Genomic DNA, 122,443 nt, shown 5'->3' on the forward strand with positions numbered 1-122,443 from the left:
AGTTTGCTAGACAAAAGATAATGTTACATTATCTCATAGTTTCTGCAAGTCAGAGTCCAGGGGGTGGCTTCTCCAAGTGCTCCCCCCAGGCCCTCAAAAGGCTGCAATCAAGATGTTAGCTTGGACTCAGTTTAATCCTAGGCTCAGGATCCTCTTCCAATCTCACATGCCTGTATTCAGAATACATTTGCTTGTAGCTATAAAACATATGGTGGCTTGCCTCTTCAACACCAGTAGAGGAATCTCTCTGAACTCAGGGAAGACTTAAACCCTCTTTAGTTCAGCTAGACTGCATGGAATTTTCTTCTCTTTTTATGCCTCAGAACCTTGTCATATCCTTTTCTCTTTGCCTGTAATAATCTCCATATAGGTAATATCCATTCTTCCATCAGGTAAGTTTAAATTGCTTCTAATTTTATTTAGAAAAATTTAGAACAACAGAAAATTTGTAAGAATAGTACAATGAACACATATTCACTTCCACCTACATTCACCGTTTGTAAATATTTTCATCATTTATGTATATTTTATCATTCTCTGTCTCTCTTTCTGTCTCTGTTTCTCTGTATCTCTCTCTCTCTCTCACTCTACCTTTCTCTATGTTAAACCATTTCAGGGTAAGCTACAGACACCATGATCCTTCACCACTAAATAATTTAGCATCTATCTCTTAAGAATAAGGTCATTCTTTTGTATAACCATAGTACTTTATCAAATTAAGGAAAATTAATATCAATAAAATACATTCATTTAATATGTACTCCACAGTCAAAATTTGCCAGTTGGCTCCATGTTCTTTATAACAACTCTACCTTTTCATCTAGGATCCAATCCAGACTCTTACATCACATTTAGTTGTATTTCTCTAGTTTCCTTTCATCTGAAACAGTTCTTCAATGTTTTATTCTCATTAATGACTTGGGCATTTTTGAAATGTCCAAGCCAATTCTTTTTTTTTTTTCCTTCAATAATTGGCTGATGGTTGGTGTTAGGTTATTTTTTTTATAGGAATACTACAGAAATAATTGTGTATTCTCAGTGTACCACATCCATTGTTCCATATTGAGTGGTGATAACTTTGTTCATTCTTAGTATCTGCCAGATTTCTCCACTGGAAAGGCACATTTTTTCCCATTTGTAAGTAACAAGTAAATTGTGGGGAGATAAGCTTAAATTTCACTTTCTTGACTTTACAATCTAAACTATATTTCCATAATATTGTAGTCTCTGTGAGGACCTGGCATTTGTCTATATATTAATTAGATTTTCCAATTATTTATTTACTCATTGTGTCTGTTTGTTGTAGCTCTCTCTCTGAATGAATTCTATCCATTTTATTCATGTTATATTTGCAGTGCCTAGCACAGTGTATTGTACAGAGTGGACACTAATAAAATAATTATAAATGAGTGAATACATGAATACATAATTACACTTAGAAAAATTATTTAATAAAGAAATTATAGGATTTCTTTATATGAATGATAGAAATAAAGCTTGTAAGACTTCATTTTAAACCCTGTCTATGTTTTGCTGATAACTTTGTCATCCTATTCCTAGAGAGTTAAAGAGAAGATGATGCTATTTCTCTATACTGGGCATTTTTCTGTAATGCACATCTCGTATTCTGAGCAACACAGACCTCTAGGCAGAAAGACAGTAATGGAAATAGAAATCCCAGCTCTTGAATAATAGGCTTAGGTGTTTTTTAAGAATAAATCCAGTTGACTGATAGTCGTACCTCATCTGTAATGATCTATCCAATATTAGACAGTCTTTCTGCAGATTGGTACAGAGTATTGGACATGTTTTTAAACTTATAGTTTGTCATTCAGTTCAAAGCGAGGTAGACTGTGTAGGTTGCTGTCAGAGATTATTCTTGGTAACATTTTCTTAAGTCAAATATTAATATGTTTTGAAATAAATTACTTTTATTTTAGTCTTGCATTTTTTTTGCAGAAACTGGTTTCTTTTTTTTTTTAATAATTTTTATTTTGTTACGTTAGTCACCATACAGTACATCCCCAGTTTTTGATGCAGTGTTCCATGATTTATTATTTGTGTATAACACCCAGTGTACCATGCAATATCTGCCCTCCTTAATACCCATCACCGGCCTATCCCAATCCCCCACCCCCCTCCCCTCTGAAGCCCTCAGTTTGTTTCCCAGAGTCCATAGTCTCTCATGGTTCATTCCCCCTTCTGTTTACCCCTCCTCCTTCTTCTCTTTCTTCTCCTACCGATCTTCCTACTTCTTATGTTCCATAAATGAGTGAAATCATATGATAATTGTCTTTCTCTGCTTGACTTATTTCACTTAGCATAATCTCCCCAAGTCCTGTCCATGTTGCTGCAAATGTGTGTAATCGTTATTTCTGATGGCTGAGTAATATTCCATTGTATATGTGGACCACATCTTCTTAATCCATTCGTCTGTTGAAGGGCATCTCGGCTCCTTACACAATTTAGCTATTGTGGGTAATGCTGCTATGAATATTGGGGTGTATGTGGCCCTTCTCTTCACTATGTCTGTATCTTTGGGGTAAACCCCAAAGAAACTGATTTCTATGCATAAAAATCATTTTTTCCCCAGAACAGTGAGTTTTTCATTGCCTTTTCACTCCCCTCTAGGGTCACCTATTTCCTTCTTACCATTCCACTATCCACTAAATATTTAGTTATACTTCAGAGTCAGTAATTAAAAAGTATGAATTTTACTAACAGAAGATTTTTTTTAACCGCCTTTCTACAGAAGTTCGCTATTTTCCATAGAAGAGCAACCTTTGATTTAACAGTGCAAAATCCTCTTGGAAAATTAATTAACAGATCTTCAACATATTCTGCTGTTTCACTTCAATGTCACTGCAAAACTCTAAGGGATCTGATGAGTTTTGAGTCATAATTGCTATATTTTATAACCTTTGAACTTTTATGCTCTTAGTAAGTATGTCCCCCTCTTCTTAACAGCCCGTTTACAGAGTGCAAGAGGTGCTTAGACTACTCCATGTTCCTGGTAAGATCAATATTTATCAATACCATCTACTCTTTGACTACCACTACAAATTACCTGAGAACTCTCCCAAGGTGAAAAACTAATATAGAACGTCTCCTTAAGGGGTGCCTGGGTGGCTCAGTGGTTAAGCGCCTGCCTTTGGCTCAGGGCGTGATCCCGGCGTTCTGGGATCGAGCCCCACATCAGGCTCCTCTGCTGGGAGCCTGCTTCTTCCTCTCCCACTACCCCTACTTGTGTTCCCTCTCTGGCTGGCTGTCTCTCTCTTTGTCATATAAATAAATAAAATCTTAAAAAAAAAAAGAATTTCTCCTTAAGAGAATAATTCTATGATGTTTCCCATTTCTGTTTACTTCAGTCAACAGACTTAAGAAGTCCAAGGCTTATAGGCATCTCTCATTACCCAGAAACTCTTTTCCACATGGCTCTGCATGTTCTATAAATGGGCCCTCATTTTTACTTGTAATTGGAAGCTAGCTTTTTTACAGCCTTCTTAGGTGGTGGCATTCCACATATTACTAGAGGTGGGGTAAGTTCAACTTTCCTCATTGCTCCTTCCAGATATTGTTTCTTCAGCTGCTATAAAAAGTCCAGTTTTGATTCTCATATTGTCACCTTCTGTTAAGGTCATCTTCATCTGTAATGGTCACTTTCTTTCATTTATTGGTGATAATAGCAACTGGTTCAAGATCTTTTTCTTCACCATTATTCCCATTCTTCTCAGAGTAATTTCAATTCCATCTATGTCATCTATATAATACATTCAGTACCCTGACTTATTAATTTCTTGATCTGCTCACTTCTAGTGATTTTTTTCTTCACTTATGTCAGCCATATATTCTAATGTATTCCAGGTCTTGTTGTGTACAATAACTACAACTCATCTAAATTCTTTATTACAAATATCCCTGTCTTTGACAACCAACTCCATCTTTCCATCTTATTTTTCTAGGACCCTAATTCCAAGTACTCTTTCACCTGACTCAGAACTCCAATATATTCATTCTATTAGCTTTTCACTGTCATTCATGTTATGTCCTCATTTCTTTTCTTACACAGAATTAGATGCCACGATTCACTATTATAATCACTCTTTTGCATATACCCATAATCCTTTCTTTTTCTTTCTCCCTTCCTCTTGGCAAAACTCCAAAGCTTGTTAAATCAAACTCTCTGCCTACTCCAGATGTACATCACAGCAAAATTGCTGAAGAAAATACAGCCAAGCTGACTGTTCTCATTTCAGATTCTAAATCACAGAATTCAAATGAAACCCCAAATGCCACACAATGCTTTGTGACATTTTCATAATCAGTTTGTATCCCTATTCTTTAAGAATACTATTTTATATCTTATCCACTCTGTTTTAATCTTTTATCCCTCCTTTGTTTTCACTCTCAGATGATGAGCTATCTTATTAATTCAACAAAATAGTTGAAGTAATTTTAAAAGAACCTCTACATCTTCCTGCGAGTGACCTATATGTAGACCTCCACAACTTGCCTTTTCTTATAAGGAATGTAAGAATGTCATCTTATTTTTGCCCTAAATTCTACTCCTCATCACCTAGTTAAGGTCTTTATCCTTTAATTATCCTCCCACTCATTAAATCACCATTTTTTTCACTGTACTGGATCATTTCTATCACAATGCAAACATTATATATATCCCATTTTAAAACAGCCATAACCAGTGCAAACCCTAAACTTTCATCTTCCCATAAGCTTCTCCTTTCTCTGTTCTTTGTGAATAGCACTCCTAGACAGGGTTGTGTATATTCCCCCTCTCCAACTCCCTACTATCTAATATCAGTTGAACCATTCCTATCAGACTTTATTTTCCATTACTCCGCAGAAACCATTCTTATCATGGCCACCAGTGATCTCCTTGTTGTAAAATTTATTGGGCAAATTTTAGCTTGTATTACTTGATCTATCTATAGCATTCGAAACTCTTGATTTTGTCTTTCTTCTTTAAACATTTCTTCACATCACATTCCCCGGATCTTTTCTTAGCACAATTGCCACTCCTTCCAGTATCTTTTGCTGGAAATTCCTCACATTTTCAGTTCTTAAGTTTCACAGGGGTCTCTGTCTTAGGCCTGAAATCTGTTCTCTTCTGTCTAAAGCATTGATATGCTTTAAATTATATCTACGTGTTGTAGGGTTCCAACATGTATCTCCAGGCTCAACCCCTCTCTTGACTATTATAACTGAATTCCTTCTTACTATCTCTACTTGGATATCTAATAGGCATCTAAATATGAGATACTAAAACTGGCTTATTAATTCTGCCTTTAAATCTCCTCATTCCTTCATCTTCCTTATTGGGAATCTGGTTTTCTTACACTCAAAATGTGTAGTCTTTTGGATTCCACACTTTCTCTTATATCCCACATACACCCTATTAAGCACCTCTGTAAGCTCTGTCTTTAAACTATATACTTTGTTCATGGCAAAGCCAGGGACTTTGAAAAGAAAGCAAAAAAAAAAAAAACAAAAAAAAAACCACCAAAAAACAAAAACAAAAACCAAAACCAAAAAACAGAAGCATGAAATTTAAAGTCTAGACCTATGCCACATTCAAGTGTGATTTCCAAATTTGCATTGTCTTTTAAGTGTGAAATTAAGTGAAATGAGCCCAATTGATGTAATTTTAAACTACAGTGTTATGAAAAATGAAACTAAATACCAGAAATAGTAAGATAAAATTTGTTCTCATTGTGAATATTTTTTTAAAATCTATCAACCTACAGTCTGGTTGTTATTTCTAGTCAGTTAGTAAAATAGAAACAAAGTCCAAAACTAAAAATATTGTTATAAGCTCTATTTACTTTGTATAATCTTCAAAGACTTATTGGAACTTCTTAGTAACCTAGATGCTGTTATCACAATTTATATTAAGTGCATAGCTGAGATCTTACCTGCTAAGGAAAATTATGGGAAAGTAATAGGAAATGGTGCATAATAGATTTTGGAGTTCATGAAAGCAATTCTGTCACAGAAAAACTGCATAATTCCAGTGTTCTACTGGGGTGAAGCTTAATGCCTCACATAAGTTGTCTTTCTGTTTATTTATGGCAAAGTCTGTTGTCAAGGTAACAACTATACAGAACCATCATGTCCATATGGTGTGACCAAATCTTCCACTTATAGTAGTGTCTTTTCTATCCAGCCCAATAGCAAATAATCAATGGTCTCATACACGAAGTTTCTATTTCCATTGATTGCTCAGCAACTGATTTTTACTGAGTGTGACTTTGTTTCCTAGAGCATTGGATTCAGTTAAATTCAAAGACTCAGCTTGAATAAATGATAAATCTTACTAGGAAAATTCTAAATATTATTGTGGTACAGAGGCCTTGGAGATGAATCCCTGAATAATGAACTCTTAAATGTGTATTCAATAAAAATGATCCTAAAAACTCTATCTATATCCCCAAATTGCTTTCACTGGGTCTAGTTCTTTCAGGAAATGTTTCTTTTGTCTACAACTCAAATACTTGGTTTAATTACACTTTATTTTCACCATTTACTACTCTACTTATTTTTGAAAGGTTAATAGGTGACAATGGCAATTCTCCCTTCCCAAAGTTGAAAATCTTTACAGTAGCCATACAAAAGAGTCTTCATGGAATTCTTTTGCACTATACTGACACATGAATACAAGGTTTTACTCCATTGTGGATGAACCAATCAATTAGAAGATAGAAAGAAGAATAAAAAGGTTTACTAATCAGTGATCACTAACATGAGATACCTGGACTTGCTTTTATTTCCATTATTTTCTGTTCTTTGAGACATATGTTATTTGAAAGCTTTGTGCCATACCAAAAGAGTTAAGAAAATGTTTTAAAATTTTTATGATATACTCAAAGATATGCTTCTTTATAGTGTGTTAACAAACAAGACACCTTTAAAGTTTAATTTTTTAAATCATTGTGTAGACTGTTGTTGCCTAGTGTAGCAAGCAACATTAAGCTCTAAGGTGGTCTTTGCTAGCCTTATTGCACGTATTAATCAATAACTATGGATATGGAGTATTGCAAAGTAATGTAAATGTCCAAAGCACTGATGTTTACACATGCAGCTTTATTGTTAGGTGCCTGATTGATCACCAGGCACAGAGTTGCCCATGAGTTGAAAGGTTGCACTAACATCTGTAAATAGACAGCTCTAATCATGTTGTGGTTTAGTGGCTTGTCCAATCACTTGTGTTATTTCAGATAGTTATGAATATAAAATAAATTTAAAGATAAAAAATTACTGTAATACGATATAAAATCACTATAATACAGTGTAAAAATCACATCTGACTTCTATTGGTTACAAAATCTTAGACACCATTAATACATTCTGTGCTGTTACTACCTATCTTCATAATTGAAGGAAATGCTAAATTTCGGTAGAGGGTTATGAAAATAAAAATTTCAGCCTTTTCCCATACTAGAACACATACCTTCCTCAATTCCCAGTTTAAGACCCCCTGATATATGGTGTTTGACAAATAAACTGAAAGATATGTATGTTTCAGAAAGAGTACAATCACCAGTGTTTGTTAGGAGACTGCTGAATGAATAATCTTATTATGGGTGTTACAGTGAACAAAACACTGGCATAGGAAACAATGCCTTTGCCCTTGAGGAGTTTATAATTAAATAGAGATGTAGCATATGCTGACATTGCTTAACATTCTTAAATGGTTTAAGTCCATTTTAGATTCAGGTGGGGAATATTTCCAAGGGGTGCGCAATGTCTAAGACTACATAGGGAAAATGGTCAGTTGCCACTGCCCTTTAAGTAGTAGAATCTGTTAATACAATGACATGAATGTAGATATTTTTCATGTCTGCAAATGATACAGATACCCCCAGAGAACCATACCAATACTTACTTAGGTCTACAACTGGGATCAAAAATACAAAGAATATTCTTTGAAAAGTAAATTTTGATAACTCTGGGATATTTGACGTTATTTCTAAGAAATGATATATAGAAATGTCATTCATATTTGAAGACTTAAACAGGTTTACTTCCTATGTGTTTGATTGTAGCTAGAATAGATTTAATTCACAGTTTTACATTTCTTCTGAATAGGCTGCTTGTTGGTTAATGCACCTAGCTAGATCCAGAAAAGCCCTTGGCTGTGTGCAGTGCTGGCTCAGCCTTTACTACCCACTGAGTTTGGCATTTTGAGTTATCTAGCTTGGATTTATATTAGCAAAGCTGTATTCATTTTCACACAATGCCAGAGACATAATAACAACAGTCCCCACTACCCACCCCCACAGATAAACTATTATCATGAAAAAGTTTAACACATTTTCCAGAGATGTCTAATTTACAATCAGGTTGTAGCTCAGTCAAAGCCTTGGGGAATGTGGCTCAATGATATAGTGTGACAAAAATGAATGAGAAACAGCTGCAGAACAGTGCAATCCTGTAATAAAGTAAAGTAATTTATTATTGGTTCTGAATTCAGAATCATCAGCAAACATTCATCCAGCATCTACCATGTGCCCGCCGTTAAAGGTTTGATCACCAAATTTCCAAGGCCAGACTGGCACAGCGATGCCAGCCCTTGGCCTCTAGGGGGCAGTTCAGGAAAAAAGGCCTGTAAGACCATTCAAAGGCAGAGCATTGCCTGAGAAATGTTAAACCAGAAAGAAGAAATTAAAGCAGTCAGTACCAGAAATAAGCAAGGGACTATAACAAATGCAAGTTAGAGGTGCAAACCCAGTTGACAGAGAGAGAAGCTGAGAAGACAGAGTTGCAGACACTGGATTGCGGTTTCTTTATTCTTGAGTTGGTTTTGAGGGCACGGTATGGAGATGAGTTAGCAGCATAAACATGAGCTGCATTCATAAATGACTTAATTTGACTTTGGGAACAAGTGTTAGTAATTCTAGGTTTCATTACAAGTACTTGAGGAGAGAACCATCTGCTCCTCCCTGTCCCTGCATTACACATTGTGCTGCTGTAGGGAAGCTTTGTCACAATGAGTATAGTGCCCAGAGAAGAAGCAAGAATAGTGCTTCCATTGGGTGTATGGGAAACTACTACAGAAGTAAGACATGACTCTGAAAGTGGTTAGCCAACACTATTGTCAAGGTGACTGAAGCAGAAAAACACTAAAAATAATGTTCCTGTTCATATCATCATGTGTTTAGGTCTTAAAAATATAGGGGCTTGTAAATAAAACAAATAGCTATTTATATATATGTGTGGTTCACACAATACTGGTTTGATATTCCTCTAACATGATGTAAGATGTAAAAAGGAGGCTCATTTTCTGTTGTACTGTACTATAGACTACCCATCAGCCTTGGCATCCTAATGTGGAACAGAAGGGGTAAGACAGAGGACTTGATGGCCTGGGCCACAAACAGAGAAATACCATGTTTGCTGGCATAAACCGAGAGGCTGGCATTCTGAAGGCCAGGGTTGGTAAGTGAGAGCTCCTGGCAGCAGCAGAGCTACTACAACATAAGTAGCACACCTTTTCTAGACTCTGACTTATATGGTGGTAAAGGGTAGAGTGGGGAAATGATACTTTCAGGGAGCTAGAGAGCCTGCTGCTGTGCCGGTCAAACCTACCAAGCTAGACAGCAAAATTTGAGATTTATGGCAATGTATGATATCCTTTGTAGGAACTGGTGACATTGGGTCACACATATGATATATCTTAATGGAAATTAATATATCATCAAAATTGAACAGTTCAGGATTGTACCTTGTTAATGGCACAATTTGATTCAAGGATAAAAGTTAAAATGCCTAAATGGACTGCTTTTCCTTTAGACAATTTTCCATGAAACTTAATTGCAGACCATCTAAACTGACAATTCAGGTCACATGCATTTGCTTTGGCAAGCTGATTTATTGAAGTTTGGATAAAATCTTATGAAAATAAGATATGCCCTAAGTCAAGATACGTGTCTGAGTAGAGGGCCATCTCACATATAGTATAAGATAAGACAAGGCTGTGCCTATGAGAAGGGCCAGTGTTTCCTCAAAACATAATTCTACAGTTGCCCAAATACTGAATTATGTAGCAATCAAAACCTCAAAGTTTGGGGCTGTAAAGTATTACATGAACATTTGAGCCTTGAAATGTCAGAAGCATTTCAAATACCCAATGCAGTCATTCAAATTGTTAATATGGTACCCATGGGTTGCCAAATTTCAAGTAATGATAAGTCTGAGAAAAACAGGTTTCAAAATATATCTCCAGGTATTTATATGAGTTCACTTACTACTCTGGGATTTATAAATACATACTAATTAAATGTTAGACTATAGCTGCCAAAAATGGTCATTTGAATTTAAAAATTGTTCTTTCTTTTTTTTTTTAAGATTTTACTTATTTATTTGACAGAGGGAGACAGCCAGCGAGAGAGGGAACACAAGCAGGGGGAGTGGGAGAGGAAGAAGCAGGCTCATAGCGGAGGAGCCTGATGTGGGGCTCGATCCCATAACGCCGGGATCACGCCCTGAGCCGAAGGCAGATCTTAACCACTGCGCTACCCAGGTGCCCCTAAAAATTATTCTTTCTGACAATAATTAGTTAGAAGAATAGTTTTTATTGAAACCACTTGTACATTTGACAATAAAACCTTGCCATCAGCATGCTTTTTTTTTGTTGTTGTGTTTTAGGAAGAGAGGACAGAAAATCACAATTTTCTACCCAGTGAAGAATATCTAACCCAAGCATGATAGGGCTAAGCATGTCATGATACAATAATAAAATCCTATTTCAAGATTTCCCATGAACGTCCATTGAAATAAATTTAATCAAAGCTTTCCAGTAAAATTTATACATATGTTGGGTGATAAATGGTTCAAAAGACATAATTCTAGTTTTTCATTCACTTTCAATAGGTCTTCAGCCAACTCACCAAAAGATTCCACATGATCGAGAAATGTAGAATAAGTACAAACTTTAAAAAAAACCAAAACATGTAAATACATATAAACACAGATCTCAAGCACTTCTGGAATAGTGATCAAAATATAGAGGCAGATTTTATACAGTTTATCAGGGACAAAAACAGGATTTTTAGGGACATGATACTTTCATAGGTGATAAGTGGCTATTTGGGTTAGCTTGATAGACATCAGTGTGGCCATTCTTTTATGTCAAGACTTATTTTTTTTAAATTTTTAACTGGAGAAATAAATATATTTAAAACTCAAACATGATTTAAAAATGAAGACTAAGTGGTCATTAATATTAAAACATTAGAAAAGCTAATTTTTCAGAACCTATTCTCTTATGGACACTATCCAGATATGTTCCAGATGAAGAATCTTAGTAATTGGAGGGACAGTCTGGTGCATTTCATAGATCTGAAAGAATCCAAACAGTGGCATTTCATGTGGCTTGGTATAAGCTAAAATGGAGTAGCTGTTTGAGAAGTTTGAACTGAAGCTAGCAGGCTAGCATCATCTCATCTATACAGTGACATTTTCAAGCCAGTTCTTGAAATTCAGTAGCCTGAACAATTTCTAGACCAAGTCACTTTATTTGCACCAAGAATGGTGACTGTCTACCCCCATTTTCCCTCTCATTTGAAAGTGTATTAAGAAACTTAATAATACCATTTGGTTTTTTAGAGAAGTTATGTAAGGGTGCTAGGTGTAGGGTCTCTCTCAAGGCAGACATTTCTATTCATATTCACTTCTTAAGTTATGGCATAATATAAGTTGGTCCAATATCCCACTACTATATTTGCTATAACTTACAGGCTTTAGAACATATGAAGCTGGTCATGTGAGCATTAAATGTTGAGAAATAATAAGATTTAATATTATTTCAAGGGAGTAAGCATACCACATTCCAGGAGAGAAAAAAAAATTGCTCTGATAAAGATTAACCACTAGGTTTCCTGACTGGTATGTTGTTGAAAAAAATTAACTAACTTTGGGAACTAAATACATGAAATTGAAGTTTTTATAGGTCGGTATAGTAAAATATTGAATATTATATATATATATATACATATATATATAATCTATATTTTTTCTTAGAGAAATTAAGCATTTTCAAGAAGGTATTTTTTTCAAAATAATACAAAATTTAATGTTTTTTGACCAAACAAGGTTTTTGATTAATATGATAGTGAGTCCCTTGGTTGTTCTTTCTTCTTTTTTTTTAGGTTTGTTTGTTTGTTTGTTTTAGTTTTTATTTAAATTCCAGTTAGTTAACATACAGTATAATATTAGTTTCAGGTGTGCAACATAGTCATTCAACACTTCATACTTCTCTCATACCAATGAGGACACCCTTCACCCCTGTGGTTTCAGGAGAGGCCACGTGTTCTATTTATCACCAAGTGAGTAATTAGAAAGACAGAATGAATGACTATATGGCTAAAAGACTAGACTATTGCGTGTATTGGCCAGATATATTCACATTATGACAAGTCTATGTTATTTTTTTTTAAAAAAAACTCAAACTTAATTTTTAGGAATGCGAGAGATGTCGGAATGGAATATCAGAATTAAGTCAATTTATTCTTTTACAAAAAGAAGAGTCACAGAATTTTTATTGGTTATCTAATGCAGTTTCTTTCAATCCATCAAAAAATATGTGACTGTATTATAACTTCCCTTTAGTGAGTATAATAATCTCAGCATTGCCATAAAATATGTCATTACATCTTACAAAACATTGAAACTTGTGGTAATTTTCCCTTATGTCATACTCATTTTTCTTAATGTGCTGTGAAGTCCAGGAAAGCTTTCCAAAGTTAAAAAGCAATGGAGAATATCATATGTATATAAGTACTTCTAATATTGCTAGTATGCTTCATGGAGGATCTCTTTTCAAAAATTAAATATTCCCTTAGCAGCTTCAATTGAATCATTGGCTGAGTTAACCACTATGATCAGTGAAATATGTTGCTTCTATGAGTAATGTTGAGATTGAATAGAATTAATTAGTTGGATGGCTGTGAATAGGGACAGTACAAGTTTTACAAAGCTTGAATATATGTTATAGTCTACGCAGTGGTGGTGAGAATAATGAGCAGCACAGGAGAAAGAGAGCTGTAACCAATAATGCCATTAGTTATCAGCTATTTAAAATAAGAACTTAATAACTGGAGACAGTGATTACAAACCACGGAGGCTATTTCCATTAAGTCATTCAAATTGGTTATCAGTTTTCTCTATGCACAGGGGAGTAAAATTGTTAAGTCATATAAACATGTTTGTGGCTTTTGCTTTTCCAAAGATAAGAAAAGGAATTATACAGCATAATTCAATAATGAGTAATCTCAGTTTGGATGTTCTTTGTGAAATTTCCGATTTACATGTTATGAGGAAATTATATTTTATGGTAAAAAAAATAACCCTGCTTATAGTAAGGGCAAATAAAATAAAAAATATGAAGCCTAATTCTCCCTGTTGAAAATAAGGGAAGAGACTCTTCCTCATTCTTTTTCTTAGAGCATTTACTGTAGAAACTTTTTTTTATCCTTTGATAGAGCAAATGTGGGGGTCCACACAATCACCACATCAAGGGGTATGGTGGCCAAGGGAAATCAATGATCTGCCACTCCCCTCCCCCCAAAATATGGATGAGCTAAGAGCAATAGCGATCCATTGAGAGGGGTTGCTAATAGCCATATACTTGATATTTTTCCAGTAAAGATGAGCTGGGAGAAGTTGCAGTAGTATACTCAAAAGATGCGTGAGGTCCCACTGATTTCTGTCATTGGTTTGTTGAAATTTTCTCAAAATCAATTCTCATAGATCCAAGGGAGGATCTCTGGCCTAACTCCCTTTGTCTTGGCTCTCATGCCTATTACCCAAACCCAATTTAATGAAACGGTGGTGATGCAGCAAGGACAGACTATTACTCAATTGTTAGCGGTAGCTACTGTTTGAGAATAATCTAAAGAAAGCCAAAGAAGAGATTAGATTGCCGTATTGGCTGCTCAGTTAGACTCTACAAAAGGGAATAATCCCTACTCTGGCCAACCTATGAAAGGGAGAAAACTAGAAAAGAGATAGCAAATCAATGTCCTTATTGCAAAAAGCCAGGGCATTAGAAGAGGGATTGCAGAAAGAGACTCTGAAGGATGTGGGATTTATAAGGATTAGAGAATCAAAAGAGCCTAAAGGACATCCCTCAGCTAGGAAATACTTATCAAGTGACTTAAAGTGGGTAGACACATTGAGGGAATCTTGGTGGTGGGAACTGAGGAGCCATAGGTATCAATAACTTTTTCTTAGGCTAATCTGTCCTTGCCTTTCTGATAGCTACTGGTGTTACTTATTCTGCAGTTTCCTTGGAAATTTCTCACTTTCCATTTGGTGACAGAGCAGGTTGTTGCTATTTTGTTTGTTAAAGATTTTATTTATTTATTTATTTGAGAGGGAAAGAGAATGAGTGAGCACAAGCGGGAGGAGGGGCAGAGGGAGAGGGGCAAGGAGACTCCCTGCTGAGCGGGGACGCTGAGGTAGGCTTGATACCAGAACCTGAGACCATGACCTGAGCTGAAATCAGATGCTTAACTGACTGAGCCATGCAGGCACCCCAGGTTGTTGCTGTTTTGATCATCCTTTACTTGTTTCTTGCCTTCCACAATTCCCTTATAGATTGGTGCTCTGATTAAGGAATAGGCATCCTTTCTGCTTAATCTCCTATAAACCCACTAGAGACAGCGTTGCTGTGCAATTAAAGACTATCATATTCTGTAATCCAATTGGGATATTTGTGGAACTCCCTTAGGAAAAAGGCACCTGGATTGGTTATTCTATGCCTTCTGGAAGAAAAGGGATATGTTAGAGAGTGGCAGTCTTACACTGTTCTTAAAAAGCACCCCAAGCTGAAACAAAGGTATGCATAGCTTTGAGCCCTAGGGAATTATGATTCTGATTTAATTCAAAATATAAAACTAATACCAATAGTTTTCCAAAAAGATAAGGTATGGCTGTGAGGTAAATCAACATCCATTGTCAAATGTTCAATTAGAAAGAGTAAAATCAGATAAAAAAGAACTAGGTAAAGAACAGGTCATTTGAAAGGGGGCAGTCACTCTGTAATATTCCCACGTTTCTGTAAAAAAGGAAAGTTGACAGAGATTGATTGACCACTACAGAGATTTGTACAAGATCTTAGAAAAATAATTTTTTGTCTCATTAACCCCTGTAGTTCCAAACCCTGCAACTATTCTTACTTCAGTACTGTTGTCTACAAAGGCTTTCCCTGTGATTGATCTGTTCTGCCTTTTCTCTCCCTCTAGTGGGCCAATCTAGATTTTTGTTTGATTTTACATGTAAAAGACCCAAATATTTACAATAAAGAATTACTTGAGTGTTTCAAGACCGCCATACTATTGTCTCTAGTCATTTATAGGAAAACTTTATAGCAGAAATTTGTTCTTCTAGAACAATTTATAATTGTTCAAAATATAGATGCTTTCTAGTAGCCTCCAAAACTAAAAAACAGCACAAAAACTCATACTTTGGCTTTGTTAAAATGATTTGCTTCACAAATACATAAGGCCTCAATAAACAAATCACAATATTGCTTATCTGAGATAAAATATTTAGGGCACCTGTTGTCAGCTATGGGCCACAGCGTGTTACAATATGGGGATAAGCCCATTTTGTAGATAAAATGGCCTACAACTACTACTACTACTGCACACACACACACACAAAAACTTGGATAATTTGGGGGACTAGTATAAAATTATAGATGAGATTCCAGCTTTTGCAAAGTGGACCAAATCTCTGATGGAGCAATTACATGACAGTTCTTCTTAGCATCTGATTCTGTCCCTAGGATCTAAAGAGGCTTTCAAACAACTGAAAATGGCTATAGTTTCTCCTCCAGCTCTGAAAATTTCAAAATTTGAAAAACCCAACCTGAATTACTTGATATTCCTGTTCATATTGCATATTTGATAGTGTTTACTGATGTACTTAGGATAAAATGCCAACTTAATACCTCCTGTGCTGAAATGATTTATTAAAAACACCAGAACCTTATGTTTTGTCAGGAATTGAGTCTGCACAAGCAAATGAGTTAACAGCAATTACTAGATGGGAGATTCTTGACTAGAATTTGGGTCTGAGAGCATGTCTTGTGCCCAATTTAACAGACTCTTCCTATAATCATGTTCAATACAAAGAAGGGCTTTTCATTTCCTAGAAACCCTGAGACTTAAAGTTGAAAGGAACTGGGAGTACCTGCCAAAGGAAGTCAGCTACTTTGATCAATTAAGATAAAGGTGTTCATTATGAACATGTTCCAGAAGAAAGGACATTGGAAGGGACCCTTCCAAATGTGTATATCTCATTATGACTTCCTATCAGATATTACAGTTAATTTATTCTTCATGTTTAGATGTAATTAAAAAAAACACATGTATAACACATTATAACCAATATTGCCGAGGAACACAGTTGTCAAAGATACTGCTTTTTTGGTTACTAGAGGTGACAAAGCTAGAGAGTTAACCAAAGGTCATTTTTTCACATACCAGACAGAAAGATTTTAGTTCTTTTCCACTCTATGGCAACTTAGATTTGAAATCATCTTGTTTGTCTTCATTTCCTCAAACTGAAGATTTGGGAATAAAAGAAGATAGTTATTTAATACCACCACAATCTGAACTACCTAAAATAGAACTTGTTTTTGAAAATTGTTTGGCCATAATGGCTGTCATATAATTTGGGGGGGCTATCTGTATGCCATCATGTTGCTCAAATCCTCACTTCTTCGTACCTCCATACCTTCTCCATGTCTCATGCCATTCCCCATCCTCTCTTCTCTCAAGTTTTCTTTATTTTCTTAAACAGAGATGTATGGACATCTCATTATTTTGACATCCCTTTCCAAACTGAACCATGTTGTGAATAGAGTGGGGAATCATCTTTCATAAATTTAAAATGCTTTACTAAGTAAAAGAATTTTCTGTTAAGAAGAATGCTGCTACTTAGAAGACAGGAAGAAGTTTAATTTCTAAGCCCACCCTTTTCCTCCCCCTTCCATTTCTAAATTTTTGGCCTTACTTTATCACTACCCAGGTTCCAATTTTCTAGTTTCTCTTTCCATTTTTAAAATCACTTTTTCTTAGAACTCTGCCCTTGGGCTGAGTTGTTTATTAGAGTGATTGGAGTTGACTTCTTACTGTTTTGGTAAGGCTTTGGTATATCAGGTTAATTCCTTAAAAAGCTGTACTCCCTGTTTCAATAACCGTAGCTTATGACATACCCATGGCAGTATCTTTTCTAGAACCTATCTAGCTCATGAAACACATGATGAGATGGACTCTGGGCAATCAAGTGAACTCTAGTAGAGTTGTCCCAATAGTTATATAAGCTTACCTCAAAGCATAAGAATATCTAAGATAGGGGCGCCTGGGTGGCACAGTGATTAAGCGTCTGCCTTCGGCTCAGGGCGTGATCCTGGCGTTATGGGATCGAGCCCCACATCAGGCTCTTCAGCTATGAGCCTGCTTCTTCCTCTCCCACTCCCCCTGCTTGTGTTCCCTCTCTCGCTGGCTGTCTCTATCTCTGTCGAATAAATAAATAAATAAAATCTTTAAAAAAAAAAAAGAATATCTAAGATAAACTCTAAATTTTTCAGATTGTAATAACCTAATACAATCATGATTGTCATGGATATTATAAGGGACATTCTAGCATTCATTGAAGAAAGGGAAAGAGTGTGTTAAAATCAGAAGTCCTATAGCTTTCCTCTCCTAAATTTAGTGACCTACAGCCATTTTTTCATTTTACCAAATAAGTGCATATGTAAATTTTCATTATAATTTCATAAAATGGGAGATGTTTTAATATAAAAGCAAGAGGGGCATAGAATAAAAAGATGAATAAATTTAATTTTATGAAACATTTATCACCTTGTTCTAATTGTTCTCATTTCCCACATGGCTCCAACAAAGTTTATTGTTTTTGATGACAGCATTGGAATTATAAGCCATATGACTTTTAAGTCCTCATGTCCTATCCTTGTGATATTATGACCCAGAACTATCAGTACAGCAACAAGATTGAAGAGAAGGCAAGATCTGGTTGGGATGATTAGGACATAAAGTTGCCATGAATGGTTGTTCTGATAGCATCTTTTTGAAGTATTGATCTAAGTTTTCAGGCCCTCATTTAAAAGACATTTTTCTAAGCAGTATTGGGAACAGAGAAAGTTTTGACTAAAGGTCATGTGAAGTGAAACACATCATACGTTTTTTTAAATAAATTTTTGATAATTAACAATAAGCAACTGGTGTTTTGTTTGTTTTGCTTTTTATATGGTTTGAGAATTAGATATTAACCAAGAGGAACACTGAGATTCCATGGTTATTTATTTGAGAAAGCTATCTTTCTTCGTTACTTTTCTGTTTTATTTATTGATTAGCTTCTTAAGAATTCAAAAAAATGAATTCTTAATATTACCTCAATGTTAATTTTATTGGAAAACTGTTTCATAAAAACAATTTTGTAAAAATTTTTCAAAAAAATTTTCTCTAAACTTGCAATATAATTTTGAAGTAATGTGGCAGAAAGTATTCTACCTCTGAAATTATATTAAGGAACCATAAGTTACAGATTGCTGTTAATGGAATTTAGAAAATTTATGGTACCTTCAAATTTTCCAGCCAACATGTATCTGTAGCAGTGTATAAATTTGAAAAGCATAAAGAAGACTTCATTGAAAAGTCTCAGGACTCATTGAAAAAATTTTTTCCTAAATTTAGATTCAAATAAAATGTGTTGTTATTTTGCTTTTTGTTGTTGCTCTCATTAGAAAATGAAAGATAATAGGTAATCCAGCAAGATCTCTTTTTTTCAAATAGAAATTAACAAGATGATTCTAAAATTTCTATAGAAATATGATGGACATGGGAAGCCAAACAATCTTGAAAAAGAAGAACAAATTGAAGGGACTAGCTAACCTGACTTAAATAATGAAAATAAAGTGTAGTGTTCACAAAAGAATACAGTACAGAAATGGACTCATACGTAGTCAATTGATTTTAGACAAAGATCTATAACAATTCAGTGGAGAAAAAGAAAGTCTTTTCAATAAATGATGCTGGAATGACTGAACATCCATATGGAAAAAAAAGAAACTGACTCCTATGTTATATCTTATACAAAAGAATAATTTGATGTGGATCATGATTGAAACATAAAAACTGAAGAAAAAAAGAAAATATCTGTTTAAACAAGGTGGTGGCAGATGGAGGCAAAAATTTCTTGAATACGACACAAATAAAAATAACCTTCAAGGTTAAGACAAAAGATGATAAATTAGACTTTATCAAAATCTAAAAAATTTTTTAAAATGCTTCATTCATCAAAAAATACTACTAAGAAATTGGAAGAATCAGGCAAAAGTTGCAAGAAAATATTCATGACACATTTGACAAAGAACATTATACAGAATATAGAATGTATAATGGATTTGTACAACACAGTAATAAAGAAGAAATAACTGAATAAAAATGGGGAAAACATGCATAGACATTTCATAAAGGAAGATGTATAAGTAGCCAACAAGGATATAAAAAGGTCTCAACATTTTCAATCAAAGCAACCAATCAACATGCTACCCCGTTAATAAAGGAATGGATAAAAACAGTAGATGCCAATAGATGCAGAAAAAGCATTTGACAAAATACAGCATCCTTTCTGATAAAAGCCCTCAACAAAGTAGGGATAGATGGAACATACCTCAACAACATAAAGGCCATATATGAAGGACCCACAGCTAATATCATCCTCAGTGGGGAAAAACTAAAGTCTTTCTGCTACAATCAGGAACATTTCTATTTAACATAGTACTGGAAGTCTTAGCCTTAGCAACCAAACAACAAAAAGAAATAAAAGTCGTTCAAATTGGCAGGAAGAAGTCAAACTTTTACTATGTGCAGATGACATGATACTCTATGTAGAAAACCCAAAAGAGGGGCGCCTGGGTGGCACAGCGGTTAAGCGTCTGCCTTCGGCTCAGGGCGTGGTCCCGGCGTTGTGGGATCGAGCCCCACATCAGGCTCCTCCACTATGAGCCTGCTTCTTCCTCTCCCACTCCCCCTGCTTGTGTTCCCTCTCTCGCTGGCTGTCTCTATCTCTGTCGAATAAATAATAAAATCTTTAAAAAAAAAAAAAAAAAAAAAAAAAAAAAAAAAAAAAGAAAACCCAAAAGACTCCACCAAAAAATTGCTAGAATACATGAATTCAGCAAAGTTGAAAGTATATAAAAATCAATATGCAGAAATCTGTTGCATTTCTATACATCAATAACAAAGCAGCAGAAAAAAGAAATCAAGGAATTGGTTCCATTTGCAATTGCAACAAAAACAATAAGATACCTGGGAATAAATCTAACTAAAGAAGTAAAAGATCTATAGTCTGCAAACTATAGGACACTTATGAAAGAAATTGAAAAGACACAAAGAAATGGAAAAGTATTCCATGCTCATGGATTGGAAGAACAAACATCATCAAAATGTTTATTCTACCCAAAGCAATCTACACATTTAATGCAATCCCCATCAAAATACCACCAGCATTTTTCATAGAAGTAGAGCAAACAATCCTAAAATTTGTATGGAACCACAAAAGACCCTGAATAGCCAAAGCAATTCTGAAAAAGCAAAACAAAACTGGAGGCATCATGATTCAGATTTCAAGCTATATTACAAAGCTGTAGTCATTAAGATAGTATGTTACTGGAACAAGAACAGACTCATAGGTCAATGGAACAAAATAGAGAACCCAGAAATGGACCCACAGCTATCTGGCCAACTAATCTTTGACAAAGCAGGAAAGAATATCCAAGGAAAAAGTTTCTTCAACAAATGGTGTTGGGAAAACTGGACAGCAACATGCAAAATAATGAAACTGGACCACTTTCTTACACCATACACAAAAATAAATTCAAAATGGCTGAAACTCCTAAATATAAGACAGGGAACCATCAAAATACTGGAGAAGAACACAGGCAGCAGCCTCTTTGACCTCAGCTATAGCAGCTTCTTACTAGACATGTCACCATAGGCAAGGGGAAAAAAAAAGCAAAACTGAAGTATTGAGACTTCATCAAGATAGAAATCTTCTACACAGCAAAAGAAACAATCAACAAAACTAAACAGCACCCTGCAGAATGGGAGAAGAGATTTGCAAATGACATTGATGAAGTGTTAATATTCAGAATCTATTAAAGAACTTCTCAAACTCAACACCCAAAAAACAAATAACCCAGTTAAGAAATGGGCAGAAGACATGAGTAGACACTTTTCTGAAGAAGACATCCAGATAGCTAATAGACACATGAAAAGAGGCTCAACATCACTCATATCAAGGAAATATAAATCAAAACCACAATGAGATACCATCTCACACCTGTGAGGATGGCTAAAATTAATAACACAAGAAATAAGAAACAACAGATGTTGGTGAAGATGTGGAGAAAGGGGAACCCTCTTACAATGTTGGTGGGATGCAAACTGGTGTAGCCACTCTGGAGAACAGTTCAGAGGTTCCTCAAATGTTAACAACAGAACTATCCTACAGCCCAACAATTGCAGTACTAGGTATTTTCCCAAAAGATACAAAAATACAGATTTGAAGGGATACATGCACCCTGATGTTTATACTGGCATTATCAACAATAGCCAAACCATGAAGAGAGCCCAAATGTTCATCGACTGATGAATGGATAAAGAAGATGTGGTATATCTGTATCTATCTATCTATCTATCTATATATATTTTATGTATATATATCTATAGATAGATAGATTAGATAGATGATGATAGATATAGATAGATAGATAGATAGATAGATAGATAGATAGATGATAGATAGATGATAGATAGATAGGAATACTGCTCAGTCATCAAAAAGAATGAAATCTTGCCATTTGCATTGTCATGCATGGAGCTAGTGTATTATGCTAAGTGAAATAAATCAGTCAGAGAAAGACAAATACCATATGATCTCCCTCATATGTGAAATTTAAGAAAGGAAATAGATCAACATATGGGAAGGGGGAAGAGAAAAAAAGAGAGGGAAACAAGCCACATTAGACTCTTAATGATAGAGAAAAAACTGAGGTTGATGAAGGGATGTGGGTGGGGATGCGCTAGAAGGGTATTAAGTGGGGCACTTATCATGATGAGCCCTGGGTGTTGTATGTAAATGATGAATCACTGAGTTCTATTCCAGAAACTGTACCTAAAATTAAAAAAACAAAAAACAAAAAACTTAGGGTATCTGGGTGGCTCAGTTGGTTAAGTGTCTGACTTTGGTTCAGGCCATGATGTCAGGGTGCTGGGATTGAGCCCCATGTTGGGCTTCCCGCTCAGTGGGGAGCCCGCTTGTCCTTCTCCCTCTCCTTCATCCCCTGCCCCTCGCTCATGATCTCTCTTTCTCTCTCTCTCAAATAAATAAATACAATCTTTTTAAAAAAACCCATAAGATACCACTATTTAATCACTGGAATGGCTAAAATTTAAAAAGAATGAAAACATCAGTTATTGGCAAGGATGTAGAGCGATTGGAACTCTGAAATATTCTGGTGGAAGTATAAAATGTAAAACCACTAAATTACCAATAAGAAAATTTGGAGGAATAGATCATATGCTATGGTGTTGGATTGGAAATGGAGATATCAGTTGAAACACATACCTAGAGAGAGAAAGATAAAAAATAGATATAGATATTATATATGTGTGAATGAATGTTCGAGTATGTATGTTTGTGTGTGTATTTTCTAACTGAGAGGATCTAGAGGCATGTGCACACTTAAAGAACCAATCAAAAGGACCACAGTAAATGCCCAGACCTTGGTTTCAAAGTATTATTCTTCACTGAAAGGAATCAGGACCCCCTGGCAGAAATAACTGATTGCAGGGTTAGGAATAAGGAAATTTCAGAATGAACCTAGAAACTCTCATTGTGCTAGGAAATCATTTGAAGAATGATAGGGATATGTCAAAAGAACACAGGACACAGTTTGAAGGGGCTTTGGCTTCCCAAGTTTGGGACATCTGTACATTAAAATAAATAATGAGACTAATGGACTATAATTTAATTAATGAAGTAGAAATCCATAAATATATATGGATTCAAATAAACAAGAAATAAAAGGTCCTACGTATATGTTCTACATAGTATACTGTGGAACAACAAAGGAATGATGGAGCTAGAAAATCAGAGATATTAACAGTAGAGGAAACTTTGATGAAGTACCTTATATCATGTCAAAATATCTTCCATTAATAAATGATTAATTACAAAACAGAAAAATAATAACTTTACAATATGTACACCTAATAGACACTATCTGGTTAAAGTTCAACAATATTGTGGCAAATCAACATCATGTACCTCCTGATAAATTGCACTGGGAAGAACACAAAACCACATATGTGATATTCCTGCCAAAAATTTGCAGCCTACATCTAATTATGAGGAAATCCTCTTGATTTTGTTGTCAACTTAAAGCTGCTCTAAAAAATAAAGTCTTTATTAGAAATAAATGTTTTAAAAGCTAAAAATATATATATAAGGCAATGGTGAATGTTCATTAGTGGCAAGGAAAGTTTTTGTTTTCCAGCTTTCCAGTGCTGTTCTGTGGTAAAAAAGTACTAATTTACTCCTAAATCGGATTAGCAGCCACATTGTGTATGCATCAGGCCACATACTTCTAAAAAGCTATTTCTGAGATATTTCCAGCAGTTGCCTGGGAGCCCATTATGCTGCCTCAGATCTGAAGTGACAGCTGATGGGTACATGATTTCTATTCCTCTAATACGTGAGGAAGTGTATTTCCTCCAGTATAAAAAACAACATGTTATTCTCTGGTATAAAACGCCTTGCTTTCAAAAATAACAAAACAGCATCTCTACTAGTATTTGGTTGGCAATTTTTAAGATTTCATTAAAAGATACTGCTTTCTGTATTTTTACTTTTAGGTTTTCATGAAGTACATTTTTTTTTAAAGATTTTATTTATTTATTTGACAGAGATAGAGACAGCCAGTGAGAGAGGGAACACAAGCAGGGGGAGTGGGAGAGGAATGAGCAGGCTCATAGCAGAGGAGCCTGATGTGGGGCTCGATCCCACAACGCCGGGATCACGCCCTGAGCCGAAGGCAGACGCTTAACAGCTGTGCCACCCAGGCGCCCCATGAAGTACATTTTTATACTGACATTTAATATCCTTGACCTCAGCTCAAAAAGTCTAGAGAATATATGTTCCCACATTAATTTAATTTTCACGTTTGGGAAAAATTAGCATAATCTTCAGTTTATTAAAGCATATTTATGAGTAGTTCTGTTTCTAGTAACTAGTCCCACTCGAAAATACAATACATAGAATTAATCAAATATAATCACCATCCATTAGCGTGTTATTGAGTATTTTAAATTTTAAGTATTTAAATTTCAGTTAATTTTAGAGTTTTGAAGTTATACCATAGCAGCAATAAAAAAAATTTCTTTAATAAAGTTTGGGTTAAGACAAAAAAATTTTTACACTAATTACATCCCTATGATATAGCAGTTTCTTCTTGGTTTAATTCAAAATCAACATATGTGTGTTTTGTGTACACATACCTATACATACATACATACACAAAAACATATATATTTCTCATATATGTAATTCTGGGAAGTCTATTATATTACTTCTTTTTCTGCTTTTAAAAGCAATAGATGCTTACTGAGAGCCAAGTGCTGAGGGTACAATTGCAAAAAAGACTCAACTCTGCCATTCAAATGGATTACAATTTAATAAGAAGAGACTGCCAATGGCAAAAGAGTGTAATATGTGCTACAGTAAGAGTTAATACTGTGTGAATTTATGTAAGAAACCTTTAATACAGTCTTGAAGATGAAGGTGGAGTGTCAGAGAAATCTTTGCAGAAGGGATATCTAATCTTACCAGTTGGCCTTAGTGGATAGTGTTTCAAGTAATGTCTTTCCCTCTTCACAAAATGTTTCAAAGAATTGCCTATATATTTTGCCTGTAATATTTTCAGTTTCCTACTTTTGATCTTAAGTCTGGCTTCAGCCTCCATCACTGCATTTAGCAGGTGCCTCTTTCTATTGTCATACATCCAAGACACTGTTTGGTCAGTTCTCATCTGCAAGTTGACCACTCTGCCCTTCTTAAAACTTTCTTTTCCCAAGACTTTTCTGAAAACAACCATTTTCTTTGTATCTTTCAGACATTTTCCCTTCCTGTTTCCCTTTGCAGGGCATGTCACTCTACCTGGCTTTGAAATACTGGAGCTCCTCAAGGCTTATACTATATTTCTCTACCTAAGTAATGATATTTTTCTAGGTAATCTCATCTATGCCAATGGATTCTAATCACATATGATTATAGATTTCTATCTCTACCTCAGATTTCTTATCTAAGGTCCAACCACAACTGAGAACTTTCTACCTTTTCTTGGATGTTTCAAAGACAGCTCAAACCAGACATGTCCAAAAATAGACTTATAATGTTGCTCATAAATCTGGCAAACTTCCAGTAAATGACACTACCATTTATCTAGCAGTACAAGACATAAACATAAAATTTATCCTTAAAACTTTTCTCTGCTTCATGCACCATATCCAATAAATCATTAATTCCTGCCTTGTTTCTTAAATCTTTCAAATTCATCAGTATATCTGTATCTCCAACATAAGTACCACTTGATTCATGCCACCATTTCGGCCTGTACCACTAAAACCAAAATTCTTTAAGCTGATCCTTCTATATCTACTCTTGCCTCCTTGAGTTTTTTCTCTACACAGATGCCATAGTGGTATTTTAAAACAAAGGTTAGCAAAGTTTTTCTGTAAATGAGCAGTTGGTAAATATTTTTAGCTTCGTAGGACATGTAGTTTCTGTTGCAACTAGTCAACTCTGTAAGTGTAGCTTAGACACAGCCATTGAGAATGTATAAAAATTGGATATGGCTGTGTCCAATAAAACTTTGTTTACAGGACAGGCAGTAGGTCAGATTGGATCAGAGGGACATATTTGCCAACTCTTGTTTTAAGATATCAAACTGCTCAAAAGAACCTTGCTTAAAACACATTAATGATTTCCCAGTACTATTAGGGTAAATACCAAAACATAATCCATAGGTTTTTCAAGATCTGGCCCCTTTCTACCTCTGTTATCTCCTACCATCATCCCTTCTATACTTTTCTCCTCTCTTTATTCTAGTATCCATTTTGCAATTCTTCAAATGTATTGTGTTCCATCCTGCTATAGGGCTTCTGTTTTTGTTTTTTTCTTCTGCCTGAAAACTCCAGACTCTGTTAAATTCCTCATGTTAAACGCACCATGTATCTCTCTTTCAAAGAAATGACTACGTACATACTTTCACATTTTTGTGTCACTATTTGATTAATGTCTATTACTCCCAGTAGATTAAAATCTAAGAAAACAGATTGTGTGTCTGTTTACTATTGCAGTACTAATTCTTAGCACATTACTCAGTATATTGTAAATGTCCTATACACTTACACTCATACAAGATAGGAAATCATGGCTTGTTAAAGAAACTAAACATTCTGGTGGTGCTTGAGAACCACTGAAGTGTTTTAAGCAGAGGATTTTCAAGATGACACTGGCTTCAAAGTGTACCATGCAGGTGATTTCAAAATGCTATTTATTCATGTATTGCTTCTTTTCTCCTTTATATCAAAACCCTGTGTACAAGCTCTCCTTGTCTACATTTCTGTTAATTATTTTATATAGTTAGGCTTGCTCATGTTTTCTTAATAAAATCGTGTCATTCTGTTATTCTTTTTTAAGTGTGTGTGTGTGCGTGTGTGTGTGTATGTGTTTGGGGAAGAAGTCTGCTGAGACTTTAGTATTCAGGTTTTGGTGCCTAATGCCTTTCATCTTTCACAGCCACATAGGAACCAAGTGTGCTGGAAGAATCCAATATAAAATTTTAGTTGATACATTACACGTTATAGATTGGGTCACTCATTACTACTCTATCAAGTTTTCCAGCACAGCCGTAATTATTCAGCATGGGACATAGGTATTAAATTTAAACCTGGCAATTTATTTCACCTTTTATTCTGCTGGAGAGGTTTGGGAATCTAACATTAAAACAGCAAAAGAAGGATTGATGACTACCCTGTGTATGGTCCATGGCTTGTTAGAGTCTCTCCTGGCTGAATGCCATAAAAACACTTTTAGGTCATAGAACTAAACAGGAAAATATATGCAGGTCGTTTTAAAGAAAGATAACACCACTGACTCACTATTGTCTTTTTTTTTTAATATCCTCTAAAGCAGAGGGATCAGTCCCCTTTCTGGCAGGGCTAACATTAGTCAACTGAGTTATTTATCACAGTCTTTAGGACTAGATGAGTTTGACCTAGCAACTACTAACCTTTGTTTGACAACTCTTGTATCCAAGGTTTCAAAGTTCCAATTTTTTTAAAAAAGTACACCTTTATATACTTATATACCCAAATATGTAGCTGCTTTGGATGGACAGTGAGAGGGGAAGATTGACATTTTGAAATTGGAAAAATGATATAAATGACTCACCTATTAAAATCTCGGTAATCATGGAATTCAAAGCACAAAACACAACACTGGTGAAGAGAGAAGTAAATCTGAGGGCCCTTAGATATGAAAGTTCTTAGTCTTGTAAACTCAGTCCATGTTGGACTTAAATTTTAGTATGTTCTCCTTTATTATGTATTTTTAAACCATGAACACTCCAAAAATATTGCAGTAATTGTAATTATGTCTCAGGAGTTACAGATAGATTATCTTGACAAAGCCCCTGGTTTTACATTTAGAAAATGAGGAACATTAAGTGACTTGCCCAAGGTCATCCAGCAAATAATAATAACTTTTCTTGAAGTAGTTAACATATGCAAGCAGGAATTCAGCAGAACACTGTGAATTCAGCAAAGCACTCTGAATTAGATATTAAAATGTACATTTTATAATTTAGAACAAAATGCTTCAGTAAATTTCTCCAAACCATATTACTGGTAAGCAATGGATCTGGAATTAAAATTCCAGTTACCTTAACTTCAGAGCCTAGAATATAACCCAACCAAATGCTCTTTCCACAATAGCATTTACACTTTATCATTTTTATTTTGTTGATTACTTCTCGTTCAAGGGTATAACATTCTCTGCCCTGAAACCATTTGAATTTCAATCACAATATGAACATGTCCACCAGGACTTGACTAATATTTTGTTTTTATTCCAAGCTAACTTTTTGTGCTTTTATTTTCCACATCCATTTTCTTGAGTACCATTCTTATGGTATCTCTCCTGTACCAGGTGGCTACATGCATTTTCATTTTTGCAGCAAGAGGCCCAGGAGAATGTCTAAACTAGGTTTTCACAAAGGAACATATTTAAAGGCTGAGTATTTGTTTTAGAAATCTTCCTAAATTAATAACTTCTAATCGTTTATTTTCATTATCAAGAAACTTTTTGCTACTTTATCAGGGTGGAATTTATGATACTTGAAAGATTTTTGTCTACCTCAAACTAATTAAGCAATTCTTGTAAAAAAATATTTTATTACTCATATAAAAATGCCAATAAGAAATTCTAAACAGCATGAGTTAAGTAGCATTAGCAAAGCCAAAAAATTAATACTTTCCTTAGCTCAAATTGCGTTTATGTAGGCAAATGTATATCTGCTTAAACTTTTGGAAGTATTAAGGATATTTTTCAGCCATCCTACATGCTATGTTCTGATAACACTTGGGGAGACTTGGAGAGCCATTTCAAAATTTCTGGCTTAAAGACCCTATTGGTGCACCTCATGATCTTACCCTGACCCCCCAAAATGCCTTCTAATATTGTGCAAGCCCCAGTAATATTATGGCTATCCCTGGATGAGAAAGCTCCTTTTTTTCTGGGAAAAAATAGGCAAATAATTTGTGATTACTTCTAGTGTGAGAGATATAAATCAATAAGTATGACACACCAAACTTGGAGATGTTTTTATAATATTACAACTGTAAAATTTTAAATCATCGTGATCTGAATTATAACACATGAATATAATGGTAAACAGCCATTAAAAATTATTGAAAAAGATTTCAGTATATAAAACATTATGTTTATGCATAGTATTTTTTAATCCATAAACATGTTACTTTTACACTAAGGGGAACAATTTGGGAAGAAAATGAAGACACCGTTAATATTGGTGAAGAATAGAATGAATTAATGAACTTGCTGACTCCTATATTAATTCAAATTCAGTGTCATCAAGTTGGAGATGGTTAAATACATGGAGTGATGCAAAGGAAATGGAAAGACATTTCCACATTAGAAGAAAGTAAATAGGAGGATGAGGAAGGATAGGTAGGAAGAGAAGGGGATCCCAGATGGAAGGTTCTGAGGAGTGAAGGTATCCCAGGACCTCAGTAGTTTTCAGATGAGGCAAAGGTAGGGCAATAACTCCTGAAGGTAACATTCATGGGTATAGTGTTTTACTCTATCAAAACTGTTTCTGCACCATACCAAATTTCACATCCAGCTCAATTACTGTAAAATACTTTTCAAAACTCACATTTCTTTTCCATACCCGCTCTGAATGAACCATTCTACCTGAACTTAGTTTTAGTGTTACACAATCCCTCATTTGTTTTGCCTCCTCTGTCTTCAATTCCTTGTGTAAAAGGGAAGATATATTGTATGTGGGAGTGAGAAAGGATAAGAGTCATAAAGGTAGCATATGTGTGTGTGTATCTGTGTGTGTATTTGAAAACACTCGTTAACATACCTGAGTTATAGAAATTGCAGCAAGCCAGATGCTTCTGGGTGATGTTTGTCTGTCTCACCAATCAGACATGTTCTTTAAGATCTTTGTAAGATAATGGAGATGAGTATTAAGAAGGAGGCATTCCCTCAGGCTGTCCCCCAAGAATCTTTACTTGGTACTGATTTTTTCCTGACTTCATGCACTGGGCACCCACCCTCTCTCTGTATGTCTTCTGTACCATTCTTCCATTCCATACACTCTGGCTCCAAAGGACGTGTGGGGCTAGCCAGACTACTTGACCAAAGAACTGTAGTTTTACAGGATTTAGTTAATGGGGCTTCAGATCACTATAGCTGCATTATGTTTTGGTAAATACTTGAATTAGTGCCAGCTTGTTAGATCTGTATGTGCTTGTAAATTTTTAAACAGTCTTTTGCTCTAGTATTTTACATGATAAATTGTTCGTCTGTATGTATTAAAAATGGTTATCATTTTTAAAATGAACACATTCCCCGGCTTAACAATTGAATTTATCTGGTTAGAATATTCATAATGTCTGTAGAGAAAAATGAAGGATGATTATCCTAATTTTTTGCAGGCTGCTTAGGAGCCTGGGTACTTGATTGGGCAAATTTGGGGGAATAGGGCAAAGGAGCTTTGGGTATGATGAAATTTACATCCTAATTTTTGGCTCACAAATCCATATAGTAAAACAAATTCTCAATGGCATTTTTATTAGTGTGCATGTAGGTGATAACTTACTAAAATAGTTCTTGAATGTTCTCAGTTACTCAGATCTATTCAGCTCTTTCAAAGCAAGGCAATAACATTTCTTCCACATTAAAACCTCATTTCAAAACTGTCATTGTCCTAATTCAATTCTGTCTTCTTACAGACTTTTTCTTTGAAACAAAAACTATGCTAGTCTCTGTTTCTCTGTCCCAACTGGTTTCTTTTCAATGCCATAACTTTCACCCTTATAATTATTTTCATTTCACTCAATCCCTGAAAAAAAGTATCTTTATCAAGGTGCATTATTTCTTGTAAGATTCTTTTATGTCTTAAATCTAGAATAAGCAGATTAAAAAAAGCAGTCATTTTTTTTTGCTATTTATCTTTTTTTTTTTTTTTAGAGAGAGGAAGAGAGAGCTCACAGTGAGGAAGGGCACAGGGAGAGGGAGAGGGAGAATCTATTTTTTTTTTCAAAATTTATTCATTTATTTAAGTAATCTCTATAGCTACTGTGTGGCTCAAACTCACAACCCTGAGGTCAAGAGTCCCACGCTCCTCCCACTGAGCCAGCCCGGTGCCCCTGGAGGAATTCTTTTTTTTTTTAATGTTTTTTTTATTATATTATGTTAGTCACCATACAGTACATCCATGGTTTCTGATGTAAAGTTCGATGATTCATTAGTTGCGTATAACACCCAGTGCACCATGCTATACGTGCCCTCCTTACTACCCATCACCAGTCTATCCCATTCCCCCACCCTCCTCCCCTCTGAAGCCCTCAGTTTGTTTCTCATAGTCCATAGACTCTCATGCTTCATTCCCCCTTCTGATTACCCCCCTTTCTTTATCCCTTTCTTCCCCTACCGATCTTCCTAGTTCTTATGTTCCATAGATGAGAGAAATCATATGATAATTGTCTTTCTCTGCTTGACTTATTTCACTTAGCATTATCTCCTCCAGTGCCGTCCATGTTGCAGCAAATGTTGAGAATTCGTTCTTTCTGATAGCTGAGTAATATTCCATTGTATATATGGACCACAGCTTCTTAATCCAGTCATCTGTTGAAGGGCATCTCGGCTCCTTCCATGATTTAGCTATTGTGGACAATGCTGCTATGAACATTGGGGTGCATATGGCCCTTCTCTTCACTACGTCTGTATCTTTGGGGTAAATACCCAGTAGTGCAATGGCTGGGTCAATAGGGTAGCTCAATTTTTAACTTTTTAAGGGACCTCCACACTGTTTTCCAGAGTGGCTGTACCAACTTGCATTCCCACGGAGCGGGAGAATCTTAAGCAGGCTCCAGGTCCAACATGGGGCCAGCGCAAGGCGTGATCTCACGTCCCTGAGATCAAGACCTGAGCCAAAATCCAGAGTCAGATTCTTAACTGAGCCATCCAGGCACTCCTTTGTTTTGCCATCTTAAGAAAGATTGTAATTCAGTTACTGCAGTGATTATAAAATAAAAGGATAAATTGGATGTTTACTTTAGTTTATAAATGGAAATTTCTATTTAGATGAAGTCTAAAATGAACATAAGTCAGTTTAGGCAAGCATGTATCAATATTGGAAATAGATTAGTAAGTACTAAAAGTAAATTATTACTTTTTTCTGCAAGATTACCATCAAATCAAATATTGAATTATTGGAGGTGGGGTGGAAGGAAATATGATCTGTGTAAGATCTAGTCTTCATTTGACTTCATGCTTCTGCCTGAATCCATCGGGAGAGCAGAGGTTCAATGTAAGTCCCTTCCATCACCTGACATGTTGAGGATACAATGAAGAGTCTAGCACTCTGGATTACCTGCCACTGACGGGCAGGGTCACCTAATTGAAAAACAGTTATTTGCACTAGCCCTTTGTTTCATATTTTCTACTCTAAAAAGGTTAATAATTCACCTGGGGGCAGAAGGGGGGAATAACAAGACCCACTCATTTTTTCCAATACAATTTACCGGAGGCCTGCATTTTCTGGGTTGTTAGGATGAGTGCTTAGATTAATAAAGTGTGCTTTATTTCTCATTTGGCTATAAATCCTTGTCTGTATATTCCACAGACCATTAACATAAAAAGAGTGAGGATAAGAGGCATCAAGAACCCTTGTTCCTACCTAAATGTCCTTTAAATTTCTCTCTGCCAAGATTTTGCTCATCCTCTTTCCTCTAACTGGAATACCTGTGAGTCCTATCCATCCATCATAAACTGTTCTCAACTCCTCCTCCCATAAAGTCAATAAACCCTCACAGAATTTTGCTGGTGGCATTTATGTAACATTTTATTGCATGTATTTTTTAATAGACTTTTTCAGAGCAGTTTTAGGTTCACAGAAAAAAAATGAGCAGAATGTACAGAGAGTTCTCATATAACCCTGGCCCTTATACATGCATAACCTCTTCTATCAACATCCAACACCAGAATTGTACATTTGTTACAATTGATAACCTTCATTGACACCTTATCATCCAAAGTCCATAGTTTACATTAGGGTTTACTCTTGGTGTGGCATGTTCTAATGGTTTTGACAAATATGTAATGACATGTATCCACCATTATAGTATCATACAGCATAGTTTCACTGCCCTAAAATATTTATTTATTAATTGTCTTACTCCCTTTATTAGAATATAAGATTCTTAAGGAGAGGGACTGAATTTTATCGATCATAATCTTCCCAGTTTTAGAATGAACAGGGTTCTGTGTGAAGTTAAGGATAAAAAGTGTTAATTGAATTGGTAATTTTCAGTGACTATAATATAGAAAGAAAAGTATGCATCTTGTGTGCTGCTTAGTTTTATTGAAATATAATCTTAGTCTTTATAAGAACTGTCCAGTGAGTGATCTCTTATCAACCAGGGAGTAAAATGCTCCCACACTCAATTAAAACAGGGATGGCACTCTTGTAGCTTGAGATGACTCAAAACCACTATTACCAGTTTAAAATTAAACATCGTATGTAACTTTATCCACATTTTAAGATGGTTGAGGCTGGCCTTTAGAAAGGGATAAAATCCTTGAAAAATTGTATTATCTATTACATTTTACTTTTCCCTCCCTCACATCACCCACCAACCTTGCTCTGAAACATTTTATATTCCTTAAAATAGGACATACTACATGTTATACATTTTACACAGTGGCTTAAGTACCTAAAGATCATACTCAAAAGATGATATCCTTATGAAGTTTACCTGGGTTGTAGCACAAGAATCTGTCCTTGTTTCATGCAGTTTAATGTTTTTACCAATTATTTGCATAAAGATCTGGGTGTTCTGTGCCTTTATAAGAAATTACAGACTGCTTTCTCAAAGCTGTGAGGGATTTAAAGTGAATATATGTAATCAGTTATCTATTCTCAAGGCAATGAAAATGCCTTTCATTTTTGGGTATTATAAATGACAACTTAGTAAACAAAATGGCCACATTAAACAAACTAAGCTAAAATGGATATGTAAGTTCCTGAATAGAGGGCTAAAATTTAATGCAGGAAATATTACTCAAAGTTTAAAGTACCACCTAACTTTTTAAAGCCTAGATATTATAGTTAATATTATACCCAAATTAGGTGAACATTATAAAGAATCTTAAAAAACACTAATATTTTTAAGGACTACATTCGTAGAAATGTAACTGTGATGAGAGAGGAGATAATTCTACTCACTGAATTCATGTCACTACATATGCCTGGAAGAGTGTGTTCCATTTAGGGAGCTCTTAATAAGACAGTTAGTAGAATGAACCCAGAAGAAATCATCTGTAATTTTTTGCTTACTCAAAAGAAAGTATATTTCTTTTTTTAAATGATTTTTTATTATATTATGTTACTCACCATACAGTACATCCCCGGATTCCGATGTAAAGTTCGATGCTCCATTAGTTGCATATAACACCCAGTGTACCATGCAATACGTGCCCTCCTTACCACCCATCACCAGTCTATCCCATTCCCCCACCCCTCCCCTCTGAAGTCCTCAGTTTGTTTCTCATAGTCCATAGTCTCTCATGTTTCATTCCCCCTTCTGATTACCCCCCCTTTCTTTATCCCTTTCTTCCCCTACCGATCATCCTAGTTCTTATGTTCCATAGATGAGAGAAATCATATGATAATTGTCTTTCTCTGCTTGACTTATTTCACTTAGCATTATCTCCTCCAGTGCCGTCCATGTTGCAGCAAATGTTGAGAATTCGTTCTTTCTGATAGCTGAGTAATATTCCATTGTATATATGGACCACAGCTTCTTAATCCAGTCATCTGTTGAAGGGCATCTCGGCTCCTTCCATGATTTGGCTATTGTGGACAATGCAGCTATGAACATTGGGGTGCATATGGCCCTTCTCTTTACTACGTCTGTATCTTTGGGGTAAACACCCAGTAGTGCAATGGCTGGGTCATAGGGTAGTTCAATTTTTAACTTTTTAAGGGACCTCCACACTGTTTTCCAGAGTGGCTGTACCAACTTGCATTCCCACCAACAATGTAGGAGGGATCCCCTTTCTCCACATCCTCTCCAACAATTGTTGTTTCTTGCCTTGTCTATCTTTGCCATTCTAACTGGCGTAAGGTGGTATCTCAGTGTGGTTTTGATTTGAATTTCCCTGATGGCTAATGATTTTGAACATTTTTTCATGTGTCTGTTAGCCATTTGTATGTCTTCATTGGAAAAGTGTCTGTTCATATCTTCTGCCCATTTTATGATTTGTTTATTTGTTTCTCGTGTATTGAGTTTGAGAAGTTCTTTGTAGATCTTGGATACCAGTCCTTTATCTGTGGTGTCCTTTGCAAATATATTCTCCCATTCCGTGGGCTGTCTCTTAGTTTTTTTGACTGTTTCCTTGGCTGTGCAGAAGCTCTTTATCCTGATAAAGTCCCATAAGTTCATTTTATCTTTTATTTCTCTTGCCTTTGGAGATGTGTCGTGAAAAAGGTTGCTCTGGCCGATGTCATAGAAGTTGTTGCCTATGTTCTCCTCTAGAATTTTGATGGATTCCTGTCTCACATTGAGGTCTTTCATCCATTTGGAGTTTATTTTTGTGTATGGTGTGAGAGAGTGGTCAAGTTTCATTCTTTTGCATGTAGCTGTCCAATTTTCCCAGCACCATTTATTGAAGAGACTGTCTTTTTTCCACCGGATGTTTTTTCCTGCTTTATCAAAGATTAGTTGCCCAAAGAGCCGAGGGTCCATTTCTGGGTTCTCTATTCTGTTCCATTGGTCGATGTGTCTGTTTTTGTGCCAGTACCATGCTGTCTTTGTGATCACAGCTTTGTAGTACAGCTCGAAATCCGGCATTGTGATGCCCCCAGCTTTGTTTTTCCTTTTCAACAGTTCCTTGGAGATTCGGGGCCTTTTCTGGTTCCATACAAATTTAAGGACTATTTGTTCCAGTTCTTTGAAAAATGTCCTCGGTATTTTGATCGGGATAGCATTGAAAGTGTAGATTGCTCTGGGTAGTATGGACATTTTAACTATGTTAATTCTTCCAATCCATGAGCATGGAATATTTTTCCATCTTTTTATGTCTTCCTCAATATCTTTCAAAAGTGATCTATAGTTTCTAGCATATAGGTCCTTTACGTCTCTGGTTAAGTTAATTCCAAGGTAACGCATGGTTTTTGGTGTTATTGTAAATGGGATGGATTCCCTAATTTCTCTTTCTTCAGTCTCGTTATTCGTGTATAGAAATGCAACTGATTTCTGGGCATTGATTTTGTATCCTGCCACCTTACTGAATTGTTCTATAACTTCTAATAGTTTGGGAGTGGATTCCTTTGGGTTTTCCATATAGAGTATCATGTCATCTGCAAAGAGAGACAGTTTGACTTCTTCTTTGCCGATTTGGATACCTTTGATCCCTTTTTGTCTTCTGATTGCTGTTGCAAGGACTTCTAGTACTATGTTGAATAATAGTGGCGAGAGTGGGCATCCTTGTCGTGTTCCTGATCTTAAGGGAAAGGCTTCCAGCTTTTCCCCATTGAGAATAATGCTTGCAGTAGGCTTTTCATAGATGGCTTTTATGAGATTGAGAAATGTACCCTCTATTCCTACACTCTGAAGGGTTTTAATCAGGAAAGGATGCTGTATTTTGTCAAATGCTTTTTCTGCATCAATTGAGAGGATCATATGGTTCTTGAGTCTTTTCTTGTTGATATGATGTATCACATTGATTGATTTGCGAGTGTTGAACCATGCTTGCATCCCAGGTATGAATCCCACTTGGTCATGATGGATAATCCTTTTAATGTACTGTTGGATTCTATTAGCAAGGATCTTGTTGAGGATTTTGGCATCCATATTCATTAGAGAAATCGGTCTGTAATTCTCCTTTTTGAGGGGGTCTTTGCCTGGTTTGGGGATCAAGGTAATATTAGCCTCATAGAATGAGTTTGGTAGCTTTCCTTCTGTTTCTATTTTTTGAAATAGCTTTAGGAGAATAGGTATTATTTCTTCTTTGAATGTTTGGTAGAATTCCCCAGGAAAACCGTCTGGGCCTGGAGTTTTATTATTTGGAAGGTTGTTTATCACTGACTCAATTTCTTCATAGTTAATTGGCCTATTTAAGAAATCTATTTCTTCCTGTTTCAGTCTTGGTAGTTTATAGGTTTCCAGGAAGGCCTCCATCTCTTCCAGATTGTTTAGTTTTTTGGCATATAGCTGTTGATAAAAGTTTCTAATAATCCTTGCAATTTCAATGGTGCTGGTCGTGACCTCTCCCTTTTCAGTCATAATTTTAATAATCTCAGTCCTTTCTCTTTGTTTTTGGACAAGTTTTGCCAGTGGTCTATCAATTTTATGGATTCTCTCAAAGAACCAGCTTCTAGTCCTGTTGATCTGCTCTACTGTGGTTCTGGTCTCTAATTCATTGATTTCTGCTCTAATCTTGGTCAACTCCTTCCTTGTCAGTGGGTTAGGCCTGTCCCTCTGTTGCTGTTCCAGTTTCTTGAGGTGAGAATATAGAAACTGCATTTTAGATTTTTCTATTCTTTTGAGTGAGGCTTGGATGGCTATGTATTTCCCCCTTAGGACTGCCTTTGCAGTATCCCATAGGTTTTGGACCGTTGTGTATTCATTCTCGTTGGTCTCCATAAATTGTTTAATTTGTTTTTTGATTTCCTGGTTTATCGAGTCATTCTTGAGCAGGATGGTTCTTAGCCTCCAAGTGTTTGAGTTTCTTCCAGGTTTTTCCTTGTGGTTGAGTTCCAATTTCAGAGCGTTGTGGTCTGAGAATATGCAGGGGATAATTTCAATCTTTTGGTATTGGCTGAGACCTGTTTTGTGTCCCAGAGCATGATCTATTCTTGAGAATGTTCCATGGGCATTTGAATAGAATGAGTATTCTTTGGTTCTGGGGTGTAGTGTTCTATATATATCTATGAGGTCCAACTCGTCGAGTATGGCATTCAAAGCCTTTGATTCTTTGCTTAGTTTTTGCCAGGGTGTTCTGTCTATTTCTGATAGTGGGGTGTTGAGGTCCCCTACTATTACTGTGTTCTTATCTATATGTCTCTTTATTTTGGTTAAGAGTTGGCTTGTGTATCTTGCTGCTCCCCTGTTGGGGGCATATATATTAATAATTGTCATATCCACTTGTTGAATACTTCCTTTAAGAATAATATAGTGCCCTTCTGTATCTCTCTCTATGGCCTCTAGTTTAAAATCCAGTCTATCTGATATGAGAATTGCTACTCCAGCTTTCTTTTGAGGTCCATTTGCGTGGAAGATGGTACTCCATCCCCTTACTCTAAGTCTGAATGCATCTTTGGGTTCAAAATGAGTCTCTTGTAGACAGCAAATGGATGGGTCATGTCTTTTTATCCAATCTGCAACCCTGTGGCGTTTTATGGGAGAGTTTAAGCCATTTAGATTGATAGAGATTATTGACAGATATGATTTTAATGATGCCATTTCTCTTTAAAGTCTTTGTATCGGTTGTGACTTGCTGCTCTGTATCACTCTTGGGGCCTTTTTACCTTTATAGAGCCCCCCTTAATATCTCCTGTAGGGCTGGTTTCGTGGTTACGAAATTGGTTAATGATTGGCGATTTTGGAACGTCTTTATTTCTCCATCAATTCTGAATGACAGCTTTGCTGGATAAAGGATCCTTGGCTGCATGTTTTTCTCTGAAAGAGCTTTAAAAATGCCCCCCCAAGCCTTTCTCTCATTCCAGGTCTCTGTAGACAGGTCTGACGTAATCCTGATACCTTTGCCTTGGTACGTGAGAAATTTCTTTGCCCTGGCCGCTTTCAATACTGTATCCTTGGATCTAATATTTGCGAATTGCACTATGACATGCCGTGGCGTAGGTTTGTCCTGGTTGAGCTTGGATGGGGTCCTCTCTGCCTCTTGGACACGAATGCTTGTTTCCCTTGCTAGATTAGGGAAGTTTTCAGCTACAATTTGTTCAAATATCTCTTCTAGACCTCTGTTTTTCTCCACCCCTTCAGGGATGCCGATGATTCTGACATTGGATCGTTTCATAGAGTCAGTAATCTCCCGTAATCTACATTCGTGGGCGTGGATTTTTTTAAGACCAGCTTCTATTTTCGTTTTTTCTTCTACTAACCCATCCTCCAATTCGCTAACGCGTTCCTCTGCCTCGGTGACCCTGGCCGTCAGAGCCTCTAGTTTTGACTGCATTTGGCTCATAGAATTTTTAATTTCTGTCAGATTCGCTCTCATTTCTGCCCTTAGGGATTCTATATTCTCAGCAACGCTTTCTCTGATGCTTTTTTCAAGTTTACTCATCATCTTGACCATTGTTGCTCTGAATTCCATTTCTGATAATTGGGATACATCCATATGTATTAATTCTGTGGCCGAGGCCAATTCTGTGGCAGAGGCCACAGACTCATTATCTTTTCTTTGCTGGGGGGGACTTCTCCTTCTCGTCATTCTGATGAAGAGAGATTGCAGGGTTGTCCAGAGCCCAAGTGTTGACTGGGACCCAGGCCGTGCGCCCTTGTTTTATAGAGATCTTAGGGATGTGGGCTTCTTCCTTAAAGAGTTTATTTATTTATTTGAGAGAGAGAGAGACAGTCAGCAAGAAAGGGAACCCAAGCAGAGGAGTGGGAGAGGAAGAAGCAGGTTCCCGGTGGAGAAGCCCGATGAAGGACTCCTTACGGGATGCTGTGATCACGACCTAATCCGAAGACAGGCACTTAATGACTGCACCACTCAGGCACCCTGGGTTGTGGGCTTCTTGATTTTTCAGCCTGCCTTCTGGGGGAGGGGCCTGCCTGCAGGTACTCAGAAAACCCTGTTTGGGTAGAGTCTCTGTGTCCCTTGCGAGGGGGGATGGGGATGGGCACCCTGTGAGCCGGTATTTCCGGGCTTTTGTTCTCTGGCGGCTTTCCCTGGCGGTTTGCTATGCCTCTTCTGAGAGAGCAGCAGCGGCTGAAATTCAGCCTCTGTCTCAGAACAGAGGGATCGCGGATCGTTCTCCACTGATGTTCTGGCCACTTTAACTCTGTTTCTGTTGGTGCTGCTCAACCCTGCNTCAGTATTTCTGGGCTTTTGTTCTCTGGCAGTTTTCCCTGGTGGTCTGCTGTGCCTCTTCTGAGAGCCAGAGCAGTAGTGGCCGAAATTCAGCCTCTGTCACAGAACAGAGGGATTGCGGCCCATTCTCCACTGATGTTCTGGCCACTTTAACTCTGTTTCTGTTGGTGCTGCTCAACCCTGCAGCATCCCGGGCTGTGCGCCCCACACCTGGCATCCCAGCTCTCACTTCCAGGGCCTGCACGTCTCTGTCCTTTGTGTTTCTAACCCCGCCAGCCGCCAGCCGCCCCGCGTGTGCTCCCAAGCTCCCGAGCTCCCTGTCTCAGTCTGGTTCGCCTGTGCTCTGGAGCGCCAGTTTTGAGTCTGGTCGCGCTTGCACTCCTGAGTTCTCGGTTTCACTCTAGTTTGAGTGTGCGGTCGGGAGCTCCTGTTTTCAGTTTGGACACGGGAGTTCCCACGCTCACTGTCTCAGTCCGCTCTCTTGCGGGTCCTGGTCTGAGAGTCCAGCCCACTCCCCAGCACAGGGGGCTATTGCTTCCCAGCACCTGAGCACAGAGGCTCCCTCCCCCTTCCCTTTATTTTCCTATATCTGTGCTCGGATTCACAGCTCCCCTCTTCATACCTCAATACTCAGCACTGGAGATGTTCATTTGTAGAGATCCAGATGTATCTTCCTGTGTCTCAGGCTGATTCTGTGGGTGTTCAGAATGGTCTGGTAGATATCCAGCTCGACTGGGACCAGCTGAGAAAGGGTCGCCTACTCCTCCTCCATCTTTTCTCCTCCTTGCAGAAAGTGGTTGCCTTTCTGTTCATAGAGTTTCTGGTACTCTTTTCTTCATTCTCCAGTTGCATTCATAGGTATTTGGAATGGTTTGGTAGCTCTCTCACTGAATTCCTGGGACCAGACGAACTTCAGGTCTCCTGCTTCTCCGCCATCTTGGAATGCCGAGGTGGAGCTCAACTACTGTTTTAAACTGGGTTCCTTGCAGAAAGTGGTGGCTATTCTCTTCTTAGAGTTGCTGCTATTCTTTTCTTCATTCTCCAGTTGAGTTTGTAGGTGTTCAGAATGGTCTGATAGCTATCTAGCTGCATTCCTGGGACCAGACAAAATTTAAGCCTCCTGCTCCTCCGCTATCTTGGACTCCTCCAGAAAGTATATTTCTTAACTTGTCCCTAGCAACATATTGATTATATCAAAATATACTTCTTTAGCAAATATTATTGTACACTTGGTAAATGCAAGTCAGTGTATTTGGCAATGCAGTTGTGGTAGGCAAAATAAAGTCTCCCCAAATATGTCTGCATCATAATCACAAGAATGGATGAATATGTTATTTTACATGGCTAAAGTGACTTTCCAGATGTGATTAAATTAAGGACCTTCAGATGGAAAGAACTGGATTATCTGGGTATGTTCAGTCTAATCACATGAGTCCTTAAAACTGGAGAACTAGTTTGGCTGTGGTGAAAGAAAGGTTAGAGAGATGCTATGTTGCTGGCTTTGAAGATGAAGAAAAGTGTCCATGAGCCAAGGAATGCAGGCAGCCTCTAGAAGCTGGAAAAGTCAAGGAAACAAATAGATTCTCCTCTAGAGCTTCCAGAAAGGAATGCAGCCCTGCCAACATCTTGATCTTACCCAGTGAAATTCCTCTTGAACTTCTGAGCTATTGAACTATATGGTAATATATTTACATAACTTTAAGCCACTATATCTGTGATAATTTGTTATAGCAACAATAAAAACACTAACACAACAGTCTATTCTTCAGTGGGGGAGGTCTACATAAAAGAAATACCCAGTCACAGAAGAGAGTCCAAGATGGTGGTGGAGTAGGAGACCTTAGTTTCATCTGGTCCCAGGAATTCAGCTAGATAGCTATCAAATCACTCTGAACACTTGAGAACTCTATCAGAGATCTAGGAAGAGAATAGCTGCAACTCTTCAAATAGAAAAGTGACCACTTTCTGCGAGGTAGGAGGTGTGGAGAAGTGAATTCAATGAAATATGTGGGAAGATAGACCTCGGGGGGAGGGAGCCTCCATCAGCCAGCACTGGAAAGTGATATAGCAGTGGAGCACAAAATCAAAACTTAAAAAGTCTGCTACAGTGAAGGAAGTCCCTGCCTGAAAGATGCTCAGGTGGTGAAGTGGAGCAGATCCTATGTGGTACAATGTGGTTTCGGGATCCCCAAAGTCACAGGAAGACCAGGGGTGCCTGAGGGCAGGAGAGTTCCCAGGCATCAGAGCAGGGAATCCAGCTGCAATCAGCAAGCCTAGGAGTGGGTTCTTATCTCAGTGTTGCCATAAACCACAAACTCCGGCATGGTCAGGCAACCGCTCTCCAAGCAGGGGCCCACCAAGTGCCAGAACCGCCAGGAGATGCCCCCTTCCTCTCCTGGAAGTAGAAGTGTGAGTACGTGCCACAGGAGTTTTCAGGGTTTGAAGACTCAAAACAGGGTTGCATGCCTGAGATAGAAATGCTCAGTCACAGGCTGGGTGATCATAGAGTGTGAATGGAGACCAGGGAGACAGGAGTTATTGATTGACTTTCCCTGAGGGTGCACTGAGGAGTGGGGCCCCAAGTTTTGGCTCCAGGGCTGGAGATTGGGAAGTCACCATTTTCATTCTCATCCTCTAAAGTGGTACATAAAGCCTTCAGAGAAAAGCCACATAGAGCAAACTGGAACAGACTATTTAGCCTGGCCCCCGCACAGGTGGTACAGTTCTGCCCAAGACAAAGACACCTGAGAGTCAGCGCAACATGCCCCTCTTCCTGAAGGCCAGCAGGAACATCTGAACAAGACCAAGTTTACCAATCACACAGAACTGCAAAACTCCAGCACTAGGGAAAAATAACATACAGAATTCATGGGTTTTTTCCCCCACGATACTTTAATCTTTCAATTTTAATTTGTTTCTCATTTCTTATCAATTCTTTTTAAATTTTTAAAAAATTTTCTTTTTTTACACTTACATTCTATCCTTTCATTGTATTTAATTTTATTTTTGTATATATGTAAGTTTTTCTTTATTTACTGTTTAGGATGCAGTTCTTTCTAACAAACAGATCAATATAAACTATATATACCCAGAATTTAGTGTATTGCTCTGTCTGTTCCCCTGTCAGTTTATATTCCTTTTTTTTTTTTTTTTNTTTTTTTTTTTTTTTTTTTTTTTTTTGGTCTTTTAACTTTCAGTTTTACAGTTACATTCTATCCTTTCAATGTACTTAATTTTATTTTTGTACATATATAAGTTTTTCTTTCTTTACAATTTTGGGATCTAGTTTTCTAACAAACAGACCGAATACACATAGGATCCAGTGTATTGCTCTGTCTGTTCACCTGTCTGATTATATTCTCTTTTTTTTTTAATTAATTTTTTTGACTTTGGGTCTCTTCTGTTTTGTTTAGTGTGTATTTCTCTGGGGTCATTGTTGCCATTTTAGTATTTTGCTCTCTTGTTCATCCATTCTTTGGACAGAATGACAAGATGGAAAAACTCACTTCAAAAAAGAGAACAAGAGGCATTACTGACTGCCAGGGACCTAATCAGTATGCATGTAAGTAAGATGTCAGAACTACAGTTCAGAAAAACAATTATGAAGACATTAGCTGGACTTGACAATAGCATAGAAGTCACTAGAGAATCCCTTTCTGAGAAATAAAAGAACTAAAATCTAATCAAGTCCAAATAAAAAAGGCTATTATGAGATGTAATCAAAAGTGGAAGTGCTAACTGCTAGGATAAATGAGGCAGAAGAGAGAATTAGTGATATAAAAGACAAAATGATGGAGAGTAAAGAAGCTGAGGAAAAAGAGATAAACATCTACTTGATTACTAGGGAGAATTTGGGAGTTAAGTGGTACACTAAAGTGAAACAATATTAGAGTAATTGGGATCCCAGAAGAGGATGGGGGAGGCAAAAGGTATACTGGAGCAAATTATAGTAGAGAACTTCCCTAATCTGGGGAAGGAAACAGGCATTTAATTCCAGGAGGCACAGAGAAACCCCTCAAAATCAATAAAAATAGGTCAACACCTCAACATATAATAGTGAAACTTGCAAATCTCAGAGACAAAGAGAAAATCCCGAAAGCACCTCAGGACAAGAGGTCCATAACCTAAGGATAGAAACATTAGACTAGCAGCAGACCTATCCACAGAGACCTGGCAGGCCAGAAAGGGCTGGCATGATATATTCAGGGCACTAAATAAGAAAAAATATTCAGCCAGGGGTGCCTGGGTGGCACAGCGGTTAAGCGTCTGCCTTCGGCTCAGGGCGTGATCCTGGCGTTATGGGATCGAGCCCCACATCAGGCTCCTCCGCTGGGATCCTGCTTCTTCCTCTCCCACTCCCCCTGCTTGTGTTCCCTTTCTTGCTGGCTGTCCCTATCTCTGTCAAATAAATAAATAAAATCTTTTAAAAAAAGAAAAGAAAAAAATATTCAGCCAAAACTTTATACAGCAAGGATGTCATTCAAAATAGAAGGAGAGATTAAAAAAAAAAAAACTTCCAGGACAAATAGAAAATAAAAGAATTTATGATCACTAGACTAAACTTGCAAAAAATATTAAAGGGGATCCTTAAGCGAATAGACAGCCCAAAAGTAGCATAGACCAGCAAGGAACAGAGACAATACACAAAAACAGTGACTTTGCAGGTAATACAATGGCACTGAATTCATATCTTTCAATACTTACTCTGTATGTAAATGGGCTAAATGCCCCAGTCAAAAGACACAGGGTATCAGACTGGATAAAAAAGCAAGATCCATCAATATACCATCTGCAAGAGACTCATTTTAGGCCCAAAGACACCTCCAGATTGAAAGTGAGGAGTGGAAAACAATTTACATTGCTAATGGGCATCAAAAGAAAGCTGGGGTAGGAATCCTTATATTAGACAAATTGGATTTTAAACCAAAGACTGTAATAAGAGATGAGGAAGGGCACTATATCATAAGGGTCTATCCAACAAGATCTAACAATTGTAAATATTTATGCCCCTAATATGGGAGCAGCCAATTATATACACCAATTAATAACAAACTTAAAGAAACACTTTGATAATAATACAATAACAGTAGGATACTTTAACACCCCCCTCATTGCAACAGACAGATCCACTAAGTAGAAGATCAACAAGGAAACAAAGGCTTTGAATGACACACTGGACCAGATGGACTTCACAGATATATTCAGAGCATTCCATCCTAAAGCAGCAGGATACACATTCTTCTCAAGTGCACATGGAACATTCTCCAGAATAGATCACATACTGGGTCACAAATCAGGTCTCAACCAGTACCAGAAGACAGGGATCATTCGTGCATATTTTCAGACCACAGTGCTTTGAAATTTGAACTCAATTACAAGAGGAAATTTGGAAAGAACTCAAATACATGGAGGCTAAAGAGCATCCTACTGAGGAATGAATGGGTCAGCCAGGAAATTAAAGAATTTTAGAAATTCATGGAAACAAATGAAAATGAAAACACAACTGTTCAAAACCTTTGGGATGCAGCAAAGGCAGTCCTAAGAGGGAAGTATATAGCAGTACAAGCCTTTCTCAAGAGACAAGAAAGGTCTCAAATACACAACCTAACCTTACACCTAAAGGAGCTGGAGAAAAAACAGCCAATAAAGCCTGCACCCAGCAGGAGAAAAGAATTAATAAAGATAGAAACCGAAAGAATAGTATAAGAATTAATAAGAGATCAACACTAGGAGCTGATTCTTTGAAAGAATTAATAAGATTGATAAACTCCTTGACAGACTTATCAAAAGGAAAAGAGAAAGGACCCAAATAAATAAAACCATGAAGGGGGAGAAATCACAGCCAATGCTGAAGAAATACAAACAATTATAAGAACATATTTTGAGCAACTATATGTCAACAAATGAGGTGATGCATTCCTAGAGCCGTACAAACTACCAAAACTGAAACAGGAAGAAATAGAAAACCTGATCACCCCCATAACCAGCAAAGAAATTGAAGCAGTAATCAAAAATCTCCCAATGAATAAGAGCCCAGGGTGGGATGGTTTGCTGGGGGGGGCACTGTACCAACCATTTAAAGAAGAATTAACACCTATTCTTCTGAAGCTGTTTCGAAAAATAGAAATGGAAGGAAAACTTTCTATGAGGCCAGCATTACCTTGATCCCAAAACCAGAGAAAGACCCCACCAAAAAAAAGAATTACAAACCAATATTCTTGACAAACATGGATGCAAAATTTCTCACCAAGATACTAGCCAATAGGATCCAACAGGGCATTAAAAGGATTATTCACCACAACCAAGTGGGATTTATTCCTGGGCTTCAGGGGTGGTTCAATGTCTGCAAATTAATCAATGAGATACACTGCATTAATAAAAGAGAGGACAAGTACCATATGATCTTCTCAATAATGCAGAAGAAGCATCTGATAAAGTACAGCATCCTTTCTTGGTTAAAACTCTTCACAGTGTAGGGACAGAGGGAACATATGTCAATATCATAAAAGCCATATACCAAAAGCTCATGGTGAATATCATTACCCATCTCACCAGGAACATGGCAGGGATGTCCACTATCACCACTGTTGCACAACATAGTACTAGAAGTCCTTGCCTCAGCAATCAGACAACAAAGAGAAATAAAGTGCATCTGAATCAGCAGAGAAGTCAAACTCTCACTCTTTGCAGATGGCATGGTACTGTACATGGAAAACCCAAATGACTCCACCCTAAAATTGCTAGAACTCCTACAGGAATTCAGCAAAGTGGCAGGTTATAAAATCAATACACTGAAATCAGTTGCATTTCTATAGACTAACAATGAGACAGAAGAAAGAGAATTTAAGTAGTCGATCCCATTTACAATTACACCCAAAAGCATAAGATACCTAGGAATAAACCCAACCAAAGACGCAAAGGATCTGTACTCAGAAAACTATAGAACACTCTTGAAAGAAACTGAGGAAGACACAAAGAAATGGAAGAAGGTTCCATGCTCATGGATTGGAAGAACAAATGTTGCTAAAATGTCTATGCTACCTAGAGCAATCTGTACACTCAATGCAATCCCTATCAAAATATCATCAACTTTTTTCACAGAGATGGAACAAATAATCCTAAAGTTTGTATGTAACCAGAAAAGACCTTGAATAGCCAAAGGAATGTTGAAAAAGAAAACCAAAGCTGGTGGCATCACAATCCCAGACTTCAAGCTCTATTACAAGCATCAGGGAAATAAAAAACAAACCACAATGAGATACCACCTCACAATGGTCAGACTGGCTAAAATTAACACATCAGGAAACAACAGATGTTGGCGAGGAATTAGAGAAAGGGGAAACAAACCCTGTTACACTGTTGGTGGGAATGCAAGCTGGTACAGCCACTCTGGAAAACAGTATGGAGATTCCTTTATAAAGTTGAAAATAGAGCTACTCTATGACCCAGCAATTGCACTACAGGGTTATTACCCCAATGATACAAATGTAGTGATCCAAAAGAGCACCTGAACCCCAGTGTTTATAACAGCAATGTCTGCAATAGCCAAACTATGGAAAGAGCCCAGATGTCCATTGATAGATGAGTGGATAAAGAAGTTGTGGTATATAGAGACAATGGAATATTACTAACCCATCAAAAAGAATGAAGTCTTGCCATTTACAATGATGTGGATGGAACTAGAGGATATTATGCTAAGCAAAATAAGTCAATCAGAGAAAGACAATTATCATTTGATCTCACTGATATGTGTAGTTTAGGAAATAAAACAGAGGATTATAGGGGAAGAGAAGAAAAAATAAAACAAGATGAAATCAGAGGGAGACAAACCATAAGAGCCTCTTAATCACAGGAAACAAACTGAGGGTTACTTGAAGGGAGGGTGTGACAGGATGGGTTAACTGGGTGATGGACATCAAGTAGGGCATGTGATGTAATGAACACTGGCTATTATATAACGTTGATGAATCACTGACCTCTACCTCTTAAACTAATAATGCATTATATGTTAATTAATTGAATTTAAATAAGAAAAAAAGAAAGAAGAAAGAAAGAAAAGAAAGAAAGAGAAAGAAAGAAAGAAAGAAAAAGAAAGAAAGAAAGAAAGAGAAAGAAAGAAAGAAAGAAAGAAAGAAAGAAAGAAAGAAAGAGAAAGAAAGAAAGAAGAGAAAAATTGTCCAATCACAAATGTGAAGTACTTTGAAGGAAAAATAAGCAAAATGTGTGGACTTGTCCATATCTAATCTAGTCATTGAATAGATGATCAGAAAGACTACACATTCCTGACTGATGATCTGGGCAGTCACAAAAGCATGGTCAAGGGGAGCCTGGGTGGCATAGCGGTTAAGCGTCTGCCTTCGGCTCAGGGCGTGATCCTGGAGTTATGGGATCGAGCCCCACATCAGGCTCCTCCACTATGAGCCTACTTCTTCCTCTCCCACTCCCCCTGCTTGTGTTCCCTCTCTCGCTAGCTGTCTCTATCTCTGTCAAATAAATAAATAAAATCTTTAAAAAAAAAAAACAAAAAAACACACAAAAGCATGGTCAAAGACTATTGAGAAACAGTGTTTTTACAGGAGCTGTAATAGTCAGTGTTTAATCAAGGAAGCAGAACCACCATGAATTCAGAAGTAGACTGATTATAGGAATTTCACTGAGGAATTGAAGTATTAGATGTCTTAGGACCCAGTCAAGCTAAGTCAAGCACATTTAACCACTAAAGAGGGGCTGTCATGGAGAATTCATTGGGAAGTTGCCCCTGTATGTCTGCAGCTAAGGGTTCAATGAGTGGCCTGCAGCCAGTATTGAATAAGAGGGCCACTTGTCAGGAAGAGCTGACCACAGAGTGGAGGAGATAAAGAACAACCTGAACATTGCTGGAACCTTTGCATTTATTTGTCACCACATCTAAGGACAACAACATTCAGAGATTAGTGGCTATTGCCTTCATAGCTCATGCAGATTCCTCTTCTGGCTAACTCAGAACCCAAACCCAAACAGGGAAGGGGATTCTGGGGAATGTAGTTGCCAGCTTCATCAAGCTGGCAACAGAGCAATCCACCACTACAGGAGCTATACTTTAAGAAGAGTACAAATAGTTGTTTATATTCACATGGGAAGGCATGGGAATGTTGAAACAGTGTTTCATCATTTTTTGTACATACTTCCTTAGTGAACACTCAGGTGTCAAAGTCAACTAAAATCACTGTTATCCCCCCCCATTTTTAGTGACTGGTTGTCTTTCTTTGTAGTAACTGACTTTACTCTTTTAGGGACATTAATGGGGAAAATGTCAATTGTATATGCATTGTGAGTAGGAAAAATTCAGTCTTCTTCCTACATGTTTTTCCTTTTCTCTCATACTACTACCACACTAACAACACTTAAACACCATGTAGTTCTCTGTGACATCTGCTGAGTGTCCTACAATTTAACTCAATTCTGACACTGTGTACCTGGAGATAAGCTCAGATCCTACAGGTTAAGGACTCAGTCCCTTGAGAAAGACTCCCTCCATCCTGATTTCAGATGTCAATTCAAAGTACTAGTAGGTCCCTAGGTTACTCACAATTTCTGTCCAACTTGGCCACAAATCTAGGGTTCCCATGACCTCCTTCCCTCTTGTTTCGGTTATTTGCTAGAACAGCTCACAAAATTCAAGGAAACACTTGTGTTTACAAGTTTATGTAATGAAGTATATGATGAAGGATACAGATGAACAACCAAATGAAGAGATATATAGGGTGAGATCTGAGAGGGTCCCGAGCAAAGGAGTTTCTGAGTAGTGGGGTATATCACTGTCTCCATACATGGATATGTTCACCAACCTGGAATCTCTCTGAACCCTGTATTTCTGAAATTTTTACAGAGGCTTCATCACATAGGCATGATCACATAGGATCACATAGGATCACATTGATCACATAGGATCAAACATTAACTCCATTTCCCACCCCTGTTCCCTCACCAGAAAATAGGAGTTGGGATTGAAAATTTCAAGCTTCTGATTATGGCTTGATCTTTCTGTTGACTACCCCCATTCAGGAGCCCACCAAGAGTCACTTCATTAGAAAAAAACAACACTACTATAACCCAGGTAATTCCAAGGGATTTAGGAGCTCTGTCAGAAACTGAGATCAAAGTCCAAATATTAGAACAAAAGATGTTCCTAGTGCTCTTATCACTTAGAAAATTACAAGGGTTTTAGTTGCATGTGTGTATAAATGTGTGTGTGTATTTGTGTGTGTGTGTGTGTATGTATAATTTCACACATTGACAGAAATACATTCAGTGAATTGTTGAGTGATATTGAATGAATGACAATGAATGGACTGTTCTAAAAAGAAAGTTAATAGTATTTTGATATAATGGATGTTTCTTTGCGTTTGCTTGAAGACAACAATATTAGAGTATTAGTTAGATTTTAAAAATAATCAGTATATTAGAAATTATCACCAATATCTTATTAGAAGAATTATTGTTTTTAAGATTGTTTTAGTGTTCTTGAGAACTTTATGGGATACTGAGCTTAGTGTCTGAACAAGCTATTTAAAAATTTAAAAAATTTAAAAAATAGGGGAACCTGGGTGGCTTAGTCAGTTAAGCATCTGACTCTTGATTTTGGCTTATGTCGTAATCTCAGGGTTGTGAGCCCTGCATCAGGCTTCTCACTCAGTGCAGAGTCTGCTTGTCCCTCTCCCTCTGACTCTGCGTGCTCTCTGTCTCTCAGATAAATAAATAAATAAATCTTTTTAAAATTAAGAAATATGTTACTGTAGACCCATTGTTTTGTATCAGATATCCAAGAAATTCCTATTTTAGTAATATAATTTAAAATGAAAATATTTTCAATTTTGTTGTATTTCAGTTACCATAATGGCAAATATTATATATATGTAAATGTGGGATAACACTTCATGTAAGCATCAGTAAGATCCCTAAAATATTTTGAGCAGTGGAGACTGCAGATATCAGGTACATTATAAATCTTGCCAGTGATTTAGATTACTGTGCATTGTTGTGTGGAACATGTAAAGGATATCCCAGAGGTTTAATTAAAACATCGTAAGTAAAATTGGTGTTGCTGATTATCCCACTCTATATTTATCAATCCACAAATAAGTCTATTTTTATCTTAGTAATGTTATAAATAATTTCCATAAAAATAACTGTTGTAGGGAAAGAAAAATATCATGTCATACATGAGTTGAATTTACATTTTTTGTTTTATTATAAAAATAATGATCCACATATAATGTACCAATTTTTCTAAATGCTATAAAGATTAACTCAAATACAAGTTATTTATGTCTTGAAGCATAATGCTTTCTATTACATTTCACACACACCTATGTATATAACTGTAAGAGTACAATCACCCACACTCTTCCTAAAACATTGTAGTTTTGAGCTTAATATAATAATTTTTAGTTATGTTTGGCTGGCACAGTATTTATATAAATGTCTTTGAAAGGCTTTGTGTAGTGCATTGATGCACTAGTCCATCCACAGCCACCACTCCTTCTCATTATTTTTCCCCTGCTCAAGTCACACATTTATGTTTTCAATAAACATCTGTAGGTATTTCACTTTTCTGATCCTTGATGTGCAACATACTATATATCATTCTCTCCTGTAGCTTTGTCTTTGTGAATCCATCTCACCTGCTGTCTTCCAAGCATTTTAAGGAAATGACCTATGTCCTATTCATATTCGTATTCTCCCAAGTGCTTTACACAAGGGAGGAATTGCATAAGAATCTATTGAAATAGTTGAGGTGGGAAATAACTTGTACATATGTAGAGGATGCTCCCTGAACATTTAAAGAATTAAAAGCAAATTTCATCTTTTATAAAACTAGGGTTTTTAGGAAGGTAGCAAGCAGGCTGTGGTAACAAATTAGTTATCCCTTGTAGAATAAATAAAACCTTCAACAAAACAATAACTGGCATTCCTTAGTCTTAATTTTTCCTCTGATCTGGATTTTGTTACCAGAGTCTAAGACTGCTAGTTTTTCTTTAATTTATATATTAAGAAAGTATCAGATGTACATACTTTAAAAAGTCAAATATTTCAATGAGCGTGTAATAGAAAATAATAGTCATCCTGAAATATGTATGTGTATATGTGTTTATTTGTATCTTAAGATAAAAATCAATAAGAATGTAAGATGGATTATGATTATTAGGATAAAAAATGGATTTTTAAGAACTGAGTCAAATGCATTTGAATATCAAGCTCTGCTCCATTCATTCAAATTTCGTAATAATAAATCTTTGACCATTTGAAAGTATCATTAGTGGGTATCACAATTATCATTTGTCTTAGGTAAGTAAGTAGACAAGTAGTGAGCACTCATGTTATTCTTGTGAAGTCACTTATTACCTATAAAAACTAGCTTGGGGACCAATGAGTTATTTTACAATAACATAAATCTTTGAATGATTTTTTTACCCCTAAATATTTTTAGATTACGGGGACAGAACTGATCATGGATGTAATCCTCAAAGAAAGCCCTTGAACCAAGATTTACAACTTTCTTAGAACCAGATTAGAAAAAAAAATTTCTTAATGCAACTTATTTTGCTATCCACAGAAATTTGGCATGTTGTCTTATTGGTTTTTGCATCATTCAAATGACTAAAAATGTATGAAAATAACAACACCATGTACATTACCATAAGAGAGGGACGTATATGCCTTGGTAATTTTGTTGCTTAGTTACATTTGAAGATGGTTAAATGTTACAAATGTTATATTAGCAATGTTTCAAAAAGATGTTTCTTGGCAATTTGGGGCCTTTTCTGGTTCCACACAAATTTAAGGGCTGTTTGTTCCAGTTCTTTGAAAAATGTCATTGGTATTTTGATCGGGATGGCATTGAAAGTGTAGATTGCTCTGGGTAGCATAGACATTTTAACTATGTTTATTCTTTTGATTCATGAGCATGGAATATTTTTCCATCTTTTTGTGTCTTCTTCAATGTCTTTCAAGAGTGATTTGTAGTTTCTAGAATATAGAAACTGGTTAAGTTAATTCTGAGATAACCTATGATTTTTGGTGCTATTGTAAATGGAATCGATTCCCTAATTTCTCTTTGTTCAGTCTCACTGTTCGTGTATAGAAATGCAACTGATTTCTGAGCATTGATTTTATATCCCGCCACATTACTGAATTGCTCTATAACTTCTAGTAGTTTGGGGGGGGAGTCTTTTGGGTTTTCTATATAGAGTATCATGTCATCTGCAAAGAGAGACAGCTTGACTTCTTCTTTGCCGATTTGAATACATTTTATCCCTTTTTGTTGCCTGATTGCTGTTGCAAGGACTTCTAGTACCACGTTGAATAATAATGGCGAAAGTGAGCATCCTTGTTGTGTTACTGATCTTAAGGGAAAGGCTTTCAGCTTTTCCCCATTGAGAATGATATTCGCTGTAGGCTTTTCATAGATGGTTTTTATGAAATTGAGGAATGTACCCTTTATCCCTACACTCTGAAGGGTTTTAATCAGGGAAGGATGCTGTATTTTGTCAAATGCTTTTTCTGCATCAATTGAGAGGATCATATGGTTCTTCTCTTTTCTTGTTGATGTGACCTATCACACTGATGAATTTGCGAATGTTGAACCACCCTTGCATCCCAGGGATGAATCCCACTTGGTCATGACGGATAATCCTTTTAATGTACTGTTGGATCCTATTAGCTAGGATCTTGTTGAGAATTTTGGCATCCTTATTCATCAGGAATATCGGTCTGTGATTCTCCTTTTTGATGGGGCCTTTGCCTGGTTTGCGGATCAAGGTAATACTGGCCTTATAGACTGAGTTTGGTAGTTTTCCTTCTGTTTCTATCTTTTGAAACAGCTTCAGAATAGGTATTATTTCTTCTTTGAATGTTTGGTAGAATTCCCCCAGGGAATCCATCAGGCCCTGGACTATTGTTTTTGGGGAGGTTTTTGATCACTGCTTCAATCTCTTCAGAGTTAATCAGTCTGTTTAAATAATCAATTTCTTCCTGTTTCAGTCTTGGTAGTTTATAGGTTTCCAGGAAGGCATCCATTTCTTCCAGGTTGTTTAATTTATTGGCATAAAGCTCTTGATAAAAGTTTCTTATGATCCTTCCTGTTTCTTTGGTGTTGGTTGTGATCTCTCCCCTTTCATTCATAATTGTATTAATTTGGGTCCTTTCTCTATTCTTTTGAATAAGTCTTGCCAGTGGCTTATCGATCATATTTATTCTTTCAAAGAACCAGCTTCTAGTTCTGTTGATCTGCTCTACTGTGCTCCTGGTTTCTAATTCATTGATCTCTGCTCTAATCTTGATCACCTGCCTTCTCATGTGTGGGTTAGGCCTGTTCTGTTCCATCTCCAGCTTCTTGAGGTGAGAATATAAAACCTGCATTTTAGATTTTTCTATTCTTTTGAGTAAGGCTTGGATGGCTATGTATTTTCCCCTTAGGACTGCCTTTGCAGTGTCCCATAGGTTTTGGACCGATGTGTTTTCATTTTCATTGGTCTCCAAAAATTGTTTAATCTCCTTCTTAATTCCCTGGTTTACCCAATCATTCTTGAGCAGGATGGTTCTTACTTTCCAAGTGTTTGAGTTAAAAATACAGCTACCCTATGATTCAGCAATTGCACTACTGGGTATTTACCCCAAAGATACAGATGTAGTGAAGAGAAGGGCCATATGCACCCCAATGTTCATAGCAGCATTGTCTGCAATAGGTAAATTGTGGAAGGAGCCGAGCTGCCCTTCAATGAATGACTGGATTAAGAAGATGTGGTCCATATATACGATGGAATATTACTCAGCCATCAGAAAGAACAATTACCCAACATTTGCAGCAACATGGATAGGACTGGAGGAGATTATGCTAAGTGAAATAAGTCAGGCAGAGAAAGACAATTATCATATGGTTTCACTAATTTATGGAACATAAGAAATAGGAAGATCAGTAGGAGAAGGAAGGGAAGAATGAAGGGGGGGGTAAACAGAAGGGGGAATGAACCATGAGAGACTATGGACTCTGGGAAACAAACTGAGGGCTTCAGATGGGAGAGGGGTGGGGGATTGGGATAGGCCAGTGATGGGTATTAAGGAGGGCACATATTGCATGTTGCACTGGGTGTTATATGCAAATAATGAATCATGGAACATTACATCAAAAACTAAGGATATACTGTATGGTGACTAACATAACATAATAAAAAATTATTATAAAACAAAGACATTTCTTAAAACTTTGGACAGATAATTCTTTTTAATGATTTTATACTTTATTGCCAAACTATACCTCTAACCCATAAAAGAATCATCTAGCATGCTTAAGGAATAGCCAGGATATAGTTTGTCTATGATACCAATATAGCCAGAAAAAATGTGAAAAAAACCCATTAAATACTTTCACTAGTACCATATACACACTTTATAAAATGAAATCTCTGTAACTCAAATGGAAGCATCTTACTTGCTTACTTTATACTTAGTATCTTTGGATTATAAAATCAGAAAAATTCAAATTATGGAAACAAAATTAAAACCCTTTTCTATTTCTGTTGTGTCAGAAAGCTGAGAGTTTGTAACATGGTAACGTACTGTGGCTTCATGCTGTCCTTTTTGTCTGTTTGTCTATATTGTGGTATAATTTTAGTCATCTCATATCTTGGCGGGATCTTAAAAAAGGGGGGTTTACAAGGAAATGTGAGACCTCCCAGTGGATTTGCATTAGTCTAGTATGTTTATAATTCAAAAGTTCAGCATGGAAATAGTAAGCAAAGTATTTTAAAGTAACATTATTATTATATTTGATTATAATAAAGGTGATGAAATTTCCACGGAAAAGCATGCAGTAGCCACTAAATATCATGCTAATTTCCTTTCTTTATTATCATTAATCATACATGAATTATTAATGAGAGAATACTTCTAATGTTTTGATTTTTGAGCCTTTGTAATTTATGAACTTCTTCAAAATGAAAATCTCCAGGGTGAAAAAATATCTTATCTTTATGTATATTCTGTCAACTCAGAATATGCTACCAAGTCCGTCTACCAGGAGAATGCAGCCAACATGTAGATGGAAGTTTTGATCTATCGAAGTGATGATAGCTGCATTTTATTTCCAGTTAGAGATAGAAGTTTTGTGATGGCTCCTTAGAAAATCATCTGTAAAGGCTGATTTCAAGGCCACCTTCCATTCCATTTAGGAGATACATACCATTTCAGATTCCCTCACATGGAGAAGGCTGTACTGTGGCCCTGGAATAGTTTGGCTGTACTTAAATTTTGGCTCTACTTCTTGTTATGGGTATGATCTCTCCATGCCTTGGTTTAAGTATCACTAAAAGTAGAATAAAAAATATACTGCATAATATTGCTGTGAGAACTGAATCCAATTAATCTACATAAACTTCATGGCATAACATGCTGTTCAAAAAGGTTAACTCTAGCCAGAATAAAGGACCTTGAGGCAATTTCTGAACTCTAAATAATGTGTAGTGTATCTTGATGATTTTCACCAGGCTCTTCTTCATAACTAGAGAAAAGTAAAGGGTCTTGATGAAATACATATTCGTTCTGTTCTTTAGTGCAAGGTTTGGCAAAATTTATCCATTAAGGGCCATAAAACAAGAGCAGGCTACAGGCAGGATTTGGCCTGCTGGCCATCATTTGCCCACCCCTGCCTTCAAACAAAGAAATGACATGTTTGTGAATGATAGATTCATCTTTAAATAGCTGCTATTTTTTTCTAATTAAAATTTAATCCATGCTCACTGTGAAATATAACAAAGAAAATAGTTTGAGAATATGGAAATATTTTTCTATATTACTCATAATCACATAACTCATGAGTTACTACTTTCAACTGTTGGTGATTTTCTTTGTAGAATTTCTATTTATCTATCTATCTAAACAGAATTAGAAATATTCTATGAAGACTTCCAGGGAAGATGGTGGAGTAGGAGGATCCTAAGCTCACCTCATCTCACATATACAACTAGATAACATTCACATCAGTGTAAATAACCCAGAAGACAACCTCAAGACTGGCAGAACAAACTCTACAACTCACTGGACTTGAGGAAAGAGTGAAGGACCTCAGTGAGAACCTTTACAAAGTGATAGAAAACATTAAAAAGAACCAATCAGAGATGAAGAACTCAATAAAAGAAATTAAAAATACACTAGATGGAATAAATAGTAGACTAGATGAAGCAGAAGAGACTATATAATAATAAAGGGAATAATCCAACATGAAGATAAAATTTGAAATATGTATACACCTAACATGGGAACACCCAAATGCATAAAATAATTAATAACAAACATAAAGGAAGTAATAGTAATACAGTAATTGTAGGGGACTTTGACACCCCACTTATATCAATGGATAGATCATCCAAACAGAAAATCAACAAAGTAAACAGTGACTTTGAATGACACATTGGACCAGATGGATCTAACAGATACATACAGAACATTCCATCCTAAAACAACAGACTATACCTTCTTTTCAAGTACATGGAACATTCTCCAGAATAGATTGCATATTAGTTCATAAAACAATTTTCAATGAATTTAAAAAGGCTGAAGTCATGCCATGCACCTTTTCTGACCAGAATGCTATGAAACTAGAAGTCAACCACAAGAAAAAAATCTGGAAAGAGCACAAATACATGGAGGTTAAATAACATGATACTAAACAATGAATGAGTCAACCAAGAAGTTAAAGAGGGAATTAAAAAATACATGAAGACAAATAAAAATGAAAACACAATGGCCCAAAATCTTTGGGATCCAGCAAAAGCAGTCATAAGAGGGAAGTTTATAGTAATACAGGCCTACCTCAAGAAGGAAGAAAAATCTCAAATACAACCTAAACTTACACCTAAAGGAGGTAGAAAAAGAAAAACAAAGCTCAAAACCAGTAGAAGTAAGAAAATAATAATGATTAGAGCAGAAATAAACTAGAAAATAAAACAAAAATTGAACAGATCAATGAAAACCGTAGCTGATAATTTGAAAAGATCAACAAAATTGATAAAGCTTTAGCCACTCTTCAGAAACAACAAAGAGGGGACTCAAATAAAATCAGAAATAAAAGAAGTAACAACTGACACCACAGAAGTACAAACAATTGTAAGAGAATATTATGAAAAACTATATGCCAACAAACTGGACAAAATAGAAGAAATGGATAAATTCCTAGAGACAGATAGCCTCCCAAGACTGAAGCAGGAAGAAATAAAAAAAATTTGAACAGACCGATGGTCAGCAATGAAATGGAATTTGAATCAGTAATAAAAATAATAATAATAAAAACTCCCAACAAACAAAAGTCCAGGACCAGATGGCTTCACAGGTGAATTCTACCAAACATTTAAAGAAGAGTTAATACCTGTTCTTTTTAAACTATTCCAAAAAATAGAAGAGGAAGGAAAGTTTCAAATTCATTCTATAAGGCTAGCATTACCCTAAGACCAAAACCAGATAAACATACTACAAAAAAGAGACTACAGGCCAACATCTCTGGTGAACATAAATGCAAAAATCCTCAATAAAATATTAGCAGTCAAATCCAACAATACATTTAAAAAATTATTCACCATGAACAAATGGGATTTATTCATATGATGCAAGCTTGGTTCAATATTCACAAATCAGTCATTGTGATACATCACATCAACAACATCAATAAAAAATCATATGATCATTTCAGTAGATGCGGAAAAAGCATTTGATGAAGGATGATATACATTTATGATAAAAGCCCTCAACAAAGTAGATAAGAGGGAACATACCTCAAGATAATCAAGGCCTTATGTGAAAAACCCACAGCTAACATCATACTCAATGGTGAAAAACTGAGAGTTTTTCCCCTAAGGTCAAGAACAAGACAAGGAGGTCCACTCTTACCACTTTTATTCAACATAGTACTGGAACTCCTTGCTACAGCAGTCAGACAAGTAAAAGGAATAAAAGACATCCAAATTGGTAAAGAAGTAAAACTTTCAGTATTTGCAGATGATGATACTATGTATAGAAAACCCTAAATGTTCTACTAAAAAACTACTAGACCTGATAAATGAATTCAATAGAAAACAAAATCAATATACAGAAAACCATTGCATTTCTTTTTTTAAGATTTTTTTAAATTTATTTGAGGGGAAGAGAGAGTGAGAGAGCATGAGCCTAGAGGGAGGGACATAGGGAGAGGGAGAAGCAGACTCCCCACTGAGCAGGGAGCCCAACACAGGGCTCAATCCTAGGGCCCTGGTATCATGACCTGAGCCAAAGGCAGACACTTAACGGACTGAGCCACCCAGGTGCCCACATTGCATTTCTATACACTAATAATGAGGCAGCAGAAAGAGAAGTTAAGAAAATAGTCCCACTTACAATTACACCCAAAGTAATAAAATACCTAGGTATAAAAACCAAGTAAGTGAAAGGCCTGTACTCTGAAAACTGTAAGACATTGGTGAAAGAAAATGAAGACAACACAAAGAAATGGAAAGACAATCCATGCTCATGGATTTGGGGAACAAACATTGTTAAAATATCCATACAACCCAACTAATCTGCAATAAAGCAGGAAAGAATATCCAATGGAAAAAAGACAGTCTCTTCAACAAATGGTGTCAGGAAAATTGGACAGCAACATTCAGAAGAATAAAACTGGACATCATACACAAAAATAAATTTAAAATGGATGACAGACCTAAATGTGAGACAGGAAACCATCAAAATCCTAAAGGAGAATACAGACAGAAATCTCTTTGACCTCAGCCATAGCAACTTCTTTTTACACACATCATTGGAGGCAAGAGAAACAAAAGCAGAAATGACTATTGGTACTTCCTCAATCTGATTAAGGGTTAGTATTGAATTCTTGCTTTTGTATTCTTTGGGTAAATACCCAGTAGTGAAATTACTGGATCATATAGGAATTCTATTTTGAATCTTTTGAGAAACCTCCATACTGTATTTCCCCAGTGGCTGCACCAGTTTGCATTCTCACTAACAGTGCACAAGAGTTCCTTTTCTCCACATCCTCACCAACACTTTTGTTTCTTGTGTTTTTTATTTTAATCATTTCAGCAGGTGTGAGGTGATATCTCATTGTGATTTTGATGTGCATTTCCCTGGTGGTGAATGATGTTGAGCATCCTTTCACTTGTCTGTTGGCCATCTGTATGTCCTCTTTGGAAAAATGTCTGTTCATGACTTCTACCCATTTTTTAATTGGGTCGGTGTTTTTTTTGTTTGTTTGTTTGCATTGTATAAGTTCTTTATATATTTTAGATACTAACCCTCTCTTGGATATGTCATTTGCAAGTATCTTCTCCCATTCAGTAGTTGTCTTTTAGTTTTGTTGATTGTTTCTTTTGCTTTGCAGAAGCTTTTTATTTTGATGTAGTCCCAAATAGTTTATTTTTGCTTTTGTTTTGATTGCCTTAAGAGACATATCTAGAAAAATATTATAGCCAATGTTACAGAAATTACTGCTTGTTTTCTCCTCTAGGATTTTAATGGTTTCAGGCCTCACATTTAGGTCATTAATCCATTTTGAGTTTATTTTTGTGTATGGTATAAGAAAGTGGTCAAATTTCATTCTTTTGCATACTACTGTCCAGTTTACCCAGTACCATTTATTAAAGAGACTGTCTTTTTCCCATTGCATATTCTTGTTTCTGTTGTTGAAGATTAATTGATCATATAATTGTAGGTTTATTTCTGGGCTCTCTTATTTTGTTCCATTGATTTATGTGTCTATTTTTGTGCCAGTACCATACAGCTTTGTAGCATAGCTTGAAATCTGGAATTGTGATGCCGCAGTTTCATTCTTTTTCAAAATTGCTTTGGCTATTTGGGGTCTTTTGTGGTTCCATACAAATTTTAAGATTGTTTGCTCAATCTTGTGAAAAATGCTGGTGGTATTTTGATAGGGATTGCATTAAATGTGTTGATTGCTTTGGGTAGAATAGACATTTTAATGATGTTTGTTCTTCTAATCCATGAGCCTGGAATACTTTTCCATTTCTTTGTGTCCTTTTCAATTTCTTTCATAAGTAAGTGTTCTATAGTTTTTAGAGTACAGATCTTTTACCTTTCCAATTAGGTTTATTCCTAAGTATCTTATTGCTTTTGGTGCAATTACAAATGGGATTGATTCCTTGATTTCTTTTTCTGCTGCTTCCTTATTGGTGTATAGAAATGCAACAGATTTCTGCATATTGATTTTATATCCTGCAACTTTGTTGTTTTCATGTATTAGTTCTAGTAATTTTTTGGTGGAATCTTTTGTGTTTTCTACATAGAATATCATGTCCTCTGCAAATAGTGAAAGTTTGACTTCTTCCTTGCCAATTTAGATGACTTTTATTTCTTTTGCTGTTTGATTGCTGAAACTATGACTTCCAGTACTATGTTAAATAGTAATGGTGAGAGAGTGGACGTCCTTATCTTGTGTCTGACTCTAGGGGAAGGCTCTGTTTTCCCCATTGAGGATGAGATGATATTAGCTGTGGGTCTTTCATATATGGCCTTTGTGATGTTGAGGTATGTTCCATCTACTTTGTTGAGGGTTTTTATCAGGAAAGTATGTTGTATTTTGTCAAATGCCTTTTCTGCATTTACTGACAAAATCTATTAAAAAATTATCAAATTCAACACCCAAGAAACAAATAACCCAGTTAAGAAATTGGCAGAAGACAAGAATAGACACTTTTCCAAAGAAGACATCTGGGTGATTTACAGACACATTAAAAGATGCTCAACATCATTCGTCATCAGGGAAATACAAATCAAGACCATGATGAGATACCACCTCACACCTGTCAGAATTGCTAAAAGTAACAACACAAGAAACAACGGGTGTTGGTGAGGATGCTGAGAAAGGACACTTGCACTGTTGGTGGGAATACAAACTTGTGCAGCCACTCCGGAGAACAGTTTGGATATTCCACAAAAAGTTAAAAATAGAACTACCCTATAACCCAGCAATTGCACTACTATTTACCTACCCAAAGAATAAAAAAATACAGATTTGAAAGGGTATATGCACCCCAGTGTTTATAGCAGCATTATCAACAATAGCCAAACTATGAAGAGAGCCCAAATGCCCATCGACAGATGAATGGATAAAGAAGGTGTAGTATAATGTGTATGTATGTACACACACACACATTTCATTCTTTTTTATGGCATTAGTATATATATACACTAATGCCATAAAAAAGATATATGTATATAATGCCATAAAAAAGATATATATATAAATACATATAATAAATATATAAATTTGTATATATAAAAATATATAGTATATGTATATACTAATGCCATAAAAATATATATAGTGTGTATATATATATACACTAATGCCATATAAAAGAACGAAATTGTCATTTGCAGCAATGTGGATGGAGCTAGAGTGTATTATGTTAAATAAAATAAGTCAGTCAGAAAGACAAATACCATATGATCTCACTCATATGTGGAATTTAAAAAAGAAAACAGATGAACATATGGGAAGGGGGAAAAGAAAAAAAGGAGAAAGAGAAACAAGCCATATGAGATTTTTAACATCAACCTATATGAGACCCTCAATCTGAGGGTTGATGGAGAGAGGTGGGTGGGGGGATGGGCTAGATGGGTGATGGATATTAAAGAGGACACTTGTGATGAGCTCTGGGTGTTGCATATAAGTGATGAATTACTGAATTCTACTCCAGAAACCAATATTGTGCTGTATGTTGACTAAGTAAAATCTAAATTAAAAAAAAGAGAGAGAAAACACTAATTCGAAAGGACATATGCACGTCTATGTTTATTGCAGCATTATTTATAATAGACAAATTATGGAAGCAGCCCAAGGGTCCATGAATAGAAGAATGGTTAAAGAAGCTGCGGGGTATGTGGATGGATAGATGATAGATAGATAGATAGATAGATAGATAGATAGATAGATAGATTAGATATAGATATATAGATATATACACACAATGGATTACACACACACGCACACACACAATGGAATATTACACAGCTATGAAAAGAATGAAATCTTTCCATTTGCAGCACATGTATGGATCTAGAGAGTATAATGCTAAGTAAATAAGTCAGAGAGAGATAAATACCATATAATTTCACTCATATGATTTCACTCATAGCAAAACAAACAAAAAAAGAGACAAAACAAGAAAAAGACTCAACTATAAAGAACAAACTGATGGTTACCAGAAGGGAGGTGGGTGTGGGAATGGGTAAAATAGGTGAACAGGATTAAGAATACAGTTATCTTGATGAGTACTGAGTAATGTGTAGAATTGTTCAATTACTATGTTGTACACCTGAAATTAATATATCACTGTATGTTGACTATACTGGAATTAAAATTTCAAAAAAGAAATATGCTATGAATATAATTTTCATTCTTTTTTCTACTTATATAATGAAGTTATTGTTCTGTAATAACTATTCTATTGTATAATAATTCTATTATTATACAAAGAAATTCTTACCAAAAATCTTATAATATTATTTACACTTCTTTCATGGAAGGACTCATGATTGAATAAATTTGAAAATTTAGGAACATAATTACCCTTTCCTTAATGTTATATCTTCTTACAGTATTGGTCCTATCAAGGAGAACATTCTCAAACTCTATACCTACTAACAACTAGCCACAGTTATACAAAAATGAGAAAGAGCATGATTTTTGCTTACCAGTTTATTTTAGAGCTTATTACCTGAAAAAAATAATGTATTTAGTTAATTCTCAAACTTGTTCCATTTTTTTACTGCCTGAAAAGATATTTCACTTAAAATAATTTCTCCAAATTATTTCAAGCCAAATATTTTTGAATGCCCTTTCAGTTTGTATCTGAAATTTAATAACTGGTACTAAAGAGGATGATATATAATTTACAAAATAAATATTTGAAGACATCCTTTTAGAATGCAATGACCCATTTTCCTGTGAGAAGGCAGGTATTCACAGGCCATCATATTCCACAAAGTAAAAACCAAGAGCAAAGATAAGTTTAACTTCTTTTGGTGCGGAAAGATGTGCCTGAGTTTATACTGTATCTAGGAACACAAACTAGTATGCATATGTTTGCTGAAAAAAGATGTCACTCATTGGTACCAAGATAGGTCAAAAGAGTGCTTTAATTCATTAGCTCTGTTAAAATGTTTGTTTCAGTGGTAGTTTTTGGACTAATCTCAATATATTTTTTTCAAAATAGCCTCTTCTGGGTAATCTGGATAAAGCATCATCCTGATCACAGGCATTAAATTCTATTTTTCTCAGCTCCCTATTAAAGTGGTCAAAGATAAGTAAGAAAATAGGAGCAGGGGAATTAGCTTCATCACTGGAAACTTGAAAAGTTGGCAGCTGTGCGGATTAACTGATAATTTGCTTTCCTAGTCATTCACCCTCACATACACACTCTATAATATAGAGAGCTCTATTTCCTATGCTCCCCTGCACACTTGCTTCTGTGTTGGAAGTGTGAAATATTGGATGGTGGAAGACTGACTCTTGATCCTTCTTGGACCTCCCTTCCCCACATATGTCCCCAGGCAGTCTTCACTGTTATTCCAGCTCCCATGGGATATTCTGGGTTCTAGGCTCTGGTAACACCACATCTCCTCTTTCTCTTGTGCTCTTTTCTATGTTCCAAATTTTTGTCTCTTTATATTCCAGTATGGATATTTATTTCCTTTTATTAATACATTTCTTTGGGTCATCCTCTGTCAAATCCATTTATTGAGTGTTAATTTTAGTTATTTTTGTATTTCTAAATTTTCCATTTGATTCTGTTTCAGATATTCTAGTCAGTTCTCAGCTGAAGTTCTCCATCTTCTTCACTAATTTATCAAATGTGTTATTTTAATATACCATTTTTGTTATATTTGGCATCTAATTAAATCCAATGTCTGAATCAGTTTATTTTTACATTATACTTTTTGTTTGTTTGTTTGTTTGGTTGGTTTGGTCACTTGGTCTTGTCATCTAGTATGCCAAAATGTTTGGTAGGATAAAAAACACTGATTACTAATTCTTGTAAACATAATTTGAGGTTCTGATGATGTTATAATTCTCCACATAAGATTTCCTTTTTGTTGGCAGAAAGTTAACAAAGGAGTTGATACTCCTAAATCAATGGGGTATTGACCTAATTCAAACAAAAATTTCAGTATTTGTGAAGGCTGTTTTATTTCTGATTTGCCCTCACTCTCTTGGAGGTACAAATTCCCAGCGGTGCCAGTGGAATCTGGAGCTGTTTACCATTGTCCCTCCTCCTTGTGATTTCTAATCTCTAATTATTGTTCTTGTGGCTTCATGAGATTTCTGAAAGCTCTCTTCAGCTTTTCAGCCTCTTAGATAATATTTTCTGCTCAACTTCTCCATCTCGCAGCTATGTTTTATAGATTGGAAAATGCTGCAAGGAATAGAATTTTGAATTCTTTCAGCTACATGTCTGTCCTCTCTGGAGCATTTAATTCTCTGGTCCTTGCTGGTTTCATAATTTTTCTAGTGCCTTCAAACAGATTTTAAATGTTTTACACAGATTTAGCGGTTATTCTTGGTGAGAGGGGTGGCTTAATATAACCCAGTCCAGAAAAATGGCCAAAAACAAAAAGCAAAAAATTGAATAACAAATATATAGGAAAAAGTAGAAAAAAATAATTATTTTTTTAAGATTTATTTCTTTATTTTAGAGAGAGAGGGAGGGCATGAGTGGAGGAGCAGCAGAGGGAGAGGGAGAAGACAGAAGAATATCAAGCAGACTCCCCACTGAGCACAGAGCCAAAACCAAAGTTGGGCTCTTAACCTGCTGAGCCACCCAGGCACCCCAACAGAATTATATTTTTAAAAATATAAAAGCAAATCACAAAATGAGAGGTACAAATATAAAAATAATTAAAATAAAAGTAAGAATTGAAAAATTATGAACATAAAAATCCAGCAAATTTTCTGGAGTTTCTAAAAAACTAAGAGAGCCAACACCATTTCTGAGTTTGGGCAGAAAAACCTATTTTTTTCCCCAAGATATCTATCTTCAATTTTTCTTTTTAATCTCCCATAGGAGCTCTCAGAAGATTAAAGCTCAGATGGAAACTTTTTGCAAAATATTCGTAGTCCCTGCTAAGGTGCTCAAGAACTTCTCTGCAGTCCTTACCTAAGCAGGTAGGTCTCTTTTGTCACCAAAAGGCACTTTGGTTTTTTTGTTTGTTTGTTTGTTTTTTGTATGCTTGTTTGTTTTATTTTATTTTTAAAAATTTTTTTATAATAATATTTTTTATCGTATTATGTTAGTCACCATACAGTACATCCCTGGTTTTTGATGTAAAGTTCGATGATTCATTAGTTGTATATAACACCCAGTGCACCTTGCAATACATCCCCATCACCAGCCTATCCCATTCCCCCACCCCCCTCCCCTCTGAAGCCCTCAGACCAAAAGGCACTTTGGAAGAAAAGAAATGATTCCAGGTTTGGATCATGGAGGATACAAGATGAATCTGGAACATCTTATTGTATTAGAAGGTAATAAAATGTTAAAAGAATGATGGGGATATAATCAAAGCCAAAGAAGCCAGCTTAAATATCTCCCTTTGGACAAATCTTGGATTATTTAAGGATAAATTGAAATAATGATGCAAATTATTATAAAATAAGAATCCATATGTCTAATAAATAATAATACAAATAAGTAAAATAAAGGGGTGATAAAAGAAAGCTCTTCCTTTAACAAAGTGACAACTAATAAATATAAAAGAATAAGTCAAGTAGAAAATCATCAGTGGTTACTAAAAATAGTGGGCAAAAGCTTGGTGAGAAACAGAATATTTATACAATATATATCCCCCCAAATAACTTATTAATTACATAGGGGGGAAGTAATCTTACAGTGAAGAAACCCAGTGGACACTTCTTAAATATGTAAGGTAACAACTTTAATATTAGAGCAAACCAACTTCATATTTCTCCTGATGTTGAGGATGCATATTTTCTGTGGTATTCTTTTTTTAATTTTATTTATTTATTTGACACAGAGAGAGAGATAGCGAGAGAGAGAGCACAAGCTGGGGGAGTGGCAGGCAGAGGCAGAGGGAGAAGCAGGCTCCCTACTGCAGGGGTCATGACCTGAGCCAAAGGCAGATGCTTCACCCACTGAGCCACCCAGGCGCCCTGTGGTATTCTTGCTAAATATGCATAAGATGAATCTAGCAATGGAAATATCAGATACATTAAACGGAAGGCCATTGTACAAAATAACTGGCCTATACTCTTCAAAAAATGTTAAGATTAAGAAAGACAAAGGAAGACTGAAAAGCTGTACAAGATTAAATGAGACTAAAGAGTCATGACACCTAGCTCCATGCATGATTGTGGGCTGGATTCTGTAATGGGAAAAAAGAAGTAGATATTAGGACAGTTGACAAAATCTAAATATGAACTCTGGATTAGATAATAGCATTATGCCAATGTTATATTTTCCGATTTTTTATAATTGAAGCTATAGAGAAGAATGTCCTCTTTCTTAAGAAATCTATATTGAAGTTGTGTGCTTTTGTGTTTGTAATTATATATATGAAGAGAGAGAGAGCAAGTGTATGGGGCAAAATATACCAACTGGTGATCTAGGTAAAGGTATATGGGAATTCCTTGTGCTATTTTGGCAACTTTTCTATAAATCTGAAATTATATCAAAATAAAAAGTTTATAAGCAAACAAATTAGATGACAAATCCCCAAAACTATAAGGTATAACTGGATGGAGTTCAGCCACTGAGAGGGGCAAGAAGCCAGTGATTTTTATAACTATGTAAGAAGAATCAGAGGGCAAGAAAATAAGGAAAAATCCTGATAGAAAAATAGGCAATTGACAGTTAATTAGGGAAAAATATACAAATGGGCCTTGAACATATTAAAGTGAGTTCCCTGCACTCATAAGAATAATTGACACTACACTGAGGTATTTGGTATATTTTACCAAACAATATTTGCCAAAAATATATTAAATAAGTTTTCTCATGTGTTGTTGCTAGAAATGTGATATGCAACATATAGAAAAAATATATATGAGTTTACCTATTGACTACCAATCCCATTTCCAGCCATCTATAAGAATGATACACTATACAAATATTAAAAGACATATGAACAAAGCTAATTACTGCCAAAAGTGCATCAACAAAGAAATGGTTGAATGAATTAGAATACATCCACACAATGGAGTTTTAGACTCCTTTAAAAAGAAAGGAGGTAGGTCTTTACACACTACATACTACATAGTGGTGTCCAGAACAGCTTTTTTAGGTGAAAAAAATGCAAGTTGGAGAAAAGCATGTATAATATACTACCATTCATCTAAGAGAAGAAGAAAGGAAGTAACAGTATATTAATATATTTGTTTATAGTTTAAAAGGGANTTGCAATACATACCCATCACCAGCCTATCCCATTCCCCCACCCCCCTCCCCTCTGAAGCCCTCAGACCAAAAGGCACTTTGGAAGAAAAGAAATGATTCCAGGTTTGGATCATGGAGGATACAAGATGAATCTGGAACATCTTATTGTATTAGAAGGTAATAAAATGTTAAAAGAATGATGGGGATATAATCAAAGCCAAAGAAGCCAGCTTAAATATCTCCCTTTGGACAAATCTTGGATTATTTAAGGATAAATTGAAATAATGATGCAAATTATTATAAAATAAGAATCCATATGTCTAATAAATAATAATACAAATAAGTAAAATAAAGGGGTGATAAAAGAAAGCTCTTCCTTTAACAAAGTGACAACTAATAAATATAAAAGAATAAGTCAAGTAGAAAATCATCAGTGGTTACTAAAAATAGTGGGCAAAAGCTTGGTGAGAAACAGAATATTTATACAATATATATCCCCCCAAATAACTTATTAATTACATAGGGGGGAAGTAATCTTACAGTGAAGAAACCCAGTGGACACTTCTTAAATATGTAAGGTAACAACTTTAATATTAGAGCAAACCAACTTCATATTTCTCCTGATGTTGAGGATGCATATTTTCTGTGGTATTCTTTTTTTAATTTTATTTATTTATTTGACACAGAGAGAGAGATAGCGAGAGAGAGAGCACAAGCTGGGGGAGTGGCAGGCAGAGGCAGAGGGAGAAGCAGGCTCCCTACTGCAGGGGTCATGACCTGAGCCAAAGGCAGATGCTTCACCCACTGAGCCACCCAGGCGCCCTGTGGTATTCTTGCTAAATATGCATAAGATGAATCTAGCAATGGAAATATCAGATACATTAAACGGAAGGCCATTGTACAAAATAACTGGCCTATACTCTTCAAAAAATGTTAAGATTAAGAAAGACAAAGGAAGACTGAAAAGCTGTACAAGATTAAATGAGACTAAAGAGTCATGACACCTAGCTCCATGCATGATTGTGGGCTGGATTCTGTAATGGGAAAAAAGAAGTAGATATTAGGACAGTTGACAAAATCTAAATATGAACTCTGGATTAGATAATAGCATTATGCCAATGTTATATTTTCCGATTTTTTATAATTGAAGCTATAGAGAAGAATGTCCTCTTTCTTAAGAAATCTATATTGAAGTTGTGTGCTTTTGTGTTTGTAATTATATATATGAAGAGAGAGAGAGCAAGTGTATGGGGCAAAATATACCAACTGGTGATCTAGGTAAAGGTATATGGGAATTCCTTGTGCTATTTTGGCAACTTTTCTATAAATCTGAAATTATATCAAAATAAAAAGTTTATAAGCAAACAAATTAGATGACAAATCCCCAAAACTATAAGGTATAACTGGATGGAGTTCAGCCACTGAGAGGGGCAAGAAGCCAGTGATTTTTATAACTATGTAAGAAGAATCAGAGGGCAAGAAAATAAGGAAAAATCCTGATAGAAAAATAGGCAATTGACAGTTAATTAGGGAAAAATATACAAATGGGCCTTGAACATATTAAAGTGAGTTCCCTGCCACTCATAAGAATAATTGACACTACACTGAGGTATTTGGTATATTTTACCAAACAATATTTGCCAAAAATATATTAAATAAGTTTTCTCATGTGTTGTTGCTAGAAATGTGATATGCAACATATAGAAAAAATATATATGAGTTTACCTATTGACTACCAATCCCATTTCCAGCCATCTATAAGAATGATACACTATACAAATATTAAAAGACATATGAACAAAGCTAATTACTGCCAAAAGTGCATCAACAAAGAAATGGTTGAATGAATTAGAATACATCCACACAATGGAGTTTTAGACTCCTTTAAAAAGAAAGGAGGTAGGTCTTTACACACTACATACTACATAGTGGTGTCCAGAACAGCTTTTTTAGGTGAAAAAAATGCAAGTTGGAGAAAAGCATGTATAATATACTACCATTCATCTAAGAGAAGAAGAAAGGAAGTAACAGTATATTAATATATTTGTTTATAGTTTAAAAGGGAAAGGGATGAGGCAAAAGGTGAACAAAACTTGTTACATAAGTGGGGTATAGGGAAAATGAGACAGAGGACGTCTCTGAATATACCTTTTTTTGTATATTTGACAAAATCAATGATTACTAAAAATCTTTGTGTGGGGGGAGTGGAGGAGAGAAAGAGAGAGATTATATAGCCTTAGTGAGGCTTAATTATGTTGGCCTAGAGAGTTATGTAAGAATACTCATTGGGTTGTTCATACTGGATACCTGCAGTGGGAGATGGGGGTGAGTGTTTCAGGAGGAGATGATGTGAGAAAGGGAGTAAGAAAAGGGAAAGTAAGAAGAAACTGCTTTAGATAAATGTGTCCACTGGAAACACATAAATAAAATGAAAAACAAAGATTGCAGGTGTGCTATAGTCCTATTATTAAATTTATATTTGTATTAATCAAGAGATATAAAAAAATCACTGAAATATTAATGGTGTTTTTCTCAGGGTGGTAGGATTTGAGATCATACTCACTTTGCTCTGTATTTATGTATTATTCATCTTTTTAAAACAATGACACTATTCCATTTATAAACTCCTGAAAAATACAATAAAGCAATTTCAATTCTGGACAAAAAGAAGTAGTACATACCGATAAAGAATAACTAAAAGAGCAACACTCCAAAAGGAAAATGGATCAAAGATCTGATCACTTAATAGATAAAATATAAAATAAATGTATATTTGGAAACATAGTCACCTCTTTAATAATCAAATGAATGCAAAATAAAGCAACAACTTGGATATGGGGCAGTAGAGAAAGGGGAGTGAGGGATTATTCTGAAGTCATTGACCTGAGCAGGTAGAAGAATGATTAGTCATTAATAACATGGGAAACACCTCAGGGAGAAAAACAAGGATTTTGGTTTTAATTTGCCTATAAGACATCCAAGCAGAGAAGTCATCCTGTCAGTTAGATGTATGAGCCTAGAGCTAGGAAAAAATTCCAGGCTGGAACTATAAAGGCAAGTGTTGCCCACAGAAAGTAATATTCAAAGCATTGAAATTAAATGAAATCATGCAAGTAATTGTAAAGTAGTTCTAAGGACCAAATCCTAATGTTCAAATAGAATTCCATTGATTCAATCCTATTGTGTGCCTTTGTTCAGAGTGTGGGGGAAAGTAGAGAAATCAGTAAAGGAATTTTTGAGATAGAAGGAAAACCAGGAGATTGGGGTTCTCCTGAAAGAAGAAATGTTTTAGAAAAGAGAAATAGTCAAAGAAAGATTAACCGAGACTGATCATTAGATTTATCAATATAGAGGTCACTGACAAGAAAGACTAGCTTCAGAGAAGTGAAGGGGTGAAATTTGTTTAGCTGAGCTTGAGAGAATAGGAGAGAATAGAAGACATAGTGAGGCTAGAGAACTTTTGGGGGGTTTTCGATAAAAGGGAGCAGTGAAATAGGGAAATAGCTATAGGGGTGTTTGTGTCAAGAGAGCTTTTCTTTTAAGATGGGAGAAGATATTGTGTGTGGCTTAATGAAACTTTATTATTAGTAAGAAGAGAATTAATAAAAAAGTGAAGAAATTGCTGGAGAGTAGGTGAGGGAAGATGGAATTTAATGTAAAAGTGAGAAAGTCAGCATTCATTTGGAGCACAGTCTGTTCACATAGAGTAAGAAGGTACAAATGAGAGTCAATGAGTAGATACAGTGGTCAGAGCTATTGAAATTTTTCATATTGCTTCAGTTTTTTCAATTAAGTTAGAAACAATGCCATCAGCTGAGAATGTGAATGGGTAAGCAGGTATTGGAGGTTTGTATATAGAGGGGAAAGAAATACCTGGGTTAAAATAATAGAGGCTGTATTTTCCAAAACATTTAAGTTGATGTGTTCTGGAAAAGTATTTAAGTCATAAAATTTGTCTTTTCTCTGGCCAAACCATGATTTTTTATTTGTAATTCTGTATGGAAGGACTAACTGCACTCAACGTACAGTAGCTCCAAGAAAGACCTTTATACCCTTTAACTGAACACAAACTTGTATATTTATTTCTCCATGTAGTAGAAGAATCAATATTAAGTCACTGAATCATTTCTCTATATACATGGCTATCCTCAAACTTTGAAAATAAAATTAAGTAAATTATTACATGAATAACCTAAATATTTGGGCATTATAAATGATACTATAACTTGTTTTATCCATCTATTTTAATGATAAATATATTGGTGTTTTTATTATCATTTATAGATAAATTTCTTTTGATTTTAATCCAGTGTCAGATGTAGAACATGTAGGTCTAGCTTGGTTTTCAAGATCAAAGCTTGTCCATTATCCAATATTGACACTCCAGATGATAAATGGAGGAACTAACATTCTCATATAGTCTAAATCAAAAGCTGGTGTAGTCTTCATTCTATATGTCAGCTTGAACATATAGAAGGATTTTTGTCCTGAAAGATTTTTTCTTCCACAGAAATGCTTCATTTGGTTATGGTTTGGATTTGAGTTAGAATTTTTCCTTCAGTGTTTTTCTTTCAGGCTACTTGGAGATGCTAATATAGTTACCTTATGTGACTCCTTCAATGACTCAATCCTTTAGATTTGTGCTATCCATTATGGTAGCCAACAAGTATCTATTGAAAACTTATAATATGTTTACAGCAACCAAGGAACTTAATTTTCTATTTATTTAATTGTAACTAATTTGCATTTAAAAATTAGTTATTTAAAAATATTTTTCCATTAAGCACAACTTCATTGCTTTCATGGGACTGCACTTCACATTAGCCACTGAAAATGTAGCATACAATTGAAATAAGCTGTAAGTGTAAAACACAAACTAGATTTGAAGACTTAGTATGAAAAAAGAAGACAAAATATCAACTTGATAAATTTTTATATTAACTACCTGTTGAAATAATAATGGTTTGGATAAATTGGTTTAAATAAAACACACTTTACATCGGAATCTGGGGATGTACTGTATGGTGATTAACATAATATAATAAAATAAAATTAAAAAAAAATAAAAATAAATAAAACAAAAAAATAAAGTAGTTTAAATATTTTTAGTTATAAAGTATTTCATGTAAAATTAACATTTAAAATATTAATAATAGATATATTTAACCTTTTAATGTGGCTACCAGAAAATTCTGAATTACGTATGTGGCTCACATTATATTTCTGCTGTAAAGCACTGCTTGAAGTTATTAAACATAGACATTGTGCTGGATGAACAGGAAGGTCCATAGGTTACCACTGTTGTGAGGCCTCTTTCTGACTAGTGAGGCCGAGAGCATTATTTTCCAATCTTTTATTCTCTGTGGCTTCAGAATTAATAAGGAGAAGCTATGAGACTAGGACTACCTTTTAAAGAGAATCATTTAACATAAAGGGTGCCAGAGAAGATAGTGGATCTACACTCTGGGATGAATTCAAGAAGAGCCTTACTCAGTACTTGTTGATAGAGAAAATACAGGAAGGTAATAGAGAAATAAGAGAAATAAGTACTCATCTCCTGAAAACTTTCAAATAAGCTTCCTGGTTTCAAAGTCAAGGACAGTCTATCTACACAGTCACCTTACCAGAGAAATTGGTAGCATGTGCATTCCAGGTCAAGTAGTTAAAATACATACTGGCCCTTGATGTTTTGAGTTTTGTTCTATTTTTGTTTGGTTGGTTGGTTCTTTTGGTTTGGTTTGATTTGGTTTTAATCACTGCCTTCCTTTTTTTTTCCTCTTTTTTTTGCATTTCTTATTTTGTTTTCCAAAGAAATAGAGCAGCATGACCAGCCTGGTCAATTTTATCAGAGAGGAGAAGTTTTATTTGGCATCTTCTTCCTCTCTTGGTGATGTCCTATCTCCTTTTGGCAATATGTCCAATGCCTAGGCTACCCAAGCTCTCCATTCATTTTTGCAAGAGAGTAAGTCAATCTGTGCATATATATTTCATGACCGATTATTACTATTTCATTGGCATTTTGCCTTATCCCAATAGAATAGAAATTTCAGGCTCTATGACAGGCAATTGGAGGATATATTCTGGGAATGTCAGAAGTTTTGGACCAAATTCAAATGTTACTATGTGACAGTTGTCTGTTTCTCCGACTGGGCCTATTACGGGTCTATTGGTAGGTCCTATTAAAAGCAATTTAACTTTTTGATTTTTTTCTTGTTTGGGAAAAGAAAGTGTATAATTTTCCAAAGCTGTGGTAGAATGCAGTACTCTCTTTACTGAGGTAATTATTCATTTTCAAAATTCTCACATTCTTAGAGTTTCGCTAAAAAATACTTATAGTGGGACGCCTGGGTAGCTCAGTCATTAGGCGTCTGCCTTCAGCTCAGGGTGTGATCCCAGCGTTTCGGGGTCGAGTCCCACATCAGGCTCCTCTGCTATGAGCCTGCTTCTTCCTCTCCCACTCCCCCTGCTTGTGTTCCCTCTCTCGCTGGCTGTCTCTCTCTGTCAAATAAATAAATAAATAATCTTAAAAAACAAATACTTAGAGTGTATTTATGCAACAATGCTGCATTCTCCTCACCTAACTAGTGTAAAAGTTTCCTGCAAATATTTGATGGAAGACATTCTTGAGTTAGCATAAATTTATTTATTCCCTGGTGCGTGGGATTTCATTGCTTTGGTCCATGTGGGATAGTCCTCAGAGTGATGGATGACTCACTGTGAAACAGCTGTGACCTGATAAGAGTTCTTGCTGGCAATGCATTTTATGTGTAAATTTGATTAAAAAAAAAACTATCACCATTATGTCATTGCATTCTTCCGCTTCAGTGTTGGTGGCTGTGCTCCTTGGGGATGGAGTAACACCCTTGTATGGGGAGGGGGTGATGGAACAGATGGGCTGGTGTGGAGAGCATGAAGATGAGGGAAGAAAGATGACAATATATATAAGCATTTGCAGAACAAGCTGGCCTATTTACTATTAAAGATAGGACAGGCCCGTTATGTGATGTTTTGAAATTCTTAGACATGGTCTGCTGGGACTAGTAATCATCAGTGTAAGGCAGATGCCAGGCAAAACTACCTGGTGCCTCATCAGTCTCATCTCCTTCCTCTTACAGTGCTCTTCTGCCTCATAGAACACTCCCCTCCAGCCTTTTTCTCTCTTCCTGGAAGTGAGATCCTGGGCACACCCTTAGTTTACCTGATTTTCTGTTCCTTCATCATTAAAAAGAGATCAAAATAGTAACCATCTCTCAGGGTAGTTTTAAGTATTAATATGCGTAACACTTTTAGATCAGTAACTGGCCTATACATGTATTGAGAATTTATTATTTTTTATTGAGAAAAACAAAACAGAATGATTTGGTATATAGCTCAAGGCCTTGGCTTTCTTCTCCTGAACAAAATTAGATGATCCAAATCTCTATCTCATATCGTCATCAAAACTTATTGTTGTGTACCCCTCCCCCTTTCCATAATAGTAAAAACCTCAAACTAGCAGCCAGCTGCTGGATCCGGCATATGGATGGGTTATTCTGTGCCTGTACAGTTAAAAATGTAATTAAATGCCAGTATTTACAAAGTCATATTTAGATATTTCTTATAAAAGTATGATTTCTGACTCCCCTTGGAAAAAAATTTTTTTAAATCTCAACCATGGGATAGCTGCCCAACATGGGAACACTCAGTTGGAACTAAATAGTAGCAATCCCTGCTTGATTCTTTTTTTTTTTTTAAAGATTTTATTTACTTATTTGACAAGATAGACAGCGAGAGAGGGAACACAAGCAAGGGGAGCGTGAGAGGGAGAAGCGGGCTCCCCACAGGCTTCCTGCCGAGCAGGGAGCCCGATGTGGAGCTCAATCCCAGGACACCGGGATCATGACCTGAACCGAAGGCAGATGCTTAACGGCTGAGCCACCCAGGTGCCCCTCCCCATTTCATTCTGCATGTATCTTCTAAATTTCCAGTCTCCACTGTCCCTTTATTTTTCCTTACAACCCAACCCAGCTCATTTTTCATTGTTGTTCTGAGCCCTGTGAATATGTGAGTTTATAACCAGGTATCACAGTTGTCTTTCATAGTTGGATTATTTGTAACTTTGACAGAACATTCTAGAAAAGAAAAAGAAGAGTTGGTCCAGACATGGAGAAAAATGCCACGTTATATTTGTATAGGAAGATATTTAATTCACATTCCCTGAGTCCTGCACATATGCCAAGCACTGTTCTTAGTGGTTAATATCTGTTAATTCACTTGACCTTTACTCCAGTCACAGTAAGGTGTTCGGATTTATTCGAAGCACAGTAGGAAGTCACTGAGGGATTTTAAATAGAGGAGAGACAATATATATTTGATTTGCATATTAAATATCACTATAGTTGACATGCAGAACTTGGAAGGGATGAGAGATAGGAAACAGGGGAACCAGTTAAGTAATTATTAAGATAGTTAACAAAGAAAGAAAAATGGTAATTGGGACGAGGTGATAAGAGTGATAAGAAAAGAAGCTATTAGGGCTATCACCCAATGTACTTAGAAAAAATATTGTTTATAGTTAACAAAGAAAGAATAATGGTGATTTGGACTAGGTGATAGGAGTGATAAGAAAAGAAGTTATAGGGCTATCACCCAATGTACATAGAACATGTACTTAGAAAAAATATTGGAAAATAAGGGCATAATCTGGCCCCTTATCAGCACATGGCCACTCTATCCCATTTGCTTATTCTATTCTATTTCCACCCACATTCCCCTTTCCTTAAATGCCAAGATTATTTCAACCTCAGAACATTTGCACTCACTGTGACACTCTCATCCCACTGTGTCACACTGTTGTCACTCCTACAACAGTTCAGTGCCACTTCCTATTCCACACTGTCTTATCACAGACTATGCTTTAAATGCTGTCATTTATTGCCATCTAATATTTTCACGTTTGTGTTCTTGATTACTTGTACTTGATTTTGTTTTGTTTCTCTTGATTATGAAGTTGTAAGTGCAGGGGCCCCTTGCCTTACTTCCTCCTGCTGCCTAGAATAGTGTCTGGCACATTCAGTTGCTTAACTATTTGTTGTTTGAATGAGAATATGTCACAGATCTTAGTTAAAATATGAATATGGGAAAGAAAGCAACATCAAGGTGATTCTCGTTGTGTTTAGTAAAGATAATTGAGTGGATGTGTGGTAACATACACTGAGACTGTGGAGAGCAACTGATTTGTTTGGAGTGGGAGATAGAATTAGAGATCTGTTTTGGATGTTGTAAGTTCCTAGGACTACAATAACAAAGTACAACAAACTGGGTAGCTTAACATAACAGATTTTTTTTTTCTCACACAGTTCTGGAGGCTAGAAGTCTGAAATCAAGTTGTTGACAGGGTTAAGTGGATAGATCTGGTGGAGAGATATGACATGTCTCTACTTGGACTATGAGATAGAGGGACTGGCATCTTAGTACTCCAAACCTCAGTGACAATTTAGATCAGGCCCAAATAATCAAAGGTAAGTATCAATAGAAGGTGGAAATGGTATCAAACAGATAAATTGAGTAAACTTGAAGAAATACAGCAAGGAAAGATGGAACTAGATGTGTGATCTAAGGAAAGGAAGAGAAAGAGATACATTAATTTCATCACTTTGAAGAATCTGCTTGTCTTGGTTTTTTACAACAAAGCAAAGTGAATCCATTTTCCTTGGGATTAGTTCTTTGACTTTCCAGTGTTCCAATATATTGGTTGCCAACATTTTTTTTTTAATTTTTTTTTTTAATTTTAGAGAGGGGGTGGGAGGAGCAGAGGGAGAGAGAATCTCAAGAAGGCTCCCCACTGAGTGGGGAACCTGATGCAGGGCTCGATCTCATGACCCTGAGATCATGACCTGAGCCAAAACCAAGAGTTGGACACTCAACCACTGAGCCACCCGGGCACTCCTGGTTGCCAACGTTTGTATAGTTTCTGATCTTCTTAAGAGGATCTTGTGGTCATGATAAACAATGGGTTCTATATCCCACATCACACATAGGAAAGGAACTTAGATGTTGAAAATATGTCTATAACACTAAAGGCAAATTTCACAGTAGTATTTCCACTCCAGATTCTCTCAGCAGGAAGACCTTATGGTCAACTTAATTAGGATGATTATACTGTTTCAGAATGCTCACCACTGCCTTATTGACAAATAGATAAGAGCACTGACAGTCACAAAAGCAAATGTGCATGCTAATGTTAATTTTTTTTAAGCTGACCCCAGCAGGGGAAATGAATAAATTGCTTCTTTTTATAAATGAATTGCAAGGTGTTCTTTAAAAAATATTGTGGGAAATTGTACAACAAAATGGGCCTAAATGTCCCATTTTTAAAACTTATTTTCTTAGCAATTAGATTAAGACAAAAAACAAGAAACCTTGTCCCATATATGTCCATGATAGTAGGGAGAAGATATTTTAATTTTAACTACAAGTACCATATTTCTTCTTGTGGAATTGTGTGGAATTGTGATGAAAACAAAGGGGAACAGACTGTTTGAAGCCTTCCACATACATCATCTATGTGTAAAGCATGTGTTCTTAATAGATGAAGATCACAATATTCAGTCACTGTACTTTGAGATTTTCTGTGGGTTGATAATTGATGAGCTAGTTGATATACATATTCTCACAGGATTCTCCACCTATATGAGTGATTCTCAAAATTTATCATGCATCAGTATTACTTATGGGGGTTTATTCAAATACAGATTGTTGGGCATCTGAGGCCTGAGAATTTCATCTGTAATGAGTTATCAGGGGTTGTTGAGGTTGCTGGTGTGGAGGCCACATTTTGAAAACCACTGGCCTACATAATTGATTTTTAAACTTTCCAACAAGAATGTATCAACTGTTTATTTTCATAATAAGAAAAAAATGAGTGCAGTTTGGTTGCTGTGAATCAGCAATTCTCTACATTTAGGCTGATTTCGCGTATCAGTGATTCTTCTTGATACAGCATTCTGTATAAGCATTTTCCCTTATTATAATCCTTGTGAATATCTTTATTTTTTTCCTTGTGAATATTTTTGGAAGAAGAAAAGGCAGATAATTAAACAGTTATAATCATCAGTTTTGAGATTTGGTGAGATGGTCATTCACATATAGGGTTGGAGGTATCTGGCAAATCAAGAGCTACACTGCCCATTCTTGAGTTCACGAAGACAGATCCACGTTCTGGTATTGGGTGAAAGAAACTGCCAATCATCTTAGGCCATTCTCATTTTAATTATTATCAGCCCAAAAAACAGGTCTTCAAAAACAATCTCTGGACTCAAGACTCACTGTAATGTTTCCCTGGTGTTTCTCCTGCCTTTTTACTTTGAAGTGGACCTAAGGTAGAATGCTTTCCGTACCCTCAGGGAGTGAGGAATCTACCAGGTTAGAGGCTTCCCAGGCAGTTAGTCAGTGATTTGTTTGTTTATGTGCTTATTTTTATTATTTATTTTTAATTTTTAGGCTAGAGGAGAAGCCACTTTAGTACTCAAGGACCAATTCTGTTACTCAATTATCATATAAGGAAAATGTTGTATCATAGTTGCCTACTACTACCTTCCATTTCTTACTACATTACCAAGCCTGCAAGTTTCAATACAGCAAACCTACATATGGGCAATCATACCTTCAACTTACATCATATATTTTGGGAACCCATTACCTCATCTCATCATTAGCACAAAATGCTTTCTTATATCAAATTTGGACATTCATACATCAGCTGATGAACAGATATTTACACTATCCTTTGGTAGTATTTATCTCTAAACAGTATAACAGTGATCAAAAAAAAACTTCTTAGGGAATGTTATACTTAACCTTTGGGGCTTTGATTCAATAACTAGAACACAAGGAAAATAATAGTACCTCATAATAGGATTATAATAGTAATTAAATCAAGTAGTATATTAAAGAGCAATTAGTCTGTGTCTTGCACATCAAAAGTACTAAAATTGGTGCCCTCAACTACCTAGGTATGTGCCTTAGTAGGAAGAATTCATGACTTGGATTTCTTAAGGAATTTGTACTTTTTGCTCTAACACTTTATTGTATTTTGTCTTGTTTTCCAAAAATGAACACAATACAGAAAACTTAAAGACTTGCTAGATCTCTGTCTATATTATATATTTACTTGTAGAGAAACAATACAAAGAAAATATACCAAACCCTAAAAATATTTTCAAAGATTTTGACTAAAAGGTGACATACCATTAAGGAGTAAGAATCAGTATCAAAATATTTAAGTGACACACATCCAATTGCAACGAGTATCCCTAGTATCCAGATTGTGTTCATCCAATATATTTTTCTCATAAAAGGAACCAGAGCTCCTGGGGGAAATGACTGATTCTGTATTGAGGGCAAGAAGTATACGAACTGGTGCACCTGGGTGGCTCAGTTGGTTAAGTGACTGCCTTTGGCTCAGGTCATGATCCTGGAGTCCCAGGATCGAGTCCCGCATGGGGCTCCATAATCTGTAGGGTGTCTGCTTCTGCCTCCAACCCTCCCCCCACTCATGCTCTCTCTCTCTTTCATTATCTTTCTCTCAAATAAATAAATAAAATCTTTTAAAAAAAGTGTACAAACTGAACCTGGAACATCTTAATATGCCAAAAAACAAAGAAGTTATCAGATTGCTAGGTTTGTGTCAAAGGACTCAGAAACCAAATTCTGGAAGCTCTGATTAGTCAAATAAAGTTATCTTGGAACATCAGCAAGAATATTGATTGCAATGTATGAAAACCCTTCCAATTAATCTTAAATCTCTAAGTTTAAAATAATAGCAAAAAAATAAAAACTAAAAGTTCATTGATCACCTTTGGAATGTGGTAGACAATCAAGTAATTGTAGAGGAAAGTAAAACAAGTGAATCAATGCTTTATTTTCCTCTGTGAACTGTATATTACTAATATACAGTATAATCAAATAACTGATAAAGTTTCTTTTTATAGAAATCTTTTAGCTAAGACACGAAAGCGGAAATTATAGGATTAGAATATCATAATTTTTAACCTCCAGTGAATTAAATGATCTAGATAATGATCACCAATGACTGCTGACATCATACACACTTGCACATACACACATATACACTCTCACACACACAAAAATCCACACACACACCAGACATTATGCATCTCCTTGTGGAAGTATAGAATGCCCTGAAATATCAAACTTGAGTCTCAGCAATCTTCTAGATCTAACTACCATAAATGTAGGCTGTACAGGGAGCTGAGTGTCATGTTAATTTGATAGGACAAGGATGCAATCAGCAAAATCCAGGGTGTACAGAAAAATCTCTACAGAAAAATGAACTGGATTCTTCAACAAATAAACTTTAAGGGAAGAATAAGGGTGGGGAGAATCTGCAGATAATAAGTGATTTAAAAGATACACCGAACAGATAAAATATGTGGGCTTTATATAGATTCCAATGTGAACAAATTTTTAAAAATCTAGGAGATGTTAATTACATTAAGAAATTATTTTTAATATTATGGGATGTGAAAATAATAATATAGTAAAATGGCAATATGATTACATTGTTAAAAGATTTTTTAGATATACACTGAAATATTTATAAGTGAATAAACTACTTTTGGGGTGGCTAATGGGTAGGGTGTAGGTGAAATGAGAAGCTGAGTACATGAGAGTCCATTAAACTGTTGTTTCTACTTTTGAGTATGATTGACTTTTCTGTAATAAAATGGTAAGAATCAGTAGCCCTCAGTGAGATGAAAATGCATAGTTTCCTAGAGCTTTTATATGAATACTGGGTACAGGAGCACTTTTAGCAAGAATTTCATTAGATCTTCACTTGAAAAGTTTTAGGAAAAGTGATAAAATAGCATCAAAATCAGCATTATAATCTCCTGCTATTTATTCTTTTGTGAAAGTTACCATCAGCCCACCTTCTACTACACATTTAAAAAGGTTCTCTGTCTACTAAGGGTTACTTTGAGGAAACCAGAAGAGTAGATGTAAGGCAAAAAACTATTTCAGAAAATGAACCTATTGAGATTTAATGTTTAATCTCCTTAACATTTTTGTAACTATATATATATATATATAATATATATATATATAATTTGTAACTATATATATATAATTCTTAGGAATAAGAAAGTAAGCATTTACAAAAAATAGGAATATTATCTTTTTCTAATTATCTGAGAACATTATCTGCATTATACCATGTAAATTTATTGCTTGATATTTGTGTGTTTTTTATTTCTATATATTTTTTCAGGAACATATAGTAAATGAGACTATTGTACGTATATGAAGAGCTAAATAAAATTTAATCTTTGACTCAATTTCTTTTTAGGAAGCTGTTTGAAAAACTAGAAATTCAGATAAATATGAGTATTATATTTTATCACAATGTTATTACCAGTGAAATTTTGAAAGTAACTTAGATTTCAAATAAAACAAAATCATTTAAATTATAGCATTTTATGGGGGAGTATTTTGTAGTGTTGGAGAAATCTAATTAAAAACAAATCTCCCAACCCAGAAAACCACTCCGCAAAGTAGGAGAGAGAACACTTTTATTACTGAGTAAGCATTAAATCAGAATATGATTCATATCACAGGCAATCTGCTGAGATTTCAAAAGCAGGAAGAAATCTCAACCTCTTATATAACCGGGCAGAAACAACCCATTACATACATGTTGTCAAAATAAACAATAACTACTCCTCAAGTAAGAAGATTTAACACCACTTCTCACACATATTTAATTTAGATTTTCCTGGTAATTGAGATTAGCTAATCAGCTTTATCCAGATGAGAAACAGATTTCTCATATCTTTGTGATAGGAGGTAGTTTTGTAACAGGAAGCAAGGTGCCCACATATCTTAAGTACCAATCTTTCCCCAGAAATCCAGAGATAGTGGTACTATCTCCCTTGATGCTTCCGTTTCATAGAGAAGGCTCCGGCACTTAAGAAAGACATTCCTAGTTATAAAGCTGACAAAAGGCCTAATTGCTTTCAAAAGTATTTATATACATTTCAAATAGAGAAGGAAGTACTTACAAGTTTTCTAAAGTAAATGGGAGAAAGGAGGGGAGGGAAACGTATGGCCTTATTTTAAAAAATTGTAATAAGGACCTTTTTTTTTAGATCAGTTTTAGGTTTATAACAAAATTGAGAGGAAGATTCAGATATTTCCTATATACTTTCTGGTCCTGCACATTCATAGCCTTCCCGATTATCAACATCACTAACCAGTATGGTACATTTACAATGTAGGATGACCTACATTGACATATCATCATCACCCCAAATCCATAGTTGACATTAGGTTTCACTCTTGGTGTTGTACCTTCTGTGGGTTTGGACAAACGTATGACTTATATCTGTCATTATAACATTTTGCAGAATATTTTCAATGTCTTAAAAATCCTATGCACTCTGCCTGTTCGCCTCCTCTCCTCCACCACAGTCAACCACTGAATTTTTTTTGTTGTCTCCATAATTTTGTCTTTTCCTGAATGTCATATAGTTTGAATTGTACACTATGTGGCTTTCCCAGATTAGCTTCTTTCACTTAGTAATATGCATTTAAGGTTCCACTATGTCTTTTTATGGATTGATATATAATTTCTTATTAACACTGAATAATATTCTATTGTCTGGATGTACCATAGCTTATTCAACCATTGACCTACTCAACGACATCTTAGTTGCTTTCAAGTTTTGGCAATTATGAATAAAATTGCTATAAACAGCCATATGCAGATTTTTGTGCAGACATTTACATTTTCGACTCCTTTAAGTAAATACTGAGATGAAAGATCATTGCATCATATGGTGAGAGTGTTTAGTATTGTAAGAAATGACCAAACTGTCTTCCACAGGGGCTGTGACATTTGCATTTCCACCAGCAGTGAAAAAGAGCTCCTGTTGCTCTGCATCCTTGGCAACATTTGGTGTTGACAGTGTTCTGGATGATGGCATTTCTAATAGGTGTGTAATAATATCTCATTTTTAATTTGCATTTCCTTGATGACGTGTGATATGGAACATTTTTTCATGTCTTTATTTGCCATCTTTATATCTTTTTTGATGAGGAATCTGATAAGGTCTTTGGACCATTTTTTAATTGTGTTGTTTATTTTCTTATCGTTGAGTTTTAAGAGTTCTTTGTAAGTGTTCTAATTTCTTCACAACCTGACTAATACTTGTTATTGTTTATTGTTTATATTATATATATCATGTAGTGTGTATATATGTAGTGTGTGTATATATGTTTATATAGTGTGTATACATGATATCTATACACATGATATGTATATTATATATATATTAATTATAGCAGGTGCAAGGTGATTTCTCATTGTGGTTTTGATTTGCATTTGTCTGATGATTAGTGATGTTAGTCACCTTTTCAAATGGCTCTACTGGTTATTCATATGTCTTTTTTGGAGAAATGTCTACTGAAGTCTTTTGCCCGTTTTTAATTTGCTTTTAGGCTATGGAATTGTAGGAATTCCTTATGTATTTTGGAAATTAACCTCTTACCAGATATATGGTTTACTAATATTTTGTCCCATTCTATTGGTTGCCTTTTTACTCTGTTGAGTGTTTACTTTGCTATGCAAAAGCTTTTTAGTTTGATATGATTCCACTTGTTTTTGCTTTTATTGGCTGTGCTTTAGATGTCATATCCATGAACTCATTGCCAAACCAATGTCATGAAGCTTTTCCCCTATGTTTTCTTCTGTGAGTTTTAAGGTTTCAGGTCTTAATGTTTAAGTCTTTAACCCATTTTGCATTGATTTTTGTGTATGGTGTAATATAGGGCATTCAGTTTCATTATGTTGCATGAGGATATCCAGTTTTCCCATTAGTATATGTTGAAGAACCTATTCTTTTTCCATCGTTTATTTTTGGCTCATTCATTGATTTGTATATGAGTAGGTTTTTTTCTGGGCTCTATTCTGTTCTATTGTTCTATACGTCTGTCTTTATTCAGTACCAAGTTTTAATTACTGTAGCTTTGTAATATATTTTGAAATAAGGAAGGGTAATTCTCCTACCTTTGTTCTGTTTCCTCAATATCACTTTGGCTCTTCTGGGCCTTTTTACATAATCATAAAGAGGTCAAATTTTACAAATATATAATATGTAAAAAAAAATTTGCACAAAAATAAAACCTCCATCCAATCCTGGTTTTAAAATGTCTCTGGTAAGAATTCAGTCTATTTAAAATTTAAACTCCCTGTCAGCCCCTTTTAAAATATTTTCCTTCCCTCCATCCCAAGGTGGCTTTTGAGGTCAGGAGTGAGCTTATGTAAGCTATGTCAGGTGGGTTTATCACTAGGAGACAAGGAGGCAACACAATTACATGCTTACTGTCTGTTCATGAACTAACATTTGCATGGTAACTAATCATTGACAGACTTTGAAAGAAGTTAGTGATCAGTCATTGATGTACATCTGTACACTGATGTAAACCATGTTGGTTTGGGAGCTGGTATTCTTTAACTAAACTATGGTAACTGGAATTCCATCATATCAGAACTTGCCTGTACTTAAGTTTCCCGGGGTGGCGTTCACTCTCCCATTTCCTGAGGTTACGAGTGAAGAAGGGATGCAGGGAAAGAAACTGGGCTAGAGAGAAGGGAAAATTATTAGGAGGTAGCTCAAAAATATTGACTTTATTATACTGAAATATTATATGATGCACACTTATTTACTTAACATAATGTTCATAATTTTCACATTTTTAAAAATATTTATTTATTTATTTATTTGACCGAGAGAGAGAGAGCGAGCAAGAGAGCACAAGCAGGCAGAGCAGCAAATAGAGGGATAGGGAGAAGCAGGCTTCATCCCAGGGACTCCATCCCAGGACCTGGAATCATGACCTGAGCCGAAGGTGCATGCTTAATGACAGAGCCACCCAGGAGCCCCCATAATTTTCACATTACTAATACTTAACAACATGATTTTATGACTTCACAATATTTCATCAGACAGCAATAGATAAATTTTACTTAGTGCTTGTACATGGTAGACACTGTTCCAAATGCTTATAGTATCATCTCATTAATCCTCTTAATATTTTGAGATGGGTATTATTATTCACATTTCATAGATAGGAAATCCAAGGTAAAGGGAGATTAAATTAAAATTCAAAGATGCACAGTTCATAAGTGAGAAACTGGAATTTGAATGTAAGCATTCTGATTTTAATGCCCTTTCCTCTTTTCCACCAGGCTCTACTACAATATTATTTATTCATTCTGCACTTTTTGTTGGGTATTTAGACTTTTACATTTTTCTACTGTTTTTATACAGAAATCCTTGTATGTATTCATGGTTTTCAATAGCAAAAAATCCATAAATTGAATTATTTTATCAAATTTTATGGATCTTTTTGAGATTTCTGTATTTTGCAAATCACCTCTGAAAATATTTGTTTTAATTTATTTTCATAAGCTATGCATTAGGTTGACCATTTAAAAAACATTCAGCAACTAAGGATTCATAGTTTAACATATATTTAGTGGCTTTATATTTTTTGTTTTATTATTCTTTGCCTATTTTTAGTTGGGCTTTTCAAATTATGAGTTTGCTTTTTATATATTAATGATAAGCTATTATTTTATATGATGGATATATTTTAACCTTTTACATTTATGTTTTAATTAGCTATTTTGTTGCTTATAGGAAAGTTGTGGATTTTGCATATTTATTTTATAACTGTCCTCTTTACTAGATGAGACAGAGATATTGTGAAAATAGTATAAAATGAGAGTATAAAGGGAAGCTATGATAATAACGTTAGAATTTATGACAGTATTGTATGGGTTTTTAAAAATTCAACACACAAAGTAGCATTGGATATATAATGCAAAAATAGAATGATGCCCAGTAGTTTCAAGATCCAAAGTTCTAAGCAGATCTGCAAGGAATAATATGGAGAATCTATCATTGCAACTAAGGAAGAAAGAATAAAACTTGCAACAGAGCTGTGATTTAATGCTGGGTAATAAAACCAGAAATATTTAGATTTCTCCTATTTAGGGGGTCAGAGACTGAGGCAGATGTGTACTGGCAAGCCACAAGGGCCAGGGAACTAATGATTAAGCTGAATCCGCCTTAATTTAATCACATCATATCCAATCAAATAGGTGGGAAAAAGTGGTAATAGCATTTATATAGATTTTGCATGTAAGAAAACCAAATGAAGAGGTGGCACAATTATGGACTTATTTATGTAATGCAAAGTAAGCCTTTAGATTGAAAATCTCGGAGTTCGTTATCTTTTGAGAAATTGGCATATCTACCTTCATTATAGAACCTCACTTACATAAAACTAACCTTAGAAACATTATTAATACTTGGTATCTGATTATGTAAATGTGTTAACATGACCCTAACATTGCTTCCACTTTTTCAATTTCTGACTCTGCTAATCAATCATTTCAGATTTCAAATTTTGTTTTATATTAATGAGAACATTTTTAAAATAGTATTTACCTATATGGATAATATTTGAAATGTGTGAATGTCAGAAAAATTTAATTAATGGCACAGAGAAATTTACAGAGAAGGTAATTCCACCTTTGGAAGCTGTCAATGACAGACGTGGTGGCCTTTATCATTCCAAGAACAAATTATGATTTTTTTAAATGATACATCACTGTTTTGATGGGTTTAGGACAAAGATAATGACTGCAACCCAGACTGGTCACTTCGAAGCCAAATTGTCACAAAATATATTTAGCTATTTTTTCTCATGATAAAACATTTAATTATAAAACTTAGATTAATCTTAGGATATTTTATGTGTCAATTTTCTTTTCCTTCCCTGTCTCACTAAATGGAACTCTTATTCTTTTTTATTTTTTTTTGATAGAGACAGCCAGCGAGAGAGGGAACACAAGCAGGGGGAGTGGGAGAGGAAGAAGCAGGCTCATAGCAGAGGAGCCTGATGTGGGGGCTCGATCCCACAACGCCGGGATCACGCCCTGAGCCGAAGGCAGACGCTTAACCGCTGTGCCACCCAGGCGCCCCGGAACTCTTATTCTTAAAAATCTTTCTTTGTTCTCTTTAAGATGACCAACATGACTAGAAAAGGAATTTCTAAGGTACTCTAAATTTCCTCATTGCACTATGCTATAAAGTTCACTTACCCAGTTCTTTTATGATCTATAATAGTGCCACACTAAATGGTCCTTTTGGTCAAACATTAAATGAAATAATGCTTCACCTTTTACTTCTTGCTTATAGAATACCCTGAAGAGTGGTAACAAAAATTATTTTCTGTGTGCAGTATCCAGTTGTCATGAGTAATCTATAACTTAGCCAATGAGAGTGGTGCCAGTTTACGTAGTTTATTCATGTAGAGATTACTAAATTACCAAAAGCTGAACAGTCTTTTTAAAATAAGTGTGTTGTCTTCAGACATTTCACTTTACCATTTTTTAAGAATTTTACAAGAACATCTCTCAATCAAACCAGAAATTATAACCCAAATTAGCATAATCTGAGGATTTTATAGCCTCTAAAAAATGTGTTATTTATTATTAACTCAGTTGAGCTGTCCCCAAATTCTCACTTTATGCGGAAGAAAACATCTGGTCACTATTTCATTGCTGAAGATAATTAGTCTCCAGTTTTCACAATTTATATTTTCACCTATGCCCCTTGCAAAGCCCAGGGACTGCAGACTTGTCCAATTACTCTGACCCATCTACCTAGGTGAATGAAAATGGAAAACAGTTCTTTCCTGTAAGAAATTAACCCATCACCTGCTAACCTCTAAGGTTGTATCTCAGCAGCTATATAGGCTGTCATTTAAAATTTGGTTTCTTATAATAAACCCACAAATGCCCAGTTGGTCACTATTATTATCAAGAAATATTGATACCTGTTATATAGTATATTTACACTGTTGAAGAATGTCAGAGCAAATTTCTTCTGAAATCATACTTCACACTACAATGGCAATGGCATAACTCCGCTACTTCTGTAATTTATAGTTCCATTCCTAGTTTTATTCATAGGAAAAGAAGATCTTAAGTATAATTGAAGAAGGGTTGGACTGTTACTTTATATTTTATGCATCTCAAGCACTTCTGCATCAGCTGTGTAAATATATTTCCTAACCCCTTCCACCCTGTCCTCATCCTCATACTCACTGACAGTGGAAAATACATTTGTTTACATTAGGTTTTGGTTTTGAAAAGCTTTGTAACATAAAAGAAAGAAGCATTCCTGAACATAATAGAAACTTAAAGTTTGCTCAGTGATAGAAAGAGAATATTTCTCTATTTTTTGAGAAAATGTAAATTAGAGAATGAGAAGATATGACAGCTGAACAATCAAAGATAAAGAAGTTGTCCAGGAAGCCTTCCCTAGAAGAAAAGTGATATATATTTGCCATCATAACTCACCCCATACAAATCAGCAAGTGAGAGCAGTCTGAGAGCAGCACTGATGATTCAGAAGTGGGAATAAATTGTTAGAGAACCTGCTTGTGGTCTAAAAATGACAAATCATCCTGATTAGTACAGTGCATTACTTGAGAATCTGAAATGTTTTTGTTCCATCTAGAAACTTGCTATATATGATGATTTTTTAATAAATACCTATTTTCTGTAAGCTAATATTGGAAGAACTGTTCTACACACCATTTTGACTCTGTCAAACAAACTAATTACCATTTCCCCCACATTGTCTCACAAATATTCCCTTGGCCTAACACATTGCCCTGTAGGTAGATAATATCTATTGAATTGAATGATGTAAAGAATGTATAGAGTCCTGTTTTTCAGAGCTAGCAGCAATATGAACAAGAGACCTCATTTTTCTAGATGTTATTTCCCACCATGCCTAAAACTGGTATCCCCTAAAGATGCATGGGCTGGTTTCTTCACCTCTCCACAAAAGCACCTTGCACCTGTTTGATTCCATGCTTAATAAACCATTGTCACTCTGCTTTCATAAATTCTATCCATTTCTCAAAGTCAATTTTAGGCCTCACTTTCTTAATGAAGCCTCCTTTCATTTATCTTGCCCTCATTGATCATTCCTTTCAGTGCCTACACCTGTAATGCATAACATCCAACCTAAATGTTGATATATGGGTATAATATCTGGTACCATACACAGTTCTCCTTGTGAATTAGTCTATACAAATAATATAAAATATTATATAACTGAAAGATTAATGTCATGTCTTTAATTTCTTATGTACATTCATATTACCTAGTGAACCATTGAGAATATAATAAGCCTACAATAACATTTACAGACAGAAAGGGATATGCAATCAGACATAAAACATATCTAGCAGTTACATTACCTTTTTTTCCCAAAATTCTACATATTTTTCTATTATTGGTAGGTGTCCACGGACACATTCAAGAATAAATTTAAGCATTGCAGAAAGCACTGGAGAGAGACTAAGAGGTAGAGTGAAAATATCAGCAAGGTACCCCTCAACCAACTGGCAACATATATTATCTTTGGGTGCTTTAAGATTTTATATAGTGCATTTAGAGGATGCTAGAGTTTTGGATCTTGAGTCATGAATCACAGATCATTTCAGTATGGCTCATAATAAAGTTCAAAATGACTCTTTATTGAACTAAATAATGTTATGTCCCAAAGAAAAGAGTATGTACAGTGTGAAGAACAGAGTTCAGAGACTTTAAAACTATTCATATTTGAAAAAATATAGCTATAATAATGACTAAAAGATTTTATTGACGTAAGTGATGATTAGAAAAGTCATAGGGGCGCCTGGGTAGTGCAGTCGTTAAGCGTCTGCCTTCGGCTCAGGGCATGATCCCGGCGTTCCGGGATCGAGTCCCACATCAGGCTCCTCGGTTGGAAGCCTGCTTCTTCCTCTCCCTCTCCCCCTGCTTGTGTTCCCTCTCTTGCTGGCTGTCTCTCTGTCACATAAATAAATAAAATCTTTAAAAAAAAAAAGAAAAAAAGAAAAGTCATAAACCAAGACCTGTAAGATAATTTACTTCTGGAGTATTGAAATCTTATTTCATGCTTGTTTGTTGTTATTTGCTTGTTCATGCTTGTTTTTACTTAGTCACTGTGTTTTTGAGGATGTGCAAATTGCACCTAAAAATAATCCCAGAACCTGTTTACTTTTAGTTGGCAAAGAAAAAGAATAGGAGTTTCAGCGTGAGCTGCTTCCTTGCAAATAATAATATTACAAATGTAGTATCAAGCTTATATAATCACCTTTGCAGAATAAAAAGATTTTGATTCCTTCTCTTCTCGCATTTAAAGTTCACAGTAAAAAATACGTATCCTTGCTTGTGTAAATATATTCTTTCAAATTCTAATTTAAAATTAGGGTGAAATACTTAAGCTCATTGCTCTCATTCATTGAAAATGAGCCATAAATATATTTTAACTTTTTTCTATTGCCTCTAAAAGTCAAAAGAATAAAGACAACAAAGTCAATCAATTATTTGATTAAAAAGTAAAAGAACTTTTTTTTTTTTAAATATCAGGGCTAGCATCAGCCTTCTGTTAGTACTCCCAGGTACCCTGATAATCCTGAGCAACTAATGCATGTAATCTCATCAAATGATCCTTACAGTCTCTCCGCAAAAAGGAAATAACCTAACCATCTCCAGCCTGAACTTGGTCCCTCAACTTAAAATGAGCTGAGGCATCTGGAGCTGAGATGACAGGAGCAGAGCCTACTTTTCATTGAATAGGGCACTCAGACTCCAGGGACCCTGAACTAGCCACTCACCCCCCACAATCTTTGCTTAACTCATGGAGTATCTGAAAAGATACAGAGTAGCTATTGGTATTAGAGCCAAAACTTATGTAAAACATATCCTAGTTCCAGTGTTGGGATCAGAGCACAAACCTGTTTTATCAATGCCTTTCACCATCTTCCTTTCTCCCATATCACAGATTTTCAGAGCGTCACAGGTCTTTGCTAACAGATATTAATACCTCAGACGACTATGACCTCTATTCTGAGGTGTCTTCTGACAACCTGACCGTACTATAACCTATAGTGTGTAGAGCCCTGCCCACTCCCTTTCCCAGGAATATTTTATGATATTGAAGAAAATCTAGTAGAGAATGTCATACAAACTTTGTCATGACATAATTCCAGGTTTTATCCTAGAAACTGGTTTAAACTTGAAATACCTTTCAGTAGGCAATGGAAAGGACTAACAGAGAATCACAGGGAAAATAATGCTCCCAAACAACTCCCTCTCAATTATGTTTCTTTCCCAAAACACACTCTTTCCTTCTCTAAGATATTCCCTTTTTCCTCTTCTTAATCCTCTCAACAGAAGGATACTATTCTGTTGTGTCAAATTCCAGAGCACCATATGGCTGTATTTACAAGTGGAAGAAGTTACTATTTTGAAAATTTATGTGTGGACTTCTCCTTCTGATTTTTGATGACCATGTGCTGTGGGATTAGTAAGCTATAGCAGGGCCCCCTTAGCACCCTGCGCCAAGCATTCTCTTATTTCCTCCATCTCCAGCCTGCCACTTAAGTTCTGGCTATTCTACCTCCAGTTATATGTCCAATTATATCCTTACTTCTAGTACCTTTAGATCAGATTCTCTTAATTTCTTAGCCAAATTATAGCTATGACCTCCTAAGTGGTCGATCTGCACCTGATATTTTCTCCAATTTTTTTCATTGCAATCAGAGCAACTCCCATGCTTAAAATCTTCTAATAGCTCCTGTTGTCTTCAAGATAAAATCTGCATTCTTTAAATATGGGTTCCAATGCCTTCAACTTCTATTTGCTATTCACTCGTCCAGACTTTTTTTTTTTTTTTTGGTAACTCTTTGCTCATATTCTTTTTACCACAGTAGGAAGAGGGAGTTACAGAAGCAAGTAGTTTATGATACATTTATTCATTTTATTGTAGGAACACGGCCAGAGTAACGAAGAAGGTGGGTGGTCGTATCTGTTCCTGTTAACTGGACCCAAGCATCTGAAAATTCTTGAAAGTGAGATATTACATTGAAGGAGTAAATTACTCCTGCTTTCACTGCCTACTCTAACAGTAGCCAGTTCCTACAGTCAGACTTTTTTCAGTTGCATTTTCAATTTTCAATTAAATCACAAAATTACATTTCACAGGAAACCTTCATGTGCTTTGAAGTCTAGGTTAGTACCCTTCTTGTATAACTGATTATATATAGCTGACATAGCTGACTTTACTTCAGTAGCGGTTGCTAATCTTATAATTGCCTATTTAACCAGTTTGTTGCATAGAACAAACTTGTTAAAGTACAATTTTAAAACAGATTTATTTCAACCTATTTACTGCCTTCAGATGTCTTCTGCTAGATCTCTTTCACTGCCTTTTGGCTATATCTCAGGCAGATCCTGTAGGTTTGCATTCATTCCCAGCTATAAGAATCACCTCAAATTCAGATAACAAAAATTTTAGCCTCAACTACTTTCATTGAATTCAAAGCTGTTTTCCTCCCGGGGCTTAGGCCTGACTCTGAGGTTGGGGGACATGTAGTGAAGAAATGCGGGCATGGTCCACTTTTCACTTCTCCCCTCATTGCTCTTCCAGGTTTAGAGAGGAAAGGATTACAGAGAAAAGGTAGAGACTTATGAGAGTGAGGCTGTTGTAATTTGGCTGGTGTTACCTTCTGTTATGTCAGGCATCTGCATGCCAACTCTCTGATGTCATTGTGGATTCTTCTGAGATTCCCTTTGCCGACTTCATACTGTTCTATGCCATTCCCTGACACACATGAATCACTCTTCTGAGATACAACTACTCCCATCTCAGCTTTGTTCCTACCTCCCATAGTTTGCCTCCAGTCTTTTTTTGTTAGGTTCCTGTCAGCCATGCAGGCAATCCTCAAGTCAGCTCTTGGCCTTCTTCAGTGTCTGTATGGCTCACAGGAAATATCAAACACCCTGTCACAACCAGTGTTAGAAGCGCCAGCTACTGCCTGTGTGGCTCCCTTTTTCTCCTGCTTTAATAGGCAGCTCTAGCCAGACCTCGCCATACTTCACTGAGTGAGGCAGAGCCACCACATTCTAAAGGCACATGTTAAGCCCTTCCAACTTCTCTATCACCGTGATTCGTAAAGACTAGGACTGTGTAAGTCATAAACACCAGTATTTTAGTATCTGATGCATAATAGGCGTTGAGTAAATATTTGTTGCATTAATAAATGAATGAATTAGTATTGATCTAGCAGAGGGAAACCAAAAAGCCAAGACTCTCTGACAGTCTCTGGAGAGTACTTTGATAATTTTTATCATAAACTTTAAAAAAATTCCTTTTCCTGGGGGGGGCACCTGGGTGGCTCAGTTGGTTAAGTGTCTGCCTTCAGCTCAGGTCATCATCCTGGGGTCCTGGATTGAGCCCTTTGTGGGGCTCCCTGCTCAGTGGGGAGTCTGTTTCTCTCTCTGCCCCTCCCACTTGCTTGTGCTCTAACTCACTCTCTCTCTCACTCACTTTTAAAAATTTTTAAAAAATAAAAATAAAAAATTCATTTTCTTTGACCTAGCAATCCAAATTCTAGGAATTTATCGTAAGGAAATAACTGGACAAATGCTCATTGATATATGTACAAGGATAAGCAATGTCTAACATTAACAAAATGAAAATCATCTATGTGCTCAGTAATAGTGCATGGTTAAATAAGTTATGGTTTATTCAGACATTTGGGATATTATCCTGTCATTAACTTTTTTATGTGTGTAGATGTATATTGATATGGAAATGAGGCTTGAAGCAGAAAATGACAATCTGAGAAGAAAGAAAGAAAGAAAGAAAGAAAGAAAGAAAGAAAGAAAGAAAGAAAGAAAGAAGAAAGAAAAAGAAAGGAAGGAAGGAAAGAAAGAAAGAAAGAAAGAAAGAAAGAAAGAAAGAAAGAAAAAGAAAGTAGGGAGGGAGGGAGGGAGGAAGGCCGTGAACACATTAACTTATTAAACTATTACCTGCTACACAATCCGTGCAAATAAAATGTTGCAACATTTTAGGACTTAAGTATCAAGCTAAGATAATAGTAGCACTAACAGCACACAGATCCTTATGTTTCAAAGACCATTGACTATTCTAGCAAATTGCTTGTTTATAAATCTGACAAATCTTTGCCAAGACCGTTCTTGCTAACTTCTGCCATAAAACCATCATAACTACCTCCAGTTCCTGAAATCCTGTGAGTACCCTTCCCCCTAACTTCCCCATTTAAGACAGACTGAAACTCTGTCAAAATGATGCCCCTTGCCCAGTGTGTATAGTAAACCCAGCTTTGCATAGTCAATGATTCAGTTTATAAGATCAAACAGAATAACTTAATTTGCTCAATTCTTTCCTTTTTTTAAACTATAATATAGAAAATTTTAGCCTGAGTATTTTCATGCTATTTTTTTTACCGCCATTTGGAGTATCTGTGTGATAAATACCTTTTAAATTATGAAATAAGTTGTCTCAACTTATGAATATTCTGAAATTTTCAGCAAATTAAGATTTGAATTATAGACCTTATCTATTTTATTTTATTCCCAGAATGAATATATTTTTTTGTTTTTTAAATATATCTAATTTTTTAAAAAGGTTCTTTATCAAAATATTCTTCCCACAAATCACAATAATTAAAGATATTTAAAAAATAAATCTTGTGTGCCATCAGAGGCCATGTTTCTTTAGGTACTCCGTAGGTTTTATGAAGATGAGCTTGTTTGCAAGCTCTGTTTTTACAAATTTTATTTGCATCAATCATCAGAACCTGAAGTTTAGCATTCCCTTTTTGGAATACTTTGATTAAAGGTTTCCAAAGAAGTTTGAATAAAATATAATCAAACTTTATAAGACAAATTCATATTAAAATTGAATGGCTTTTTACGACGTCTAGTTTGATTTAAAAGTAGAGATTCAAAGGCTTTAATACCTGTAAGATTTCATGGTGGTTGACAAAGAGAAGCTATGTATTCACAGTCTGAAGTGTCATTTTATTATTATTTTTTTTAAGATTTTATTTGTTTTGGAGAGAGAGTGAGAGTGGGTGAGGGGGGGAAGGAGGAGAGAAGAGGGAAAGAATCCGAAGCAGACTCCATGCTGAACATGGAGCCTGACGCCAGGCTCCATCTCATGACCCTGAGATCATGACCTGTGCCGAAATCAAGAGTCAGATGCTTAAGCAAATGACCACCCAGGCGCCCTTCAAGTATCATTTTATTCAATTTTAACATCATCACATTTTGTGGTTCCCTTACTACAACTAATTGTAAGTGTATTTTAAATATGTTTTTATAAGCTTTTTACTGTGGTAAGAACACTTATCGTGATTTCTATCCAGCCAATTTTTAAGTGTACAATACAGTATTGTTAACTGTGGACACTATGTGGTACAACAGATCTCTACAATTTATTCATCTCGTGTACCTGAAACTTTATACCAGTTAAACAGAACCTCCCCATTTCCCTTTCCTTTAGTCCTTGGCAACCACCATTCTACTGTCTATGAGTTTGACTATTTTAGATACTTTATATAAGTGGAAAGTGGAATCATGCAGTTTTGGATTTTTGGGGTTTTTTTTGTTTTTTGTTTTGCTTGTTTTTCTTTTTTTGTTTATTGTTTTGTTTGTTTTTTTGTGTGTGTTTTTTGCTTTTGTGATTTTTATGATTGGCTTATTTCACTTAGCATGATGTCCTCCAGGTTCATCCATGTTATTGCATATGGCAGGGTTTCTTTCCTTGTTAAGGCTGAATGATATTTCACTGTATGTATATACCACGTTTTCTTCATTCATTTGTCTGTCAAAGGACATTTCAGTTGTTTCCATATCTTAGCTATTGTGAATAATGCTGAAGTGAACATGGCGCTGTAGATACTTTTTCTGAGTAAATATTTCCATTATTTTCAGATAAATACTTAAACAAAATTGCTGGATCATATGGTAGTTATATTTTTAATGTTTGAGGAACCTCCATACTGGTTTCCATGGAGGTTGAACCCTTTTACATTCCCACCAACAGTGTGCTTAATTTGGTAATAACATATTTTTTACATTCTGTGCTCCAGAAAAATTTGTATTCATGTTATCATTGCAAAATAAATAAAATTATATTCACTGTTTACTATTTTAACTGAATTCATAATAGGAATAAAAATAAGATCTGATGCTCTGAACCAGATAGAATGAATTTCCAAAAACTTCACTTTGATTTCACTAGCAAGATGAAAAATTAAGATGTGGTTCAAATTGAGTTAAGTGATCTTCTACTTAAAGCATTTGATAACACTGAAAGGAAAAAACTATCATTTTAATTCTATAAAAATTCTTACTTTTGCCACATTAACAGCTATTGACATACTTTTCATGCATAAATGAAAAAACCTGCCTTGAAAATGAGTGAAATTAATTTAGATGAGTAGTCATTTGATCTAAGTGAAGAGTCGGTATTCACAGAATGGTAACATCATCCACCTTCCCCATCTACATATCTTAAATTATCATTTTTAGTCTTCTCTAATTAACGACTCAGTTTTGAAGTAGATACTGATACTTCTCTGGTAGATTTATATCTTGTTTTTCTTGTGTTTAATGTTATTTTTGGACCTCCATAGTGGATGGCAATTGTGAATACACTTTTCATGCAAATCACATATATCTTCATCAACCTTATTGAGAAATAGAAATTAATACTTATTTTTTGTTAAATAGGCATTTTTTATACTGAGCTAATTGATGCAGAAAGGGCTTATTTGAAAATTAAAAAGCATGACCAAACAATAAACAGATAGTTGTAGATTTATAACATGCAATATATTATAAAGCCACTCAAGCAAGAGAATTCAGACTACTATCTATACACACCAGAGCAGGGTTGCTCAGCCTCTGTCTCCCATATTTATATTTTATAAATTCCTGCATCTCGCAGGCCATGGCCTAACTAGCTCTTACACCAAGTAGCTGGCAAGGATGATAGAGTATAATACTTCTACAAACACAAAACACTGGAAGGAGTCACCTGGTCCTGGTTTCTCATGTTGGAGAGCATTCGTTGCATGCTATCCTTGAAAAGGAGAAGTTGGTAACATTGTACCTGGGAAAGGTTGGGAAAAGAGGGAGGGTTCTCATTGGCCATCTCTTGGATTTAATCATGACTTCAAGTACGAATTGTCACTACACTAGAAGAGACTTACCAGATAAGACACTGGCAGAAGGTGGCAATCTAAAGAGGAGGTATGCCAAAGAAGTAATAGACTATTTTAATGTAAATATTAATCACAATACTTCATTATGCAGGAAATATCTGGGATAAATTCTAAACCACCTGAGACCCTGTTAGCAGAATGGGACACATAGTTTCTCTAATTAAAGACTTATATGTAAGGCACAAATTAAAAATTCTAGAAGAAAATGTAGAAAAATATTTGTGACTTTGGAACACAGACACATTTATCAAAAACAGGAAAGCATGAATTACAAAGAGAATTTGGTAATAAATAAAACAGACTCAAAAGAAATGGTGAAAATGTAACACAGACAGCAGAAAGATATTTTCAAAATATATAACAGATAAATTTGGGATATTCAGACCATATAAAAACTCCTGCAAGCTATATTTAAAAAACAGCAACAAACACACCAATTTAAATTGGCTAATATATATATTAAATATATGAATAATGGTAGAAGAAACATAACTGTCAACTAAACAGGTAAACATATGAAAAGATACTTAACTTCGAGGGAGATGCAGTTTTTAAAAGTCTGACAATGTATGAGAATATGGGTAAATTCATATATAGGACTTCTCATATATAACTGGTGTAAACTGGTATAGCATAATTTGGAGCATAATTTGAAAATACCTATAAAAGTTGAAAATGTACATGATCAGTGTTCCAACATTTCTTCTATTAGATATATATTCTAAAGAATCTTTCATGTAATCACACAGAGTTATGTACAAAGATTATATATTATATATATTATATATTATGTGTATATTATACATTATATTATATATTATATATTATGTATATAATTACCTGTAATAGGAACTAGCTAGAAACAAGCTAAATATTCTTTAATAAAAAATAGATGAATAAATTGTGGTATATTTATATGGCAGAAAGCCACACAGCTGCAAGAGTTATTAAATTTGATTTATATGTATCAACACTAGATTATTACAAAACCCAGCTTTTATACTGTATAATATGTTTTTAAGATTCATTTATGTTAGTACATATAAATCAAGTTCATTCATTTTAACTGCTGTAGGATTTCCATAATTCTGCAGTTTGCATTTTTCACTCAATATTGTTTTAAAATGATACATAAATCATGATACATTCTGTAGAATTTTAAAACACATAAATCAGTTTTCTACTTTAGTGAAGGATGAAAACATGTTTGGTAACCATAGAAACAAAACAGGCAGGATACACTTCAGAATTGTGGTGGAAACTAGAAAGGGGGTGATTGAATGGAGGGAGAGGGATACAAAGTGTCCATAAGCCGTTTCATGGTATTTTTTTTATTTAAAAAATAATAAAATGAGGGGGGAAAGGAAGAGATCTGAAACCTATATAACAAAATCTCTTTAATCAAGCTGGTAGGTACATGGATGTTTTGTTACCCTCTATGCTTTTCTGAATGTTTGTAATGATTAGTTGTTTTAAAATGCTTTAATATGAAAATTTTTAATTATCCAAATAAAGAATAAAACCTTATATTCTAATATCTCCCCATGTAGCAGGGTATTAGTGGCCTTTCAAAATAAAATAATCTGCCCTCCCTCCATTTTAAACTTTAGTCTTTGTTATCAATCCTGAATTTTAGATTGGAATTATTCCTATTAAATGATGCTTTTACTACTTGAGGTTTCTTTTCAAAAACTTGTTTTTTTAAATATTCGCAATCTTGCATAACTGTTTAAATGGTTTTAGTGACTGCTACTAACAATTTGTACCGCAAATCCCCATTCTTCAGTTCTTAATTTTTATATACTTCAAGAATGGCTGGTGAGTTTTTTGATGGCCTTATTTTCTGAAAGAATTTATGGTTGGTATATTTTTTACATCCTTGCACTTATGAGAGTATCTTAGTCTGTTTGACATAAATGGCAGTTTGGCTAAAAATATCATTCATGGGTTAAGATGCTTTCTCTTCAAAATACTATACATGTTGACCATTATTTACTAGCAGTTAAGGTTACAGAGAAGTATTAAGCCAGTCTGATTTTTATTTTTTACTCAAATCTCTTAGTTTATTTTCTGTCTGCAAAGTTGTAGTTTATGTTCTTGTATTTTGCAATTAAATTTTTTTTAGAATTGTCATTCATTTCTATATTAATTTTGCCTAAACCATGGTGTGCAATTTGGTCTGTTTCATCTCCAGATGTTTTCAATTATATTTTAAATATTTATTCTATTTAAGTGTTTTGGCTCCTTCCTTAAGAACATAAATAATTAATTGTAGGTTAAATTTCTATTCGGTTGCCTTCCTATAGACACTATTCTTTATTACTTTTAAAATTATTGTCTTCTTCCCCCATATTCTGGTTAGTGTCTTTTCTTTATATTCTACAACATTGATTATTTTTTCATATGCCAGTACCGTTATTTATTACCTCCAAAGCAGGTTTTTAATTTTCAGAAGGTATTCTTGTATCCTTGAAACTTCACCTTATTTCAGTATGCTTTGTATTCATCTCAGCCTTTGCATCTCAGCTCTGGTGTTTCCCAACAAATCTGTTTTAGTCAGTAATACTCTTGTTCCAGTTTTGTCTCCATTTGGTTGTTATTAGATCGCCACTTCAAAGATGAAATGGAGAGCGGTTGTTATTGTTAGACAGTACTCAAATTTTCCATTCCCCCCTATTCTCTGCCTAACCGGATGGAATCCTCTCCTGTCCACATGACAAGGCTCTTGGGCACTCTGAACCAGTACAGTAGGTGAAAATCTACCATTCCCATCATACTGTGTTGCTACAAGGTTTCTGTCTCTTCCCTCCTTAAGCTAACTACTCATCTAGAAGTGTAGCATGCCATTTCTGGCAAATTCCCTCACCATTCATTCACAAACACAGTATCTGAGTAAATATAGAATGGTAAATTAATAATGGAGTGTAGGTGAGTGCTAGGGTAAACCCATTCTTTCTGGAACCAGTATTCATGCATTTTTAAGTAGGTGAGCCAATAATCTCATTGGTATAAAACAGCCAAATATATGTATTCCAAGGTGAAATCCAGAGAAAAGAGAATAGCTAAAATTCCCATCTACCTACTTCTTGGCTAGCAGACTGCTTGCTATGTTTCAGAAAATGTATAAGACAAATTTGTGCTTTTCAATTAACTCCTTGGTGTTTTTTGTTAAATACAAGTTCCTTCTGGATTTTAGTACCAGATTGCTTTTCAAATCTTAGTTTTTGGTGCCATTCTAGTTTCACTTTTTTCTATAAATTCACAGGAAATGTTGGGAGAGAAGGTGTCAGAAATTGCCAGTTTGACCCCTTCTTAGAAAAAGGGAAATTATTAAATATTTAANTTGACACCTTCTTAGAATAAGGGAAATTATTAAATATTTAAGTAATTTTTGTAAGTTACTGGTCTGAAAATAGCATCTTAAAACAATTCCTATAAATCAAACATCTTATTTGAATCATAGTCAAACTGTGTTTTTGTAACCGTAACTATAGATATTCAAAATTGTAGAAAAAATTATTGGTGAAAGGTCAGATTCACTACTCCATTAAAAAGGTGTTTAAGAATGTTCATAATAGTTGTTGTCATGGTAATAGGTATGATCGTGTAATGATCATGGAAGTATATGGAAATATATCTATATCATATATATACTCATATTGATTTCATATCCATGAGCATTGTGCAATTCAACTTCAATTTGCCAAATGTATTACACAATCACTTAATATACTCCAGATGCTCTGAGAGATAAAGAGATGAATGAGATAAAGTGAAGAACTAGATGTTTTCATCTTTTTACTATTAAGAAAACAAGTAAAGAGGAGTAATATGACTTTCATTTACTGAATCATTCATTCACAAATATGTAATGCCTATCATGTGCCAAGTAATGTGCTAGGGCCTGGAATTACAATAGGAAGAAAATATAGTCAATGTCATCATAAGTAAGGAGTGGGCTGGAAAAGGGGAAAGGCAAATACTGAGAGTGGTGTAAGAGGAGTCACTAGAAATATGAAAGATGTAAAAATNATGCTAGGGCCTGGAATTACAATAGGAAGAAAATATAGTCAATGTCATCATAAGTAAGGAGTGGTCTGGAAAAGGGGAAAGGCAAATACTGAGAGTGGTGTAAGAGGAGTCACTAGAAATATGAAAGATGTAAAAATCTTGAGGAAGAGAAAGACTTGAGGAAAATATTAAGGCAGTTACAGAGTCATATGCAGCATAAAAAGTAGGAATTAGGGAGTGTCATAATAGCACAGTTGAAGAGTCTAGCAGGAGTCAGACCACACTTGGCCATCTAAGCCAGGGGAAGGATGCTGTTTTTTGTTTTGTTTTGTTTTGTTTTGTTTTGTTTTTAGTGTAATAGGAAAAGATGAAGGATTTTAAGCAAGTAATGATTCAGAGTAGTATACTTTAAAATAACTATAATAAATGTTTTCATTAACAAGATTAAAAGGAAAGATGGAAGTTTGCACAAAAGACTGGGAACTATAAAGACAGCCAGAAGATTCCAGAAATGAAAAACATAAAAATTAAAATAAAAACCAATAGGTGTGTCCACCAGCAGATTAGACAAAGTTGTAAAGGGAAGTAATGAACAAAGGACAAATTAGAAGAAAATATCTAGATGGAAACAGAGATAAAAGGATGAAAAATGGACAAAAGGGCATATGATTGATACACGAGATATATGTGTAGTCTAGAAGAAGAGGTTGGAAAAGTCCTTCAGAAGAAACAATATTTGAAAAGATGATTGCAAAGAATTTTCCAAAAACAGTAAGGACACCAAATCACAGATACTAAAGCATCAAAGCTTTGTGAATATAAAGAATATCATACCTCGGCACATCACTGTGAATCTACTAAAAAGAAAAGACAAAAAAAAATCTATAAAGCAGCCACATCTGGCAATCATGAATCATATTACTTGTAAAGATGCAACGATAAGACTGACAGTTGACTTATCAATAGAAGAACCCAAATGAAGTCAATGATAACATGATGGTATCTGTAGAGGTTGAAAAAGAATAGCTGCTAACTTAAAGTTCAATAATTAGTGAAAGTAGACTTTCATATGAGAGAGAAGCAAAGACATTTTCAAAAATCAAAACTCAGATCATTCCCAATCAACACCCACAGCAAAAGATCTAAATTACATTTTTTCAAGTAGAAGGAAAGGGATACCAGAAGGAAGTTCAGAGATATAGGAAGGAATGAATGAAGAGGAATGAAAAGTATAAATTGGTAGGTATACACATAATAAAATATGAATATCTTGGTAGTTGGAAAAATATTAATCGTAGTGATTTAAATATATCAAATATATGTGGTATAATCTCCAGAGAACCTAACATTAAGACTTTTTAAATGTAAAACTAGCTAACCAATAGAAGGGTAACATGGAGTAATAAAAGTGCTTAATTTATCCAAAAAAAAAAAGAAAATAAAGAAAAATGAAACAAACAACAAGGGTTAATTAGAAAAATACCAAAATGGTAAATTTAAAAACCAAAAGAAATAGTAATAATAAGATTGTAATATTGGATTAAAAGGAACCCAATTATATATTAATTGTATATATTGGTCTTATTAGTTATAAGAAACAATCTTAAATGTCAGAACATAGAAAGATTATAGGAATAAACTGTGGTATACCCAAACAATAGAATATTATTCAGCAACAAAAGGAATGAATTATTGATACAGGCAACAACATGGATGAACCTCAAAATAAGTATTCTGTATGAAGTAAGCCAGGCCAAAAAACAAAACAATACAAAACACCACAAAAGAAAACAACCATACTGTATTATTTGATTTATGTAAAATTCTAGAAAATGCAAGTAAATTTATATTAACAGAAATTAGAACAGTGGTTGTATGGAATGGGGATGGAGGAAGAGATGGATCTTACAAAAAGCCCTGAGGAAACTTGTGGAGGTGAAGAAATGGTTATCTTGTATGTGGCGATTGTTTGGTAAGTGTATAGGTACACCAAAACTGATCAAATTTTGCATTTTTAAGATGTTCAGTTTAGAATACTTCAATTGTATTTCATTACATTTGTAATAAAATGTGAAATAGAAAACAAATGTGTAATAGAAAAATTAACAAAGCCACAATTTTATCTCTTAGAAAGACTGATACAATTTATAAATGCCTGGCAGAGAAGGTGGAAAAAAAAATATGAGAAGACAGTACAAATTCTTGACATTAGAAATAAAAAAGAGGACAAAAGTGTAGATACTATGTATATTTAAATGCTAATAAGAAGATATTATGAACTACTTCATGAAACTAAATTTGAAGTTTTAGAGGCAATGTATAAAAATCTTACTAAGAACTGTGATGAGAAGAAATGCATATCTGTACCCATGATTGGAGAAGCCAGGGACAACTCATTTTCACCGATACAAATGAAGAATCTAGGAGTGCTGAGAAAATATTTAATCTCTGAAGTTCTAAAATCTTTAGAAATGAAAGAAAAGGAAATGTGTGATAGACATAGCACATAGCATTTCTGTGTAAAAAAATTAATATCCCAAATTTTTATCCTAAGGCAAACTGAGACCCTCAAAAATAAATACTGCTACTTCTTGTAATTTTGAAAATGCCATTTAGTGACACATGGTTAAATATGTCTAATAAAATAACCTTAATCCACCTGAACAAATATTATTTGTTCGTCAAATTGTTTTTAAGACGTGCATAAAACATTTTCTCCTTAATTTTATGATTTCCATTGTTATGATGAGCATAAATTAAGACAATACTCAAGGTGAAGGTGGCTGATGTTCAACTTTATGGAGCAATATTTTCATTCATTTTTGTTTAATTTATGTGAATAGAAAAATTTAGTAGCTTTATTGCTAAGTTTTATTATGTTTATTTCTCTATGGATATTTGAAAACTACTTCTACTCGTGTTTTAAATTATAGTATGGTGTAAAACAAGTATAAGTAGTTCATTTTTATTTTAAATATACCTATGTCCCACAGATTTTGAATGGCATACAAGAGAAATGAGAATGAGTAACTTGGAGTCAGAGTATTTGTTCTATTTAGGTGGCACAGATATTGAATGTTCCTGAAGGACTTGGATGCAAGGATATAAAGTATATTCATCAGCAGATTGCTTCTTAGTTATTCTTAGAAGAAGCATATGTGCTACCAAGGCCTGCCAGGAAATAATTTACATAGTCCTCTGTAGCTCTGGGTACTACTGACTCTCAATTGCAAATCAATAGTTAAAGAGAAAAATTAGATTAAAATGAACACAAATGTTAAAAAAAATGTTTTCTTTTGAAAATATATTGGTCAATATTTTTAACTTGTGGTTGATATTTAGAAATGTAGCAGAAATTTAAAAATAAATGAACCTTCTTCGATCATTTTTGAAATAGATTGCTAACCAAAGAAACAAAGATAAAATATGCATTATTTTTAGTTAATAAATACTGTAAAATATTTGCATATTTAATATTGAAAATTGTAACAACTAGAAAAAGTGAAATATTTTAATATTAATTTTTTAGCTTATATTAATTGAAAATACTGTTAAAAACTCCAATTTTTCAATATTTATGTATGGAATTTAGTTTGATTATGACATTATTATAAGTTACATAGTGCTGTGATTGGGATTCACCTAATCCAAATTTGGTCAATACCAATGAGCACCTACCATGTAAGAAATCACACTACAAAGTACTTTCCCTCACAACTCTAAGAAATGTATAAAATGTCCAATTTTAGCAATGAGAAATCTGAGGTTCTGCCTGGCTGAATGATTTGACAAGAGTATCATGACTATAAGGTCAGAGCAAGAACTAGAAACACATTTTCTGATTTCAGTATACAATGGCCTTCTAAAATTTTAGTATGTAACTAAAATTTTAATATTTGGATGAAGCAATAAATGAAGACATACTGGTGAGCAATTTCTGTAAACTTATACCTCCCCATCTTCAACATTTGGACAGATCCAACTGGCATTAGTAAACTGAAATGAATAAACTTACTATGAAAATGAGCTTTGTAAGACAAATTAGGATTAACGTTCCAAAATCGTAGTACTTGTACTCAAGAGATAAAGAAGTTAACAGAAAAATAAAGTAAACAAAGTCAAAGTTTAGAAGTAACAGAGATTTTAAAACTGCCATTAGAACCACGTTTAATGAATTAACAGAAAAGATGGTTGAGATGAAGAAACAGATATGTAGTACTACTATGCACTATAGCCTCAATCAGGGATGACTCTTAAAGGCAACAGTGACAAAAATATCTTCCCAATAGGCATAGTTTCAAGCATTTGATCATCATCTTTGTATGAATGTAGAAGTAGACTGAGATAAGACAAATGATTGATTGATCTGTTTGGGTCTGGAAGGAAAAAGATTGAAGAGCTTAAAAAGCATTTACACAGAGCTATGGGAATAAGGACAAAGCGTGTGGATTGTTGGGACTCAGAGGAAGCACTGAACAACCAGTTGGATAAAATGACTCAGGATTCATTAAGTAGAGGTCAGCTGGCCTCTGTCCTCAGCCACCTAGTGCTTACACAGTGATGTTGAGGATAGATACTGTGTATAAGCCCTACAGCACGAGCTTATTTTCAACAAGGCTGACCTAGCTATTGTGATTGCTAACTAGTTTATCTTCATTAGAGACCAATGCTGAACTGTCAGTGTGATACCATTTTTCAGTGAGAACATCCAGCCACTGGCTGACTATTCTGGACCCTGTCTATTCTTAGGAAGGCAGCAATTCACCCTTACTGGGTTTTTTATGTTTTCTGAGAATTGGTGTACCTTTCATTCTCTGGCCATCACCACTACCTAAAAGGCCTCAGAGTGTCTAATTTATCAGCATACAAACCCATATTACATTGCCTACTACCAAGGAACCTCTCTTCAGGCAAAGGAGGTACAACAGTGGGCATATATTAGGCTCCTTATCCAAAAAGACTAACAGGCAAAGAAGGAGGAATTGACTCTGACTATCCTGAGGATATAGGATTATTATCACGTAAGGGCAGGTAGGACTATTTTTGGAACTCAGGGGATTCACCAGGGGCCCCTTGTTACTTCCATACCCAGTAATAACAATAAATGGTCAACTATAGTAGCCATGACTCTGTTAGAACATTAAATTTAAGGCCCCAACCCCTCAGAGATGAAGATTTTGGTTAACCCCCTGGATCAGTAGAAGTGCTGGCCAAGAATGAAGGGGTTCTAGAATGGGTAGTTGAGGACAGAGATAATGAATATCAACTGTGATCTCAGGTCCAGTTGTGGTCTTGAGGGCTGTAAATTGTACTACTAACCTTCCTTATATTCTTTATCCAAGAATTGTGACTAGTCAACAAATTAGAGGATCTATGACAGGGTAGAATGAAATGAATGTGGCACATGAGTGAATCTTAGTAGTGTGAGAGGTTAACTGTTACAGATGCTTTTGATACTCCACTTCTCCCTTCTCACTGTTACCATTTAAGTACACGTCGGCCTGACTTATATCATCCAGGACTATATTTCTTTGCCTGAGAATTTTCTTTGCCATGGAAGCCCTGAAGTAGGTTGGAAAGGCCATGGAATTAAAAGTTCCTCTTTCTGGGAATAGTCCTGCATGGGTAACCATCTGGATTTGGTATATAGATTCCTCTAGTCCTTCACTCTTCAGGTTAGATATCACTCTGGCCTGTTTCTACACTAACTTTCAAAGTTGAATGGACTGGATTTAAGTTCCATTGGACTATAGCAATATTTAGTTTGTTACGTACCATTTATTAGTGGCTCTTACTTCCTGACTAAGTTCCCACTGTGCTGCAGCCAACTCCCAGATAAATTAATTTCCCTCAAATCCAGAGTTTGCTTCTAGAAAAAGAAGACAGAATTCCATAACATATAGGGTATGGAATTTGGAAACAATCTAAATATCCCACATTAGTAATAAATTATGATACAGTCATATAATTAAAAGAGTGATATAAATTTATCTTCCTTGATGTGGAAGGATAGCCTACATGTAAAATCAGGTTATTAAACATGTAATATATTATCACATTTTAGAGAAACATAACATTAATACTTATCTAAGTTATATATATAACAAAATATTAAGAGCAACTAAGAAGATTTTAGTTGATTTGTTTTCCTTATCTGAAATTTTGATTTTGCACAGCAAATATGTGTTGTTTGTGTTATGAGAAACATTTAATGAAAATTTAGAAATTGGACTTGTTAATCTGTTCATTTTGTGTGTGTGTTTCTCCTTGTTTCAACTAGGGTATTAAGAAAATGAACTTCGATAAATAAGGTACTGCCTTAAAAGAGAAACTCCAAAATAAACTTTGCATTCTCTTAATAATGTATATAACCTGCAAAGGTGTATATATAAGTTTACAGGTGTTCACTACATGCCAATCTATCTCAAGAGTTTAATGACTTGAGGCAGTAATTCTGAGGAGACCTACTAGCAATCTGAACTCTCAGCTTTGAGTAGCCAGAATCAAGTTGATTGATTACCAAGAACCCAGAATCTACGTAGGATATGAGTCCCTCTACCTAATTATCCTATTTCATTAGATTTACACTTGTGATGGAAAAAACAAGTTCCTGACTTATCCTTTGGATTATCTGAAGGTTTACTTAAATAATACCTGTTTCTGACATAGCTTTAAAATATCTGAATCTTATGGTCTTTGCTTTAGGGCCCTTTTCATTGCACTTTTAAAAAATCACAAATCAAATTACAAAATCTTGGAAAATATTTCTATTTTGAGTAAGAAGTCTTCACTGAAATTTCTTAACACAGGAGAAACAAGAAGGAGTATAACCCTAAAATACAGCCAAACTTCACGAAATACACTATACACATTTCTTTCCACCCAAATTCCACTTCTTTTGGCAGCTCGTTTCTTCTTTTTTGCTCTCTTCCTCTCATACTTTGGAGTCAAGTGTACTATCTTTGCTCCACCCATTCTTTGATGCCTGTCCTCCCACCTTCTTACTCCCTCTTTCCTAAGTGGTACCTCCATGCCTTTTCTAATATAAAGCAATTCCAGCTCTAGTATTCTTTCAGTTTTCTCTCTACCATATCCATGAAATCTGCAAAATTAAGGCTTAAAATGAGCACTGGCCGGCGGGGGGGAAGGGCTGCCTAGGTGACTCAGTAGGTTAAGTGACTGCCTTCCACTCAGGTCATGATCTCAGGGTCCTGGGATCAGCCAGCATAGGGTTCCCTGTTTGGTGGAGAGTCTGTTTCTCTCTCTCCCTCTGCCTCTCCCTCTTGCTCGTGCTTGCTTGAGCTCTCTCTCTCAAATAAATAAATAAATAAAATCTTTGAGAAAAAAAAGTCTTGAGCAGTGGGGTTCAAGGGCTGGGAGTAGCAATGAGAAGACCCCTCCTCAGAAAGGACATGAGTTTTTATGTTGTTGTTGTTGTTGTTGTTGTTGCTTCTGTAGCCCTGTTACAGTTATTGATTTCCATGAACTCTGCAATGCTGTATATGTGGAACTTTATATTTCTAGGTACATGAATAATGATGAGTTGAATTCTCTTATGCATATTCTTGACACTCCTCCTTGTCTGCTTTTCATGCAGTGGGAGGGCAGATGCTTGGTTACAGTATAATTACACTGTGTACCCATCAGCAAGTCTCCTCTTACAACCTTGGAACAACCCCAAGGAGTTTAGAAGCAATGGAGCAAACACGAATTGGGCCTAAATATAAAAAGAAGAAAGTGTTTTATTTATTTATTTATGTTTTAAAGATAGAGTTATTTACATTCTACTGCACCGTAGAATTGTAAATTTCTTTAATAACTGAATTGTTAGGTTGAAAAAAAATTTAAGAAGTTTTAATTCTGATCCAAAGTAAGAATATTGTTACATAAGACTTTTCAGAAAAGATAAAATATTAATTCCCAAGAACATTATATTTCTGCCTGTAAAACTGTGATGTTGCCAGTGTCATGGCTATCAGGTTAGATATTAAGGAAAATTTATGGAAACTCAGAGAGATGAAGTTTAATGATTATGGTGTAAATACATATAGTAGAATAGATTAAGGTAAATTTATTCCAGAATATATTCTGGAAGATTCTTCAAATGGTAAAAATCTTACCTTGTGTTATGTCATTGTTAAATTAACACTTATTAGGTGGAACACAAGGTGCCAGATAGTGAATCAAAGTTCAACAACAAATCGTAAGAGAAACTGAAATAGAGAACTTCATTACTTACACATTCTGGGGGAAGTACATGGACCACCTCAGGGGGCCACATGGGGAAGTTAAGGCAGAGTGCAGACAGAGAGTAGGACCTGGGGCACATGCCTTTATTAGGATCGGTGGATAGAGTGCTTTGGTATTAGCAGCCTAAAAGAGAATTAGTCAATTCAAAAGAGCAGAGTTTTGGTTAGCCCCACAGAGGTCTTATCTAAGGGGTGCACAAGGGGAAGGCCCTGGGAAGCAAAGAAGGCTGCTAATCACAAAGGCTACTGAAAAAGTCATTCAGGAATTTACCTTTGCTTGTGTCTCTGAGGCTGTTATCAAGGCATGTGCTTGCATGAGGAGCTGGTATCAGTTTAAGGCCCCTGTGGGTCATTTGACCAAACAAAATGGATACCAAGGCAGCAATACCATGGAGTAGCTTAGCTAAACTCTGGATACCTTGTTTAATGCAATTTATCCCAATTTCCAGTCCTTCCTGCTCCTTAAGCTTTACTGCTGAATCCAGTCACCTACTAAACATTACACTTAATTCCCTTGCTATCTTCTTTCCACAATCAGTTCTCTTTCCTGGCCTCCCTATTTCTGCCACTTGCGCTGTTATTATCACAAAAAAAACAATCAGGCATTTTTATGCTGACCTCTCACTTGCTTTTGGACTAATACAGGAAGTAGGTCCTGTTAATAACAGCCCAAATATAAACATCCACAATTGTAAGCCCTGCTTCTAAATTCCCAAAGAAAAGATTTAAAAGTATCCACTTGGGGGTGGAGGGCATAAATATATTAATATTTGATGCCATAGTTAAAATATTCATAAGTTTTTTAAAATGTTTTATTAATTTAGTAACACATACATTTTAAGAATTATGTTAACATATATTATTTTAGCCTTAAATTTAAAATGTAACTCAGCAGTATTTGTTCTGCCAATCCACGAGCATGGAATGTTTTCCCATTTCTTTTTGTCTTCCTCAATTTCTTTCTTAAGTGTTCTATAGTTTTCAGAGTACAGATCCTTTATCTCTTTGGTTAGGTTTATTCTTAGGTATCTTATGGTTTTTGGTGCAATTGTAAATGGGATGGATTCCTTAATTTCTTCTTCTTCTGTCTCATTGTTAGTGTATGGAAATGCAAGTGATTTTATTTTTATTGATTGATTGATTTTATAAGTCAATCCTGCCACTTTGCTGAGTGAGATGAGATCTGTATGAGATCTAGCAATTGTTAAAATGTCTGTGCTACTTGGAGCAATCTATACATTCAATACAATCCCTGCCAAAATACCATCAACATTTTTCACAGAGCTGGAACAAACAATCCTAAAATTCATATGGAACCAGAAAAGATCCTGAACAGCCAGAGGAATGTTGAGAAAGAAAACCAAAGCTGGTGGCATCACAATCCAGATTTCAAGCTATATTACAAAGATGTAATCAACACAACAGTATGGTACTGGCACAAAAACAGACACATAGATCAATAGAACAGAATAGAGAACTCAGAAATGGACCCTCAGCTCTGTGGTAAACTAATCTTTAACAACGCAGGAAAGAATATCCAATGGAAAAAAAGACAGTCTCTTCAACAAATGGTGTTGGAAAAACTGTAGAGCACCATGCAGAAGAATGGAACTGGACCATTCCCTTACACCATACACAAAAATAGACTCAAAATGGATGAAAGATCTAAATGTGAGACAGGAATCCAGCAAAATCCTAGAGGAGAACACAGGCAGCAATCTCTTTGACCTCGGCTGCAACAACTTCCGGCTTGATACGTCTCCAAAGGCAATGGAAACAAAAGCAAAAATGAACTATTGGGACTTCCTCAACATAAAAGCTTTTGCACAGCAAAGGAAACAGTTGGCAAAACTGTAAGACAACCAACAGGATGGGAGAAGATATTTGCAAATGTCTTATCAGATAAAAGACTAGTATCCAAGATCTATAATAAACTTAGCAAACTCAACACCCAAAGAACAAATAATCCAGTCAAGAAATGGGCAGAAGACATGTCTCAACGAATAGACATTTCTCCAAAGAAGACATACAAATGGCCAACAAACACATGAAAAAGTGCTCAACATCACTTGGCATCAGGAAAATGCAAATCAAAACTACGGTGAGATACCATCTCACGCTAGTCAGAATGGCTAAAATTAACAAGTCAGGAAACAACAAATATTGGTGAGGATGTGGAGAAAGGGGAACACTCTTACACTGTTGGTGGGACTATAAGCTGGTACAGCTACTCTGAAAAGCAGTATGGAGATTCCTCAGAAAGTTCAAAATAAAGCTACCCTATGACCCAGCAATTGCACTACTAGGTATTTACCCAAAGCATACAAACGTAGTAATGTGCTCTGGAGGGGCACTTGCACCCAGTGTTTATAGCAGCAATGTCCACAATAGCCAAACTATGGAAAGAGCCCAGATGTCTATTGACAGATGAATGAATAAAGAAGATGTGGTATATATATATATATGCTGTAGAATACTACTCAGCCATCAAAAAATGAAATCTTGCCATTTGCAATGACGTGGTTGGAATTAGAGGGTATAATGATAAGCAAAATAAGTCAATCAGAGAAAGACAATGATCTTTGATTTCACTCATATGTGGAATTTAAGAAACAAAACAGAGGATCATAGGGGAGGAGAGGAAAAAATAAAACAAGACAAAATCAGAGAGGGAGACAACCATAAGAGACTCTTTAATCATAGGAAACAAACTGAGGGTTGCTGGAGGGGAGAGGAGTGGGGAGATGGGGTAACTGGGTGATGGGCATTAAGGAGGGCATGTGACATAATGAGCACTGGGTATTATATAAGACTGATGAATCACCTATCTCTACCTCTGAAACTAATGGTACATTATATGTTAATTAATTTAATTTAAAATAAAAAATGTATCTGAAGGGGAAAAAAGAAATGAAATAATCAAAGAGAAAACTGCAGGTGACATTATTAGAGCAGTATTTAAATGTATTAGAATTTTCTAATGGATAAATACATTTCAATTTAATTTAATTTAAAAATGATTGAAGACTATTTGATTTTTTTTATAGATTCATGGATGCCAAGAATCAGAGGGGAAAAGATATGGATTGTGCATAGTTAAAGCACAGATATTTTTATTACACTTTATGTTTCAGAACTGAAGTTTTTTAAATGTAGGGACTTGTAGACCTTATTATGGATATGACTGAATTGTAGAATATAATCTCAAATATTTTAGAGGAGAAACTCTTTCTATTAAGAGCATAGAAATCATCTAACTTTTTCCGTGTCTCCATTAAAAGAAATATTCCTTCAGAGCAAAGGAGGTTTGAAAAAGTTCCTTTGACACATTACTTTTTTGTTAGGGTTAATGGAATAGTATAGACCCTTGCTACTCAAGTGGTCTATGGATCATCAGTGTCATCCAGGAGCTTGTTAGCAATGCAGAATCTTAGGTCCCATTCAGGACCTTCTTAATCAGAATTAACATTTAAACAAGATACTCAGGTAATTCTTATGCACATTAGAGTCTGAGAGAGACTGTTAAAAATCTTCACACTGTACATTAGTGCTGTCCAATGGAACTTTGTACGATGATGGTGATGCCCTGTGCCATTCAATACAGTAACCCGTAAACACATATAGCTATTAAGCACTTCGAATAGAGCTAGTGCCAATAAGATACTGATCTTTTTTATTTAATGTAATTTTAATTAATTTAAATTTAAGTAGCCACACATGGCCAGTGGTTACCATATTATACATTGCAGCTGTAACTTTTTATTCAAACGTATTTATGGGAATAATGTATGCCTTCTGAAGCTTTGAGATGTTTGTTCTCTTGACCTCATTTGCCAAAGGTCATAGGGCCCTGGTAATACAGTGATACTTCTAAGTGCTGTTTACTTATTTATTTATTATCTGTACTATTCCTGGGACACACTTACTGTATTCCACTAGTTATTTGTCCTGGGGCTCAGGACAAGCAGCTCCAAAATATGTCACTTTGGCATATTGATAATTTTGAATTAAGATTACTTAAGAAATAGCCAATGCAAAATGGACACTTTGTCTCCAGAAAGCAGGAAAGAAATCTCACATGTGAAAAGTACCCACCCTATATGAGGAGGTGGAGGCTCATCCTTATCATCAGAGATAGGGAATTCAGGGCCAACGAAGCCTATATAAACCAACCTTGTTACTTTCACTGATTTACTATGCAGTCCAAGTTCTGTTTAGAATTCCTTACTAACTGAGGCTCCAAAACATAAGTTTTATTTGTTCTGTCAATTTTCTACAGATTTATTTTCCTTCTTTAATGTGTATAAAAACTGCACGCCTTGGTGATTTCTTGGGTCTCAATTTTATTATTGGGCCTCCATGCACACGTAATTAAACTTCTTTTTCCCTGTTAATCTGTCTCAATTGAATTCTTAGACCAGTGAGAACATTGATGGGGAGAGTAAAATTTTTCTTCTCCAACATTTACATGGCTGTTTTCTACCATATCCCACTGTCAGCCTGATCCCAAGATGAACTGTAAGCTTCTCAAGGGAGAAATCATGTCTTAATGATTCTTGTTTTTCTATTCGCCTAGTACCAAGTTTGCCATATATGAGGTACTCTGTGCAGTACCATTGAATTTAATTGGCAAAGAAATAAACCCATGAATATTTTTTTATTTTATTTTATTTTATTTTTTAGAGCAGTCATTTTTAAAGACAGTTTTATTGAGGTATAATTGATGTATTAAAAAACTGCACACATTTAACATGCAGACTTTGATGAGTTTAGACATATGCAAACACCCGTGGTATCAATATAATCAAATTAATAAACATAGTCCAGCATGTTCCAAAGACTGTTTTGCTCTTGTTTCTTTTTTAAATGGTAAGAATATTTAACATGAGATCTACCCTCTTAACAAATTTTAAAGTATTTAATATTATATTGTTAACTATAATCAGTATATTGTACAGAGATCTATAGAAGTTGTTCATCTACCATAATTGAAAATTCATTCCCATTGAACAACTTTCTTTCCCCCCATCTCTAAGATATGTCTGCACTCCCATGTTTACTGCAGCATAGCCACAGTAGCTATTTATGGAAAAAAACCATGCATCCACCAACAGAAGAATGGAAAAAGAACATGTGGTATATACATGGAATGTAACATTATTCAGACTCAAAACAGAAATAAATCTTGCCATTTGCTACAGCATGGATAATCTTGGAGGACATTATGTTAAGTGAAACAAACCAGGAACAGAAGAGTAAATACTACATGATTCCATGACTATGATATATCTATAGTAGTCAAATTCATAGAAGCAGTGCACATGCATAATTATTTTAATAAGACTTAGTAAAGCATGGAATTAGATTTAAAGTAACATTATCTTGGACAATATCCATTAGTGTTCATCCCACCAAAAAAGCAACTGTCAAGCAAACAGAAACAGTAACAATTATAAAAACAATAAATTTTGCATAGCTAGAATTAGTTTCAGCTCTTTAAAGTCAAGCTGATGTAAGGAAAATGCTGAAGCAAATCAGTAAACATATTAAATGTCCTGGGTAGGTTATGTATGAGTAACATGCAAGTCAACTTTTTGCACTATCAGTTCTGAATTGTCAAGAACACCAGAGTTGGGCCAGGGACATGGAAGAGGGGATGTCCCCCTAAGGGGCTAGGTGGCTGAGACACTGAAGCTGGATAGCAAGATTGTCCAAGTCCCAAGTTGATGTGAGCTAAAAAATTAGCTACAGAACACAAATAACCAGGGGGTCGCTAGCACCAGGTGGACAGCCTGACCCTCATGCATGGTGGGAATATCCAAATGCTTTTCTGACAAGCAGTGCAAACAGCCAGGTAAACAGCTTGTGACATGAACAGATGGCTTTGTAATGCCAGTTTGGTTTTTTTTTTTTTCTTCTTTTTCCTCCTCCTCCTCCTCCTCCTCTTCCTCTCCTTTTTCTTCATCAGAGAAGAACCAGACTGGCTGTGGAAATAATGGCTTCTAACTTTGAACTCAACAGTCTTTCTCATCAAGATTCTCAAATCATGTGGGTTAGAATGAACTATTACTAAAACCAACTCCATGTATTTTGCTCAATTCCGTTGTCTTGTGAACAAAGATAAGTCTACTTGAAGTTTTGAATTATCTACACTTTCATATTACTTGAATTCACTAGACATTAGGAATGATATATTATGATATACTGAAAACATCTTGTTGATGAATTTCATACTTACAGTTCATTCTTCAGTAGGTCTGAAATATTTACAAAGTTCTGGCAAATGGAATCTTTTGTTTATTTGTTTTAATCTTTAATTATGGGAATTTTCAAACATATTCAAAAATAGATAATGATAAAAATCCACATACCTATCACTCAGCCTCAAAAATGATCAACATCCTTATTTCATCTCTCTTTATTATTTGAATAGAGTATTTTTTGCCAGATCCCACCATACTATTCTTTCATTTATAAGTACTTCACTATGAATTTTTAACAGATAAAGATTTTTTTAAAAAAATAGAATAATAACAAAATTATCACAGTAATAATTTATTATTATTTAATATTCAGTCCCTTTTCAATCTTTCCTGGTTACCTCAAAATTATCTTCTCACAGTTTGCTAGTTTGAATCAAAATTCAAGCAATGTACAAACTGCATTTATTTGATGTCACTCTTCAAATATGTATTTTTTTGTATTCTTTAAAAGATTAAGTTGTGTAAGAACACTTAACATGAGATCTACGCATTTAACAAAATTTAAGTGTACAATACAGTATTGTTACCTATAGGTACAATGAGCAGATCTCTACAATGTAATCATCTTGCATTACTGAATCTTTATACCTATTGAATAGCAGCTCCCCTTACTCCCCACCCCCAGGTTCTCGCAACCACTATTCTACCTTCAGTCTTTGACAGTTTTAGTGTATGGGAAGGGAAAATAATTTCCCCTTTACCCTTCTGAGTTCTTAGCTTAGACCCCTGTTGTAAAAGATAGTTTAACGATAGAAAAATGAGCATACGTTTATTAACATGTGTATCTCATATATACATGGGAGATACCCAGGGGAAAATAAGTAATTTTCAGTGTAGCCTAATCCATCATCTTAAATACTATCTTCAGCTAAAGACAAAAAAGAAAAACTTTGGGGGAAGAGGAGTAGATGGAGGAGGGACAGGAAGCCCAGTTATGGGTAACCTGGAGGTTACCAGGAAAATTATATAAACAAAAGTAAGGTTTGTTATGCAGATCTAAGTTGATGCCTTCTCCATTGATAAGATTTTCTTGTGATTTAGAGTCCTTCTCCTCCTTGTGTAGACATGGGGCATGAGAAAATGTCTTTCTAATGAGTTCCCAGGATGCTGTGGTCTGGGATGACACTTTGAGACCAGTGTTTTTTGAGTTTTTTGCTTGTTTGTTTGTTTTGTTAAGATTTTATTTATTTATTTATTTGTGAGAGAGAGAGAGCAAGCACAAGCAGGGGGAGCAGCTGGCAGAGGGAGAAGCAGGCTCCCCACGGAGCAAGGAGCCGATGAGGGACTCAATCCCAGGATCCTGGGATTACGACCTGAGCCGAAGACAGACACTTAACCGACTGAGCCACCCAGGCATCCCTGAGAACCACTGTTAAACACATATTTCTCTGAATAGAAATCGGTACAGCACATGTGTCTCATTTACGTTCAGAGTAATATATCTTCATTAAAGTTTATGTGACTGGACTTACCAAAACTGGTTAGAGCATGATATTAGTCACACCATAACACTAATCACTCCAAACTCAGAGGCAGAATAACTTAATGGTTTAAAGCACAATAGTGTTTTAAAAAGATATATGCACTCCTATGATTATTGCAGCATTATTTACAATGGCCAAGATTTGGAAGCATTCTCAGTGTTCATGAATAGATGAATGGATGAAATACACACACACACACACACACACACACACATACACACACATAAGTGTGCGTTCACATAATGGAATATTACACAACCATCCAAAAAAGGATGAGATCTTGGCATTTGTGATAACATGGATAAACCTAGATAGTCTTATGCTAAGTGAAATAAGTCAGACTGAGAAAGACAGATACCATATGATTTCACTCCTATGTGGAATCTAAAAAGCAAAACAAATGAATAAACAAACAAAAAGCAGAATCAGTCTTATGAATACAGGGAACAAACTAGATGGTTTGCCAGAGGGAAGGCGGTGTGGGTGGGCAAAATGGGTGAAGGGGAGTGGGAGATATAGGTTTCCGGTTATGTAATGAATAAGTACTGGAATAAAAGGCACAGCACAGGGAATACTAGCCAATGATCTTGTAATAGCATTGTATAATGACAGATGGTAGCTACACTTGTGGTGAATATAGTATAATATATATAGAAGTTGAATCACTATGTTGTACACCTGAAACTAATGGAACATTGTATGTCAACTAAATAAACAAAGAAAAAGCTGCTTGGCCTTAGATCAGGATTTCCTTTCTAATTCTCCTGCCAAATAGCTAGGAAACTTCAACCATGTTGCTTAATTTTATGACTCATTTCCCTTATCTATAAAATGGGGAAGTACTAGTACCAAATCATGGGACTGTTTTAAGGATTAAATAAGATAACATATGTAAGGCATGTGGCAAGTATTTTAATTCTTTAGCATGCTATTAGAGCTTGGTTAATGTCCAAAGTTTGAAGTTTAATATTACTTGGCATTTGTTAAATAGTACCCAATAGGAGTACAAAGGCTTTAGGAGTTTTGCAAGAACTGTCCATGAGGGTATAAAAACTATAATTGCTTTTATAATTTGCAGTATGTAGGTTTAACTTCTAGTCTTGAAAAGGATTTTGGAGCACCATAAGTAGGAAAAAAATAAGTTCCTAAAATCAAGTGTGTACCTTCTATTGTGTGGGGGAGCATAGAGGAAGAATTCTTTTTTTTTTTTTTTTTAAGATTTTATTTATTTATTTGACAGAAAGACAGCCAGAGAGAGAGAGGGAACACAAGTAGGGGAAGTGTTAGAGGAAGAAGCAGGCTTCCAGCAGAGGAGCCTGATGTGGGGCTCGATTCCAGAATGCTGGGATCACGCCCTGAGCCTAAGGCAGATGCTTAACAACTGAACCACCCAGGCGCCCCCCAGGAAGAATTCTTTTTTAAGGAGCTCGTACAACCTGAATCAAAGTCTTGCAGAGTCCCAGAACCATTTCTGTCAATTGTCTTCTTAAATAAAATCTACTGACCTGTATCCAACCAACAGAAGATCAATTTAGTCAATAAATTTATTTTTTAAAACAATCTCCATTAAGGATATTGAATTGATTGACACATGGTCAAAATAATTGGATAACTGGCAATACTTTCTGTATTACAGCCAGGAGTTTTGACATTATATTAGATCCTAAGAATTTTGCTATGTTGTCCTTCTCACCAGAATAAAATGAAATTGGTTAACATTTGGAGTTTTGGGTTTGTTTTTTTAAATTTTTGCACTGTGTCCTCTGAGTTTGTACTGCACTGCCCTCTGGAGGACAGAATTCATCATAACACATCCTTTGTAATTTTAGGAAAGCCTGTACTCCTCCATAAAGACAAATTGTGATTCAAGAATGTACGATCCATGATAATAGCACCAGGACATAATAGCAAAATAAAAAATATTATAAATGATGCTAATATTTCATTTTGCATTATTGAGTAGTGTTGTTTTTCATTCCAAGTATTAAGTTTTAATTTCTGTAACAAATGATTAAAGTTTTTTAAATCAATATTCCTTTAAAAAATTATGCACCTGACTTAGTTGGCTCTTAAAATAAAGGTCTAAATGTTTCCATACTTTAGCATATTAATAGTCATAATTCTAAGTGCATCAAATTTTTCTGATAATCGGTTTGCCCTTTTTATTTTGCATGTAGATAAAATTTCCTATTTGAAGAATAAATACGTCTTTTTATTCATTTGCCATAGATTTTGACATATAGTCAAAGGTTAGTTCTTTAAAATGTACATGTGCATGAAAACTGGCTGGTTGGCTTATAGAAATAAGCTATTAAGATATTTCTGTGGAAAATAAGTCTGTTGAACTTGACTGGTTGATAAAATCAATGAAACCAGGAAAGAAAGATAGAGAAATATTTAAGGAGATTTAAGTGACGTTAAGATCTTTCTTGAACTTTGAAAATCATTGCTTTAAAAAAATTACTGTCACAGAAAAAATTTCAGGATGTACTTCATGGGACAAAATTTGTGCAAAATTACACAGTGACAGTATTGTCCATGATTATTCTGTATTATTGTCTAATTTTATTTGGTTTATATGAACTTGGTATAACAAGAGAAGTTACTTTGTGTTTTTCTTTTATACCTCAGACTAGAAACCCAAGGTATTTTTGGCTGTGATCTTTAGGCTGAGAACTAGACTCATTTTAGGATGAAAGAGGAAAAAAGAAAGTGGGAATCTTGAAGATTTACTCTATTTTCCTTTCTTATTCTTGTCTAGGATTTCAACCAAATAAAAGCATCTGCATTCTGAGTTTAGACTGCTAACTAAGGTCCCATATAGGTAAGTTCTTACTTAACACTGCTAAGCTGCCAGTCCAAATTGGGATGGGTAACCAAAAAAAATGGAGCCAAACAGTAAATGTTACTTGTCTCTCACAGCTGTTTTTCAACTCCTGTCACCTTAAGACTATTCCACATTGTCCAGTGTCAGGATCTAAAAGCAAATAGGTGACTTTCTATTTGCTTTTTAACTGTAATATTAGTTCAGGTCAAATAGCCAGTTGACAGAGATTAATCAAAACATGAGAATCAGTTTCCAACTGGCATTGCATATAGGCGTTGAGATTTAAGAGAAAGAAGGGTCTGAAGCAAAAAAAAAAAAGAGAGAGAGAGTTTCCTTTTTTTTTTTTTTTTTTTTTGACAGAGAGAGAGAAGGTGCAGGGAAGGGCAGAGAGAATCTTAAGCAGGCTCCATGCCCAGCACTGAGCCCAAAACAGGCTAGATCTCAGGACCCTAAGATCATGACCTGAGCCAAAACCAAGAGTTGGATGCTTAACCAACTGAGCCACCCAGGTGCCCTGAGGTTCACTTTTTTTAATAATACTTATCTTACTGGGATAGTCAGATATTAAGAATTCATGTTAATTTCTCTGCTTTTTAAATCCCTGTTCATTGCTCCTATCTCTACTTCAACTGTTAATATACACTTAAAATCTGTATTTCAGCATTTCAGTGGAAATAACAAACTTAGGTAAGCTGGAACCAAATGTAAGATTGCATTCATTTTTGGGTTTTGTTTTGTTTTGTTTTTTTACTTGTTATTCAATTATTTATTTAGCAAACCATTGGAGTATGCTTACCTCTTTTCTTCTGGATACAAGCCTTTTATAATAAATGCACACTGTGCCTATCAGATTTCACTTCAAATGATTTATTATATCAGGGAGTCCCTGTGCCACTATTTTATTATATTACTTTTCCTTTCTAGTGCATATAGCTTTCTCATGATAAAGCTAATTCTGAACTCATTACTACCAATTGCATATTAGCCTGTATCCCAGTCT

At 35.3% G+C, this 122,443-nt stretch overlaps 1 long non-coding RNA gene across 1 annotated transcript; it reads left to right on the plus strand.

Moving 5' to 3' along the window:
* The first annotated feature begins 66,120 nt into the window (after positions 1-66,120).
* Positions 66,121-121,471, plus strand: LOC117804234. Its single transcript, XR_004628575.1, has 3 exons — positions 66,121-66,193; positions 84,304-84,412; positions 121,378-121,471. It is a non-coding gene; the product is annotated as an uncharacterized LOC117804234 (long non-coding RNA).
* The last annotated feature ends 972 nt before the right edge of the window (positions 121,472-122,443 follow it).

This window comes from Ailuropoda melanoleuca, chromosome 1, assembly GCF_002007445.2.
Source record: "Ailuropoda melanoleuca isolate Jingjing chromosome 1, ASM200744v2, whole genome shotgun sequence".
NCBI classification, from domain to species: Eukaryota; Metazoa; Chordata; class Mammalia; order Carnivora; family Ursidae; genus Ailuropoda; species Ailuropoda melanoleuca.